General features: G+C 51.5%; 11 protein-coding genes across 20 annotated transcripts; 5 read left to right on the top strand and 6 right to left on the bottom strand.

Annotated features, from left to right (window-relative positions):
- The first annotated feature begins 22,763 nt into the window (after positions 1-22,763).
- SDHAF1 (succinate dehydrogenase complex assembly factor 1) lies at positions 22,764-23,889 on the top strand. Its single transcript, XM_020977904.2, has 2 exons — positions 22,764-23,001; positions 23,131-23,889. The coding sequence occupies exon 2, from the start codon at positions 23,233-23,235 to the stop codon at positions 23,554-23,556; it is 324 nt and encodes a 107-aa protein (XP_020833563.1). The 5' UTR covers positions 22,764-23,001; positions 23,131-23,232; the 3' UTR covers positions 23,557-23,889.
- Positions 23,890-33,223: 9,334 nt separating this feature from the next.
- SYNE4 (spectrin repeat containing nuclear envelope family member 4) lies at positions 33,224-36,654 on the bottom strand. 3 transcript variants are annotated; one of them, XM_020977673.2, is made up of 6 exons: positions 36,269-36,654; positions 35,886-36,010; positions 35,668-35,738; positions 35,121-35,316; positions 34,664-34,903; positions 33,224-33,587 (listed from the first exon to the last, which is right to left on the bottom strand). In XM_020977673.2, exons 4-6 carry the CDS (start codon positions 35,301-35,303, stop codon positions 33,294-33,296), a joined length of 717 nt encoding a protein of 238 aa, XP_020833332.1. In that variant the 5' UTR covers positions 35,304-35,316; positions 35,668-35,738; positions 35,886-36,010; positions 36,269-36,654; the 3' UTR covers positions 33,224-33,293. The 3 variants fall into 3 exon arrangements, with proteins under 3 accessions (XP_020833332.1, XP_020833335.1, XP_020833328.1); XM_020977676.2 differs by having other exon boundaries at positions 36,430-36,654; XM_020977669.2 differs by having other exon boundaries at positions 35,886-36,654.
- Positions 36,655-36,760: 106 nt separating this feature from the next.
- ALKBH6 (alkB homolog 6, nucleotide demethylase) lies at positions 36,761-41,956 on the bottom strand. Of its 5 annotated transcripts, none has more exons than XM_020977538.2 (8): positions 41,828-41,956; positions 40,881-40,939; positions 40,607-40,675; positions 40,188-40,248; positions 39,820-39,971; positions 39,052-39,105; positions 37,313-37,435; positions 36,761-37,219 (listed from the first exon to the last, which is right to left on the bottom strand). In XM_020977538.2, exons 2-8 carry the CDS (start codon positions 40,932-40,934, stop codon positions 36,947-36,949), a joined length of 786 nt encoding a protein of 261 aa, XP_020833197.1. In that variant the 5' UTR covers positions 40,935-40,939; positions 41,828-41,956; the 3' UTR covers positions 36,761-36,946. The 5 variants fall into 5 exon arrangements, with proteins under 5 accessions (XP_020833197.1, XP_020833194.1, XP_020833198.1 ...); XM_020977535.2 differs by having other exon boundaries at positions 40,881-40,936; XM_020977539.2 differs by lacking the exon at positions 41,828-41,956 and adding an exon at positions 41,448-41,468 and having other exon boundaries at positions 40,881-40,936.
- A 5,953-nt stretch (positions 41,957-47,909) lies between these two features.
- Positions 47,910-54,174, bottom strand: CLIP3 (CAP-Gly domain containing linker protein 3). The gene is given in 15 exon segments (XM_020977296.2): positions 47,910-48,508; positions 49,081-49,153; positions 49,346-49,407; positions 49,926-49,957; positions 49,959-50,050; positions 50,161-50,298; positions 50,795-50,923; positions 51,119-51,254; positions 51,544-51,780; positions 51,919-52,037; positions 52,146-52,307; positions 52,448-52,541; positions 52,623-52,762; positions 53,560-53,772; positions 54,055-54,174. Coding segments are annotated over 14 exon segments (1,623 nt in total). The 5' UTR covers positions 53,714-53,772; positions 54,055-54,174; the 3' UTR covers positions 47,910-48,453.
- Positions 54,175-54,329: 155 nt separating this feature from the next.
- THAP8 (THAP domain containing 8) lies at positions 54,330-64,989 on the bottom strand. The gene is made up of 4 exons (XM_078146231.1): positions 64,773-64,989; positions 55,915-56,084; positions 54,637-55,152; positions 54,330-54,555 (listed from the first exon to the last, which is right to left on the bottom strand). The coding sequence occupies exons 1-4, from the start codon at positions 64,987-64,989 to the stop codon at positions 54,436-54,438; spliced, it is 1,023 nt and encodes a 340-aa protein (XP_078002357.1). The 3' UTR covers positions 54,330-54,435.
- A 47-nt stretch (positions 64,990-65,036) lies between these two features.
- On the top strand, positions 65,037-100,176 carry WDR62 (WD repeat domain 62). Its single transcript, XM_020976928.2, is given in 33 exon segments — positions 65,037-65,340; positions 69,289-69,380; positions 72,858-72,920; positions 73,800-73,857; positions 74,138-74,308; positions 75,518-75,655; positions 76,251-76,322; positions 76,325-76,435; positions 76,655-76,815; positions 77,241-77,430; positions 77,580-77,717; positions 78,767-78,945; positions 79,213-79,304; positions 79,689-79,814; positions 87,228-87,295; positions 87,529-87,650; positions 87,896-87,971; positions 88,841-88,952; positions 89,077-89,140; positions 91,062-91,184; positions 91,628-91,761; positions 92,380-92,432; positions 93,036-93,251; positions 93,406-93,539; positions 94,308-94,426; positions 94,896-95,033; positions 95,141-95,272; positions 96,657-96,786; positions 97,622-97,727; positions 97,835-97,901; positions 98,240-98,956; positions 99,392-99,477; positions 99,709-100,176. Coding segments are annotated over 33 exon segments (4,719 nt in total). The 5' UTR covers positions 65,037-65,139; the 3' UTR covers positions 100,039-100,176.
- A 99-nt stretch (positions 100,177-100,275) lies between these two features.
- OVOL3 (ovo like zinc finger 3) lies at positions 100,276-103,290 on the top strand. The gene is made up of 4 exons (XM_020977720.2): positions 100,276-101,965; positions 102,468-102,589; positions 102,698-102,893; positions 102,979-103,290. The coding sequence occupies exons 1-4, from the start codon at positions 101,872-101,874 to the stop codon at positions 103,212-103,214; spliced, it is 648 nt and encodes a 215-aa protein (XP_020833379.1). The 5' UTR covers positions 100,276-101,871; the 3' UTR covers positions 103,215-103,290.
- POLR2I (RNA polymerase II subunit I) lies at positions 103,262-105,160 on the bottom strand. Of its 2 annotated transcripts, none has more exons than XM_020977877.2 (6): positions 104,408-105,160; positions 104,191-104,245; positions 103,790-103,839; positions 103,623-103,697; positions 103,483-103,534; positions 103,262-103,382 (listed from the first exon to the last, which is right to left on the bottom strand). In XM_020977877.2, the coding sequence occupies exons 1-6, from the start codon at positions 104,464-104,466 to the stop codon at positions 103,320-103,322; spliced, it is 354 nt and encodes a 117-aa protein (XP_020833536.1). In that variant the 5' UTR covers positions 104,467-105,160; the 3' UTR covers positions 103,262-103,319. The 2 variants fall into 2 exon arrangements, with proteins under 2 accessions (XP_020833536.1, XP_020833526.1); XM_020977867.2 differs by having other exon boundaries at positions 103,790-103,863; positions 104,408-104,986.
- Positions 105,161-105,467: 307 nt separating this feature from the next.
- TBCB (tubulin folding cofactor B) lies at positions 105,468-111,917 on the top strand. Its single transcript, XM_020977629.2, has 6 exons — positions 105,468-105,730; positions 109,384-109,527; positions 110,010-110,106; positions 110,332-110,523; positions 111,204-111,276; positions 111,596-111,917. Exons 1-6 carry the CDS (start codon positions 105,617-105,619, stop codon positions 111,714-111,716), a joined length of 741 nt encoding a protein of 246 aa, XP_020833288.1. The 5' UTR covers positions 105,468-105,616; the 3' UTR covers positions 111,717-111,917.
- A 2,615-nt stretch (positions 111,918-114,532) lies between these two features.
- CAPNS1 (calpain small subunit 1) lies at positions 114,533-126,028 on the top strand. 3 transcript variants are annotated; one of them, XM_020977605.2, is made up of 11 exons: positions 114,533-114,687; positions 115,095-115,263; positions 121,911-121,944; positions 122,094-122,186; positions 122,402-122,459; positions 122,556-122,620; positions 122,774-122,842; positions 123,237-123,315; positions 124,944-125,060; positions 125,214-125,272; positions 125,386-126,028. In XM_020977605.2, exons 2-11 carry the CDS (start codon positions 115,106-115,108, stop codon positions 125,410-125,412), a joined length of 759 nt encoding a protein of 252 aa, XP_020833264.1. In that variant the 5' UTR covers positions 114,533-114,687; positions 115,095-115,105; the 3' UTR covers positions 125,413-126,028. The 3 variants fall into 3 exon arrangements, with proteins under 3 accessions (XP_020833264.1, XP_020833274.1, XP_078002480.1); XM_020977615.1 differs by having other exon boundaries at positions 114,534-114,687; positions 122,097-122,186; XM_078146354.1 differs by lacking the exons at positions 114,533-114,687; positions 115,095-115,263 and having other exon boundaries at positions 122,097-122,186.
- A 1,233-nt stretch (positions 126,029-127,261) lies between these two features.
- LOC110202034 (cytochrome c oxidase subunit 7A1, mitochondrial-like) lies at positions 127,262-129,842 on the bottom strand. Its single transcript, XM_020977987.2, has 4 exons — positions 129,736-129,842; positions 128,011-128,103; positions 127,641-127,725; positions 127,262-127,418 (listed from the first exon to the last, which is right to left on the bottom strand). Exons 1-4 carry the CDS (start codon positions 129,748-129,750, stop codon positions 127,363-127,365), a joined length of 249 nt encoding a protein of 82 aa, XP_020833646.1. The 5' UTR covers positions 129,751-129,842; the 3' UTR covers positions 127,262-127,362.
- Positions 129,843-135,497: the final 5,655 nt, after the last annotated feature.

Below are 135,497 nucleotides of genomic sequence, written 5' to 3'. Positions count from 1 at the left end.
ATCCTGTGAAAGGTCTGGTGGGGCTAAGCTGGCTATAAGCTAATTTTTTGTTTAGTCATTTTTCAGTCATGACCACCTCTTCTGGACACCTTTTAGGGTTTTCTTGGCAAAGACAATGGAGTGGTTTGCCATTTCCTTCTCCAGCTCATTTGACAGATGAGGAAACTGAGGCTAACAGGGTTAAGTGACTTACCCAGGGTCACATAGCCAGGAAGTGTCTGAGGTCACATCTGAACTCAGGTCCTCCTGATTCCAGGCCTGACAATCTATCCACTGTGCCACCTAACTTCTGTAAGCTAAATGTGAGTGTCATAACACAGTTCAAACAAGAAATAGTGTTTGGGTCAACAGAGGCATGGTGTCCAGGACAAGGGATGAGATGGTCCTCACTGTTTTCTGCCCTATACAGAGTACATCTAGAATGTTATATTCATTTCTAGCTACCACATTTTGTTTCATTTACTTATTTATTTATTTTTGTGAGGCAATTGGGGTTAAGTGACTTGCCCAGCGTCACACAGCTAGGAAATATTATGTGTCTGAGGTTGGATTTGAACTCAGGTCCTCCTGACTCCAGGGCTGGGGCTCTATCCCCTGTGCCCCCTAGCTGACCCCTAGGTAGGTACCACATTTTAGAAGGGACAGCCAGAGGAAATGACTAGAGATGATGCTGTTGAAAGAACTGGGATTCTTTAGCCAGGAGAAGAGAAGCCTCGGGGTGGAGGGGAGGGGGTGCATCCATGATGTCTGGCTTCCAGAATAGCGTGTGGAAGTGGGATCTTGGCTCTGAGAGGGAAGGACAAGGCAGGCACAGTGTGTGGATGAGAGGCAGATTTTCACAGCCAGAGCAGCCTTCAAATGGTTGTTGGAGCTGTCCAATAAAGGCCCAACAACTCCAAGAGGTTTAGAGTTCCCTGTCACTGCCGCTTGGTCTTCAAGTAGAGTTTGAATGACTGCGTGTGTGGGATGCTGTAGAGAGGATACTTAATGGGGATTAGGCTGGTATTCTGAGCTTTCTTCCACCTCAGAGACTGAAGATTCTGTGTCCTGGGGCTGGTGAGAGAGCTAAGGGGTTCTGGGTCCTAGGAAATGAGACGGTTCTCTTAGATCCAGGATGGGAGGGCTGGAGAGGCTTGGCTTTGGGGCCTGGAGACTCCTGGGGAGGGATGAAGGGCTCCTCATGGCCCCTCTTTGTCTCCTTTATCCACGAAGACCAGATCTGCGGACCCAATAGTCACTATGAGTCGTGTGGCTCTGCCTGCCCGGCCACATGTGCAGACCGAGAGGGGGGATCACCCCGGCAATGTGCACTACCCTGCCTGGAGACCTGTGCCTGCAACCCTGGCTTTGTGCTCAGTGGCACGACGTGCGTGCCTCGAAAGGGTCCCGGCTGTGGCTGCCTGCTGAATGGAGTGCTCCTGGGGCCTGGGGAAGCTATTTGGGTGGGCCCAGGCTGTGGCCGCCGCTGCTGGTGCCCCGCCAGCGGGGGCCAGGCTCGCTGTGGTGCAGCAGGCTGTGGGCCTAATGAGCACTGTGCCGTGTCGGGAGGTGTGCGTGGCTGCCGGGCCACCAGGATCACCACGTGCCGGGCTGCAGGCGCTGGCCACTTCAAGACCTTTGATGGGCTCCGCTACCGCTTCACTGGTTCCTGCAGCTACCTGCTCAGCGGCCTCAGAAGACGCAGCCCTGGGAGGAAGCAGGCTCTTACCGCCTTTCGTGTCCTACTCAATACTGGGCCTGCTGGAATCACAAGAGGGGTGGAGGTCTATGTACCAGGATGCCATGTCCGGCTGGACCAAGGCCAGTCTGGCAGGGTTCTGGTAAGGGACGGAGAGATCCCCAGGCCCTGACTTTGTGTCTTCATGACCTTGTGACCCAGGCCTCCTTTCTCTGGGTTCTTCTTTTCTCTTTGTTTCTTGGTCTTCTGGTCCCTTCTGGCCACTGTGTCCACTTCTTTGGTACTTGCTTATCTCATTGTCTCTGGGTTGTGCATGGGCTCTCTCTTTCTCTGTCTCTGTCTCTGTCTGTCTCCATTTCTCTCTCTCTCTCCCTCTCTCTCTCTTTCTCTATCTCTCACTCTCTCGCTTATTCTCTTTCTCTGTCTCTCTGTCTCTATCTGTCTGTCTCTATCTCTCTGTCCTGTCTCTCGGTCTCTCTTTTCTTCCTTCTCTCTCCCTCCCTCCCTCTCTCTCTCTCCCCCTCCCTTTCTCTCCCTCTCCCTCTCTGCCTCTCTCTCTCTCCCTCTCTCTTTTTCTCTCCCTCCTTCTCTTCCTCCTTTCCTCTCTCTCTCTCTCTCTCTCTCTCTCTCTCTTCTCTCTCTTCTCTCTCTCTCTCTCTCTCTCTCCCCTCTTCCTCTCTCTCTCTCTCTCCCCCTCTTCCTCTCTCTCTGTCTCTCCCCATGTCTCTTCTCATGTCTCCCTCTTTCCAAGTGTCTCCCACACTCTCTCTAGGGCTCTATCTCTTTCTGTGTATCTCTGCGTGTCTAAGGAGATGGTGAAGGCTGGCTCTCCCTTTATCTCTCTGTCTGTGACTTTCTGTATGCCCTCCACCCTCTATGTGTGTCTCTGTCTCACTGGGTCTCTCCATATTTTCAGTGTCTCATTATCTCTGTCTCTCCACATGTTCCTCCCTCTTTCTCTTCTTCTCTCTGTCCCTCTCAGTATGTACTTCCCCCTTTCTGTCTCTGTCTTTCTCTGTGCGTCTCACTATCCACATATCTCTTTCTCTCTGTATTTCATCTTGTCCATGTCTTCTACAGTCTTTTTGTACCTCTCAGTATATTTGTCTCTCTGTGTATCCCTCACCTGTTCTCTCTGTCTGTTCTTCCCTGCATCCCTTCTCTCTCCCCACCCCCAACATGGTTCATTCCAGTAACCTGTGTCTCCTGGGTATTTCTCCTATGTCCGTTATGTTTGCAGGTGAATGGCGTGTGGCGGAATCTTCCATGCCAGGTGGGCGGCCGTGTCCTGATTTTCCGCAGAGGGTGGGATACTGTCGTGAGCTGTCCTTTTGGCCTCGAGGTGGCCTTTGATGGCGGCAGCCACCTGGTCCTGTCGCTGCCTAGAAGCTATGCAGGACAAGTGGCTGGTCTCTGTGCGAACTTTGATGGAGACCCCACCAATGACCTGTTCCCCATCTTGGGACCTCCCCCAGTCTCTGGCTTGTCTGGTGCCTTGGCCCTGGTCCGTAGCTGTCGTATCAGGACAACTCGGGGCTGTAGGGAAGAGGTGGAAGAAAGCTGGCGGGGTACAAGTGGCAAGTGTAAGGGAGCCATCAGTGGCTGTGATGTCCTCATAGCCCCTCATGGACCTTTCCATCTGTGCCACGGTCGACTGCGCCCCCAAAGCTACTTCAATGACTGCCTTCGAGATGCATGCCTCATTCCTAGGACAGGGGCCTGCCCAATCATTGGGGACTACGCTGCTGCCTGCCAGGAGGAGGGGATTCTCATCTATCCATGGAGGACCCCAGACTTTTGCCGTGAGTGCAGAGATCCTGACATCTGGGGGGGCCCCTAAAGGAGCCAGGCGTCAGGGCCTCAGGGGTTCAGGGAACTGACTTTTAGGCTACAACCATCCAGGCATATAGAGCCCTTTCCCCCCAGGAATCCAAGCATCTGTGGGCATCTGACTTCAAAGGGAAATGGGGAAGGTTGGGGGTCTCACTTGCACTCACTTGGCCTAATTCCCCACAGGCCCATCATGCCCTGCTCACTCCCACTATGAGCTGTGTGGGCCAGCTTGCCCAGTCACCTGTGGGAGCCTCTCGGGGCCTACAGGCTGCCAGGCTGGACGATGTCGAGAGGGCTGCGTGTGTGACACGGGCTTTGTGCTGAGCGGGGCAAGATGTGTCCCCCTGCATCAATGTGGCTGCCTCCTCTCTGGTCACTACTATGAACCAGGCCTCCAGCTCCCAGGGATTTGGGGGGCACCATGCAGAGGCCCCTGCATCTGCCAGCCTGGAGGCCAAGTGTTCTGCCCCTGTAGGGCTTCCCAGGGTGCCCTGGCCCCTGGGGTCTCAAGCCCAGGCCTCTGCCTGGTCTCTGGAGGCCCTCATTGTCGAACCTTTGATGGTACCACCTTCCACCTCCGTGGGCACTGCTCCTACACCCTGGCTGGTACGGTCCCCAACTGCCCAGCAGGCCTCCCACCCTTTTCAGTGATGGTGGATAATGAGCCCTATAGGGCTGCTGTCAGCCGTATTGCCCTCACTGCTGCTGGACACCACTTTGGCCTTGATCGTGGGGACTGGGGCTACGTCACGGTGAGTGGTGCCAGCCCCTGGCATCCCTGACATGCCTTGGGAGTTGGAGAGAGGGCAGGGCCAAGGTTCCCAGCCTGGGGAAAGGCAGGGATGGAGAGGAGTTTGGGAGTCCTCCCAGAGATGGAGGATTCAGGGCCAAGGCAGGGGATGAGGTGGCTCTCAATTCCTTTCTCTAGATAGATCTGTGGATCATTCTGTTGCTTACATGTCTTAATTCGTCTCTTGCTATTTTTCTGTGCATCCATTCATCTGTTTCTCTGTCTCTGTTCTGTCTCTATTCTTCCTCTTTCTCCCGTCTCTCCACCTCTCCCCTCCTTTCCTCTCTCCTTTTTTCTTCTTCCTCATCTCCTTGACTTTGTGACTGACCCCCCAAAGCCTGCAGGTTATCCCCTGATTTCAGGCTGTCTCCCTGACTCCATCTCTTTCCTGACCCCAGGTGGATGGAATACAATACTGTCTTCCGTTTGGGCTTCCTGGAGGTGGGGTCCGAGCCTTCATGCAGGGGGCATCAATGGTGCTAGTGGCCCGGGGAGGGCCTCGCCTGCTCCTGAGCCAGGACTCCCACCTCACCCTGACACTGCCTGCTGCCTATCAGGGCTATACCCTGGGGCTGTGTGGGAATTATAATGGTAACAGTGCGGATGACCTACCATCCTTAGCCCCAGGCCCTGGACTTCAGTCCTGCCCTCTGCCCCAGCCCTGCCCCAGCCCGGGTTGTCCCACCTTGGGGGAGGCTGCGAGTGCCCCATTCCGGGGGTCCAATTCCTGCGGGCTCCTGCTGGCAGCCCAGGGCCCATTCGCCCCCTGCCACAGGACTTTGTCCCCTGGACCCTTCTTCCAAAGCTGCCTGGCTGATGTCATCCATAGCCGGGGGAGTCACCCCGTCCTATGCCGCTGTCTCAGGAGCTATGTGGCTGCCTGCCAGGAGGCAGGGGCCCATGTGCTGCCCTGGAGGAGCTCAGCCCTTTGCTGTGAGTTTGGGCACCAGCAGGGCCCTGAGGGAAAGGGTTGGCTACAGCTATGTCGAGAGGCCCAGGACTGCTGGACAGGCAGGGGACCAAGTCTGGGAGGCTAGGGACTGGGCTTGTTGTTTGAGGTCAGAGAGAGGGGCTGGTGCTGACCGAGCACTAAGACCAGACAGTGAGGTTGGGGGCTTCTGAGACCCAGGCTGAAGTAAAGAGGTCTGTGGGGCAAGATGCGTGGGACAGACAGAGATAGGGAGAATGTGGGCTTGGGGACCAGAGGAGATCGGGTCCAGGCAGGGCAGGGCATCTGATGGGGGTGAGGCTGAAAGGGTGGGGCTCAGGGAAGATTTAGGGGCCAGAGAGGCTTTGGCACCTGACTTCCCACCTCTGTCCCCATAGCTATGCATTGCCCTAGGAACAGTCACTACAGTCTGTGTGCAGACCCTTGTCCAGCTGCCTGCCCAGGCATCCAAGCCATCATCCAGATCCCAGCCCGATGTGCTGAGGGATGCCAGTGTGACCCAGGCTTCTTCCCAGCTGCAGGGGCCTGCGTTCCCTTGGAAAACTGCCCGTGCTTCCACCGGGGCCTCTACTTTTCAGTGAGAGTGTTGGGATGCTCCTCCCCTCCCCTGTCAGTGTCCCTGCCATTCTCCCTAAACCCCTTCCTCCCTTCCGGCCCCAGGGTTCGAATCTTGCTCTAACCTTGATCTTCTGGTCTGAGCTCTCTCTCTTCTGCCTTCAGCCCAGCCAGCCAGTCCTCACCAGCCACTGCGCTTCTGCCTGCTCCTGCCAGCCCGGGAAAGGCGTGACCTGTGTCCCACACCAATGCCCCGAGGGGCACATTTGCAGCGTCAACAATGGGGTCCTCAGCTGCCTTGGGCCAGGTGACCTGGATGCTAGCATCCCTTAGGAAGGTTCTGAGTGCTTGGGGACCTGAGGGCATGGTGCTGGCTAAGAACAATGAAGCCTGGATTCTCAGCCAGGCTGGGGAATCAGGAAGCTCCTGGATTCTTGGGGGGAGGGGACCGCTACTATCTCCCCAGTTAGAATGTAAGCTCTTAGAGAGTAGGGATTGTTTCATTCTGTATAGTTGTGACCCCAGGGCCTAGCCCAGTGTCTGAAACATAGTAGGTGCTTAATAAATATTTGATAATTGATTGATTAATTAACTAATTAATTATTTGGATAATACCCCCAAGGTAGGGAGGTAATGAGTACAGAACACCTAGGTCCCCAGGGAAATGGGGCCAAGGGGCTAGACCCCTGGGTGCCTAACTCTTCCTCTCTCTTCCCCTCCAACAGCTTACCCTCTGGTGCCCCCTCTGGTCCCGCTGACCCCACCACTAGCCCCAGGCATTGGCCCTGCCTGTTCCTTATATTCTCGCTTTGTCCCCTGTGGTCCAGCCTGTCCAGCTACATGTGCCAACCCAGCAGCCCCAGCTCACTGTAACCAACCCTGTGCCCCCGCCTGCCAATGTGTGCCAGGCCGACTGCTACAGGCTGGACGCTGTGTGCCCAGTCAGCAGTGCGGCTGCCTCCTAAGGCCAGGCAAGGCCTTCTGGACAGAGGGATGCGCACGGCGCTGCCGCTGCCTGGTAGCTGGGGGTCCCTGGAGGACCGGCATCCAGTGCTGGCCTGCCCGGTGCCAGGGCCGCTGTGAAGAGGCCCCTGGTGGGGGTCATCGCTGCCAGCTGATCCGTCTGGGCCCTGAGCACCAGCATGTCACCTGCACTGCATCTGGTGATTTCCGCTTCCAAACCTTTGGGGGTACGAGATACAGTTTCCCTGGCTCTTGTGTATACCGGCTGGCGGGCCCCTGCCATACCGATGAGAGTAGTGGCCTCGGCCCCTTCTACTTGGACATGGCCACCCACATCCGACCTCTTGGCTGCTCCAAGTCACTGACCCTGCGGGCCTGTGGCCTCAGAATGGACATGAGCCCAGTGGACCCAAACCTTCTCCAGGTGAGGCCCACCCCCTCAGCCATCACTCCCCACTATTCCTCACTGAGACCTTCCTGACCCCCTGCTGACCCCTCACTGTTTCCTCAGGGATGCTCAATGACCCTTGCAGACTCATCCCTGCCCTCCTTAATCATCTCACAATTTCCCCTCTTCCCTTAGGGGAACACAAGGGCTGTTTGCAAGCATTTGAACTACCAATCCCCTTTCTACCTGGCTCCAGTATTCCAGCCTCATGCTCCTCCTCCTTGGGCCCTCTCTCCTTGCCTTTGCACAAGCTGCCTGGAATGCGCTCTCTCTTCACTTCCAAATCTTGGAAACCCTAGCTCTCTTCAAGGCTCAGCTCACAAACCAGGCCTCTCCTGGTTCCCCCGGCCCCAGGTGCTACCTCTCTTCCCATTGCATTTACTTACCAGCATGCACGTTGTTTTCTCTCAATAGATTGCAAGTTCTTCCGAGCAAGGACTGTTGCGTTACTGCCTTGGCATCCTCAGAACTAGCATAGTGCCTGGAACATAAGAGGGGCTTAATAAATGTTTGTTGAATGACTAAGGAAAAAGAATTAGATTGGTGTGCTCCCAGAGGACCACTGGGTGGTGACCTCGATGCAGAAAACTTGTTGTAAAGGGAGAACTTGCCAGATGTCCTCGAGTTAAAAGGGCTGCCTGCCCAGGGCACTGGGCCTGGCTTAATGGGATTCTTAGGTTCCTGGAGCTGTTCTTTGGAGGCTAGGCTCCCCAAGGCTGGGATGTCCCTGGGCTTGGGGAGACTGGGCACAAGTCCTCTTGCCAGCTGAATAACCAGATACATGGGTCCTCCTTCCCCACAGGTAGATGGAGTCCTCGAGTTGCTGCCCTTCTTCCATGGACGCTGTCTCCGGGCCTATACCTGTGGGGGTCAGCTGTGCCTGGACACGGCCTCAGGCCTCTCTCTGACCTATGACTGGGACAGTCTGGTCCGGCTCTCGGTACCCCGGGCCCTTGCTGGAAGCCTGTGTGGGCTCTGTGGGGACAGTGCTGGAGGAATACCATCATCTCCACTCTCTAGACTGGCCCGTTCCTGGAAGGTGGGAGAGATCCCTGGCTGTGGCCCATCCTGTGGGCCACGCTGTCCGCTCCCCTGCCCGGCTACTCAGAGCGGTCGCTACCGAAGGCTGGGCTACTGTGGACTTCTGGGTGCGTCGGCCGGACCCTTGGCCCCTTGCCACCGGGTCCTGAACCCTGTGCCCTTCATGGAGGACTGCCTGGATGATGTGTGTCAACACCGGGGCTGTCAGCGAGCTTTATGCCGAGCCCTGGTGGCCTATGTGACAGCCTGTCAGGCACGAGGGGTCCGTCTCAGGCCCTGGAGGACGCCCAGTTTATGCCGTGAGTGACAGGGCCAGAGGCCAGGGTCCCCAGGGTGCTGGGGGCCAGGGAGCCAGGCACCAGAGTCCTTGGTGGGTAGAGCATGGACACCCAGATCACCAGGCTTGGGGTGGAGGGAGCAGGGAAGAGACTTTGAAGATGTGCACTGGTGGAGACTGGATTAATTGGAATACTTCTCTTTCTTTCCTTGATATATTTCCATCTCCATGTTTCTCTCCTGGTCTGTATCTTCTCTGTGCTCCATTTTCCCCCTGACTGTCTGTCTGGTATTTGATCTTCCGTGTTTTCTTCTGTCTCTCCCCTGCCTCTGACCCCCCTGGGCTGTGTCTCTGTTTCTGTCTCTGTCCTATCCTCTGTCTTTGGTCTGTCTTTCCCTGCCTGATTTCTCTCTTTCTTCTGACTTTGTCTTTCGCTTCTTCTGCTCCTCTTTCTGTCTCTCTTTCTTCTATAATTCTCTGGGGTGATTCTCCCTTCTACTCTGTCTCTGTCTCTCTGTCTCTGTCTCTTTCTCTTTCATCTTTCTCTCTTTCTTTCCTCTGTATCACCTGCATATCTCTTTCCCTCCCCACCCATCCTGGGCCCCCAGCGCTTCAGTGCCCAGCTCATTCCCACTACGAGCTATGTGGACCACGCTGCCCCGTGACATGTGGGGACCTGAAGGGAGCCTACGGCTGCCAGGCTGGGAATCATTGCCAAGAAGGCTGCGTGTGCAATGCTGGCTTTGTGCTGAGCGGGGCGACCTGTGTACCGAGGGACCGCTGTGGCTGCCTCCATGAGGGCCGCTACCATGCACTAGGGACCACTTGGTATCCAGGCCCTGGGTGCGAGAGGCGATGTCATTGTGGTCCAGGTAGCACTGTGTCCTGTGGGCCGGGACCCTGCAGCTCCCATGAGGTCTGCACCATCCATAGGGGAATTCGAGGCTGTTTCCCAGATGGTCAGGTCAGCTGCTTTTTGGCAGGGCCAACATATGGCCTGACCTTCGATGGTCATGTCCTTGGAGGCCTGGCTGGACAATGTACTTATCTGCTGGCCCGGGCTACTGGCTCTGGTCTGGAGCCCTTTGGTCTCCAGGTGGAAAAGGATGAGGCTGGACCCCGTCAAATCCGCCTTAATCTTTATGGGCATCAGCTAGTCCTAGACCGCAGAGCACCTGGCATGATCATGGTAAGAGCCCATGACCCAGACCCTGGGGTTCCTGGGAGAATCTTGGGTGCTGGGGGCCTAGACTCTGAGCTCCTCAGAAAGGTGTAAGGACTAGTATTTTGGACACCAGGGGGCTTGAAAGGAGCAAATGCTGAAAATCTTTACCCTTGGTTCTCATTCCCTGAGATCCTATGGAAGGGGTGAAATGAAAAGGACTACAGCTGAAATACTAATACCTTAGAAGTTCAGGACCAGGGGAAACTGGAAGCTGGGTGGAAGAGGCTGGGGGCCTAAATCCAATTAATTAATATCAATCCAAAGAGCATTTACTAATTTGCCTACCATGGCCAAGTCACTGGGAATGCTCAATTTGGAATTAGAGGATTGTTCAAATCCTCATTCTAAACAATTTCCTAACCTTGGACAAGCCTCTGCCTCAGTTTCTTCCTCTGTAAAATGAGAGGATTGTTTCTAGATAATCTCTGAAGTTCCTATGATCCCGTTATCCTCCGGCAACAGACTAGATGCCTTCTCCCTCGCAGGCCCTTTTTAGCCCTAAATCTTCGGTCTGTGGTTGAAGCTGTGATTACTGGGAGGGCCTGGATGGACGTGAGAGAAGCCAGGATTCCAAGGACCTAGACAGCGACATTACTCTCTCCTCTGTCTCACCAGGTAGATGGAGAGCGCTGCCGGCTGCCTCTGGTCCTGCTTGAAGGGCACCTGTGGGTCACCCGGGAGGGCCGGTCGGTGGCCATCCAGGCAGCCTGTGGCCTGCGCCTTTTCTATGACTCTGCCCGACACCTGCGGCTGACCGTCCCGTCAACGTACCAGGGCCACCTCTCTGGACTCTGTGGGAACTTCAGTGGGGATGGTGGCATAGATGACTTCAGCCCCACGGGCTCTCTTGAAACCTTTGTGCCCAGCTGGGCCCTGCCTGGGCCTGGCCCCTGTTCTCCTGCTGGGCCCTGCCCTCCCTGTCCCCGGGGGCTAGACGCAGCCTTCTCAGGATCCTCAGCCTGTGGGCTCCTCAGGCTGCCGAGAGGGCCTTTCGGCCTCTGCCACAGCTTTGTACGGCCTGAGCCCTTCTATGGATTCTGTCTACGGGACATGTGCCAGGGCCGTGGAGGCCGACTGGGGCTTTGTGATTCACTGACTGCTTACACGGAAGCCTGCCAGGAGGCAGGGGCCCTCGTGCGACCCTGGAGGGGCCCCAAACTGTGCCGTGAGTGACTTCCCATCCCTGGGCAGGGGGCGCAGAGGGTGGGCCTGGCCTCGGTTTGACCAAGAAGAGGGGACCACCCCAGGACACAGGGGAAGACCAGGGCTCTGGATTTCCAGTCAGTCAAGCAGCAAAGGGCTGCTGCCCTCCCCAGGGCGTCTGGCAGATATCACAGGCCTTAGGAGCATGCCTCAGTGTCTGGCCAGCTTCCTGGCCAGTCCCTTTATTCTCTCACCTGCTTCTTTTTGCCTGCTTCCCCTTCCTCCTTCCATCAGGGTTCCCAGAATCCCAGAGCTAGAAGGGATCTCAGATGCCCCTCATTGCCTCCCGAGTCTCCACCCACCAGCCTCTAGCTTTTCCTTAAAGGCCTCTCTCCTGTGAGAGGGAACCCACTACTTTCCAAGGTCCACTGACCTCTTGGGCAGCTCTCATTGGGAGGAAATCCTTCTTGAGGTCAAGCTAGATGTGGACCTTTGTAACTTCTCCTGTCGCTCCCAGTTTGCACAAAACAGGGCTAATAATGCTTGATGATATTATTCCCTTCCTGGTAAATCTTCTCTGCAGCCCCAGGCCCTTTCCTAGGGCCTCCTACAGTCTGATCTTGGGTCCCCTGACCATCCAGTGACCCTCCCCTAGACAATCTCCAACTTGCCAATAATCTTCTTCCAGTGTGGTGCCCAGAAGAGAACACAACTGCAGAGGTGAAATCACCAAAGAATAACAAATTCCTCTCTTTGGGGACAACGCCTTTCTTACCTCATTCAAAGACTTATATTGAGCTTGTGGTCCACTACAACCACCAGATCTTTGTTAGCAGAATAATTATCTAGTATCTAGGAAGCTGATTTTTCTGACCATGTAGAACTTTCTACTTCTTGCTATTAAATTTAAGCTGATTAGATCAACCCATCATTCTACCTTGTCAAGACCTTTTTTTGTATCGTGACTGACTTTTTTTTGTCAGCTGCCTGGCTTTGTGCCATCTGAAAATTCAACGGGCAAATGAATCATTCATACTGTGTTACTATTAAAAATGAACAGCCTAGAGCCAAGGGCAGATCCCTGGGGTCCTCCACTGAGCACTTCCCTCCACACTGACATTAATGACCACTTTGGATATAGTAATTCCATTACATTAGCGCCTGGAGGGAATCAGGGAGGAGGAGACACTTGGTCTATGCTTTGGAGGAAGCACAGGATTCACGTCTGCATCTCAGACTTCAGGGACAGAGAGAGAAGTTAGAATGAGGCGCTGACCGAACAGCTGATAGGTCAGCATGACTGGAATGGAGGAGGCCTGAAAAGTATGCCTCCTTTATATGTAATGCTGGCCCACCTCCACCCCCCTTCACCTGCCCTAAAAAATGCATACTCAGTGGTGTGCTGACAGATGTTTAACACCTGGCTTTCCAGTAGTGGGGATGAGTGGGAATACGTACGCATGGCACACTTCTAAATTCAACATGTATCATTAACACATTCTCCATCACTTGGACAATAAATCAGGCCTGTTTTGTAACCTTTGGCAATTTCCAAGGTGTAAATGGTCGCATGGAAAATTTAACAATCAGCTCTTGCAAGCCAACATGAGCTGGCACCAGCACCTTCCTGTGTATGTCCATCCAGAGTGATAGCCCAGTCGTATGTTTCATCCCACCAAGTCTCTGTGACACCTGTGAGGTCAAACTTATCTTTTTTTTTTTTTTAACATTAGGACTTCAAATTCTTCTTCTTTGTTGACTAAATGTAGGGGATTTATCTATAGACACTTGAGGTCCTAAGTTTGCTCCCTGGTCATCTCTTGGATTTTGTCTCCTGGGGACTTCTGGGTGTCTGCTTTCCTTCAGTGGGCTCCAGCTTGGTGAATAGATAGAGTGGGTTTTCTCCCTCTCCCATCCTTTTTTCACGTTGTCTTATTTTGCTAGACTCACAAGACAGTAAGCAAATACATTTCTTGCTGACCTTAAGTCAAATGCCCTCCATCTCTGGCCAGGGCTCTGTGATTTCTATATCTCAAACTATAAATCCCATTCCTGAACACCATCTTTTCTGTCGTTCACTTCCCAGCTCCAATTTTTCTCTTCTTAACCCTCGCCTTCAGTCCTCGGAAGTGATCAAAACTCCACCTATGCCCTTAGGGTCTTCAGCTTCTAATCCAAGATTTTCTCTTTGGCAAATACCTTGGCCAGACTTGCTAGGTTCCTTCTGGCAGTGTAATTTGTGCCCCTGTGAATCACCAGCAGTCCATAGTATTTATCCATTTTGACAGGTCTTGAGAGGTACCCTGTTATATCTTGGATACCTACCCCAGGAAGCCACATGATTTCTCTATTGTTGATGCTAGATTAACATATAGCAGTATTCAGCAACTCACATGTTGGGGCGGGGGGAGTGAACCAGTGTGGGCAAGATGTGACTAGTATTAGGACCAGGAAGCAAAGGGTTCGAGGATTAGCTGAGAAGAAACGGCTGAACTGCTGGACCATAGAGACAAGATTGTGAAGGGCAGAGCAGTGAGGCCAGAGCTGGGGTAATGAAGTAATTGGTTTCCAATAAGCAGAAAGGACAGGGTTAGGAAGAGTGAGGCTGGGAGGGAGAGACCACAAGGTAGGAGGCTGGGCTATTAGAACCTCGACGGTCAGCTGAGCCTACCTCGCCTCAGACCTGATCCTTGCTTTCTGCCCTCAGCCCTGAGATGCCCACCCCGGAGTCACTACAGCGTCTGTGCTCGTACGTGTGACCTCGGCTGTGCCCCCCTCTTCCGTCCTACTCACTGTTCACCTCAGTGCTTCGAGGGCTGCGAGTGTGACCGTGGCTTCATCTATGACGGGGCACGCTGCGTACGGCAGGAGCGATGTGGCTGTTTCCACCTTGGCCGTTATATCCCGGTGAGCAGGGGCCGCTGGGGGAGAGAATTCAACTCAATTCAACTCATCTCCTAAGCATTTGCATGCTGGACCCTAAGCCAGGCATTGAGGCAGGTACAATGTAGACACTACAGCCCCTGCCCTCAAGGAGTTTATGTTCCAATAAGGGTGGCAATATGTACATAGATGAGTAGATACAAAAGAAATTCCAGATAATCTGTTGGTGGGAAGGGGGAGTGATTAGCAATGGGGGTGGGGTGGGGAAGTTTATCAGGAATGGCAGCACTTGAAACTTGAAGGAAACCAGGGATCTTAAAAAGCAGAGATGAGGAGGAAAAGTATTCCAAGCATCTCAAGTATAAGGAAGGGAGAACATGATTCCCCCTTCCCCCATTCCCAGCTTATCTGATGGGATTACAGGAAGAAAACAAGCATTTATAAATGCCAGCTGTGTGCCAGGCATGGTGGCAAGTGCTTTACAAATATTATCTCATTTGATCCTTACCCCAGTCCTGGGAGGTCGGCACTATTGTTATCCCCACTTTACAATTGAGGAAACTGAGGCCAACAGGTTAAGTGACTTGCCCAGGCTCACATAGGCTAGTAAGTGTGTCTGAGTCTGCATTTCAACTCAGGTCTTCCTGATTCCAGTGCAGGCCCTGCAGTCTAACCACTCTACCACCCACCATTAGGCACAGAATGTAGTTACACATGATGATATTTTAACATGATGTATCTGTGGCTTATGATCTCTATGATGTGAGAACCTCTTGACTGGATGAAGAGGTTGCCTGAGCAAACAAGCCAGTCATACTTTTCAGAGCATTAAGTGTCTGGATGAAGTTCAGCAGTTACACTTTGAGAGCTAAGGAATCCAGGATTTGTGGGAGAGATCCCTGCAGGGAGGAGACTTTCCCCCCTACCCCTACCGGCCATGTCATCAGAGCTACTGGACCAGTAAGAAACAGTGCCTCCAGCCAGGAACAGAAACACATACCCAAGAAGAGATAAGAACATAGAAAATAGTTAGCCAAGGGAGGAAACCCCCTCACAGCACAGAAAAATGCCAGCTATGAACTCAAGAAAGGCGTAGACCCTGGGAGCCTAGCGGAGTAACCTGCCAAGCACAATGTGCTCCAGGAAATCTGCATGAGGACTCTTCAGAGAGAGAAAAGGACTTCCAGGTCATGTGGAGTTACCTTTTGTTCCGTCTGTTCGCTGTATGTTTGCCTCAGTACCGCTGTGCTCTGAGTTTAAGTTCGTTCCTCTCATGGGTGGCAGAACGCACCCTAGGTTTTAGAGAGTTTTGTCACTATTCTCACCACATTGTCTTCGTAAATGCCTTTGCTAAAAGATAAGTCTTTCTACCTGCTGTTTGTTAATGAATGCACACTGGTGGGGGCTCATGAGTTACATCAGTGGGAGCCACTGGAGCTTTAAAAGATGGGTAGGGATTTAATAGACAGAGAGGAGGAGAGGAGCTTACTCTAAGTACAGAGGAGAGCAAGAGCTAAGGCAGAGAGCCCTCAGGACATAGCTTGTGTTCAGTGGGCAGGGAGCTATCCAGTCTGTTCAAAACATAGGGTCATTAGAAGAGAATTAGACTAGAGAGATAAGATGGCACCAGATCATGTCAGGCCTTGAATGACAGTCAATTGACAATCAGTCAAGCAACAAGCATTTATTAAGCACCAACAAAGTGGTGGTCACCCTGCAGCTATGCCGATGGCTCAGAGAGATGGTCATGAGGGCTTGTACTGGGCTGGTAGAATAAGAAGGGAAGAGACAGAAGATATATTGCTTGGAGATGAGCAGAAAGGAAGAGGAAGCATGGAAATCAGTGCAGTGAAAGAGCGCTGGCTTTGGAAGCAGAAGTCCTGAGTTCAAATCCCATCTCCAACTCTTACTACCTGTATGGCCTCGGTCAAGATTCTTTCCCTCTCTAGGCCTCAGTTTCCTCATTTGTACAATGAGGTGGTTGGACTAGGTCATCTCTAAGCTCTCTTCTAGCTCTAGAGCTGTGATTTCATGAGAAATCAAACTAAGGTTGCCATCATGGAAGGAAAGAAACAAACATTTATTAAGCACCTACTGTGTGCCAGGTACCATGCTAAACACTGGTTTGGTCCCAAAACAACCCTGGGAAGCAGGTACCCATTTTACAGTTGAGGAAACTGAGGCAGACATTGGTAAAGTGATTTGCTCAGGATCACACAGCTTGTATATTTCTGAGGCCAGATTTAAACTCATCTTCCTCACTCTAGTGCTGGTGCTCTATCCAATGTGCCATTTAACTGCCCCTAGGGAGTTTAGACAAATAACAGCATCCCAGACATAAAGAAGGAAGCCAGGAGGGGCAAATCAAATTCAATAAACATTTATTAAGCACCTACTATGTACCGTGCTAAATCCTGGGACAAAAAGGTCCTCAAGGGAACTTCCGTTCTCTTACTTTTAGAAAGGAAATATGTTCATTTCAGGATGAAAGACCCCTGAAACAACCGAGTGAAAATTTCCCAAAGCCAAGTGTCACCCGAACTGCGCCTGTACGTGGATTTGGAAAGGCAGCCACAAGATGGTGGATCCCAGGCAGGGCTTGGGCCCAGTCTCAGAGAATGGCTGGTGTTGTGGTTTGAGGAGAACAGAGTTCTCCAAAGGGAATAATGGGAAATAAGGCAGATGGGAGACAGGCAGAGGAGGGGTCGGGGAGGGTGGGGGGGGAGATGTCGGAAACAGAAAGATGGTGTGTCTGGGGCTAGTGCAGTGTCCAGTTGACAGCTGATGAAGTCGCTGCGTAGGTGGAGAGAAGGAATTGGTGGGAGACATATTGTGGAATTAGCATTGACTGGCCATAGAGCGATGGAGAGAGAAATCTAGGACGATTCTGAAGTCATAAACCTAGGCCAGAGGGTGGGACCCAAAATATGTGGGTGGAAAGGTGAGGGGTCAGGGGTTGGGGCACCGAGCACATCAGACCTTAATGTTGCAGGGTTGTCACAGAATCCTAGACTAGGAGAGTAAGATGGCACCAGATCATATCAGGCCTTGAATGACAGGGAGAGAGATTTGAATTTTACTTGGAAAACAATAGATTTTTTTTTGCCATGGAGGAATGACAGGACCAGATCTTTCTGTAAGGAGGATTGCTTATGCAAAAAGTAAGAAAGATGGGCTGAAGAGGGGAGAGTGACCTGGGGTAGACCGGTTAGGAGGCCATCCATCAGTCAGTTATCAAGCACTTAAAGTCCTGGTCACTGGCCCAGTTCCCTCTGGGTCTGAGTATGATGGGCATGTGTCATTACCACACTCATACTTGCATGTACTGATGCAGAGTGAGGTAAGCCGGACTTGTGAGTGCCTTTTTTTTCTTTTGAGGGAAGATTCTTTCAAAGGGAATATGCCACTGGGGCTGGTAAGCGTGCCTCTACAGTCACTCGGGGTCCAGAGTCAGAGATGGGTAGGGAGAATAGAGATTCACCTTCCTGCTTAGAGACCCCAGATTAAAGCTGGAAAGGACCCCTGAGGTCCTCTAGTCCGGGGCCCTCATCCCCCCAAAAGATGAAATACCTTGCCCAAGGTCACAAGGGATGGAGGACAGATTTGAACCCAGAGCCTCTTCAAGTGTGCTATCCTGGCAGAAGCTGAGAAACCTGTGGTTATCGATCCTCAGTCATCTCCTCAAGCAAGTGATGGAGACGTTAGAAGCTGCCCACGGCCGAGCCAGCCTGAAGATCCACCTGGGTGGGCCAAATGAGCTGACATAGGAAAATGCTTTGGAAACCGGAAGCATTCCATCTGCATTAGCTATGGTTATTGTTGTTACGGTCACAAGAGAAGGCCTTGAGAATGTCATCAAGAAGATCTGAATCATTGTAATGATGGCAGCTAGCACTTACAGAGCACCTGCTGTGTGCCAGGCACTGTGCTGAGCTTCACACATCTGATCTCGTTCGATCCTCACAACGATCCTATTATCTACTATTATCCCCATTTTTCAGGTGAGGAAACTGAGGCAGACAGCGCTTGCGTGATTTTGTCCAAGGTCACACAGCTAGAGAGATTTGAACTCAGGTCTCCCTGACTCCACTTCCAGCTCTCTCTCCACTGCGCCACCTAGCGGCCAAGAAAAGCAACACTCAGAGTGGCACTCTAATTTCTCGGTTTATGTACAATTTTTTTTTATTTTTGTAAATAGTCTTTTTTCCAATTACATGTAAAGATGTTTTTCAACATTCATTTTTAATGATATTTTGAGCTCCAAATTTTTCTCCTTCCTTCCTTTCCCAAGACAGTAAGCAATCTGATATAAGTTATGCCTGTGCAATCATTATATACAATTTTTTAAAAAAAGTTTATTGATCTTTTTTTCACCTTCATTTCTGAATCCATCCCATCCTCCTCCACCCAATGAGTTATCCTGTATAACAAAGAATTTTCTTCAGAGAGGAAAAAAATAATCCAGTAATAATTTTTTTCATTTTTTGAAGGTTAGATTTTTTTAATTTTTACAGTACTCCTTGCTGTCTACCAACATATCAACCCAGTCCAATAAGGTGACATTCCACACCTACTGTCCTGTACCTGCGAAATGCAGGGAGGTACATTTTCCAACAGAGCCCAAACATCTCGCTCTCTTAAATTACAAAGCATTCGGTCTTAGCCTTTATTTACTACTGTTCTTTCCATTTACACTGTGCTAGTCTCCTTCTACACTGTTTCCCTGGTTCTGTTTCCTTCTCTCCGCCAGGCTCCTGTGAATCCTTCCTATCCATCCTTAAGGCATAGTAAGATTCCATTACATTCATGTGCCCATTTTGTCAGTCATTCCTCAGTTGGTGGGATCACCCCTAATTTTTATCCACTCCCTGCTCCCTGGCAAAGGTGGCTGGCACACGTGTGTGCAGGCAAACGGGTGCTTTTACGTTCTACGTACATTAAGGCAGTTAATAAGAAAAAAGACACCCCACACACACACCCTAAAAGAGGAATTGAGGGGTGTAGTGGAACAAACCCCAGCTCTGGAGTCAGAAGACCTGGGTTCAAATCCCACCTTTGTTGTCTACCATATGTATGACTTTGGACAAGTCACTTCCCCTCTCTGGGCCTCAGTTTCCTCATCTGTAAAATGAGGTCTCTATGGTCGCTTCCAGCTCAAAAGCCATGCTCCTATGGGAAAAAAAAAATCCAGAGCCTTGGGGAAGTCAAAAGAAGCATCATATTAACAGGCTGGAAGTGTGAAGAGGCAATGGGCAAGGTGGGTCAGTGTCATGAGGTCAGAGAGGCTGAGGGTGCTGGAATTCTCTGGAGCCCCTGCTCTCTGGATGGCAAAGATCTGGAAGCCACGGGGCTGACAAAGACATTTCTGATGCCTTGGGGCGACGTGGTTCTAGGAACAAGGTCTGAAGGAAGGGAGATGTGCACCATAGCTCCAGCCATGCAAACGAATGAGACAAAACAAAGCTGTGGGTGACTTAAAATGCCCCGTTGTGTCCCAGAGAGGACATGGAGAGGTGGGAGACGAAGGGTGTGGAACGGCCTGTCAGCACTGGCCGCTCCTCTGTTCTTTGTCCCCAGGGAGGGCTCCTTAGATGGGGAAAGATGGAAAGTAACCCTGAGGTAAAAACAAATGCTATCAAAACAACTTTTTGTTTTTTTAAGAAAAAGGAAAGACAATTAATTTGCCAATTAAGAAGTGACCTGGGCGAGAAGTTTCAGGAGGGTGATGAGGGTAGAAACCAGATTGTGCTGGGCCTGAAGAGAAAGTGGGGAGTGGGGAAGTGGAGGCCCCAGGCTGCTTTTCCCAAATGAGTCAGGATGCATTGGCCTTCCAATGTAGCAAAGGGAGGCTTGTTGGGGGCATGTTTTAGCAAAGAAGCGGAGCAAGGGAGATGCTGAAGGCACTGGTGAAGGAACGACTTCCTTCAAGGAGATTTGAATCATTGTAATAATGGCAGCTAGCACTTACAGAGCACATGCTGTGTGCCGGGCACTGTGCTGAGCTTCACACGTCTGATCTCATTCAATCCTCACAATGATCCTGAGAAGGAAGTGCAACTATTATCCCCATTTTTCAGGTGAGGAAACTGAGGCAAACAGAGCTTAAGTGACTTTGTCCAACGGTCACACAGCTAGAGAGATTTGAACTCAGGTCTTCCTGACTGCACTTCCAGCTCTCTCCACTGCGCCACCTAGCAGCCAAGAAAAGCAACACGCAAGAATGGCGATAAGGTCCCAGAAGGCGCAGGAAATTAAGGATGCAGGCAATCACCATAGCTGCTTATTATTTCATAGGACTTTTTGGGGGGAGGGGAAATTGAGAATTTTTTTATGCATCTACCATATATGCCAAGCATTGTGCTTTACAAATATTACCTAATTTAATCATCACAACGATTCTGAGAGGTAGGTGCTACTACTGTCCCCATTTTACAGTTGAGGAAACTGAGGCAAAAGTTGTGACTTGTGGGGGGGGACCCACAGTGTGGACTCATAGGCTTGATGCCAGATTTGACCTGTTCCTGAACTGAAGCAGGTATTACAGCCTCAGCTACCCTGGGCAGCAGGTATTACAGGCCAATGCTTCACTTCTAAGGCTTACAAACACCTTCCTCAAATTACAGGGATGGTCGTCCATTTTGCAGATGAGGTAATCAAGGATTTGAGTAGAAAAATTCACTTATTGCCTGTGTAACCTTGATAAAATAACTTAATTTCCAGAGGCCTCATTTTGCTCATCTGTAAAATGGACTAGATTTATGAACCCTACCCGTCCAAGTCTCTGTATGACTTAACCTTAGGAAAGTAGACTAAATCTCCAAGTGCAGGTCTCTTAAGACAAGGGTTGAGACACTGAAGAAAGAGGAGGAGCCAGTTTGAAATAGTTACCCTGGGGAATGAGTGAGTGGATTATTGGAGAGGGAGGGTCAGGTCTGACCAGGTGCCCTCCCCTCAGGTGGGGGAGTCTCTGGTCCTCCCAGGCTGCCGGGAACGCTGCATCTGCCAGTCAGGGGGTCGCCTAAGGTGCCAACCATTCCGATGTCCCCAAGGCTTGGGCTGCATCCTAGACCAAGGTGTGCGCCTCTGCAGGGGACCTCTGGGCAAGGGCAGTGCCACCTGTCGCCTGGTGCCTGGAGGTCTCTTCACCACCTTCGATGGCTTCCAAGGCAGAGTCCCCATCCTTGCTGCCCCAGGCGCCTACGAGCTGGCAGTCCTGGGTGGGGCCGACTCCCGGAATCCTGCCTGGTTCCGTGTGGTCACAGAATACCCCCCCTGCTCAGCCTGTCCAGCTCCACAAGCACGGGTCGTCATTCGCTTCCTGGATGGCTGTGTGGCTGTGGGGCCCAACAGGGAGGTCTGGGTAAGTCGCTGACCCCTTGATAAGTTACCCATCTCAAAGACCCTTATGGATCACATCCACACCTTCAAACGACCTTATACTGACCTCCTCCAGACAAGAATGGCTAGGAGGACCCAGCCTGGGTTCTTGCCCTAAAGAGTCTTCTCTCCTACAATCTAGGCAACTTCTCATTCTTCTTCCCCAGTCCCCAACCTCCAGGAACACCCGTATCCCGGCCCCCCTCCTCACCCAGTCCTCCTGACTTCCTTTTCTCCTCTTAAGGTGAATGGGCATAGGGCCCAGCTCCCAGCGCAGGTCTGTGAAGGGGTCACAGCCCGATGGGCTAGGGCAGGAAAGGTCCTTGTGGAGAGACCACCTCTTCTCCGGGTGCTGGTGGGGCCAAAAGGTGCAGTGGTACTGAGGGCTGCCGGAGCTCTAGGTGGGCAGCTGCAAGCTGCCTGTGGTGACTTCAATGGGAACGCCCATGATGACCTGCGACTCAGGGGTGGGCTTCCTGCTACTAGCCTGGAGGACGTCTTCCGATCCTGTCGAGCTCAAGACTTCAGTACCTGGTAAGGACCTTTAGCCCTGACCCTTTTCAGGACCTCAACCCAATAATCCCTCTACCAGGGAATTAAAATCCCTTGTCTGTGACCCCAAGGGTCCATTGTCCGAGGCAGCTCTGGGCCTCCCATGTAGTCCCTCCCCAGGGCCCAGGCAAACAGAATCCTGGACAATTTAGCCCCCAAAAGCCAGGGGAGCTTCCAGTCCCCTAACCCCAGCCTCTATCTCTTGCCCACAGCATAAAGAAGGCACACTCTCCTGTCTACAATGAAGATTATTTTTCCACTTGATAATAATGTAGCCACTCTGGTCTGTGGTTACCCCCCACTCCCACAAAGGCCTGGCACCTCTGACCAGGGCACTGTCTGTCTCTGCTGAAGTCGTCAATAAATGGATTTTGGCAAATGACCTGAAACATTTGTGGCCTCGGAACACTCCCCCTCCCCCATTCTACTCTTTCCTCCTCCCCTATTACTCCCTTCTTCACAGACTCCTCTCTCCTTGGAAAGTCGGGGCCCCCCAGCCCTTGAGCCCTTGGGGACTCAGTACTACACGGCCCCTTACGTCCAGATTTGCAGAAGTGACCCAACATCTACACCCTGCCTGCCTCTATACCTCCCAAAGAGACCCAGGCTTCTGTCTCCCCTCTCCCCTCATGCTTTCTCAGGGACCCAATCTCCCTAAGTCTCCGCTCCATCAGAGCCCTGAGGGTCCAGCCTCCTAGCCTTCAGGCACCTAAGCACCAGTCACTGAATCCCAAACGTTCAGGTGTGCAAAGGACCTTCCTTGATCCAAGAGAATCCCTTCTGTGGCATTCCAGAATAATGGTCAGCCAACCTTTACTGGAAAGCCTCCAGAGAGAGGGAACCCACTACTTCCTCAGACCGTGTATTCCACTTTGGGATAGATTCTCCTGGGTTAGCTCTTCCCTCTGGAGCCAAGCAGAGCAGCCCTAAGCTCACTTCCAAGTGAGTGCCCTTTAAATACTTGGGACACCATCCCGTCTCCTCCCAACCCCGCTAAACGTCCCTTTTTCCCGGCCTCCTGCCCCTCCGCAACCCCACGTGCAGTCGTTCAGCCCCGCCCCGGCCCTGCTGGGGCTCAGCCCAGCGGCCAGGCTCTCTCTGCCCCGGGTGGTCAAGGACACACGTGGAGGGAAGGGAACACCCCCCCATTGTGACGTCAGTGGCCCCGGCAACCAGTCGGTGGCGGGAGATCCGGAAGGCTGGCCGAAGGAACTGTCTGCCCTTTCTGCTGGGACTGGCAGGCCTGGCCTGGACTAGAAGCCTCAGGGCCGGATCCCTGATCCCCGGGTGAGTGAGAAGCCAGCTCGGGCGTCCGGGGGAAGGAAGGAGATGCCTGGAGGTTCGCATAGCGTTTTCCTCCTTACGCTGGGAGGGAGGGAGGGAGGGAGTGCGAGCGCCCTCGTCCCCGTTTTCCAGATGAAGAAACTGAGGCCCAGAGAAGTGACGTGACTCGCCAGCGAAGTGTCCGAGGCGGGATTCGGGGCTGCCGGGCCTGCGCTTGCCGCCCCACGCTAGGCCATGAGCCGCCACAGCCGGCTGCAGAAGCAGGTGCTGAGCCTGTACCGCGAGCTGCTGCGCGCCGCGCGGGGGAAGCCGGGCGCCGAGGCGCGGGTCCGAGCCGAGTTCCGGGAGCAGGCGGGCCTGCAGCGGACCGACGTGCTGCGCATCGAGTACCTGTACCGGCGCGGCCGGCGCCAGCTGGAGCAGCTGCGGGACAGCCACACCACGGGCATGGGCGTCTTCGTCCCCGGAGCGTCCCCGCGGCCGCCGAACCGGGACCCGGACCCAGACCCAGACCCGGGGCTGCAGCCAAAGCCTGGGGCCGGACCCAAGGAGCGCTGAGAGGTGCCCGGCCCTGGCCCCCCGAAGCCTGGGCCCCCACGGACCTCGTCAGTGCACGCCCACCGAGCTGGGCACACTCTCCCTCCCCCACCTTCCAGGCTCCCGCGGCAGACTGCCCTGGACCCGGGGGAAAGGAAGAGAAGAAGCCACAGAAAACCCCCGGCCCCCTCTACCTGCACCCCAAGTCCCAGAGTTTGACCCAGATCCTTCCAGGCCATCCTCGTACCTCCAGAGCCCTCCAATCTGCTCTGAGGGTCCTCAGGGAGGGCCTTGGGCCTGATTCTGGGGTAACTGTTCTCCTCCCCCCAATAAAATGGGCCCTCTTTGCTGAGACATCTGTCGCCTTTTTCTGGGTGGAAGGGCAGATACAATTCTAGATTTCAGATGGGAGGGTGGGGAATCCCCTAATCCAGAGTCGAAATGGTAGCCCAGGGATGCAGACTTCCTCCCTCCCTTTCTTTCTTCCTTCCTTCCCTTGTAAAGTGCCAGGCACATAGCAGGTGCTTAACAGATGCTTGAGACACAACTTAAACATTATCAGATCTTTTCATTAGGTCTTTTTTCCATCACGTCTGGCACTTCGTGACCCTTTGGGGTTTTCTTGGCAGAAATACTGGTAGTGGTTTGCCATTCCTTTCTCTAGATTATCAAATCTACAGGAAGCATTTTCTGATCCCCAAAGTGTCTGTGTTCTCCCTCTCAGACTGCCTTGTATTTAACCGACTTTGCTTTTTTTAAATTTTCTGCATGTGTACATATTTACATTATACATACCTCCTGGTTTTCTCCTCTTCCCCAACCCCCTTAGAATGTCAGTTTCTTGAGCCTCCAGACTGTTACATTCATGCATTTGTATCCCACACACAGTAGGCACTTGATAAATACTCATTGATTTCTCCTCTCCTGGTTCCCTCCCCAGACCTGAAGGCTGGCCTGTAGGTCTGCAGAGTGGGAATAAGGGACATATTGAAGACCTTGGAGCAGGAGATCCATTTCCACCCCCGCAACCCTGCGTCCTTAACCATGGTCCTTCCTCCTAAAACAAAGTTACATTTTTATGTCCAAGTATCTGTGTTTCCTTGGGGATTGAGGAGAAAGAAAGCCTGAATTCATCTGTTCAGGATTATTTTTAGGATTAGGTTTAAGATTGGGATTAGGCCCAGAATCATCTGGAAAGGGTTTCCATCATCATTGTTCAGTCATTTCCAACTATTTGTACCCCTGGCAAAGGTGACTGGAGTGGTTTGCCATTTCCTTCACCAGTTCATTTCACAGAGGAGGAAACTGAGGCAAATAGGGTGAAGTGATTTTCCCCAGGGTCACACAGCTAGTAAGTATCTGAGGTCATATTGGAACTCAGGTCTTCCTGACTCCAGGTCTGGCATTCCATCCACTTGGCCACCTAGCCACCCTCCCATCATCATGGCTAGTGAGAGGAAACCTCTGTAGAACCAAGGTTAGGGTTTGGTCAGAGGTGGATCTAGAAGAATGATACCATCTAGCCTCAAAACAGGAATTTCTGGCTTAGACATTTTGGACACCCCAGTCTTTGAGTTGGGATTTGGTTGAGTTGATCTGGGGAAAGGGACTCCTGTTTTTGCTGAATCTCACCAGAGGATTTCATCTTTTCATCTCTCCCTCTCTTTCCTGGATCTGGGCCAGTGTCTGCTGAGTTGAAGACTGGGGATACCCTAGGAATATATAGGCCTTCAATGCCTCTGGTTATTGTTTATAGTTTCCACTTTGCATTTTATTTTTTTTAACCTTTTATTGATATTTTCTGTTTCCTTTTTTTTTTTTTTTTGGTGAGGCAATCAGGGTTAAGTGACTTGCCCAAGGTCACACAACTAGTAACTGTCAAGTGTCTGAGGCTGGATTTGAATGCATTTTATTTTTACTTGTAAGTTGATTTTTTTCTCATGTGAATCTCAGTGCACTATTTTTCCCCTGAGCTGTCTGACCGAGGAAGAGAAGGGAACAACCATTTATTAAATGCCTACTGTGTGATAGGTACTGTGAAAAGAGTTATCTCAAGATTAGACTGGTCCCTGGTCCTCCCTTATTAGAAGGTAAGCTTTTTGAGGGCAGATGTTGTTTTTGCTTTTTCTTTGTATCTTTTGTGCCTGACGCCTAATAAAGACTTGTTGATTGAGTAATTGATTAGAGAACATAACTCAACATCCTGTGAAGGCCTGGAGAAGCCAGAGAGTTGGGGAAAAAAACCTGAAATCTCTGAATGACTCGGGCTAGGCACTGAGAGGGGAGACTGTCAACTGGCAAACTAAGTATTTATTAAGTGGGTCCTTTGAAGTAGATTCTGAGATGGAGAATTGAAGCTTGGGTGGGTCTTTTCCACTTTGAATCTGTAAACCAAAATCCTCCCAGACCCTCAGGCTCATAACCCAGGAGTCGTCCTGGATTAGTCATTATTGCTAGCTCCCCACATCCAAGCCGTTGCCAAGGCTCGCATTACAATGTCTCCCAAATACCCTTCTCTCCTCTGATAGCGATACCACCCTGATGCAGACCCTCATCACCTTGCCCCTGGATTACTGCAGTAACTGCTGGGGAGGGGTCTGCCTGCCTCAAGTTTTCCCCACTCCAGTCCAGCCACCAAAATGTTTTTCCTCAAGCACAGATCTGGTCATGTCACCACCCCCTCCTCAATAAATTAGTGGCTCCCGACCGCCTCCAGGAGCAAATACATCATCTTCTGTTGGGGCAGCTAGGTGGTGCAGTGGGTAGAACACTGGCCCTGGAGTCAGGAGGACCTGAGTTCAAATGTGACTCAGACACTTGATGCTTACTAGCTGTGTGACCCTGGGCAAGTCACTTAACCCCATTGCCTAGCCAAAAAAAAAATAATAATCTATTTGGCCTTCAAAGCCCTCCCTACCTGAGCCCCCTCCTCCCTTTCCAGCTTTCTCACCCCTTCCTCCTCTGTCTTGTCCTCTTCCATCCAGTGACACTGGCCTCCTGGCTGTTCCACCCATGACCCTCCATGTCTTGGCTTTTTTTCTGGCTGTATCCTATTCTGGGAGCGCTGCCCTTCCTCATCTTTGCCTCCTGCCTTCTCTGGCTTCCCTAAAGTCCCAGCTAAAATCCCACCATGTACAGGAAGCCTTTCCCAGGCCCCTGTCTATCGGTACATTGTTGTTTGCTGACTGTCTCCCCCCACCCCATTAGATTGTGAGCTCCTCAAAAGCAAGGAACAGCACCTGACATAGTGCCTGGCAATAGTTGGAGCTTAATAAATGGTTATTGCTGACTGATTAATAGACCTTGTGCTCCTTGAGGGGAGGGACTACTTCATTTTGGTCAGCACCCGGAGTGAGAATGTTTGTGGTCTTTACATAACTGACTCCATTTTAAAAAATATTCTTTTTTTAAAAGTTCTAAATGTTCTCTCTTTCCCCTGTTCAGAAGGCAGGCGATATGATACCAATTATACGTGTGAAGTCATGCAAAACATTTCTACATTAGCTATGTCACAAAAAAAATAAAGCAAGAAAAATTAAGAAAGTGAAAAAAATCTGCTTCAGTCTGCACTCAGAATTCATCAGTTCTCTCTCTAGAGGTGGATAATATTTTTCATTAAGAGGCCATCAGAATTGTTATGGACCATTCTATTGAGCAGAGTAGCTAAGTCTGATCATTGTACAATATTGCTGTTACTGTATGTGATGTTTTCCTGGTTCTGCTCATTTCATTTTGCATCAGTTCGCCTGTGTCTTCCCAGGTTTTTCTGAAACCATCCTGCTTGTCATTTCTTCCATCACAATCATGTATCACAACGTGCTCAGCCATTCCCCAGTTGATGAGCATCCCCACAATTTCCAATTCTTTGTTGCACACAAAGAGCTGCTATAAATATTTTTGTACAAATAGGTCCTTTTCCCTTTCCTTTGATCTCTTTGGGATACAGACTTAGTAGTATCATTACTGGGTCAAAGGGTATGCACCTACCTCCCAGGGTGATTGTGAGGATCAAATAAGATAATTACTGTAAAGTGCTTAGCACACTGCCGGGCACGTAGTAGGCACTGTATAAATATTAGCTACTATTGTTGTCGTACAGTAATGTCTGACTCTTTGTGACCCTGTGGACCATACTGTCTGTGGAGTTTTCTTGGCAAAGATACTGGAGTGGTCTGCCATTTCCCTCACTAATGGATTAGGGCACATCGAAGGCAAGTGACTCGCTCAGGGTCACACAACTAGGAAGTGTCTGAGGCTGGATTTGAACTCAAATCTTCCTGACTCTAGGCCCAGTGTTCTACCCACTGAGCCATCTAACTACCTCAAGTTATTATTATACCAAGATAAGCTCAAAGTGGGTTCATGATTTAGACATCATTAATGAATCATTAAGAAATTAGGTAAGCATGGAAAATATTACCCATCAGATCTATGGAGACGGCGTAGTTTTAAATTGTTCTCCAGAATGGTTAGACCAGTTCACATTTCCACCAGCAGTGCACCAGTGTCCCTGTTCTTATACCTCCCCTCCATCATTTGTCATTTTCATTTGCTGCCCATCTCAGCCGCTTTGATGGGTGGGAAGTGGTACCTCAAAGTTGTTTTAATTTGCCTTTCTCTCATTATTAGTGGTTTAGAGTGTATTTTTCACATGATTATTGATAGCTTTGATTTCTTCTTCTGAAAACTACCTATTCCTACCTTTTGACCATTTGTCAATTGAAGAAGGACTTTTATTTTTTATAAATATGGCTCAATTCCCCACTAATGCATTGTTGGTGGAGTTGTGAAATGATCCAGCCATTTTGGAGAACAATTTGGAACTATGCCCAAAGGGCTATAAAAATGTGCATACCCTTTGACCCAGCAATAGCATGTCTAGGGCTATATCCCAAAGAGATCATACAAATGGGAAAAGGACCCACATGTACAAAAATATTTATAGCAGCTCTTTTTGTGGTGGCAAAGAATTGGAAATTGAGAGGATGTCCATCAGTTGAGAAATGGCTGAACAAGTTGTGGTATACGAATGTAATGGAATACTATTGTGCTTTAAGAAATGATGAACAGGCTGACTTCAGAAAAACCTGGAAAGACTTGTATGGTCTGATGCTGAGTGAAGTGAGCAGAACCAAGAGAACTTTGTACACAATAACAGCCACGTTGTGCGATGACTAATATTGATAAACTTAACCCTTCTCAGCATTACAAGGATCTAAGACATCTCCAGAGGCCTCGGGATGGAAAATGCTGTCCACATCCAAAGAAAGAACTATGGAAGTCGAATCGCTATCACTTATTTTTACCTTCTGTTGAGTTGTGTTTCATCTTTCTGATGGTTCCTCCTATTGGTTTTAATTTTTACTTACAACTTCACTAATGTGAAAGTATGTTTAATGGGTGTGTAAATATAAAGCCTATATCAGATTGTGCACCGTCTTGGGGAGGGAGGGGGGAAGGAAGGGGGAGAAAAATTTTCAACTCAAAAGCATATGGAAGTGATTATTGATAAATCAAAATAAATTAATAAAATTTTTAAAAAAATATGGCTCAGTTCCCTACATATTTGAGAAATGAAACTTTTATTAGAGAAACTTGATGTAAAAAATTTTCCCCCCGTGTCTTTCTTCCTTGCTGCCTTGGTTTTGTTTGGGCAAAACCATATTAAGGTAATGTAATCAAAAGTATCCATTTTACCTCCCGTGACTCCATTTCTTGTTTGATCATAAACTCTTCCCCTATCCATAGATCTGACAAATGATATTTCCATACTCCCCTAATTTGCTTATGCTTTAAATCTAAATCATGAACCCATTTTTAACTTATCTTGGTATAATAATAACTAATAATAGTTAATATTTCCATAGTGCCTGCTATGTGCCAGGCACTGTGATAAACCCTTTACAATAATCATCACATTTGATCCTCATAATAACCCTGAGAGATAGGTGCTAGTATTGCTTTATGCCTAGTTTCTGCCAGACTGCTTTCCAGTTTTCCCAGCAATTTTTGTCAAATAGTGAATCCTTGCCCCAATAGCTGGGATCTTTAGATGTATCCAACTGTGGTCATTTTTGTGTGCCTAATCTATACCATTGATCATCTGCTCTATTTCTTAGCCAGTACCAGATTGCTATGATGATTACTGCTTAGTAATATAGTTTGAGATCTGGTTCTACTTGACCTCCTCCCTTTAATTTTTTTCGCCATTGGTTCCCTTGATATTGACCTTTTATCCCTCCAGATGATTTTTAAAATTATTTTTTCTAGCTCTATAAAATAATTCTTTGGTAGTTTGGCATTGAATAAGTAAATTAATTTAGTTGGTATTGTCATTTTTATTATACTGGCTTGGCCTATCCTTGAACAATGAACATTTCTCCAGCTGTTTAGATCTGTCTTCATTTGTGTGAAAAGTGCTTTACAGTTGTGTTAATATAGTTCCTGTGTGTATCTTGGCAGGTAGACTCCCAAATATTTTATACTGTCTTCAGTTATTTTAAACGGAATTTCTCTTTCAATCTCTTCCCGCTGTTGTTTTTGTTATAGATATAGTGAATTACTCTGATAGTTTTCTTAGTATTGAACTAGTCCTGCATTTCTGATGTAAATCCCAACTGATCATAATGTATGATCTTGCCAAGTATTTTGTTTAAAAATTTTGCATTTTAAAGAAATTAGTCTAGTTTTCTTTCTCTGTTTTTATTCTCCCTGGCTTAGGAGTCAAAACTATATTTATGATTCAGGACAGCGGTGCAGAACCTGCAGCCTCGAGGCCACATGTGGCCTCTAGGTCCTTGAGTGTGGCCTTTTGACTGAGTTTTAAGTTTTACAGAACAAATCCTCTTATTAAGGGGATTTGTTCTGGGAAGTTTGGATTCAGTCAAAAGACTACATGTGGCCTCGAGGCTGCAGGTTCCCACCTTTGTCTTAGGAAGAATTTGGTAGAACTCTTTCTTTACCTATTTTTTCAAATAGTTTGGAATTAATTTGGAAATAATATTAGAATTAATTGTTCTTCAAATGTTTGGTAGAATTCACTTGTAAATCCATGAAGTCCTGGATTTTTTTTTTCCCTAGGAAGCATAGTTATGGCTTGTTCAGTTTATTTTTTTTAAAGATAGAATTGTTTAAGTTTTATACTTCTTCTTCTATTAATCTGGGCAATTTATGTTTTTTTTTTAAATATTCACCTATTTCATTTAGATTGTCAGTTTTGTTGGCATGTAATTGGACAACAAAGCTCCTAATAATTGCCTTAATTTCATCCTCAATGATTGTGCTTTCACCCTTTCCATTTTTGATACTGGTAATTTGGTTCTAAGATATCTGAGAACTTTTCCTTTATAATTTCCTGAAATATGGTAGCTAGGTTCTTTTTTTGATTGTGGCTTTCAAGTACTCCAATAATTCTTAAATCATCTTTCCTTAACTTATTTTCCAGGACAGTTATTTTTCCTATGAGATACTTTACATTTTCTTCTATTTTTTTTAGTCTTTTGACTTTATTATTTCATGATGTCTCATGGAGTCATTAGCTCCCACTTGACTAATTCTAATTTTTAAGGAGTTATTTTCTTCAGTAAAGTTGTGTACCTCTTTTACCATTTGGCCAATTACTAATTATTATGGAAGTTGCTTTTCTGTAATAAGATGACTTAAGGGGTATAGCTTGATAATGGCCTATGTGCCCCAAATTTGATAAACAACTATTAATGACATATGTTCACCATAGTTAGTAAAACATTAATGAGATGTATTCCCCAGATCTGGTAAACAGCTAATAAAACGCTTGCTAATGATGTAACCTTTGATGCATATTTTCCTTTCACCATAAGCTTAGGTAATCGATCACCAGTCAGAATTTGAGTTTAACCAGCTAATGTCCATAGCTAGCACTGTTGGAAATCCACCAAAGACCCTTCCTCTTCTGACCCCTGTGTTTCTCTGCTTGAGACTCAAGCATCCCCATGTTTGCTTTCAGGCAGTACTGATTGGCTGGCAAAGATCTGCAGACCCTCCAGGCCGCCATCTTCAGGGAGGGAGACACACTGTTCCAGGTGGGCCAAGAGAGAACCTTCTCATTGAGGACTGGTAGGAGCTATGCTTACTGGGTAGCCCTAGGAAATTAGGTTCGTGGTTTGTTCCTAGTGGGGTCTCATAGAAAGTACAAATGATGGACCCCCTTTTCTCTAGATTGCCCTATGCGGGGTTGCCCGGTCGAGAGATGTCTCTGTCCAAAACTGAGTGATCAAAGTCTGTGCCCCAGCTCCTCGTCAGAATAAATCTACCTCTCATTATAATATTCATTCTTCTCATTAATTGTTAACCAGTCAGAGTCCTTCAGGAACACCCACTCTTCCAATGGCATATAAGCATCGAGTGGGTTCCATGAGGGGTCTTTGGCATTCGAGAGTGCCACTGACCCCTTTTATTAATTATCTGCTAGCATGATAAAATGATTAATTACCCAGAAGCTATGTCACTCCAACTTTTTATACATCACACATCACATTAGTTAGCATAAAGAAGGATAAACTGATCTTGTGCCTGTACACAGAAATGCAGTAGGTGCATTGCAGCTCCTATGCCCTGGCACACACTAGGTGCTTAATAAATGCTTATGGATCTATCAGGTAGATTAACACATAGAGACAAGATGTTGAATATATGTAAATATATAAAAACGAAAAACCCCATTATTTAAAAAGGCACTCTTGACAAGGACTTTATGGGCTAATATGAAGGGCACAGCCATTTTGGAGTTTTTGAAGTTCAAACAGTCCCAGTGCCTGGTCCCAGGCTAGCACAGACACCTGCATTGATGGGAGCAGCAGAATATAATATAACCAGGACCCTCCTGGGTTGGGTTCCTTAGCATCCTCTGAGCAGTGGGCCACACAGTGGACAGGTATGTCTATAAAAGATCTCAGATGTAGAACTAAAACGTGTTTTAAGAGTTCATCAAGTCCAACCGCCCATTTTGCAGATGAGGAAACTGAGGCACAGAGTCCAAGTGACATACCCAAGGTTATACAAATGTGTCTGAGGTGGGATTTGAACCCAGGCCCTCCTAATTCCAAGTCCACTCAAATTCCAAACAGTCTCCCTTCAGTAAATCTCATCCACTCTACTGGACTGACCCCGAGGTCCACAAACAAGGCTCCTGAGGTGCTGGCTGGCCGTAGTAGGGGGTCTCAGTAGAAGGAAGAAGGTGGCTCTGTGGTTCTTGAGATCAGCAGCCCAGAGTCTGAGCCCAGCTCTGCTACTGGGTGAGTGCCGTGTGACTGAGGGGCCCTGGAGTAATAATACACACACAGCCCCTGGAAGCCTCAAACCTGACCAAGGACGCAAAATGTGGTTAGTGTGAGCGCCCCACTGGCTGCAGTGTGTCCATCCCTACAGGGTGTGTGTGTGTGTATGTGTGTGTGTGTGTGTGTGTGTGTGCGCATGCACACTGAGGACACAAGTGTCACTGGGGCACAGACTGGAGGTGGGTGGGTGAGCCAGGAGCAACGCTGGCTCCAGAAGGCCCCTCTGAAAGTGAACGAGTATCCTCTGGGCCCGGCCCTTCTGGCTCCTTCCTATCAGCACGGAAGCAGGGATTGTCCACCTGGAAGGTGGCCAGAGCCAGGAAGCGTCAGGAGGAGAGGTAGAAACCTCACATACCAAGAACTCTACAGGAAGCTGGGTTTTCAACATTTATTCCAGGGATCCAGAGGAAGAAAAGGAGGTCTCCTCAGAAGACCCTCGGGGGCTCAGGTTGGGGGAGGGCCGTTGACGTAGTTGAGGACGAGGTGCAAGGGCCCACGGAGCCGAGGAGGGGGGCAGTGAGGCCCCCCGGGGGGCGGGAGAAGACATGCGACCCCCAGCAGGAGCAGAAGCAGCAGGAAGAGTAGGGTCCGGCGGGTCCAGCGGGGCCGAGCTCCCCCCTCCTTATGACCCCCAGAGCCCAGAGGGATCTGCACAGTCACGTTTCGGAGGCTTGGTTGCTCCCTGTCCTGAGTGTGGAAAGAAGACCGGGAGGGGCCCCACGGCCTGTGGGACCACACCTGCAGCAAAAAGTGCAGAAGCTGAAAATCCAGAAAGACTTCTCCGCAGTCCAGAGCCCCCGAGCGTGTCAGGCCAAGGGTCAGATCACTGGCATCCCCACTCCCCCCCAGTGCAGGATCAGAGACGAAATGAGAGATGACACCCAACATGGCAGAGACAGATGTGGGCTCCCCAAGGGCAGCCCTCCCCTTCTCCCCCTGAATCTCTAGTGATCTTCTAAGAGTCTTTCTCCAGGCCGTCTTCTCTCTCTCTGTCTCTCTCATTCTCTCTCTGTCTCTCATTCTCTGTCTCCCTCTGTCTCTCTTATTCTCTGTCTCTGATTCTGTGTCTCTCTATCTCCCTCTCTGTCTCTTTCTGTCTCCGTCTCTCTCATTCTCTCTGTCTCTCATTCTGTGTCTCTCTGTCTCCCTCTGTCTGTTTCTGTCTCTCATTCTCTGTCTCTCATTCTGTCTCTCTGTCTCCCTCTCTGTTTCTGTCTCTCATTCTCTCTCTGTCTCCCTCTCTCTCTGTTTCTGTCTCCCTCTCTCTCTGTCTCCCTCTGTCTCTCTCATCCTCTCTCTGTTTCTGTCTCTTTCCCCTCTTCTTTCTTCCCCATTCTCCACCACTCCCACCCCTGCATGAGATAGATATGGGAAGGGCCAGGGAGAGCCACAGAAAGACAGTGGAACAAATGTCGGAGAGGAAGAGAGGACAGACAGACACGGAGACAGAGACTCAGGGGATCAGAAAGCTGGGGACGGGGCTCCCAGGAAAGACAGATAGAAAGGCATCACAGGAGGATTATGGGAGAGACAAAGGTCTCCCTGGGGAGGGTCATCAGAGACAAAGGGAAGGAGACAAGACTGGAGAGAGGCAGACATTGCATGAGGCCGTTCTAAAAGACAGCAAACTCTCTCAGGGGTGGGGTATCCGAGCTGAGCCAGAAGAACCCGTCCTGAAGTCTGGACCCCTAAGCCCCGTTCCCCATCCTCTGATGCTGTGTGCCCCAGACCCTGGCCCTGGCCCTCCAAGGCCACACTCCTGAGACGGAGAGAGGCCACCACCCCGCCCCTGCCCCGGCCCAGCTCTCACTCACCGCCAGGGGCTCAGCACGTCCACACACTTCACAGGGAGACCCCGGTGTCCAGACTCTCCTGCTCCTGAGGGCACCCAGCCACCCCACATCCCCAGTGGGGTCCCATTCCAGCTCGGCTGTGGGACCTTCCAGCGGGGGACCACCCCTCTCTCTCCCAATCCCAACCCTTGGGCCAGGCCCAGGCCCATCTGAGTCAGTATCTGAGTCTGGCTCCTGGATTGAGGCAGGGTCCTCAAACACCTGGAAGCAGAGGTCAAGGATCAGAGGGGCTGGGGGAATCACAGATGGCTATAGTGGGGAGGGGGAGGGCATAAGCAGATGATGCTAAGAGTCAACAGGGACAGGGTCCCAGTGGGTTACATTTGGAAGGGCCGGGATCAGAGAGGGGTCAAGGTTAAAGAGCTGTCAGGGATCACAGCTGACTGAGGGGAGGCACTAGAGCCTCAGTGGTCCGTACCAGGCTGTAGGCAATCAATCGGCCACGATGCCGACTGAGGCGTCGGAAGATGCCCTCATAGTGGGCAGTTGGGGCCGGCCCGCCCTCCTCAAGGGTGGCTGTGCTCCAGGGTTCTCTCCTTCGCATCGGACCCTCCCCCCGACACCAGCAGGACCCTGGCCTGCTCTGCTTCTGGCTGATCATTAACCAGGAAGGCCTAGGGGGAACCCAGTTCCTAGAGACCAGTCCTTCCCCCCAATCCTGAGAGACCCCGGTCAGCTGGCACCTCTACATGGGCCCACGCTTCCAGGATAGGCTTGGCCCACCATCTCAGGCACCCAGGTGTCTGGGACCACCAGCCCCTCTCTTCCTTATCTGGAACAGGCTGCCATCCCCTCAGGGACCCAAGTGGGCAGCACCCTCACAACTCTCCTAGAACCCCAGTGGCCAGGCCTCCATCTCCTCCCATGAGGACCCAGGTATGCAGCAGTAGTCCCTAAACCAACCCTCAGGAGGCCCAAAGGTCTAGGTCCCATCCCCTGCACCCTCAGGGTTTGGGGGTACCCACTCATGGACTCAGGTGTCAGCCTCTTGTCCCAGCTAGGCCAGTCACAGGTGTGGAGATCTCCTCCAAGGACCCTGAGGGCACAGCACAGATCCACCATCCTCCCCCTGGAGTCCAGTTCTGTAAGTTTTCCTAGACTTTCCCTCCCAAGCCTCTCCCCGAAACCTTCCCACCTGAAAGCCGGCTTGCCAATCTCCTCCTCTTCTCCCTCCCCACCATACCTGCAGCTGCAGCGTCAGGTAGGACCAGCAGCTACTCCCGGCAGGGGCCAAGGTCCAGGCATCTGCTGCAGGGAGCGGCAGTGGGAAGGTTCAGGGTGTCCAGGTCCAGGAGGGGCCTCGAGGGCCTGGCGGGGAGGAGGAAGCGAGAAGGGGAATTTGGATACAAGAGTTAAGGGGGAAAGAATTGGGATTCTGGGTGCCAGCCTCCCGAGGGGCAGCTGCCAGGGTCCCTGATGACACCTGGGACCTACAGGGACGGGGGCTGGAAGGGGGTGGGGCATTTCTTGCTAGGTGCCCCCGCCTGGGACCCAAGCATCCTATCTCCCAACTTTCTATCCTCCAAGGAAAAGGACCAGCCCCTTCACAGGGATCTCCAGTCTCACCCAGGACGGGGGTGTCTCCTCAGGGAGGCCTGAGACCTTTCCCTTCCCCTTCCCCTTCCCCTTCCCCTCCCCCGAACTGGGGTGGAACCAGCACCAGGAAACTCGATGCCCAGCTCAGGTGACGCTTGGGCAAGTTAACCCCTTCACTCCTGAAGACTGACCTTCCCTCTGGCTCCTGGGGATCTTGAGGTCCACTTCCTGCAGGGACTCAAGCTCTCGGTCCCCCCTACCCCAGGCTCTACATCCTCCCTCAGTGACCAGGTGTCTGCCCCACCCCCAGCCTCTGCCTCCTCCCTCAGTGACCAGGTGTCTGGTCTCCTCCACCCCCAGCCTCTGCCTCCTCTGTCAGTGACCAGGTGTCTGCCCCCCACCCCAGCCTCTGCAGGCATCTTGCCCACCTCCCCGTGCCAGCCTCCTTCAGGATACCTGCACTTGCTGCCAACCCCGCCTCTGCAGGGATAAAGGTCTCCACCCCCCAATAAATCTAAAAGCTCGAGGTAATTGTAGTTTATTCCTGAACCAGGATGGGAACTTGGCAGGCAGAATCATCTCCCCAGTGACTGGGATGGGGCTGTTTTCTCCCTAAATTCTTTCTGCTGACTCAGAGCCAGGAGTCTTGAGGCAGACAGGAAAAGTTGTATGATGAGCTGGCTTCTTGGTGCCGGGAGATCCCTGGGTTCACTTGGTGCTTAGGGATTTCTTGCTCAGCAAGAGGCTGGTCCGGAGCACTCGAGGGACCCTTCGAATAGTGAGGGAGATGCGTGTGCCCCGGGGCAGCAGGGCGTCAGGCTGGGCTGAGGGGCAGGCAGCAGCATTGGCCACAGGGGTCTCAGTCAGAGAGTCTATCAGCGTGGGGCGGATGCCATGGAGAAGGTGAGTGTAAGCTTCACCTCGGAGGACCAGGAGGCTTCGAGGCTCCACTAGCAGCGAGAACTTGGGGAGAGGCTGGGGCTGGAGAGAAGAAAGGGCAAGGGTGGAGGCTGCGCCCGTCAGGCCTGGCGGGCTCCAGAGGGTCCCAACCCCCTCCCTTCGCTGGCCCCTCACCTGCTCCTCACGCAGGTCCTTCTCCAACTCAGGCCCTCGGGGCAGGTACATATCCAGGATGGTGTGGGAGCCCAGGCTGATGGTGCTGACCGTCGGGTAGTACAGAGGGCCATCCTCATGGGGCTAGGGGGTAGGCAGAGCCACAGTAGGGAACTCATGACCCAGACCTCAGACCCTGCAGGTGGGGGCAAGTCTATCTGGAGGGCACTTACAGGAATAACTACGGAGCACACAGTGGGTATGTTGGGATGGGAGGGGCACTCCGAGCATATTCAGGGAGGATGTCTGAGGCTTCCCCGAGGGGAACACCTGGGGAGGGCACATTCAGGGCCTCTCTTCTTGCTCCACAGGATGCTGACAGCCCTGGACAGTCTCTCCTCTGACCTCCATGCCCCCCGCCTCTCTACTGATCTGACCACTCCATGACTTGGGCATACATCTGCCTCAACATCTTCCTGGCCAGCCTCGCCCAGACCTCCTGCCCCCCGTCAGCTTTGGGGATTTCAATTCAGGCCTCACATTTCCTGGGTCTCCTTGGCACTCCACCCCAGCCAGCTGGTCCCCCCAAGCCCTCACTATCACTCTCTGAAGCTGCACCCCAAGATTCAGAACTCCTAGTGTCCTCTCTGGCCAGAACCAGAGGTTCTTCCTTGTTCCCCTGCCCACTCTTCAGCTAGGTGGCACAGTGGGCAGTCAGGAAGAGCCGAGTTCAAATCCTGCCTCAGATGATTACTGTGTGATCACTTAACTGGTCTGTGCCTTGGTTTCTCCATCTGTAGAGCTAGGATCATAAGAGCATCTCCCTCCCTGGGTTGTTGTGAGAATCAAAGAAGTTACTACATGTAAGGTGTCATTTTTTAACAGGCCTTGCCCTCCAGGAGTGGGCATTCCACTGGTGCCCAGAGGGCTTTCTGTCTCTTGGTCTCTGTCCAGGCTCTCCGTAGCTCCAGCCACAGCCCTGTCAGTCACCTCCTGTCTCTGGCACCTTCAGTCCCTCCGGTTCCTTCCCTTCAGCCTAAGATCGCAGCCCTGTCTCCCAAGCCTAAAACAGAAGACCCTCCCCGGGCTCTGGAGCCTTCTTCTCCCTCCCCTCCCAGCTGACTTCTCCACCACTGACTCCTCTGATCCCCCTAGGATCTGCCTTCCGGCCCCCATCCCTCTCCTGGAAGTCAACTCTCAAAGGTCACCTAATCACCCCATCCCCTTTTAACTAAGCTCTTAGGCATTTCTTTAGGGCCTGACCCTAAGGATTACTTCCTCCTTCCAGATTCTTCTCCACCCTCGGCTGAGTAGAGATGCCCCAGCACTTCCCCTAGTTCTGCTCTTTGGACCTTCCCCTGGTTCTCAGTTCTCCTCCTACACCCCCTAGGTTGGAGGCTTCATTAGGGGCTTTCTTCTCTTTCATCCACTCCCTGGACTGGAATCAACTCAATGAAGATGAGCCCCTGATGTGCAGCCCGTCTGACCTTTTCATTCCCTCCCAGATATGGCAGCTCCCCAGGATGGTGTCTGGAGAGCGCCTGGGGCAGGCCTGCACAACCTGGGCCCTCAGGTCACTTGCAGCACTCGGAAAATGTAGAGGAAAACATCCTTTGCATGAAGAGGAAATCTTTTGGCCTACTGCAAGTGGCCCTCCGGCTGTAAGCTGGCCCCAGGTTGTGCAGACCTGGCCTGGAGGATGCCCACTGGAGAGGGTGTCAGGAGATCCACTGTCTGAGGGTACAAAGAAGATTACACACCTGTGTATTCAGGGGCTCTGACTTCCCATGATGCCCTCTCTGTGAGTACAGTGGCTGGGTGCGAGAAGGTTACACATTCATATGATCAGGGGCTCTGACTTCCCATAGTGCCCTCTCTGCGGGTACAGTGGCTGGGTGTGAGGTTACACACTCATAATCAGGGGCTCTGACTTCCCATGATGCCCTCTCTGTGGGTACAGTGGCTGGGTGTGAGGTTACACACTCATAATCAGGGGCTCTGACTTCCCATGATGCCCTCTCTGTGGGTACAGTGGCTGGGTGTGAGGTTACACACTCATATATTCAGGGGATCTGACTTCCCATGATGCCCTCTCTGTGGGTACAGTGGCTGGGTGTGAGGTTACACACTCATAATCAGGGGCTCTGACTTCCCATGATGCCCTCTCTGTGGGTACAGTGGCTGGGTGTGAGGAGGTTACACACTCACATGTTCAGGGGCTCTGACTTCCCATGATGCCCTCTCTGTGGGTACAGTGGCTGGGTGTGAGGTTACACACTCATAATCAGGGGCTCTGACTTCCCATGATGCCCTCTCTGTGGGTACAGTGGCTGGGTGTGAGGTTACACACTCATAATCAGGGGCTCTGACTTCCCATGACGCCCTCTCTGTGGGTACAGTGGCTGGGTGTGAGGAGGTTACACACTCACATGTTCAGGGGCTCTGACTTCCCATGATGCCCTCTCTGTGGGTACAGTGGCTGGGTGTGAGGAGGTTACACACTCACATGTTCAGGGGCTCTGACTTACCATGATGCCCTCTCCTGGCCGGTACTCATTCACCAGCACATGATTAGCTTGGGCACCCCCGAAGAGGCCGAGACTAGAGACAGTATCCACCCAGTGCTGAAGCCACCGAGGCAGCTGCTCAGGGACCATCCCCTTTGGGTGGGGGAGCCCACCTGGGGAGGATCAAGGCAGAGGCAGAAGAAGGATGTGACCTGTCACTCCCAGGGAGCAAGGGAGTCTCTCCAGCCATTCCTGGGACCACAGAAGGCCTCTAGACGAGGCCCAAGTAGCTTGGCAGGGTTGAGATCCAGAGCCCCGGACACCCACCCTCTCCCTCCGGATCCCACCTGTGGGTGTGTGTTCATGGGGGGGGTCAGGGGAGCACTCACCCCAGTTCTGTAATTTCCGCCCAGAAAGCTGTGTCCATTTGGGCTTTGGAGCCTCATACACCTAACAGGGGTGATCAAAGCGTGACCACAGCATGACCCTGGCCAGACCCAATCCAATGACAACATGCCAGGCATTGTGCAAGGGCCAGAGATACAAAGGAGACCTATGAACTGTCCCTGCCCTCAAGGAGAGTACAAATATGTACACACACTAATGTGAGGAGAGAAGAGAATGCTAACAACCAGGGGGACCAGGAAGAGCCTTCAAGGAATAAATGCTTGTGGAAGGAAGGGAGGGAGCGCGGGGTGGGCAGCCTGTACAAAGGCACACAGGTGGGAGATGGATTTCCACAATAAAAGAACAGCAAAGGGACCAGGAGCTGAAGTGTAGGAGTTTGGAGACAGGAATCAGCCGTCACCTGTCGGAGCAGCTGGGTCTCTTCTTGCTCAGAGATGAAATCTGGGACATAGTAGATGATGGGTGGAACCTGTGTGTGGGAGGCAGAGGGAAGGAGAAAGAGAGAGAGAGAGAGAGAGAGAGAGAGAGAGAGAGAGAGAGAGAGAGAGAGAGAGAGAGAGAGAGAGACAGAGAGACAGAGAGAGAGAGACAGAGAGACAGAGAGACAGAGAGACGGAGATGTGAGGCTGACCTGGAAGCGGGCCTGCCTGCCCCTTCTCAGGCTCCTCCCTCACCTGCTCTACCCTGAAGGGCTCCAGGGAAGGTATCACCGCATCCAACTCGTCCATTGCTGCTGGGGAAGGCAGGAAAACAGAGGTCACCGTTGCTCCCCTCCATTTCCTTCTCAGCTTCCCCCACCACCAGTGACCTTCAAACACTGGCCCCATTCCCTGCCCCCATCCTATCTCCTCCACCCCCTCCCCCCAACCATCCTGGACCATTCTTCATCCCCCATAACCCTTCCCCCATTCCAAGACCTGTCTCCCACATTATTAACCCAGACCAACCCGTTCTCCCCAGCCCTCAATTCCTTTCCCATCCCAGATCAACTCCCCAACCCATTCTCAGTCCCCTCCAAACCATCCCGTCCCCCATATCCCTTGCCTCCTCCCCCAACTATTCTGGACCAATCCATTCTTCCCCACCTAGAACTAATTCTCTACTCCAACACTCCTGGACCAATGCTCCCCTCCCCCTTCTTCCCGTCCCTCCAACCTCCTCCCTGCCCCACTATCCTGGACCAATCCATCCCAGGACCATTCCCCCAACCTCCGCCCTCCCCCCCCAATCCCGGACCAAACCATTCTCCGCTTCCCCCGTCCTGGATCAAACCATCCTTCGCCGCCACCCCTATCCTGGGCCAAACCACTCCCCGCTTCCCCCCCACCCCCCCCCGCGCCCATCCTGGATCAAACCATTCTTCGCCGCCACCCCATCCCGGGCCAAACCACTCGTCGCTTTCCCCGCCCTTCCTCAACCAAACGGTTCCTCGCCACCACCCCCATCCCGGACTAAACCATTGGTCGACGTACACCCCTCTTTCAACTAAGTTCACTCACAAATCTTGCACCAACCCACTCCCTCCCTCCTCTCCTAGGACGAGTTCATCTGCTGATCCCCACAATTAATTTGTTCCCTGTTAGTAAACCACTTCGCGGCCTCCATCCCGCTTGGGTCTCACCCTCAGCCGGCCAGCGGCCCGGATTGGTTCGGTCTTCTGTCTCGATTCTATTTTCACCCCTCGCGTTGTTCTCTCAATGGTCTCGAACACGGCCTTCGCGACTTCCGGACTCTGAGACAGACACATGTTCTTTCCAATGGACGGTTCGCGGCCACATTCTTGCCCAATCGTGTGTCTGGATACTACCGGGGCCCGCCCCCCCACCTCCTTCTCTACTCTCCCCCCAGGGAAAGGCGGTGTTCCAGAGAGCCTGACCAATGAAACATGGAGGAGGCGGGGTTCCTCTCAGAACTGTCCAATCCTAGGGAACCCAAACTGCCCTCTCCCTTCTCCTTACTCTTCAGTCAGTCAATGGAAAGAATACGGAGGCGGGCTTTGTTCAGATCTTGGCCAATCGCCATGCTTGCACCTCTCAGCTTACCCCCCCCTCCACTATCCCTCTCTTCACGTGTCTGTGCTTCAAGCCCAAGGACCAATGAGAAAGCTTTAAGATCTGGAAAAAAAGACACATCATCTTACGTCACGTCGGGTGGTCTTAACGGTGCTAGCCATATGTTTAGTGTACAAATGTCAAGGAAAGCCTTCAGTTTCCTCATCTGTAAAATGAGGATCATAGTATCTGTATTACCTTATTATGAGAATAAAATTAAAATGTTAAAAGTTGTACAAATAAAGCCTTGGGTAACAGCCAGATTATGATGTCATCAACATCATCATATTCGTCTCATTCTCATCTTTTATTTTTGAGGGAGTTCCAACAGAAACACTTCTGGAACGAATACCCCCTGTTTCGTTGTAATTCTTGTTTTATATTTATAGGCTATAGGGTATGTGGATAAAGTGACTATATTTGATAATTAGATTAAAAGGGTTGCAATAGAAGCTCCTCTTTAGGACTCATATCTCTGGGATAAGTCCAGTAGCAGACAGTCTGTCAATAAACATTAAGCACCTGCTGTGTGCCAGGTATTTTGCAAACATTCACTTTGTGAGAGATGATCTCTCAGAAGTGAAGCCTCCTCAAAGGGTCATTAGTCCTTGTTAATGGTTCTGGTTTGTTGCTTTTGAGTGGTACATGTGTACCAACACTAAGTGAAGACCCCTCAGAATACGAGACCCCCTCCCCTACTCTTAAACTCCTGAGCCATAAGAACATCCTGTCTATCTCATCCTCTAGCTAGTTATGTGACCTTGGGTAAAAGGCTGCTGAAACTGTGAGGCCCTGAAAAGGGGAACATGCTAACATAATTTCTATACCTCTTTGTTCTCTCTGTTACTGGAGTAGTTTTTACACGAATAGATTGTACACCTGAGGCTCAGCCAATGAGCTGACGGGAAGTGGGTTAGGATGGGCTGCTGCATTAGTGTCTATATAATCTTGCCTTAAACAAAGAGCACTTGTACTCTTGGGGCAGCTTAGGCAGCACGGAGGTGCCCTTTCTTGAGAAAGTATTCAATAAGGAGATTTCTCCTTTTTGCACTTTTGTCAAGACTGTGGTTTTTAATTTGGGTAGGTGGTCTCTGTCCCACACAACTTGTTTAAAAAAAATCCCACAACCCCTGGGAGGTAGGTGCTATTATTATCCCCATTTTACAGTGTAAGAAACTGAGGCAAACACAGGCTAAGCGACTTGCCTAGAGTTACACAGCTAACAAGTGTCTGAGGCTGTATTTAGAATTTAGATCATCCTGATGCCAGGCCCAGTGTAACACCACTCAGCACTCTCATGTAGTTGGGGGACCAGATTATGAAGGGCTTCAGATACCAAACAGAGCATTTTTGTATTTGATCCTGGAGATGACAGGAGACACTGAAATTTACTGCATAAATAAATTTATATGGTAAATAAACTTTTAGCAGTTATACGGTCAGACCTACACTAGAAAAATCCCTTTAGTGGCTAAATGGAGGATGGACTGAAGTACGGGGAGACTTGAGGCAGGCAGACCCGCCAGCCACTACTGCGATGGTCCAGGCATGAGGTGATGAGGGTCCACATCGGAGAAGTGACAGAGTCAGAGGAAAGAAAGGAGGGGTCCAGGAGAGATGTTGCAGAGGCGAAATCTACAAGAGATATTGCAACTGTGAAATTAACAGGCCCTGGGACCATATCTGACATGGGGGATGGAGGAGAGTGATTCCTTTGTTGTGAGCCTAAAGGACGGGAGGATGCTGTTGCCCTCTACAGGAAAAGGGAAGGTGGGGAGAGAAGGTTTAGTGGGGAAGGTGATGAATTCTGTTTTGGACATATTGAGTTTAATTGGACATATTGTCTGCTGGACATTCAGTTCTAAATGTGTGAGACACAGTTGGAGATGGGAGATTGGAGGTCAGCAGAGAGATTGCGGCAGGAAAGGTAGATTTGAGAATCATCAGCATAGTAATGATAACTTAAACGTGGGGGGTGATGAGATCCCCAAGTGAAATAGTATGGAGAGAAGAGAAGAGGCGCAGGACAGAGCTGTGAGAGATACCTGTAGTGAGGGGGCAGGCGAGATATAGATGAAGAAAGACCCAGCAAAGGAGACAAAGCAAGACTGGTCAGACAGGATGATATATCAAGTTAACAAGTATTTGTTAAGCATTTACTTTGTTCTAGGCACTGTACTAAGATTCAACATAAGGTAAAAAACAGTCCCTACTTCAAAGGAATGTAAAATCTAATAGGTGAGACAACAGGCAAACAACTACATACAAGCAAGATGTATAAAAGAGATAATTTGGAGATATTCTCAGAGTGAAGGCACTAGCATTGAAGGTGATCTGGGAAAACTTCTTGCAGAAGGTGGGATTTAGCTGATCAGAGCCTTGAAGGAAGCCAGGAAGCAGAGGTAGAAAGGGTTTACTCTAAGCATCAGGAACAGTGAGAAGTCACAAAGTGGGGAGACAGTGTTAAGCTACAGATAAAGAGATGGATCATTATGTTGGCGGACAATAAGTAGACCGGTATGCATGGTGGCACAGGGGATAGAACACCAGATCTGGAGTCAGGAAGACCTGAATTCAAATCCAGCCTCGGACATTCACCGGCTACGTGATCCTGGACAAGTTACTCAATCTGTGCCTCAGTTTCTTCATCTGTAAAATGGAGATAACAATGGCATCTTCCTCCCAGGAAGGGCTGTCATAAGGATTAAATGAAGTAAAATAGGTAAAGAGCTTTGTAAATGTTAAAATAAAATAATATAAATAAAAATAAGGTGCTATTATAAAAATATAAAATATAAATATAAAATGCTATTATAAAAATATAAATATGCTATTGTAAAGATATAAAATAAATATAATGTATAAATAAAATATAAATATAAAATGCTATCATAAAAATATAAAACATAGATAAAATATAAATAAAATATAAAATGCTATTATAAAAATATAAAGTAAAATACAAAATGCTATTATAAAATGTAAAATAAATATATGAGTATAAAATGCTATTATAAAAATATAAAATATAAATGTAAAAATGCTATTATAAATGTATACAATTAATAGTATATAAGTAAAATATAAATGTAAAATGCTATTATAAAAATACAAAATAAATATACAAATATAAAAGTGGCATTATAAAAAATAAATTTAAATGCTGTTATGAAATATAAAATAAATATACAAATATAAAATGCTAGTATAAAAATAGAAAATAAACATAAAAATATAAAATGCTAGTATAAAAATAGAAAATAAATACAAAAATATAAAATGCTATTATTATCATTATTATGATTAATGCATCAACATTGTGTTTGGGCGCTAGTGGGCAGCAGTTTTTTCTGTGAAAATACTCTAGTTCCAGTACAACTTATTTGTTGCACTCTCAAAAATAGCTTGGTGTCTCTATTTGTAGCTCAGGGATTTGTCATCTGTTAATCTATGAAGGTTAGTGAGCATCTGGTATCTAATTCTGCCCACATGATAATTTCTTTCTAGGTATTACATTTTTGTACCCTGTGGGCATACATGTATAATTTCTACTGTTTCTTTGCAACAGCACAGCTGGGCTCTTAAAAGATCATCTCTTTGTAATTTCTGGTGGTGAAAACCTAACCCTAAGTACTGTCCTATATCTGTCTATTTCTGTAAAGAAAACCACAGGATTCAGCCATTTGCTCCACGTATGCATACAGCCCAAGAAAGGCCTTTTGATTCAATTCTTGTATCCTCACCCTTCAGCACTGCTAGGTGGTGCCACGGTGCATAGAGCACTGGGCTTGACTGGTAAGAAGACCTGAGTTCAAATATGACCTCAGATGCTTATTAGCTGTGTGACCCTGGACAAGTCACTTAACTCTGTCTGACTCAGTTTCCTCATCTGTAAAATGAACTGGAGAAGAAAATGGCAAACCATTCCAGTATCTCTGCCAAGAAAACCCCAGATGGGGGCACAAAGAGTCAGACATGACTGAACAACAATAACAAAAGTCATGGCCAGGCAATTATAGGCAACAATTTTGTTCTTGTCCTGTTTGTTGTTGAATTCTCCCCGGCATTGTGGTATGGAGAGGAATTATTAATTATTGTTATTATTATGACCTTCTACCTGGAGGAATACAAGAGCATGGTGATATGAGGCAGGAGACAGTGCTTCCCTAACACCTGGAGGACGAGGGAAGGCTTTTGGAGCAGGTGGTGCCGGAGTGGCGGCTGGAGTGTTTTAAGTAAGGGAGAGGAGGCGTTGTAGGCACCGGGGCCCCACTCACTGAGCTGGTGCCAATGCATGGGGCCGAAGGAGGAGCATCAAGGTTGGGAAGCCGCTGATAGTCTAATTTGTCCAGAGTCGGTGATGAGGCTTAAGGTGAAATCCATCTGGCAAGGAAAGTAGAAGCCAGATTGTGGAAGAGCCAGGCTGATACATTTGGATCTAATCCTAGAGGCAGTAGGGAGCGGCGTGGTCAGGGCTGTGTTCTAGGATGACTAATTCAGCGGCAGAGTGCAGGGTGGATTGGAGAAAGGGGGAGACAGAAAGCAGGAAGCCCAACCAGCAGGCTACAGCAGCTGTCCAGGGGAGAAGGGATGGAAGAGATGGAAGGTCTGAACCTGGGTAGAGGCGTGGAGTGAGTGTGAGTGGAGAGAAGGGGTTGGAGGGGGGTTCTGGAGGCAGAATTGACAGGACCTGGCAGCGAATGACCAGGTGATGCAATGGATAGCACATGGAGCCTGAACAATGTGTTCAAATTTTTCTAGATACTCAGACACTCCCTAGCTGTGTAACCCTGGGCAACGCAGTTAACCCGTCTACCTCAGTTTCCTCATCTGAAAAACGGGCAACATAACACTCACCTCCCAGAGCTGTCATGAGGATCAAATAAGATATCTGTAAAACGGATTTTGGAGGAAAGGGAATGAGTTGTTCTGCATATATTGAGTTTTGAGGTACCAACGGGATATCCAGGTGGAGATGTCCCTAGGAGGCTGGAGACGTGGGGCTGGATCCCAGGGGAGACACGAGGGCCAGATATATGGAATTGGGAGTCATCTGCACAGAGAACCCTCGGAATGCGTGGGACTAGGTGAAGTTACCACCAGAGAAGAGGCCACGGATGGAGCCCTGGGGTGGGGGTGGATGCATGATGACCCTGCAAGTCTGAAAACGTCCCTGATGTGCTGTTTGGATACGCCAGGCCGCAGCTGCCCCTGCTACCATCCAGCCCTTTCCCTCTGCTCATTTGCCCCGGCTTGGTTCCAAGCCAGGTGGTCAGTGGGAAGGCAGTGAGGACAGGGCTGCCTACTTTCCTATCCCTTCTCTGTCCTCGCCATAGACTGGTGGGCCTGGGGCAGGAAGACCACAGGCTGGCCCCCAGGCAGGACTTCCCCAAGCATCCTTGAGTGGCCTATGAACAGGCACAGAGACAGGGGCATGGCTGAATGGTCTGTGTAGCGAGCAGAGGGCTGGGCCTAGACTTGGCATGACCCCAGTTACTTACTAGCTATGGGACCTTGGACAAGTGATGTCCCCTCTCAGCCTCAGTTTCTCCCTTTGTAAAACGAAGGGGTTATGCGCCACAGCTTCTAGAGTCCCTATTAGCTCTGAATCTGTGATTCTATAGTAACTCAAACAAAGTGACCCAAAGACCCTTGGCCATAGAAATGTCTTTATTGAAGCCAGGCAGGGTGAGGGAGATGTCATGCTGAGTTGGGGGGGGGAGGCATGCGGGTCAGTGAGTGACACCCCAGGCGGCTTTGGGGGCCCTAATGTGAGTGTGGGGCTTGGCCAGGATCTGGGGGGGTCCAGGAATGGGCCCGGGGGTTGTAGTGTCTTAAAAAATAGAGATTTCTCTAAGGGGGAGGGGCTAATTGTGAATATCAAGGCACTGGGGGGTTATAGGGAGTCACTGGGGGGGTCACCAAGGGTCTCACCAGGAAGGGGATAATTTGGGGTTATTTCAGGCCGTCTGGGGCTGCTCTGGGGTCAGTGTCTCTGAGGGGATGTCGGATGGCACGGTCAGCGATAAGTAAGGGATAGCTCTGACACCGATGCCCACGTTAACTGGGGTCTGATCCAGAGGGGTTGGTACGCTGGGGGGGAATTGGGGGTGGTGTATTTGGGGTGAGCTGGGACTTGTATTTGAGGGGGTCAGTATATCGGGGGGTAGTTCGGGCCACCATCAGTTCCCGGTTCCTACGACTGCATTTCTGCCCGAAGCATCCAGGGAAACCAGCAACAGAAGAGTAACCTAGGAGGAGAAATGGGACCAGCCATGGCACACAAGAAGCAGCGGGGCACCAGGCTTGCTGCCTTCATTCCAGTCCCCTCTCCTCTCCTCCGTCCCACCTCCCATGATCTCATCCCAGCTCCCTCGTCCCTGACCCTAACCTCTCCCACCGCCATCTTTGTTCGTGCCCAGCCCCTCTCTGATCATAGCCATCCCTCTTCCCCAAATGCTTTTCAGGTCCAATATTTACCCATCTCAAGCCTCTCCTCACCCCCGGCTCCAATCTCTACCCATCCTAGACTTTTCCCTATCTTTGACATCCTTCTCCTTCCTTCTAGCCCATCCCCTCTGGCGCTGACCACTCTCCAGTCCCGATCCATCTCCCCAATACTCCCCCCCATACTCACTATACCCCAAATCAGACTCGTATTCATGATTCCAAACTTGCCTTCTCTTTCTCCTCCCCCAACCATGGACTCAGCTCTGGCTTCCTCTCTCCCTCCACATCCACTCCCACTAACCCTGTCTCTTGCCTTCCCAATCTTGGGCTCTAAAAAGCTGGACTGAATTAAGGCGGGCTCCTGCACCCATACCTGGAGATAGAGTTTTCTGATGTGATGTCCTTGGGAGTCCGGACGGTTGGGAATGTGCGTTTGGGCTGAGTCACTACGGGGAAAAGCAGCTGTGGTCAGGACGGGGTAAGAAACCAAGCTTCTGTGGCTAGGGACCCTCCCAGGGCCTCCCCAGACCTCTCTAGGACCCCCCTTAATCCTTCTCTGAGCCTCCCACCTCATGCATTCCCAGGGCCATGAAATCCCCAAAGTCCCCTTGTTATCCCTTCAGGGCCCCCACACCTACTGGTCACTTGGACTTTCTTGGCTGTGATGCTGTCCTTAGGGGGCTCAGTGGAGCCACCAATTCTGGAGAGACATCAAAGGGTACATGTCAGACAGGTTGCAGGGGAGATGCAAGCAGGGGTGATGTAAAGTGAGGGTCATCACTGTTTTAAAGTTTCTTAAGTCTTGGCTTTCAGTATTTCCTGAGTTTGAGGACAATATGCTGGAGCAGGGTGGGGGTGGGAGGGTGCTCTTGTGTCTGAGCCTCTCTTGGTCTTTGGCTGGGGAGGCAGGTCTCTGGATTTGGAACACCAAAGGGCTGCCCATCTCCTGCTGGGTCTGGGGGAGTCCCTGATTAGCAGTGTCTGTGTTCCAGAGTATCCTGGGTTTCTCTCCAAGGTCTTTGGAGAGGACCTCTATCTAGATCTTAAGGTATCTAGGTTTCTAGTGTCTGGGATGTGTGTCTGGATCACCTAGGTTTGGGAGGTCATTGCACTGCATGGGCTCCTGGATTTTTGTTTTTGTTTTTTCAGGGAGAATCTCTCAGGTCTGGGGGTACTGAGTTTTTTGTGGTGGTTGGTGTTCAGGGTGCTGGGGCTTACCTTTGTATGCGGGATGCAGGGGCAAAGACCCCCGTGGCGAGGAGGACATGTGAAGTATCTGACACCAAAGACAGAGCCATCGTGTTTTCCTGTTGGGTGGTCCAGCTCAATGCCAAACCAATACCCTGGGGATAGAGACAAGGTTGAATCACAGTCCTTGCCTGGCTGGATCTTGGGTCCCTCAATTTCTTCCCTCCCCACAACCTCTGCCAGGGGCCCAGAGCATCTGCCTTACCAGGGGCAAAGTCTGTCTTCCCATAAAAGCGAATCACACCCTGCTTCTGCCCAGCCACCAGCACTTGGTCCCCAACTTCAGCTTTTAATCCCTCACGCTGGAGGCTGCCCAAGGAGGGCGATGGTGACTTTTTCTTTGCTGGAGGAAGGGGAAGGGAGAGGGCAGGATGTAGAGGCTAAGGGTCCAGAGTTTCTCCCCCAACTTTGGACCTCTTAAACCCAGGACTCCCATGAATGAAGGATAGTCTAAAACCCCAGAACCCTGAAATTTGGTACCCCCTAAACCTAAGACCCATTGGGCCCACAATCCTAAGTCTACCCTTGAACACAGAATTACTTCAATCTGGGATGCCCAAATTAGGGATCCCCAAAACTTAAGAAATCTTTGAACCAAGGACCCTCTAAAATCAGGATTTCCCTAAGCATGGACACCCCATCCTCAACCACCTCCTTATTTCAGAACCTTGAACTGAAAAAGGACAGAGACGCTTCTGTACTATACACACTTCCAACAGCCCAGTACCACACTAACCACTGAAACTCCTGTCCCCTAAGTAAACCCTGATCTCTCCTTAGGCCCAGAGGAACCAATGGCTCTGCCCTTGGTCTCAAAGAGACCAGTGACCCCTTCTGACCTTTGCGCTCCTTTCGACCTTTGCCAGTGACACGGGAAAAGTCCATCCGAGGGGTGCGAGGGGTGGAGGTGACAGAGGAAGGAGGGGCGTCGGCTGCTTTTGACACCTTGGAGACAGAGGCAAACAGCCCTGGAGAAGTAGGGGGTGTCAGCAGGGCTGGCACCCCAATGACCCCCCAGTCCCTCCACAGTGGGGGTCAGCTTTCAAGTTCAGGACAGAAAGTAACTCTAATCTGGTCCAGTAAAGGGTACTACCCTCCCGGGACAAGGAATTCTGAGAATAGGGAGTGATACGAATTTGGGACAGGGAGATGGCCACACTGACCCTGCTTAGGGGGGCAGATGAAGTACCGCACACCCCCTACACTTCCATCGTTCTTGCCCTCCGGCTCGTCCAGCTCCACGCCCACCCACTGGCCACTGGCGAACTCTGTGGTCCCACAGAAACGCAGCGTCCCTGCCTGGGTGGGGAGGGACAATGAAGAGGTTCAGGGTCTGTGCACCAGTCAAGGTGTGCAGGGCCTGAGGCCGAGCTTCCCCCCCACTTCCCTCTCATTTCCTGCCTAGACCCCTAACTCCAACCATCCTAGACCTCGTATTCCAACTTCAGACATCCGCATGACCCCTCTATGGTCTCATCCTTGACTTCTGTCTAGATTTTGACCCAAGAATTTGGATTCTCCACCCATCAATCCATGACACAATCTCAGCCCTCAGGATGGTTGACTGCTGCCTCCTATGACTCCTGACCTTCTGGCCATCTAGCAGGACCCGGTCTCCGAGCCGAAGGCCAAGGGCGCTGAGCATGAGGTTGCCTGGGACGTTGTCATAGTTGGGTAACGTGACCTTGGGGAGGGCACAGGACAGGGGGACAGCCTCCTCCAGCAGCGTCCTCAGCTCCTTGGCCACGAGGGCAGCCTCGGCCTTGTCCAGGGACATGTCCATAGGGTCTGGGACAACCTCAGCTGGGACTTGGCCCTTGCGGTTCTGTGGGGGGACAGCCATGGTCAGGGGACCCAGGTACCTAGGATACATCTGGCTGCCCTCAGAGGACCCAGACTTCTGGGGACATGGTACCATAGGGCATAACGGGGGGATGCCAGGACTGAGGTAGGGGTCACATACCCGCAGAGCAGGGTTGGCACCATGCTCCAAGAGGCAGCGTGCGGCCCCGAGGCACAGGTTGGAGGCTGCGATATGCAGGGCTGAGCCATGATTGAAGTCACTGCATGTAGAGTTCACCACTAGGAGGGGAGTGGAGGCGGGGCAGAAAGGGGCATAGTCAGGGTAGCCAGAGACACTTCAGGTCCCAGACTCCCTCCCCTAATAGTCTGGGACCTCCCCCCACATACCTCGGGGCCGGGCCCCCTTTAGCAGTACTCGGATGAGATCAGGGACGTCAAAATATGCCGCATAATGGAGTGCGTTCATGTTTGTCCAGCGGCTCCGCAGGGTCACGTCACCCCCCAGGGCCAGCAGCTGCTGTGACAGGCGGACAGCGGCTACTGGGTCGCCTGTTGGGAAGTTGGCAGGGTGGGCACAGGCTGGTCAGTGGAGACAAGAGCTTAGGGGTACCTGGCATTTGGGGATCTCAAGGGCATGGAATCTCAGGGGCTTAAAAATTTGGTTCTGGGGCTCCAGGGAGCTCACTCACCAACACCATGAGCCCCGGCTTTGCAGGCATAGTGGAGCAAGGTCATGTCTGTGAGCCCATCCCGGTCATTCACATGACATCCACGGCGTAGGATCTGGGGACACAGGGTCACAGCGTCAACCTGGGGAGGGCTGTCCCTGGGCCCCCTGTATCCTGCGGGCAGCCTCTAACCCACCTCATTGCCAATGACGTCAATCTTGTGCTGAACTTGGGGTACCCATTGACGGATGATGGCAAAGAGCTCAGGGATCGTCGTGCGAGGGTCCAGCAGAATCTCCTGGCAGGCGGGGTCATTGGGATCAAAGAAAGTGAAGGCTGGTGGGAGAGACAGAAAGAGGTCATCCCTTGGCCAAGACAAAACCACCCCCCCCCTTCCACCTGACAGAGCCAGAGCCTAGATTCCGCCTGAGCTTCTGTGCCAGGGTCCCTAGAGAGCGGACCCCTCCTTTGCTGCCTCATCAGACCCCTTTGGATCATCCCAGAACAGAACCTACTGGACTGAAAGACCTCACCTGGAATCCTTTCACACTCACCCCCCAACCCAGCACCCTGCTGCATCCCTGGGCTGAATCTCTCCTTCCCCCCTCCCCTCCCCCACTGCCTTCTGCTCAGTCTCCAGTGTAAGATCCACTAAAAGAGGGGTTCTTAAAATGTGTTTTATGGCCTGGTCCCCGTGGGCTGGCAATCTGGTGAAGCCTACGGGCCCCACCTCAGAACCATGTTTTTAAATGCATAAAACAGTCAGAATCACAAAGGCAACCCGACAGCGAAATGCAATTATCAACAAATACCTTTAAAAAACAACCAAGTTCATGGACCCCAAGCCCCAAATCCCCCTACCCAGATACATCAGATCCCACAAACTCTTGGGGGGCTCCAGGTTAGATTGTTCTGGATTCCCACTAAGTCCTCCCAGCTGATCCCTCAGATCCTGGGACAGAAACCTCGGCAGAAAAGATCGCATCCTGTTATGTCACAAGACTGAATCTCAGAACCGAATCCTGGCATGGCTCTGGAGCGCGGAGCCCGGGGGTTCCCCAACCCCAGGTCCTGCTGGATGCATCTATGGCGAAGCCACACCTCGGAGAATCTCCGATCTTGGGGCTGTTTACCATAGTCCTTGGGCAGCGGGGCTGGGGCTGAGGGGTGCACCACTGGCTTCTGCCTGCGCTCCGGGATGGGGCTGGGAGCTTCTGGCAGGCGCTCCTCCTCCTCCTCCTCTTCTTCCTCCTCCGGGGGCAGCGCTGCAGCGTCCGTCTTCGTCATGGCCCCAGGGACGCTCGGGGAGGGGGGCCTGGGGCACTCAGGGAGGCTGGGGTCTCAGCCTGGGGGGGAGGGGACAGACAAGCGGGTGTTAGGGCTCGTTGCCCCCCCCCCAAGCCAGGGGCAGGTGGTATACCCCACTCCCAGGGTCCTGGAGATCCCTTCCAAAATCCAAGCCCCCCCCCAGTTAGGGAATCTACCTCCCCCCACCCCGCATCCTCTCCCCTCCCCTCCCTCCTAGACCAAGGCGTTGGGCCCCTCTGGCCGTAGGAGATGCAACCAGGGACCGCGGGGGTCGGATGCCTGGCTACCTGTTCATCCCGGTCAGGGCCGGGCCCCCTTACCCCGGGTGCAGAGACAGAGAAGGGGAGAGACTGATGCAAAGAGAAGAGGATGGAGAGACGATGGAAATGGAGAGACCTGGAGACAGAGACGGGCCGGAGGGCGGGGCCCCGAGTGCGCATGCGCACCGCAAGGCGCGCCCCCCCCCGGGGCGGGGGACACGGAGAAGGGAGGCAACGGAGACCCTCCCCTCCCCTCCTAGACGTGCAGGGAAAGATACACAGGCAGAGATAGTCCAAGGTGGCTATAAGGGGTGAGACAAAAAGAGGCGCAGGTCCCACAGGCGCCCCCAACCCCCAATTCAGAGACTCGAGGTTTTTTCAAGTTAGTTTATTGAGTCCAAAAGAGCCACTGAGGCACGCAGGCCTCTTCCCCTGGGGGGCTCAAGGGTCGTGGGCGGGCGTCAGCGTGTAGAGGACGGCGGCCGGCTGCTCCCCGCACACGATGGCCACCGCGCCGGCCCCCGCGGGCTCGGGGCGCGTGGGGCCCCCAGGCACGCATGTCTGCGGGAAGAACAGGGGGAACGTAGTGAGTGGTGGCCCCCGCGCGTGGCCCGCACCGCACCCCCCATCCCGCGCGCTCACCGCGCCCAGCAGCCGCAGGCGCTCGTGAGACAACAGGTGATCCCGGCGCAGCTGCTGCACGAGCCCCTCGAGGGCGCCCAGGCGCGCCCGGTGCCGGCGCTGCCGCTGCTGCAGCCCCCGCACCTTGCGCTGCAGCGCGGCCACCACCCCGTCCAGCCCGGCCTCGGGCTCCAGCCGCGCGCGGTGGTACGCGTGCTCGTCCCGCGGGGCCGCCCCGGACGGCGCCCCGGCCGCCCCGTCGGGCTCCCCGGCCCTCGCTCGCTCAGCCCCGGCCGAGGCCCTGGCGGCCGCGTGGGACACGATGGGCAGCGTGGAGACGATGGGAGTGACGAGCGCCGACGACACCACGGTCACGGGGGGCAGGGGCCGCGCCTCGTGGGGCTGGGCCGCCCAGGCCTCCAGGTACGCCGTCCCCGGGAGCGCAGAGGCCCCCCAGGAGGCCACGGTCACGGTCGCCTTCAGGGCTGCTGCTGCTGCGCGGGGATCCCAGCCGTCAGGGCCGCGCCGTCTCGGTTTCTGAAAGACACCAAGGGTGGGCCCCCAGTCAAGGTCATGAGCCGTGCCCGGTGCCAGGCTCGGGGCCAGGGACCGGACGGGGGCAGTGGGGGTAGGGGTTGGGCATGATGTAGTCGCAGAAGCACTGCCTTTGGAGCCAGAGGACCTGGACTCAAGTGCTGGCTCCGCCTTGTGACGTGGCAGCAGTCACTGCGCGAACTGTGCCTCAGTTTCCCCATCTGTAAAAGGAGGGAGTTAGACTAGAGGGCCCCTCGGGGCCCCTTCCAGCTCCAGATGTGACTCTAGGATCCCCATCATGCTGGAGCATCTATTATGGGGGTGGAGTTGGAGGGGACTGTGACCCCAGCAGGGCCGGGAGGACCTAGGGTCCACCCCTGGGGGGAGGGGGAAAGCTGTTTTCACAGCCAGAGGCCCTATGTGGGAACCCCGACTCAGTCACTTACTCCCGGGGTGACCTTGGACGAGTCACTTCTGCCTGGGCCTCAGTTTCTTCCACTGTAGAGAGAGGGGGTGGGGCTGGATGGCCTCTGGGGCTCCTTCCAGCTCTAGACCTGGAATCCCAGGGCTCCTCTCCCTCCCTCCGCCCCTGGGACTTGGGGGGGAGGGGGAGAACAGAGGAGGAAGCCCCGCCCACAGTGCCCTGCGCCCCGCCTCCCAGGGCCTCGCTCTCTTCAGGAGGGGGCGGGGATCAACGTCACCACGGCGTCTTGACGTCAGACTCTCAGAGCGCCCCGCTCGCCCTTCCCTGACAGTGACTCTCACTTGTGGAAAAGCTGAGGCGGAGATTGTCGGCGCCGAGTAGGCCAGCAGTGTTGGGGCAGGGCGGAGCCAAAGAAGACGTGGGCATGGCCCGACCTCTGTCCCGGCCCTGTCTGGCTCCCTCCCTCGGGGCTCCGCGGGATTCCCGGGTCGGTCTGCTTCTGCGCGCCGCCCTCGTCACGTGATTCAACGTTAGCTTTGTCACGTGGCAAGGGAAGCGCCCGGGCGCTTGCGCAGTTGTAGCTGGATACATGCACACGCGCAGACCTGCAGGCCTCAAAGAAAGAGGAATGCGCCTGCGCAAAAGTAGAGGGCGGGGTGGATTCGGAATCCTTTCCATTTCTGTGCCAAGGATATATTGGGCCCAAGGGGAGAGGGGCTGGAGGCCATACAGAGGAAAGAACTGCGAAGTTCCTGTCGTCAGGGAACCTATAGTCTAACTTGAACGATTTGTAGATTTCTAGGGGCATTCCTCACTGAATGGGCCATTCTCTTGTCAGAACCCAGAGCTTTCTTACTGTCTGAATTGTGTGTGGAGAAAAGTTTATTAATGGAATGAAGGAGGCAAGGGGTGGGGGTGAGGGAGGAACCCCCGGAAATTCAAGCAGCATAGCAGCCTCATAAATGGAATAAACATGAGAAGTTTCAGCTTGAAAGGAATTGATAATATCACCTCCTTCTTAGGGTTATTGTGAGGGTCTCAGAGATGACTTCCATAAAGCAGTTTAGAGACCTTAAAGTTTCTAAGTACTATATATAAATATTATGTGCAAATACGTCATATATAATGGTTGTAAATAATGTGGGGAAGTTGTATTAAATATAGAGTGTGTAAATACTGTTTATTATTCTTTCCAGTTTCCCTCATATGTGGCCTTCCCCCCCAACTAGAATGTAAACTTGAGGGGAGGGACTGTATTCGCACAGTACTTGGCATATATTAAGTGCTTAATAAATGCATCTGTCAATGTCCATCTGTCTATATGTGGAGAATTTGTTTCATCTTTTTGAATCTTTTTAATTATTTTTTATTTAGTATTTTATTTTCCCCTAGTTACGTGTAAAAACAATTTTTAACATTTGTTTTTAAAACTTTGAGTTCCAAATTCTCTCTCCTCCCTCCCCCCACCACATTGAGAAGGCAAGCAGTTTGGTTATACATTGTAGTCATGTGAAACATTTCCGTAATAGCCATGTTGTAAAGGAAAACATAGACACTCCCCCCAAAAAAACTCATGAAAAATAAAGAAAGTAAAAAAAGTATTCTTCAATCTGTATTCAGACACCATCAGTTCTGTCTCTGGGGATGGATAGCATTTTTCATAAGTCCTTCAGAGTTGTCTTGGATCATTATATTACTGAGAATAGCTAAGTCATTCACAGCTGATCATCTTACAATATTGCTGTTACTTTGTACACAGTACATTTCTATGTAATGAATTCTTAATTGAGAGGAACCCCATAAGTGCAATGGGCTTTCATTACTCCTTATCCCTTAACATCAGAGAATTCTCAGAAAGAAAAGAAGGAAGGAGGGAGGAAGGAAGGGTTTATTAAGTTCTTACTATGCACTAGAGTCCTGATCAATTCAACAAATGTTTAGTCACCACTCACTTCATGTAAATCAGCCCACAATGAAAGTCACTTCCATCAAGGAAACATAGTGGTGTATGATTTGCTGCTCCTCACATTTCACCTCCCTGTCTTTGTACAGGCTGTCTCTCATGCCCGGAATGTACCCCTCACCTCAGCCTTAGTGTCCCAAATGTTCTTCCTTGGGCCAGCTCAAATGCCCCATTTTGCAGGAGGCCCTTCTGAGTCCTGCTGGCTGCTAATTCCTTCCACTCTGAGAATACCTCCCAGAGAATCATATATCTAGACTTAAAAAGGACCTTGGAGGCCGGCGAGTTGCACTTTCTAATTTTGCAGGGGATTCGGTGAACCAGGAAGAAGCAGCAATTTGACCAGAGTCATACAACTAGTAAAAGTTTGAGCAATATTGAAGGCCAGTTCACCCTGACTTCTATGTGCGATGCTCTGTCTACTCTAACAAACTGACTCTGTCTATATCTTGTATAACCCTAGTTATTTTGCCAGTAGCAACATATAGCTGCAAGAGTTGGACTATAAGGAAAACTGAGCTCCGCAGAATCAATAATTTGAAATCCTGGTGCTGGAGAAGATGTTTGAGAGTTCCTGATACAGGAAGGAGATCAAATATGTCAATGCTTACGTTAATTCAGGCGATTCACTGAAAGGTGAAATACTGAAGCTGAAGCTTTAATACTTTGGCCACATAATGAGAAGACAGGACTCATTGAAAAAAACTCTGATATTAGGAAAGATTGAAGGCCAAAGGAAAAGGAGATGGCAGAGGATGAGAAGGATGGATGGTCTCATGAACTCTATGAGCATGACCTTGGACAGACTTTGAGAGACAGTGGAGGACGGAAGGGCCTGGTGTGCTATGGTCCATGGGGTCACAAAGAGTCAGACATGCCTGAACAATGACCAAAAGTTATTTACCTGCTTCTCCTGTTAGAATTATTAGAACTATTTTCCCCTTTGTTTATATCCCTAATGCTTGCTTAAGCACAGTGCCTAGAACATAGTAGGCACTTAATAAGTGGAAAGAATGCTGGATTTGGAATCAGGAGAGACAGTTTCAAAGCATTCCTCAGATGCTACTGTTGTGACATCATTTGAGCCTCGGTCTCCTCATCTGTAAAATGGGCTTATAATATCAATTTCCCACTTCTGAATTTTACTGACTGTGTGACCTGGGCAAGTCACTTAACTTTTCTCACTCTTCAGTTTCCCTATCTGGAAAATGGGAACAATGATAGCATCTACCTGACAGAGTTGTTATGAGGATCAAATAAGATAATACATGTAAAATGCTTTGCATGTATGAATTTAAATTAAGATTTAAAATTAAAGTTAAAATTAAAAATTTTTAAGGCACTGTGGGAATGATAGCTCTTCTTTTTATTATTATCCCTTTTTTGATACCAATAGCACTTATTCCAGGAGGTTTATATTAAGTTCAGATGAAATAATGTAATTATATGCAGCACTATATACACAGACCTGTGTGTCCTCAGCAAACATTCGTCTCAGTTTTCTCCTCTATAAGACAAGGTGGTTATTTGTTGTTCCGCAGTGTCTGACTCTTCACGACCCCATTTAGGGTTTTCTTGGCAAAGATGCTGCAAGGGTTTTTCATTTTCTTATCCAGTTAATTTTACAGATGAGGAAACTGAGGCAGACAGGGTTAAGTGCCTTGCCTAGGGTCACACAGCTAGGAAGTGTCTGAGGCCAGATTTGAACTCAGGTCTTCCTGACTCTAGGCCCAGCACTGTATCCACTTCTGCACCTAGTTGCCCGTAACAGGAAGAGGATGGATTAAAAGACTTTAGAAGTGCCCTTCCATCCCTACATGTATGATCCTATGAATGCCCCTGTGAGGTTGGTAGGAGCAAGGCTTAATTTCCACGATTTACAGTTGAGCAAAGTAAGATTTATGGAGGTGAGGAGACTAGGCCAGGGTCAATAGCTTTAATAAACCTACGCTGCTATGACTGCTGCTCTGCTCCTCATCTCGTGTCTATGAGATGAAACCCAGTTGCCTTTGGGAGTTGGCCTGGCCAGTCATTGTTTCCCAAGGTTTTACCTTAACTTTCAGGCCTCCCTACATTAGAAAAGTTTCTATAGAATACCAATAAAACCCAGCAGGAAGAGCTAAAGAGAGAAACTATTTAAAATTACTACAGAACGTGGAAAATACTTGAGGTTCTATGTGCTAAGATATACACACGAACTACAGAAATACAGCTACAAAGGTTTACAGAAAAAAAGACAGATGTCATTGATTGGAAAAATGTTAATTGCTCCTCGGTAACACAAGCCATATTCTACCCCAAAATGACAATAAACCTATAATTAATGACTAAAAGTCAAGATAGGTGACTCAATGGCTAGAGCTCTGGGCCTAGAGTCAAGGACAGTTGAATTCAAATGTGACCTTAGACACATAGTAGCTATTTGGACCTGAACAAGGCACTTCCCTCCTATTTGACTGTTCCTTCTCTGTAAAATGGGGATAATAATAGCACCTCCTTCCCAAGGTTATTGTGAGGGTCAAGGGAAATAGTATTTGTGAAGCACTTAGCACAGTGCATGGCACATAGTAGATACTATATAAATGTTAGCTATTATTATTATTATTATTAAATTATATACCAAACTACCAAAGGATTACTTCATAGAACTAGAAAAAATAATAACGGAATTTATCTGGAGGAGCAAAAAGGTCAAGAATATTAAGAGAAACAATGAAAAACAAATAGGAAGGAAGGAGGCCTAGCAGTACCAGATCTCAAACTGTGCTACAAAGCTGTAATCATCAAAATAGTCTGCTACTGGGTAAGAAGTAGAGAAGTTGCTCATTGAAACAGGTTAGATACAATACATGGAAACAAATGAGTACAGTAACCTAGTCCCTGATAAACCCAAAGATCCCAATTATTGGGGCAAGAACTTATCACATGACAAAAAACTATTGGGAAAAATGGAGAGTAATCTGGCAGAAACCAGGCATAGACTAACATCTCACACCATATAGTAAGAAACTTCAAAAGGAGTACATAATTTAGACAAAAAGGGGAATATAAACAAACTAGTGGAATGTGGAAGAAATGAAGTGTCAGGTCTGTTGATAAGGGAAGAGTTCATGGCTAAATGAGAAACAGAGAGGTTCACAGGAGGAAGAATCAATCATTTTAATTACATCAAATTAAACAATTTTGCACAAACAAAACCAAATGCAGCCAAATTGGGAGGAAGGCGTAGGAAACCAGGGGGAAATCTTTGTAGCAAATTTCTCTGATAATAATCTCATTTCTAAGGTATTTAGGGAACTGAGTCAAATTTATAAGAAAAAGACCCATTCCCCAGTTGATACATGGTCAAGGGATATGAATAGGCAGTTTTCAGAGGAAGAAGTCAAAGCTATCAATAACTATATGAAAAAATAACTCTGAATAATAATTAGACAAATGCAAATTAAAACAACTATGAGGTACCACTTCACATCCATCAATTTGACTAAGATGACAGAAATGCTGGAGGGATTGTGGGGGAAAAAAAGCACACTAAGGCATTGTTGGTATAGCTGGTCCAGCTGGTTCAGCCATTCTGGCAAGCAATATGGAGCTATGCCCCCAAAGTTATGAAATTGTGTATATCTTTTGACCCAGCAATGACTCTTCTAGGTCTGTATCCTAAAGATATCAAAGAAAGAGGAAAAGGACCCACATATACAAAAATATTTATTGCCTCTCTTTTTGTGGTAGAAAATAATTTGAAACTGAAGGGATTCCCATCAGTTGAGGAATGACTGAACAACTCATGGTACATAAATGTAATAAAATACAAGGTTCTGTAAAAAATGATGAGGGGGATTGTTTCAGAGAAACCTGGAAAGACTTGTGTGAACTGCTACAAAATGAAGTGAGCAGAACCAGGGAACAATTTATACTGTAATAACAATATTCTAAAGATAATCAGTTTTGAAAGACTTAGTAACTTTGATTAAATACAATAACCACCACAACTCCAAAGGACTCATGATGACACATGCTATGGAGAAATTTGTTTTGCATGATTATACATATTTGCAATGGTTTTTATTTTACTTGTCTTCTCAATGGGTAGGGGAAGGTGAGGGGAGAGGAAAAGAATTCAAAACTGAAAACTAAATCAAATTTAAAAAATTAATTTACATGAGGTAGAGAGGGAAGGTCAAAAATCTCAAGAAAAATAATGAAAAGAAATGGAAACAAAGAAGGCCTAGCAATACCACATTTCAAACCATACTACAAAGCAGTAATTCTCCAAACAATTTGTTATTGGTTAAAGAAAATAGTTTGATCAGTGGAATAGATTAAGTAAATATATCTAATACTCTAGTTTTCAATAAACACAAAGACCCCAGCTACTGAGATAAGGACCCAATATTTGACAAAAACTTTTGGGAGAATTCAACAGCAGCATGGAAGAAATTAGATTTAGTCCAACACCTTATGACTTACACAAAGATCAGCTCCAAATGGGAACTAAGACCTAGAGATAAATTACCTATCAAATCTATGAACAGAAAAAAAAAGTTCACGGCCAAACAAGGGATAAAGAAGAGCAGAGAAGATAAAATGGGTCATTTCAATTATATAAAATTTCAGAGTTTTTGCATGACCAAATCCAATAAAGTTAAGATTAAAATGGAACCATCTGGGGGGAATCTTTGCAGCGAGTTTCTCTGATAAAAAGAAAGGAGAATGAATAAGAAATTATTAAGCACTTACGATGAGCCAGACACGATTCTAAGCACTTTACAAATATTGTCTTATAATTTCAATTACATTAAATTTAAAAGTTTTTGCACAAACAAAACCAATGTAACCAAGATTAGAAAGAAACCTGGGAAATAATTTTTACAGCCAGTGTTTCTGATAAAGGCCTCATTTCTAAAATACTTAGAGAACTGAGTCGAATTTATAAGAATACAAGTCATTCCCCAATTGATAAGTGGTCAAAGGATATGAACAGGTAGTTTTCAGAGGAAGAAATTAAAGCTATCTATAATCATATAAAAATGCTCTAAATCACTATTGATTAGAGAAATGCAAATTAAAACAACTCTGAGGTATCATCTCACACCTATCAGATTGGTTAACAAGACAGAAAAGGAAAATGATAAATGTTGAAGAAGATATAGGAAAATTGGAACACTGATGCATTGTTGATGGAGTTGTGAACTGATCCAGCCATTCTGGAAAGCAATTTGGAACTATGCCCAAAGGACTATAAAACTGTTTATACCCTTTGATCTAACAATACCACTACTAGGTCTGTATCCCGAAGAGGTCATAAAAAAGGGAAAAGGACCCATATGTACAAAAATAGTCACAGCAGCTCTTTCTGTGGTGGCGAAGAATTGGAAATTGAGGGGATGCCCATCAATTGGGGAATGGCTGAGCAAGTTGTGGTATGTGAATATAATGGGATACTATTGTGCCATAAGAAGTGTTGTTGAGCAGACAGATTTCAGAAAAACCTGGAAAGACTTGTATGGTCTGATGCTGAATGAAGTGAGCAGAACCAGGAGAACACTGTACCCAGTAAAAGCAACACTGTTCGACGTTTAACTAGGATAGACTTAGCTCTTTTTAGCAATACAATGATCTAAGAAAATTCCAAAAGACCCATGATGGAAAGTACTAACCACAACCAGAGAAAGACCTATGGAGTCTGAATGCAGATCGAAGCATGCTATTTTCACTTTTTGTTTTGTTTTTTCTTTCTCCTGGTTTTCCCCTTTTGTTCTGATTGTTCTTTCACAACATGACTAATGTGGAAATACGTCTAGCATGATTGTACATGTATAACCTATATCAGATTGTCTTGGGAGGAGGGAACAGAGGGAGGGAGAAAAATTTGGAACTCAAAATTTTACAAAAATGAATGTTGAAAACTATCTTTACAAGTAATTGAAAAAAAATACTATTAAAGAAAAAACCCCAAATATTATCTCATTTGATAAAGGATAAAGGTCTTCTTTTCTCTCTGTGTCTCTCTCTCTCTCTCTCTCTCTCTCTCTCTCTCTCTCTCTCTATATATATATATATATATATATATATACACACACATAGACACACACACTCTGCATGTATATACACATGTATATATGTATACACACACATACATATGAAGTCAGTTCTTAACAAATAAACACAGGCTCTCAGCTATGTTGGGGGAAAAATGTTCCAAATGACTACTAATAATTAGAGAAATTCAAATTAAAGCAATTCTGAGATTACATCTTACACTAATCAATATGGAAAAGAGGATAAAAAAAGAAAATGATGAATGTTGGAGGGGCTAGGAGAAAACATTCACATTGATACACTGTTGGTGGACCTGTGAATAGGCACAACCCAGCTATACCACTAGGTCTATACCAAAAGAGATCAAAGAAATAAGGAAAGGCCTTATGTGCGCAAAAATATTTATACCAGCTTTTTTTTGTAGTGGCAAAAAACTGAGGAACTAAATACATGCCCAATATGCCCATCAATTGAGGAATGGCCGGATAAGTTGTGGTATATTGATGTGAAGGAATACTATTTTGATATAAGAATTTCAAAAAGACACGGAAAGACTTAAATGGACTGATGCAGAGATGCGAGCAGGAGCAGAACAGTTTATCCTATAACATCTATATTGTAAAAATGACCATTTCTGAAGACTTTTGTAAACTGATGAAGAATGAAATGAACAGAAGCAAGAGAACGATTTACCTGATAACATGAAAAACTTGGAAAACTGTAAGAACTGCCTCTTTTTGTATCCCAGTGCTCTTAGAACGAGGTCTGGCGCATCAGTGCTTAGTAAGTAAATGCTTAATAAATGTTTTTGGATTGATTGAACTCAGATCAATACAATGACCGTGATTTCGGAGGATGGATGATGAAACATATTATTCATTACAGAGGTGATGGATTTAGGGTGCAGAGTGAGACATATCTGTATCTATTCATCCATGCATCCATCCGTGCAGCTATCCATCCATCCTAGATATTTATGTAAAGCCCTTGAGGGAATGTTTTTCTTGACTATGTAGAAATTTGTGTTTCTTTTATTTTCTTTCCAATGAGCTGAGGGTAGGAGGGAGAGAAAATGGATTTCTCTTCACTTTAAATAACAAAAAGACAGGTGTGTGTGTGTGGTGGGGGGTTCTTCAGAATTAGGAAGTTGCAGGTTACTGTTATTAGTTTCACTGATTTTATTTTGTTACAAGAGACCCGTCGTGGAGTCGGGATAATCTGTAAAAGTTTGTCGCGTAAAAACACACCCATAAATTTTTAATTTAAGAAAGTTTCCTGCGTCAGGCCACCGAGGAGCAGGGGGCTGGAAGCGCGGCTCTCCCCCGCCTCCGCCGCCACCCGCCAGTGACGCGCGTCCGCTCAGGCCCGCCCCCGGCCGCTGATTGGCTGGCCGCGGGACCGGTCGCTCGGCCATTGGCCGGGCTTGGAGCGGGACCTAGCCAATCGCCCGGGAGTGCCGGCTTTTCCCGCGGCGGTTCGGAGCGAGCGGCCGTTGCGACGGCTAACGGTCTCTCCGCTCGTTCCGATCGACGCCGGGACCGTCGGGAGGGCGCCGGGGGCCGGGATGGCGGCCTCGGAGCCCGGCGTCGGCGGCTACGCGCGGAGCGAGGCGGGGCCCCGCGGGGAGAGGGAGAAGCAGCCGCCGCTGGCGGCCGGGGGCCCGGGCCCGGCCCGCAAGAGCCTGGTCTCCCCGCCGCCGCCGCCGCTCTGCCTGAGGCGCCGAGTGAGGCTCCTGCCGGGGCCCGAGGAGACCGTGCACAGCCGGGTGAGGACGAGCGCCGCCCCGCCCCTTCCCCACGGACCGCCCGCCCCCTCCCCTGAGGGACCGCCCCATCCCTCCCCTCCCCTCCCCTCCGGGGCCGCCTCACCCCTCCCCTTCCTCGGGATCGCCCCGCCCCCACAGTCCCCTCTTCCCCACCCTCACCCCTCAGGCCCTGCAGACCCTTTGGGGCCCGCCCTTCCCCCCTCCCTCTGCTATCCTCGCCCTGCCCCCTCCTGACCTCGCCCCTTCCCCCACCTCCTAGATTGGGAGCCCAAGAAAGTCTGTTGGAACCTCGGCTCTGCTCCCCGGGCCTCAGTTTCCTCCACTGTAAAATGAGGGTCTTTGAGGGTGACCTCAGTCACTGACCTTCCCTTCCCTTGAGACACCCCCTCCCCTACACTGCCTGTAGGATGGGGAGAAAGTGCCCTGGGCGCCCTCCTCCCTTTCTGCCCTCCCTTCCCCCCAGGCAGTTGGAGGGGGTCCGTGGGTAGAAGTTCAAATCCAGCCTCATCCATCTACTAGTGTATGACCCTGGGCAAGTCATTTAACCCCTCTTAACCTGTGTCCTCGTTTGTACAATGAGGGGGTTGGACTGGATGGCCTTAGATCTACAGTGCTAGGATTCTCTGGCCTGACCTTTTCTCTGGCTAGGGTCATACCCCGACTCTGGGCGGAACCTTCCAAACTGACCCTCTTTCTTCTAGACCTGGGGTGTGTGGTTTTGCGTGTGTTCCACCAACTAACATTTCCTTAGGATCTGCTTCCTAATGTGACAACTTGACCCTCCATGCTTTGGCCTGTGGTTCTAACTCTGCCTGGGACCCTTTAGGCCCTTGAAAGAGCTGGGTCACCCCTCCCACCCTTACTTCTGAGCTATCAGATAATCATGCAGAGTTAGAGCCAAAGAGCACCTTTGGTGGTCTGGGAAAGTCTATGGAGCCTCTCCTACAATAATGTGTTCAAATAATCAAAAAGTTTTTTGAAAGTTCACAGATTTCCTCCCTTCCCCCAAGAACTCCTGCTCTGGTCCAGCCCCCTCATTTAAAGGGGAGGAGATGAAGGCCCATGGGAGGTGAAATTCCGCAGTCACACTGCAGGTCTTCTGGTCCTGTGGGTTTCTTATTTTTGGTATTGTTAAGTTATTGTAGTTGAGTCCTACTCTTTGTGATCCCATTTGGGGCTTTCTTGACAAAGATATTAAAGTAGTTTGCCATTTCCTTCTCCAGCTCATTTTACAGATGAGGAAGCTGAGGCAGACAGGATTAAGTGAGTTGCCCAGGATCACATAGCTAGGAAGTATCTGAGGCCAGATTGTAATTCATGAAGAGTCTTCCTGACTCCAGATCTGGCACCCTATCTATTGCGCCGCCTATTTGCCCTCCTACTTTTGTTAGTCCAGTTCTCACCCCCGTGGACCTAGACCCTGATGGCGTTCTTCAGTCTCTAGAGCTAAAGAGATTGGTATGAGCAACCATGGGCTTGTTCTCAGCCAAGATGTTAGAACAAGGTAGATAGAAGGGGGAGAGGAGCCTTGGAAGCCTGAAGGAGGTAGCTTTGGATACAGAAAGTCCTTGAAAACACTTCTTTTTATTGTAGGGGTTCAGATCTTACCCTTGAAACCCAACTTCTCAAATCGGAAAGAACTGGGGATGGGACTTAGCCTGTGGCACATTTTTAGTCCTGTGTTAGGAACAAGATATTTCACCAGATGGCTTGTACAATTCAAGCTAGTATAGATGAATTCTTAGATAAAGAGTAATAAGGGGAATTACTAAGAGCAGTTGGAACAGGTACTTGGCATGGAGATAACATTGTGGGGGAGGCCCATCCTGCTGCCTTCTGGATGCCAGGAGAGCTGGGGGTATCCAGGTCATCCTGGGACTACCCAGTCCAGCATTCTGTCTGAGGGATGGCAGCATTGGATGGCATGGAATGTAGATCAGCAGCTTGTCCCCTGGGAAACTGACCTCTAGAAGGTAAGGGTCAACCCTGAACAGGGCTAGCTCAAGTCATCATGACCCTGTTGGGTAGGGGAGCAGTAAAACTTAATTTGGGAAACTGAGACTCCACCACCTTCTCCTCTGTCTCTGATGCATCTCATGTGTGGTAGGTGTGTGAGAGTTAGCTATTGATTTCTTCTGGAGAGCAATCAAGGGCTATATTCTGGCCGTGCCATCAAAGACCAGGCATCATCCTGGCTGTGCCTCATTTTCCCTCCTCTGAAATGGGCAAGATGGGTCCAGGCCTCTCTTTACAGACTTAGAAAGTGTTACCGTTCTGAATTTTGTCACAGCTTGGACCAAGGCTCCACTTCTGGCCATGTGGAAAAAGTGAAGAGATATGGTCCAGGTGACAGGGCTAGGACTGAATTCTGTACAAGTTAAATGACTGGACCCAAAGAGGCCTGGCTCATTAATGGTTTGTTGTCAGCTTGGAGGGAGGTCTCTAATGGAGTGCCACAGGGATCCAGCCTTGGCTTCGGGCTCTTTAATGTCATTGTTAGTGCTTTGGATGGAAGCCAAGATAGTGTGCTTGCTGAATTACAGATGGCCAATCTGGCAGGGATAGCTAATGCAGAGGTAGATAGGTGTGCAGAGTCAGCATTGAAAGAGAGCTTCAGAGTCGGAAGGAAGGGCCATGCTGATGAGGTGACATTTAATAGGCAGCCTCTCTAAAGAATTAAATCACAGAGGGTCACCCAAAGGGCAGCAGAGTGGTGCATGGTGGGATAGAGCCGTCTAGAACCCACGACAAATGCAGTGTTTCAAAGGAGGTAGTGAGAGTAAGGGGTAATTAGGTAATTAGAGGCCCCATGGGCTTCCCAGGAGAGGAGCCGATTATGAGGGGCACAGAGAAGAGGCACCCAAGATGGCCAAAGTTGTTTGGGTTGGGTGCTGCATCACTGCAGGGGAAGTCATATCACTATCGCAGTAAGTGGAGACTCTGACCCTGGTAAAAAGTGCCATCTTTAAGTATAAGCTAGAGAAAGGAAGGAGAGGCAGTAGAGATTCAATGAAAAAGGCTGGCAGTTCTAGTGGTAAACTCAAAATGAGTCAATTGGGGAGCTGTGGCAGCCCCCAGCAGGTGAGGTTGTAATCCCACAGAGATAAGAGAGGGTCCTGACCCCAGCTGACAGGCCATAGTTGGAAGATTGTGTTCAGTTCTAGGCCCCACACTTGAAGAAGAGCATTTGCAACCTGGGCTGGGACCAGAGGAGGCTGTCCAGGATCTTGAGAGGCCTGGAAACCATGCCTTATGAGCATCGGCTGAAGAATATTTAGTTTAAAGAAGAAAAGGCCTAGGGTTGAGGTATGGGGGAAGACATGAGCCAGATCTCCAGTCTTTGTCTTGTGGAAGAAGGACTGTTTGTTATTTGTTATCCTTGATCTCTGACCTGAGAACTAGGGGTAGTGAATAGAACTGGGAGAAGTGGTTCCAGCTCAATTCAAGGAAAACTTCCCTGGAAGCAGAGACCCAGCCTCAGGAGCTGGGGGCTACCCCTGGACTGGAGACCTTGAAGCTGTCTGTTAGGATTGCCTGTTAGAAAAGTCACTGAGAAAATTTCTGGATGAGGATCCATGCCCTGTGAGCTTCCTGCCCGCTTTGAGGTCCTGTGAATTTTAGCAAGGGCTCTGGAGGGAGTGACTTGGCTGTGCTCCCTTGTGGGGCTCCCTGTTTTTTCCTTTGTGCCTAATACCCATCCCAGTTAACCAGCCTGCCTAGGATAAACCTACCTAAACTTCCTTACCAGGTGCTCGGGCCCTGTGCTGCTCACCCCATTCTTTGGAGTTCAGGAGTGATTTGGGATCCTGTTTCCTATATGTGGCTCCTGAGGTTTCACTGGTTCCTGGGAGCAAGCAGGCATGAGTGCCCTAGGCTGGGTTCAGTGGACTCTACTTTGCCAGCAGGTCTTTGGGAGGTCTCTGATTTTTGTTTTCTCCTTGGGAGCAGGTAACGCTGGAGAAAGTACTGGGCATTACAGCTCAAAACAGCAGTGGCTTAACATGTGATCCTAACACAGGCTACATTGCCTACCTGGCTGGGTGAGTAGTACGGCTGGCGCTTTTCCAAGCTAGGTGGTAAGATCCCTTTCCAGTTGTTCATGGCATGCTTTGTGGACTCCAGGCCTCCCTTATTGTTGTTCACAGGAGATCCTGCAACCTACGCTTTGCCTTCTTCTCGAAGCTTGAGAAGGACTAGATTTCAGTGAGAAAAGCTCTCAGTGTCTTAATAACCAATTGTAGAGCTCAGGGGGGAAATGAGCCCAAGTTCCCCAAAGTCTTTTTCAAGAAGATGTCCAAACGGGATGTTCTCAGCTTAGGAGTTCTGTGTATGTGAACACTTAGAACAGTAATTGACAGATGCTGTGTTGGGGCTCATTGAAAACTTGACCCATTTGGTTTTGACATGATAATCATTCCCTAATACACAACCCTCTGGTACGCCTCTCACGCCTCACCCTCCCCTTTCCCAATTTTAACTGTTTATAACTCCAGCTTGGTCATAATAAACCTTTCTTTTGGACATGTTGCTATTGAATGTTTGCTAAAATTTTGTTTAAAATTTTTGTGTAGTCATTAGTGATTACTGCTCTATGGTTCTCTTTCTCTGCTTTACTCGTAAACTCCTTGATCCAAGGCGGTCAGTGACAGAAAGTTCCCATGACTACCTTCCAGTTAAAAAATTCAGTTCAGCAAAATCAGGTAACATTGTCATTGTAGCCGATTGACGCCCTCGAGACATTCTGCTCTTACAGAACGTTCACCTCGATAGAAAGGAAGGAAGTGTGCTCTAAACATCATTCATCTGGAACCAACCTAGGCCATTGTTTTTGACCTGAATTCGATGTACTTGAACACTATCTTCATTTACATCATTGTGGTCATTGTATATATTGTTTCTTGGGTTCTCCCCAACCCTGTATCAATTCATACTAGTCTCCTCCTATTTCTCTGAATTATTCATATTTACTTTTCCTTATGGCACCGTAGTATTCAATTAATTCACATGACAGTTTGTTCAGCCATTCTCCAATCCATGCGTGCATAATTGGTTTTCATCTTTTTGCTGGTACCAATAATTCTATGAATATTTGGTACCCTTGGGAACTTTCTTTCTGTCAGTGACCCCCTTGGGGTATAAGCCCAAACCAAGGAGGGGTAAAGCAGAGAAAGAGAACTATGGAGTAGTAATCACTAATAAATATTGATGCAAAATTTTAAAATAAAATTTTAGCACACGTACAACAGTAGTCTGTCTGAAAGAAGTATCCATTATGACCAAGTTGGAGTTATGCCAGGGCTCAGAGGAATGATTCAGCAATAGAAAAACAAGTAGCAAAGTTAATCATATAAACAACAAAAATCACAATTGCATCAATAGGTTCAGAAATTCCTTCAGTAAAGCATATCAATCCTTTATGTTAAAAAATGCTAAATCAGGGTGGGGATCCTGTGGCCCTCTAGGTCTTCAAGTACAGCCCTTTGAATCCAAACTTCACTGAACAAATCCCCTTAATGAAAGGATTTGTTCTGTAAAACTTGGACTCGGTCAAAAGGCCTCACCCAAGGACCTATGAGGCCACATGTAGCCTCGAGGTGGCAGGCTCCCCACCCCTGTCTGGATTTGGAAAGAGTTTTTTTCAATAGGATCGAAAACATTTGTCAGAAAGCTGACATCGTCTTGTAATGGAGGAATCCTGGAAACTTTCCTAGCCTGAGCAGGGCTGAAGCAAGAGTTCCTCCTCTCTTCATTAGTACTTGACGTAGGGCTAGACATGGAAATTATGTCCGTGAGATGGGAGAAAGGAATGAAAGGAATAAACAAGGAGAAGAGGAGGTAAAGTTATCTGTATTTGTAGACATATGATGGTTTATTTAGACAACTGTAGGGCAGGGGATGGGGAGCCTGCGGCCTGGAGGCCACATGTGGCCTTCTAGATCCTTAAGTGCGGCCTTTTGACTGAATCTAGATTTTACAGAACAAACCATCAGGCCATATGTGGCCTCAAGGCTGAAGGTTCCCCACCCCTGCTCTAGGGAATCAGTGAAGAAACTCGTTAAAATCATCAATAGCATCATCAGAGTAGCATCCACAAAAATCCTCAATCTTTGTGTACATTACCAACAAAAACCGGGAGGAAGAAACAGACCTCCCTTTCACAACAACTACAAAATGCATACAGTTTTGGCCATGAACCTACTACGATGCACTTGACACTTACTTGGATACAAAACTGTAGAAGTAAAGAAAGAGATTGAAGAGACAGTCAGTGTTAATGCCTGGGCCAGTATGAGAAGAATGATGGTTTAAATGGATTTGCAGTTTTACTCCTTTACCAACTAAACTACCAAACATATTCTCTATAGAACCAGGAAAAACAATAAGAAAATTCTTGTGGTGGAAAAAAAAAGTCCCCAGAAATGAAGGGGAAGATGAAAAATATATAGGAAGAAAAGGAGCTTCTTATTGTCAGATCTCTATATTTTAAGGTAAATATATCAAAACTATTTGGTTACTGGTTAAAAAGGAGAAAAGCAGGTCAGTAGGATGGGCTAAATGAGCAGGACTTAGAAGCAGACAAGTCCAACTGTCCAGGGTTGGATTAATTCCAGAATTTGAGCTTCTCTTTATTTGCTGAGAACTGGCAGAGGATGATGGTGAGGGGGATGGGGAGTCAGTGTTTGGTGAAGGACAGGTTTAAACATTCAGCTTCTGTAATATGCCATGTTAAATTCGAAATAGAAAAATTATCTAAATACAGACAGTCATATCATTAAAAAAAAAATTAAAGGACAATGGAAAATCAGGAATTCCTAACTGAGAAAAGGATGAAGAAGATTTTATAAAAGACAAAAATAAACCAAATCAGTGCAGCCAGAATAAGAAGAAAAATCGTAGGAAAAACTTTGTATCAGCCATTCCTGATAAAAATGTGCTATCCAAAATCCACAGGAAATTGATACAAATTTCTAAGACTGAATTATTCCCTGAAAGATAAAGGGTGAAAGGAGATACACAATTTTCTCAAGAAGTGATACAAACTCTTAACAAATGAGGAAAAAATGTTCCAAATCGTCAGTTAGTGAAATGAGGCTATCACCTCACACCCATCAAAATAGCCAGGGTGGTAGACGAGACAAAGGAGAGGCTGGGGGAAATGGGGTAGTGGCCCTTCGAGGTGACTCCATTGTTCTAGTTGAATTATGAAATTATCTGGACCCTTTGATCATCTTTATTGAGATGATACCAGAGGAGTCTGGGATATAAAGCTGGCTGACCATTTTCCCTAAGTTCCTATCAAACAGGTGAATTGTCTGAGGCTCATAAGGGTGAAACATGTACAATATGGCCTCGACACAATGAGGCCCCAGCGAGGGAGCCACGTGGCCATGATGGGCGGGAGGTATAGACCATGGCGATGAGGGGGATGTGTCTATTGGGAGGCCGGGTTCTTCCACTGGAGCCCAGGGGCTACAGTATTGGTGTGGTGGCTCAAGCGTCTGCCTGTCTCTTTGCAGGTGTGTGGTGGTGATCTTAGACCCCAAGAAGAGTAAGCAGCACCACATCTTTAATACTGCCAGGTGAGGGTAAGACGTGGCATCATGGCAATAGCCAGCATTTCTCTGGCACTTTATGCTTTTCAGGTGTTAGCTCATTTGAGTTTTACAATGACTTTGGGAAGTAGGTGCTATTAGTATCCCCATTTTATAGGTGAGGAAACTGAGGCAGAATGAGGTTAAGTGACTGAGGCAACATTTGAGCTCAGGCTTTCCTGAGTCCCAGTCCAACCCTATCCACTGTGCCGCCTAGCTGTCTAGTTGGAGCTAGGAACAGTTTGGTGGGCAGCTTTGGGGCCTAGTGGAATAAATAATGCCATTCCCTCCTAGCAGAGGTATGTGTGGGCAGACACCCACATACCCCCCTACCCATTTTGCTCTGAAGTGTGTTTAATCCAAGGGCTCCCCCCACCTCCCTCCTGCCATGTTGTCGTAGGACTGAGTGCCAGCCCCAGGAGTAGGGCATGGATTAGGCCACAGGGAGGGCTGCTTAGCTCATTTGTTCAGCACTTACAAGGATCGCTACCCAGTGGTTGTCCTTGTGGGGAATAAGTGGCTACCTTCTAATGTGCCCGTGGGCATAGATATTCCCTGAGCATGGAAACCGAGGCGAAGTTTCTCTTGGTAGAGTCCTGATTATTGCTTCCTCTGTTTGACCCTCTGACCTGGCTCATAGCCGCCGGCCAGCTGTGCTGCGTTTTCAGGTACCCTGGCCGTGGTGGTGAGGACACGGGTGTGTTGCTCAGCCCTCAAAGCTCCTGTGGGTCAGGGCACTGGGGCACTAGTCTTAATCTCCCTGCTCAGCTTTCTCTGCAAGCTGGTGCTGGGAGAATGGTTTCAGTGACTTGTAAACCATTTCTTGGCAAGTAGAAAACTAATAGCCTCCTTCTTCTGGGTCCTCAGGAAAGCCCTGAGCGCACTCGCCTTCTCTCCTGATGGGAGATACATCGTGACTGGGGAGGTGAGTTAACAACTGGTGGATGATGAGGCAGCTCCATAGCAGCCCCTGGTTCTATCGGCTCCTCCAAGCTCATGGGCATGTCCTCCTGGTACTGGCCTCTTGTGGCCCTGAGGGCTGGCAGAAAGCACAGAGAGACTCTGGATTGCGCCCTCACCCACCCTCTGGGCCTGGTCTGGGGCTCATCCTCACCCTGTGTGAGTCCAGAGCCATAGGGTGCCTGTCCTGCCCAGACTGTACCCTGGAGTCAAGCCGTGTGGTTGATACTGCCTGCCTCCTACAGAATGGGCATAGGCCAGCTGTTCGAATTTGGGACGTGGAGGAGAAGAGCCAGGTGGCAGAGATGTTGGGCCACAAGTACGGGGTGGCGTGTGTGGCCTTCTCACCGAACATGAAGCACATTGTGTCCATGGGCTATCAGCATGACATGGTGGTGAACGTCTGGGACTGGAAGGTACCTGCCTCCCCCCAAAACAGGGCCCCAGCCCCTCTTCTGAGCTTTCATTCGGTTCTTAAAGTGCTTCCTCTCTCCCGGGGATGGTTTGGAAAGTGATTGGAGTGAAAGCAGATCAAGTATCTCCTGCCTGGTGAGTGATGCCAAGGTTGAGGCTGAATTGGCAGGGTATTGCCTGGGCTGTGGGACACAGGGATCAAACATGCAGGAGGAAGGGTGGCCCCCAGGGGTCAGGATTCTGAGGGGACACTTGGAGGTCAGGCCAGGCCAGGCATTGATAACAGTCATTCTTATATCTGTAATGGCACTCCCAGAGTTGCGAAGGGCTTTCCTCACCACACGGTCCTGGGAGGTAGTTAGTGTGAATATTATTACATACTTTATTTTACAAATAAGGAAACTGAGGCTCAGAGATGCTGACTGACTCACCCGCAGTCACACAGGAAGTGTCTGGTGTAGGAATTGAATCCAGGCCTTGAAATCCCAAGCTCCGTGCTATTTCCACTGTCGTGATGCTTCTGAGTAGGAATCACTTGGGCCCTCCCCAGCATCCCCCTCCCCTTGGCACACTTCTCCCCTGGCCCATTGTTCCATGAAGGGGCTGAGTCCTTTGTGGGGCCGCTGGTAGAGAAACAGGTTTGGCCACCTCAGGTCTGAGGTGAGCTGGGGACAGTGGCCCTGCTGCTCCTCTCCTCAGGCTTTGCCTGGCTCTGTCCTCCCTCACCCCTCCTGGGAGTGGTAGGATGGGGGTCATCATCTCCTGGGAAATTCACCCTGCCCATCTTCCCACCATGACTGCTGAGAGGAGACTCTGTGCTGAGAGGGGTAAGGAGAGGAGGCTGTGATGGCCCACAGAGCCAGACTAGCTCATCACCCCCAGGGCACACTGCCTGGAAGGAGCCGAGAAGGGGGTCAAGAAACTGAAGGTGTAGGACAGCGCATAAGCATGTTTAATGAAGCACCTGCTTGGTGCCAGGCTCTGGGCTGAGTGCTGGGGGGACAGAGAAAGGCAAAAACCCAGGTCGTGCCCTCTAGGAGCTCCCAAGCCAATGGAGGAGACACTAGGTCAGGAACTTGGCACAGAAGGAGCCACGTGCAGAGGAGACAGAAGGGATGGGGCGCAGAGGCTGGGAAAAGCAAGGCTGCCACAGGGGACCAGGGGATGTCTGGGAATGTTGGGGACTAGCCTTTTGTCCATGACTTTTCTAGAAAGACAGTGTGGTCGCCTCCAACAAGGTGTCCTGTAAGGTCATCGCCATCTCATTTTCTGAGGACAGCAGCTACTTTGTGACTGTGGGCCACCGGCATGTCAAGTTCTGGTTCTTGGAGGTGTCCAAGGACCTAAAGGTAAGAGAGACGGAGATGGGGGTGGGGAAGGCATTAGGGGGGTCCAGAGATAGAGTTAGAGAGAGATGGGAGGGCGGGGAGGGACAGAGGAAGGGGAAGAGGAGGGCAGAGGAAAGCCAGGAGGCTTGGCCTGGGGTCCCTGGAGGGCTCCCCAGGATCTGGGAAGTATTCCCTGAGCCTTCCGCTTTGGTTCCATTCTGTCCTTCAGCACACACCTGTTGAAGCCCTGCTGTGTTTAAGGCCTCAGTGGTTTCCCCTTTGTGTTCTGTTTTGTTTCTGGGTGGCCATTGCTTAGCTCCTGCCCCCCATTATGACTGCCCGCCTTAGACTCCAGCTCAGCTCCTTGGCTGGCTGCAGGCTGTGCCCCAGGCACTAGCTTTGAGTTCTTTGACTCCCCTCTTCGTCTTGCCTTTGCTGGCCCTGGGTCTGTTTCCCAGCTTGGCTCCTTTTCCTGTTCTCTTCCTGCCCTTGCCCCCGGTGGGTGGTCTGCTATTCACATGTTGTTCTAGGTGGCTGTCTCCTCTCTGGCCTGAGCATAGGCCCGGCGTGAGGCTGTGTTGGGTGCAGGGCTGTGACCTGGCCCCTTTTCCCTTAGGTGACTGGCACGGTGCCCCTCGTGGGGCGCTCTGGCATCCTGGGAGAGCTGCACAACAACGTCTTCTGTGGGTGTTGCCTGTGGGGAGAGGCAGGATGGCGGGCAACACCTTCTGTGTGTCCTACTCTGGTCTCCTCTGCCAATTTAATGAGAAGAGAGTCCTAGAAAAGTGGATCAACCTGAAGGTGCCCACATCCTTCTGTTCTTAGGAGTCTTTCTCAATGCTTTGAAATCTCTTCCATGCCTGGAACACATGGAAAAACCACCCCCACACCCCAACTTGTGCATCTGAGTTAGGCTCCCTAGGTGGGCGGCGGGGGCGGGGGAGTGAAGTGAGCTCTAAAAGATCTCTTGGAGGCCAAGGCCTGATCCCATGCCCCCTTCTCCCTCTCCTTTGCCCACAGGTCTCCCTTTCATCATGCTTATGCGTCAGTGAGGATCTCATCTTCTGTGGCTGTACCGATGGGACAGTCCGCATCTTCCAAGCACGTGACATGCATTATGTGACCAACTTACCCAAGCCTCACTACTTGGGAGTAGACGTGGCCCAAGGCCTGGATCCCAGGTACTTCAGCCACAGAGCCGTGGTCTTAGAGCTGCCCCTGCCAGGGAGTGTCAACCTGAGCAAAGATAAGCGGGGAAACCTGACTGGGTCTTTGGATATGTCTGGAGCCATGGCCCATGCCCCAGTGGAGGGAAGGGCTCCAATAGGCTCGGGGTAGGAGGAGCAGCCACTGTGCTTGGCTGAGGCTCAGTAGGACCGTCTGGCCTGGGAGAAAGTCTCCAGTGCCCAGCTTGGAAGAGACTGACACGCCTTCTTGAAGCTGTCTTCACCATGGCTTCCCAGGGGCTGTCTGTGGGCTGAGAGCCAGCTGGGGTGCCCCAAGGGAGGGGCACATCTCCCCTTCCCCCAGCCTCAGGGCAAGGAGACAAGGGGTCAGCTCACAGGTGCTGGTGAGGATGGTAAAGGAGACATCTTCTCTTGTCCAGCTTCCTCTTCTGTAGGAAGGCTCAGTCAGTCTATCCAGACACAGTGGCGCTGGCCTTTGACCCCTGCCACCACTGGCTGTCCTGTGTGTACAAGGACCACAGCATCTACGTTTGGGACATCCGAGACCTAACTAAAGTGGGCAAAGTATGGTCTGATCTCTTCCACAGTTCCTATGTCTGGAACGTCGAGGTGAGTTGGGCCCTCTCTCTCCCTCTCCCACAAAATCTTATAGGTAAAAGGTCCCAAGTCTTTGTCCCTGGAGGCCTGTGGGGGCTGGCCACTGGCTTGGGCAGAGTTGTGATGAGAGCCGACTTGCACTGTCCTCGGGGGGGCTCTAGGTTTACCCGGAGTTTGAAGACCAGAGAGCCTGTTTGCCTTCAGGATCCTTTCTGACCTGCTCCTCCGACAACACTATCCGCTTCTGGAACATGGAGAACAGCCCGACTTCTGGCCGTCCCAAGAATGTTTTCAGCAATGTGAGTAGTGTAGGGCTGCTAGGCTTTTGTTTTCCCTTTCTTCTTTCAAGTCAGGGGGAGCCCCTGCTCTTCCCAGAGCTCCCCCAAATTGCACTTCGCCTCTGAGCCATGATAGAGGGCAAAGATGGGTAAAGAGCACCCACTGGAGGATAGAGATGATTTCCCATTTCTCCATTCATTCCGTAGTCCGTCTTCTCTGGCCAGCATTGGTTTGCTCCCTTTAAAAGTTCAGCTATCCAAATCATGCTTCAGGAGTTTTGACCAACTTGTCTATTGAATTCAGCTTGGCTATACTGTGTGCTTGACCCCGTCCAGATGCCAGGAGCTAAGAGCAAGTGAGGGGCGGGCATTTTCCCAGGTCTCAGTTTCTGAGGCCTTCTTGTAGCCACTAGACTCACCTATCTTTTTTTAATTGTTTGGTATTTTATTTTCCCCCGGTTACATGTAAAAACAATTTTTAATTCATTTTTACAATTTTGAGTTCCAAATTCTGTCTTCCTCCCTCCCCACCCCCCTCTTTGAGAAGGCAAGCAATTTGATATAGGTTATACATGTAGGTATACTCATTTGTCCTGCTTAAATTGTTCCAAACCAATCTAACTACAAACGTGAAGACATGCCATTAGTAGCAACAAACCTTTCTTGGGCACCTCCTATAGACAGGGCTCGGTGCCAGGGGTGGGGATCCCTGCCTTCTGGATGGGGCAGTGATGGCAATAAAAATGGACCAGCGCTCTCTGGTATGAGGAGCTGTGGATCACTGAGGGTTGGAAAAGGCTTCACTCCACAGGGATGTTAGGTCCAGCTCTTGCCCCTCCCCCTTCATCAGTCACACTGTTTCAGGCCTGCAGGTGTCTCTCCACTGAGGCCTGGGTCCGGCCCCGCTCTTGGGTTTGCAGTCGTCCTGAGCTCTGCATGGCGGTGCCTTGATGGGAGCACCCTGGGCCTCCAGATACTGTTGATGGACACTCTCTGGACCTTTGGCTCTGATCTCAGGGCCTTCTTTCCTGGATGACTGGCTTATTGTTGCTTTTTCCTTCTCTTCAAAGAACCTGCTAAAGGTGGTATATGTAGAAAATGACATCCAGCATCTGCAGGACATATCCCACTTCCCAGACCGAGGAAACGAGAATGGGACTCCTGTGGACATGAAGTCAGGAGTTCGGGTCATGCAGGTCAGTCCTGATGGTCAGCATTTGGCCTCAGGTGACCGAAGTGGAAATCTGAGGCAAGTGTCACCCTCCCATGGCACCGGTTTTGGTGAGGGGCAGACTCACATTAGTCAGAGGCCTTAGGTTCATATCCTCCCCCGGTCCCCCAGCCCCTCCCTGTTGTCTTACCACTATGACCCTTGGGTTCTAGCCTCATAACCTTGGGCTGATGGCAAACCTGGGGGTATGCATGCATGTGCAGCTGGGCCAGGCAGGGCCATGTGTGTAGGGCTGGGTAGACCTGGCTCTCCTGCCCACTGGCTGTGGTGTGTCTCATTTTGCAGGATTCATGAGCTTAGGTTCATGGATGAGCTGATTAAGGTGGAGGCCCATGATGCAGAAGTTTTGTGTTTGGAATATTCCAAACCTGAAACTGGTGAGTTTTTTTTTTCCTTGGAGTGGGCAAGAATATGTGCAAGGAAGTGGAGAAATAGATGAACGAGGGAGGGGCCAGGGAGCTTCTTCTATGCCGTGACCACACCGTCCATCTCCTTCAGATTTCTTGGTGCAGGCATGTAGAGAGCTCTGGATTCATCTCAAGACTTTTAAAACTCAACTTGGAGCTTGAGAGAAATTCCTGGATATTGTAAGGCAACATGACCCTTTGGAAAGGCTGAGTTCTCTGGAGCCTGAGCTAACAGAGCCTGAAGCAGGGGTGTGCTCAGCAAGCTAGGACGAGGCTCCCCAAGCAAGTCAGCTTGGGGGAGGCTGAGAAGGTGGGAGGACCTGCTGGGCAGCCTGGGCCCTCTTCTCTTGCCAGGGGTGACATTGCTGGCCTCAGCCAGTCGAGACCGACTCATCCACGTGCTCAACGTGGAGAAGAACTATAACCTGGAGCAGACCCTGGATGACCATTCTTCCTCCATCACAGCCATTAAGTTTGCAGGTGAGGGCACACATTCGCAGAACTTCCAAATTAGAGAGGACCCCCGTGGCCACGTGTTCCACAAAGAGTCGAGAAGGGGCTGTAGGCCTTTGCCTGACGAGCTCCAGAGAGACTCCCTCGCCCCACCCCGCCCTGGTTCCCAAGGCTGCCCATTCCACCTTTGGGCAGCTCTAATTCTGTTCCTGAATCAAAGCTCGAATTGTTTCTTTGCAGCCTCCTCCCGTTCCTGGTTCTTCCCTCTGGGCCCCAAAGCCCAAGGCTCATCTGCTTCTGCCCTGTGGTCTTGGTCTCATTCTGGCCTGAAGATGATAGGGGAGGGGTGGGGTCACAGGGAGACCTCTGGGTGGTCAGGAAGGGTGGCAGAGATGACAGGACTGAAGGTGACTGATGAGGGTGAGGGGAGGCAGAGAGGAATGCTGGTGGGTGGTGGGCATGTGGCGGTCGGTCAGGAAAGATGGGGAGGTGCCTGGCAAGTGGCTTGTTTACAACAAGGACTGATTGTGTGGGAGAGTGGGTCCTTCTTGCAACGTGATATGGAGCAGAGGATGGAAGCTCTGGCAGCTGATGGGGGCCATGACCTCAAGATTTGGGGGGTAAAGATGACTGGCAGCTCGGGGTGGGGAGGGGGCATGTGACAGGCAGAGATGGAGATTACAGTGAGGTTAGGAGGTTTTTAGGAGGCCCTGGGGAGATCTCAGTGAAGATCCCAGCAACAGGTACAGAATGTTTTAGGGCTGGAGAAGTATTATCTATCATCATAGGCAGAGGAAAGAAGGTGCTTCCATTTTCACTTGAGACTCTCTGTAAGAGGACAGCTGAACACCTCATGTTGTTGCATTAGGGCCTGGCAAGATTCTTCCAGTTAGCAATCAGAGGCAGCTGAGCAAGCTCGTGTCATGTCTGGAGAAGAGGCAGGACCTCTTCAGGGAGTCAGTGTGAGCAGGCAGCAGGGCTGAAGGAACATCTCTCCTCTCCAGGGTATCAGAAATTCAGCTCACAGATATTACATGCCCACTCTGCAGGCAGTGAGGCCTAGTGGCTAGAATACCAGCCTTGGAGCCAGGAACACCGACCAGGCCTCTGACACATCCTGGCTGTGTGTCAGACCTGTGGAGTCAAGTGTAAATAGAAACGCGGCAGCGACTGTGTTGTGCTGTATTTTTATTGGTTTTGTTCAACCTTTCCCAGTTAAGATGTGTCTGGCTTGCACTCAGGCATTTTGCAGGCCTGGAGTTTTAACTGTTATGCTCTAGGCAACTCTGTAAGACCAAATAAAGTGCACAGGGTGGGCTACTCTGCATTCTTAGGAGAAGTTTCCTCCCCTGGGAAATTCCCTCATCCAGTGACATCACAGATCCAGTACTGATCTCCTCTGTTGGCCTCGCGCTGTGCTCGCCAGATCCTAGGGATACCAAGATAAGAGCAGACAGTCCCTGCCTCAGGGAGATTCCAACCTCCCTGGGGCTAGGGTGCCCTGTGTACACACAACTAAGAAAACAGAAGGAAATGTGGGGAGGAGGGAGAGAATACAAACACATGGTGAAAGGGCTTCATGTAGTGGGTGGCTCCTGAGTTAAACCTTGAGGGAAGTGAAGAAATCTAAGGTGGAAATGAGGAAGGAGGAGTGCATTCCAGGCGTCCTGGGCCTGGGCCAAAGCATGGAGACACAAGATGGAATGTCAAGTTGGGGGACTGCCTGATAGCTCCCTTTGGCTAGGACATACGCTTTGGGAAGGGGAGTAAGACAGAGAAGGTCTGGAAGGCAGGCCAAAAGCAAGTCTTGGAGGATTTGAAATAATAGCAAAGCTATTATGATTTTTTAAATAATGAATGTTTAAGTTAGTATTAAATGCCGGTCTGAGGAGTTTACATTTTATCCTCTTCTCATTAGCAAGTCCCTAAAAATTGCGTATGGCAGTGAGCCGTTCAGGTCTTTGTCTTAGGAAGATGATTTTGGCTCTTGTGTGGTGGGTGGATTGGAGAAGGGAGATGCTGGAAGTGGGAAAATGAGGAGGAAGCTATTGAGGAGAGGAGTGATGAGGATCTGAGCTAGGTTTGGGGCCCTGTGAGTGAGGACAGGGAGGGGGACAGATGGGAGAGAGGCTGTGGGAAAGCTCAACATTTGATTGACAGTGAGGAGTCAGGGAAGGAGGAGTCAGGAGAAGTTGAGGAAAGGTCAGCCTGGATAAGGAGAGAAATGAAGCCTGGTTATCATCCGCATAGAGATGATCATTGACTTCATGGGAACTGATGAGAGAAGAGATCTTTGGAAGGAGCTTTGGTGAATAACCACAGTTCTGAGGGTGGGAGATGGCTGCTGATGATGATGAGAGAGGCAGGAGGAAGGCCTTCAGAGACAAAGCAACCATGGAAAACACTCTTCAGAAGCCCTGGAGGATCCTAGGTTGTGCCAAGAGAGTAGAGGATGGAGGAACAGCCCAGAGAAGGAGCACTGAATGTTTAAAGCTTGGTAATTGGTACAGGGTTCACTGGAATGGGAGCACAGAGCTGAAAGGGTCCATTGAGATACCAGAGTGCTGGCCTATCACTTTACAGAGGAGGAAGCAGACTCTCAGGGCAACTTGCTGAAGGTCATACTGGTAGTCAGGAGTCAAGATTCAATTCCCAGTTATTTTTAAAGGCAATGCTTTTCCCACTAGGCCCTCAAATAAACCACTAGGTAGCTGTGTGATCCTAGGCAAGTCCCTTAACTCCTGTTTACCTCAGTTTCCTCAGCTGTAAAATGGGGATCACAATAGCTCCTACCTCCCACAGTTGTTGTGAGGGATCAAATGAGATGATATTTGTAAAGTGCTTAGCCTGGTGCCTCGCACATAGTAGGTGCAACATAAATGCTAGCTGTTATTGTTATTAATATCCAGGGTCCAGAAAGAAATGTTTCCTAGAGAAGAATAGTGCATGGTGTCTTCTGAAGTGGACATTTGCACAGAAAGCTAGTGATAAATGCTATGGTGACCCCACAGTGAGCTGAGCAGAGAACCTTCCGGCTGGAGTTAGCCACTCTGTTGTGCCATGGCACCCTTGCCTGAGTGGGCCAAGCTGGACCCTCTGCAGAAGCTTGTGCTTCCAGGAGAGGCCAGCGCACAGGGGTCATTGAGTAATGCTCAAGGAAGGAGATTCAGGGGCTAGTGGTTGATGCCTGTACAGAGGACTCTTTGCTGACAAGTCATGAGATGAGTAAGGCAGGTCTTGGTATGTTTCAGAGAAACTCCTGAGCCTTATTCAGCGTATTGGCCGATACTCACTGATGGTGGTCTATTTCCAGAGAGTGCCACCTAGGAAATATCGCCAGGGACTGCTAAAGTATAGGACAAGAAATCGAAGACTTTGGGGGCACATGGGAGGTGTTTTCATCACAGCTGCTAGTTGACGGTAGGAATTCACTTCAATCCAGTGATTATTAAGTACCTACTATATGCAAGGAGTTCCTAAGGAGAAGCATATTTGGTTAGTTAACTGTTAGTTTGAGAAGATGGCATGAGGGCACAGGCTTTGGAATTTAAAGTCTGTTAAAGGCTGCTTAGGGGCAGCTAGGTGGTGCGGTAGATAGAGCTCTGGCCTTGAAGTCAGGAGGAACTGAGTTCAAATCTGGCCTCAGACACATGACACTTACTAGCTGTGTGGCCCTAGGCAAGTCACTTAACCCTGATTGCCTCACTAAATATAAAGGCTTCCTGATCAAGGTGGAGCGCACTTAGGAGAGATCTTAAAATTTATTCTGTCTGGAGTTTTGTGAACTTGGTTGAGAACTTTAAATGCAAAAGGAAGAATAAGGGAAAAAAAGCGTCCATATCTGCCCACCCAAATAGCTGCCACTACCATAGGGTGAGGAGGAGAGTCTTAGAGAGGAGACGGTACCGAAGAAGGAGCTGGCAATCAGACTCATGGCCTTTGAGGTCTCTCCAGAAGCAGAGGAAGCACAAGACAGTAACCAGTGAGTGGGAGGCCAGAACACCAGGCAGTGCGTGTGGCTCAGCAGACCTTCCCAAGACTTGGGACTTGGGTGGGGACGCCCGACCAGACCAACCTGACCACAGCTAACTGAGTTTTCAAGGACAGAATAGATTTAATAGGCAGACCAGATGAAACAGAACAGCGCAGGAGCTTTTTGGACATAATTTGTTTTGACAAAATGGACACCTCTCAACAAACATCCAGACCAGCCTGGCCACAAAGTATATTCTCTGCACACAGTTAAACCAAACTGTCTTACAGCATGTTTGTACGAGCACCGGATTGGAGAAGATACACTTGTGTGAAGAAATTCTGAAGGGGGAAGCTTGGCCAAAATAATTTGGGGGAGGGGAAGTCAGAGGAAGGTCAGAGAGGAGGAATTTGAGGAGGAGATGACAAGCCAGGCCTGGAAGCAGGAGGCAGACACAGGGCCTCCCACTGATGGGGTTTACTGATGTGTGTTATCTGGGCGCAGCCGACATTTTGCATCACACATAAGCACCTGCCCCTGCACTCCAAAGTAATTCCCCCCGAACAGTAACAGGTGATTGCTTCTTGACTTTCCTTGATGACGATTCATTCGACAAAAAGTGGAATACGTACCAAGGACTTGTTCTGGATCTAAGTCTGACCAATATGGATGGACTGGTCCCCAAAGTAAAAATGCTGGGAACTGTTGGAGGAAGGAGCCATTCTATCTTCAGATATGTGACACGGGAGAGGAAAGCCAAGCATTGTCTGATGCACATTCCAGGTTTTCAGAGAGTACTTGGAGCAGTGGTTAGGGCACTGGACTGATCTGAATGTGAATCCTGCCTCAGATACTTACGAGCTGTGTGATCCTGGGCAAGTAGCTTCACTTCTATTTGCCTCTGTTTCCTCTTTTTTTTCCTCTTCTTTTTTTTTAATCTTTTTCCTTTTGGGGTGAGTCAATCGGGGTTAAGTGACTTGCCCAGGGTCACATAGCTAGTGAGTGTCAAGTGTCTGAAGTTGGATTTGAATTCAGGTCTTCCTGACTCCAAGGCCAGAGCTCTATCTGCTGTGCCCCCTAGGTGCCCTTGTTTCCTTTCTTGTAAAATGGAGATAGCAGTTGTGGTGAGCCTCAAATGAGCTAATATGAGTAAAACCCTTTAATGTAAATATTAATCATTTTGAATAGGCCATGTAGGCTGGGCTAGATGACTCCTCGGGTCCTTCCAACTCTCAAATTCTGTAATTCTGTGGTGTAGTAGATATGGTTTTGGACTTCAACTGAGGAAGATCTAAGTTCAAATCCTACCTTAGATACTAGCTGTGGGACTCTGGGTAAGTCACTTAATCTCTCTGTGCCTCAGTTTTCTCATTTGTTAAATGAAGGGATTTGGACCTGATAGCTTCAAAAGGCCCTTTCAGTTCCAAATCTAACCCTGTAGAATTCTTGGGCTACAAACATGGAGGAACTTGGTTGTTGAAGTAGAAGTGATGGGAACTTTGGGGGGAAATTACTACATCATAGTACTTGTGATGGGAAATTGAACAAAGTGACATGTGCAGACTGGGGAAAAGTAGAAGGAGCTGTTTAAAGAGACTGATATTTACGCACAGGGAACTCACTTGAAAAATTATGCGTTATTTTTATTGGTGCCATTTGTTTTCACATCACATCTTTTTTTATTATTATATTTATTTCTGAATATATCTTGCTCCTGACCCTTGGCAATCTTTCTCGTGTAGCAATGTTTCAAAAAGAAAGAGGAAAAAAGTTCAACAATACTAACCAATACCGTGCTCCGTATCTGACAGTGGGCACAGTATTCCATACCCCTACTCCCCTAACTCTGCAGTGAAGAGAGGGCGGTACATTTTAACTCTTCTCTAGGACCGTACTTTGACCAATTAGGTTTTTGTTTTGTTTTAACATAGACGATAGAAGCAAAGGAAGGTAATGGAGGATGAGTACGAAAGGGTGATCTAAGCGTGTAAAAACTGTGCCAGGGATACCAAGGCTTGCAAATGGTAAGGGCAACGAGAAAGGCATTTTAAGGTGTGCTGGGGGCAAGAAGAATATGAAGGAAGAACTCCAAGGGAGTGGGACGATGGTAACGGTAATGGAATACAGAATAACCCTCTTCTGTTTTCTAAGAATGACCTTCCAAGTGACAAGCTCCAAAGCAGGGCCCAGTGAGTTGAAGTTCCATGTAAGTTTTAAGAAGGTGGGAAGAGCACCTTGCTGCCCTCATGAACTCAGGTCACCAGGTCCAGACCAATGACATCGTCCTAGGCTGCTGAAGGCAGTGGTGGTTATAACTGCTCAGCCTCAGTCATTTTTGGAGAATTCCAGAGCATAGGGAAGGATCTTTAAGACTAGGGATGGACAAATCTTCCAGTTTTCAATAAAGAGAAGAAAGTAGACTCTCCAGGCTGTAAGCCAGTGACTGTGGCTTTGATTCCTGGCGAACCTGTAGACTTGTATTATTAAAGTAAAGGTTTATAAGTGGTTCCAAAGAGAAGCAGGGATCACTAAGAGCCAGCCTGGCTCCACCAAAGCCAAATCAGGCTGGACCTTCTTCTGTAAAGTTCCTCAATGGGGAAACGCTAGATAGCATGCCTAGAATGCAGGAAAGCTTTTATCGGTGTCTCTCACGAAGTCTTTGTGGACAAGGCAGAGAGGTTTGGGCTCTGTGGTAGCATAATTAGGTGATGTACAACTGGTTAGCTGATTGGACCCAAGGAACAGTATCACAGTGAAGGAAAGTTTCTAGTTGAGTGCCCAGAAATCTGACCTTAGCCTTTGCCATTTGTCATGTTTGTTTATGACTTGAATGAAGACATCAATGAAAACATGTTTATTAGACTGGCAGATGACATCAAGTTTAGAGGGGTAGCTAAAGTTATAGTCAGGATCTAAAATCAGTCTATTAAGTGCTTACTGTGTGAAGACCTTGACAGACTTGTGTGATCACCAGACTCTAATAAGATAACCTTCAGTGGTGAGATGTGGAACTACCATTTGATCTGAAAAATAAACTGCCTTCTGCGCCCTGAGCCTTGGGATGAGGAAGCATAGTTCATGGGGGAAAATGATCTGGGAATTTCAGGGGACTGTAAGCCCAATAGGGTGTGGTGGCTGCATTAAGAGAGGCCTGTGCCAAGAACAAGGGAGGTGATAGGCTCACTGTCTCACCTGCTGCCCAGGCCAGACCATAGCTGCAGTCTGGAAGGTGGTTGGAGTTATAGGCACAAGTGGGATCCCAGTGAGGTGGGATTTGGAGGAAAAGATGGATCTAGAGATGAGAGGATGTGAGGGGTCCCAGTGAGTGCTGAAGGTGACCGACCCATGGGAGGGCTGGGAGTTTCCACAGAGCCCCTCCAAAGTGGCAACTGTAGAAAGTCAGGCCTTCCTCAAGCCAGGCTGGGCCAAGCTGTGGTCAGGGGCCCAACCTTTCTACCCTCCTGTAGGGAACAGAGACATCCAGATGATCAGCTGTGGAGCTGACAAAAGCATCTACTTCCGCAGTGCCCAAAAGGTCAGAGGGCTGGCTATTCTTGTTCCTCCCAGGGACTGGAGTCGGGTGGGGGGTGGGACTGAAGGTAGGGGATTGTGGAATGCTTTATGGGCAGGCTACCTTCACCCTTAGGGACAGAGTGATACTTGGTTTCAGCCAATTTCTCTGTTCTTTTTTAAAAACCAAGATGGTGCCCAAAGGTAGGGAGTGGGAGGTGGGTTTTCCTGGTCTCTGAAAACCGCTTGTGGCCCTAGGTGTCTGATAGCCTTCATTTTGTACGTACGCATCATGTGGCGGAGAAGACCACCCTGTATGACATGGACATTGATATCACCCAGAAGTATGTGGCTGTGGCCTGTCAGGACAGGAATGTGAGGTGAGCTGGCTTTGCCCTTGGCCTGATCTCGGTTCCTAGCTCATCCCTGACCCTGGCTGAAGCCTTGTGGCCCTTCCCTTGGTCCGCACTGACTGGGGCCCAGTGAGGTCCGAGTCGGCCCTCCTTCCTGCTCCCCTCTGAGCCTCTGCAAGGGGCAGGGCTGAGGGTGAGTGGAGGGAGCTGGCAGCCCGGGCTGGGGTCAGGTGGGCTTCGGAGACCCTGAGGGTGCCTGGTGTTCTCCCCAGAGTCTACGATACGGTCAATGGCAAACAGAAGAAATGCTACAAAGGCTCTCAGGGGGATGATGGCTCCTTGCTGAAGGTGAGAGGACAGGCGGGGGGAGCAGTGTGTCTGTCAAGTCCGAGGCCTTTCGAGGCTGGGCGTTGATTTACTGAGGGCTCCGCGCACTGGAGACAGGCCCCAGGAGGGAGGAAGAGACTGGGCAGTGAAAGAAACACCAGAAAGCAGCATGAATAAACCATGAAGAATAGAGTGAAAAAACAAAAGGTTCAGAAGGGGCAAGAGACGGGGCAGTTTGGTGAATACCAAGTCCAGTTTAATCCAGAGAGAGCAGGCCAGCACCGACCCTGCAGTCAGTAGTCTTGGAGAGTTGTCTGGGGCATTGGGAGGTGATGTGATGTGATGTGATCTATGCAGGGGCCCCGCCTGTACGGGCGGAAGCTAGTCTTGAACCCAGGGCTTCCTCGCTCCCAGGCCAGCTTTCTAGCCGTGATGTTGTATGCCTCTCAAATTGAAGAGATGCTTTCAAAAACTCAAACTGCGTGGAACCAAAGCTCATGGTTTCAAAAATAATCTTCTTTCTCTATTTTTGTATACTGAAATGTTCATAATTAACAAGAATGTTTGCATTTTTTAAGAAGTGGCCTTTCCCATAGTCACGTGCTAGCCCTTTGGAGATTTGCTGTGAGGCCCTGCTATGGGCCAGGTGACTCTAGAAGGGGTCGGGGGGTTAGAGGGGCAATCTCCCCTCCCGTTGGGGCAGAAAAGTTCATAGGAGCTGCCTCCTGGAACTGTGCAGAAGGACCGCTGGGGAGTAGGGACGAGACAGGCATGCTGACCTTCTCCAGGAGGAGGGGCTGAAGGCCCAAGGGGAGGTGCTTCCCATGCCAAGGAAGAGTAGAATTTGCAGTCAGGTTGATGATGTTGTTTCCCCCTTTCCCCTTGGGCAGGTGCAGGTAGACCCTTCAGGCACCTTCCTAGCCACCAGTTGCTCTGACAAGAGCATCTCGGTGATTGACTTCTATTCTGGAGAGTGCATTGCCAAGATGTTTGGGCATTCAGGTAGGTCCACCCACTTCTTGTCTGGGCCCAGGTCCCAGGCAGGGCCTCTCCTCAGGATCCACACCTCTTTGGCTGCTTTCCCACAGAGGTGGTTGTGAGAGACTCTTCTCTGATTTGATTGCAGAAATTGTCACAGGCATGAAGTTTACTTATGACTGTCGCCACCTGATCACTGTATCTGGAGACAGGTAAGGAAGTAATCTTGAGACAGGACACATTTCTGAACCATTGGGGTTGTGTGGGCGGGGGATGTGAGGTGAAGAGGCAGTAGAGAAATGAAAATAGTATTTTATAATTTAAAGTTTGTTTAAACCAATTTCAATGTCCATAGTTTCATTTGAACCTCATGACAGTTGACTGGTTGACCAGCGTGGATATATCTGTGAAAACTCTGAGGTGCTGTGGGGCCCACGGGGGCGCCATGGGCAGCGTACATGGAGCCAGCACAGATATGTGTGCCATAGCAAAGGCTCCTGTGACCAGTGGGGATATTCTCCAGGTAGCTCTCACACAGTAGCCATGTGGACAGAACACCCGGGCCTGGTGGATGCGTCCTAGCTGGGGAGTACTTGGACCTGTGCAGCTGTTCCTAGGGTGTCCCTCTGTGCTCTGTAGCTCAGGCACCAAAGTGCCAAAGCTCGTGGCTGCTGCAGGGCTGTCTACTTTTACCCTGCATAGTATGGATGTGCCTTCGCTCATTCTCAGGGATTTACATCTTTTCTTCTTGTTGTTGTTCAGTCATTTTTCAATCATATCTGACTCTTTGTGACCCCATTTGGGGTTTTCTTGGCAGAGATACTGAGGGGTTTGCCATTTCCTTCTCCAGGTCATTTTACACATGAGGAAACTGAGGCAAACAGGGTAAAGTGACTTGCCCAGGGTCACACAGCTAGGAAGTATCTGAAACCAGATTTGAACTCTGGAAGATGCATCTTCCTGACTCCAGGCCCAGTTCTTTATGCACTATGGCACAACCTAGCTGTCCCAATGGTGCTCGTGAGTTTTTGTCAAATTTTTCAGTGTCATGGTCCTACGATGGAGCTGCCCTCTGACATGAGGCTGCTGAACTTCCTTAGAATATTCTCAGGGAATTAAAGTTTAGACTTCTCAACTGGGAGAAAAAAAAAACCTAAAAATTCAAAGGATGGGAGAGAGGATGAGATTGAATTTGACTTTGATTTCTAGAATATATTACTAAAGGGATGATTTGTAAGCATTTAGAAAGGAAAGCAGCGATCACCAAGAGCCAGCAGCTTAGGCCAGTCTACCATTGTGTCCTCTTTTGGCACGTCATCAGCTTGGTAGATGAAGGGCACACTGTTGACCTTGCACTCCTGGATTTTGGCAAAGCATTTGGCAAAGTCTCTTGTGCTCTCTCGGGGGATGAGGTCCCATATAAGGGTTAGAGGACAGGGCAGTTAAGACCCAACTTGGCTGAACGAGTGAACCCAAAGATAAGTCCTGAAAGGCAGCAGTCAGCCTGGAGGGAGGAAGCCTCAAGTGGCCTGTCTCAGAATTTTTGTCTGTACCTTGGAGGATGGCACTGGCGGTATACTTAGCAAACAGGCCACTACCACAGAGCCTGGAAGGCCACCTAGGGGGACACATACCTGGAGCTCAGCTCAGCTGTCGAGGCTCACAGAGGCCTTTATATGTAGGATCCCATGGCGGCCTCCCTCCTTCAGATGAGGCAGCTGAGGTGTGACAGGGTTTAGATGGTCACACAGCATCAGAAGCGGGATTCGAACCTGGATCCCTCTCGTCCAGAGCTCTTTCCACTGGGCCATCCTGCTTCTTGGTCTTTAAATGTCCTGAGCTCTCCCCTCACCCCACCCCTTTCTCTTTCCTTTGTCTGAGGACCATAAGGTGCTTCCATCTGACTCAGAGCTGAACCCTCGTAGATGATGTCACCCTCCCCACCTTCAAATGGGAGCTCTTGGGGAGCAAGGACTCTTCTCAGCAGTCTGTTTGTATACTGAGTGCTTAGAATAGCCCTTTGTGCATAGTGAGTGTTCAGTCCATTCTTCGGTCCTTTTCCTCCTCTTCTTCCTCCTCTCTCCCCCTTTACCAGTCTGCTCACGTCTTGCCTGGTCTTTCCCTTTCCTCCAGTTGTGTATTTATCTGGAAGCTGGGCCCAGAGATCACCAACTGCATGAAACAGCACTTGATGGAAATCGATCACATTGATCAGGAGAAGAAAATGAAAGAGAGAAAGTGGTGCAGCCAGCTGAGGTAGGTGGCTGCTGCTCTGGCTGCCTCTGTCTCACGAGGTTGAGAGCCTCTGTCTGTATAGTGGCACAGAGCACTCCAGTTACCTCCCAAGAGGCTCACAGTGACCCTGAAAGTGGTGGTCCAGGGTCTGAGGGCTAGAAAGGGGCTCATCGCTCCTTCTTCCATTGGGAAGCAGCTTGTGAGACAGTAGCTGTGAGACAAGCAGTACCTTGGGCAAACCTAGCCTTTCCCTTCCTCCATGTCCTTTCTGTCCTTCAGCCAGAGGCCATGGCAGGGGAAAGGGATCTCAGACGGAGATTTTCTGGGCCAGAGCTGAGCTGCAGAGAGTCAGTCGTGTCCTGCTCAAGGTCAGGGGCAGCCAGTTTTCTGGGTTTGCCTGGCCATGGTGGGGCGGCCTCAGGGAAGGTCCTAGAGCTGTCCCCTCCTCTGCCCTTTGAGTTCAGGCGGGAGACTTACGTGTCTGTGCCCGGTGGAACTTGCTCCCTGAGCCCTGGAGAACAGACGGATGATGAGCTGGAAGAGGAGTGTGAGCAAGAGTTGCTGCTGAAGACCCCCACTAAAGACAGCTTTGAAACAGGCAGGTCCCTGCTTGCCCAGGGAGGACAAGGGCCAAACACTTGGCCTCTAGTGCTCACTCCCTTGGGCTTCCCCTCCCTGCGCCTTGGGCTCCTCATCTGTAAAAGGGAGATGTTAGCCCGGCTGGCCCCTGATGCCCTCTAGGTCAACACCTGGGATTTCACTGCCATGAAATGACATGGCTCAGGGGCTGTAGTCTGGCCCCCCCAGCCTTCGTGCTCAGAGGTTTTCCCAGGGGGCTGCCCACTCCCTGCACTGGAAAGGTTTGAATCGTGCCACAGAATTCCAGTATTGGAAGGGCACTTGGTGGGCATCTGGTCTGCAGTAGCTCCAGCCTCTGCCCCACCTCTGCCCAAAGCAGCTCCATCCCATTTCTTGGCAGCTGCTCATTTGGGGGAAGTTGTTCCGTCCCTTGTCCCTTGGGGGTAAGAGACCCCTGAGCTCCTTTGTGCTTGGGTGGGGGGTTCCCTTTTTCTCATTAGGTAGTTGGGGTCAGGTCTGGGTAGCTGTTGAGGACAGTGAGCCCCTGCTATTGTAACTCCTTTCCCTCCTCTAGCCCCAGGGCTAGAGACATGGGGAGAGGATGTTCCTCCTGACCTTGAACCCTTTGGCTTTGTAGATCCCCGGTGCCTGCTGACAAATGGCAAGCTTCCTCTCTGGGCAAAGCGGCTGGTGAGTGCTGGTTTGGCTTGGGAGGGGCAGCTCCAGGCCTAGGGGCAGTATGATCAAGTGAAGGCCTTGCCTTGTTTCTGAGGCCCTCACTTCTTTGCTGGCTGTTTCCTGGCTTGGGGCTCATAGCCCCTCTAAAATCCAGGGGATTTTAGGAGGGGATCTGGCTCCCCTCAATCACCCAGGAAACCTGGTCTGCTGCTTCTGCTAGGCAGAGGTGCCAGGGGTCCCAGGTCACTTGGAGCTGCTTCCTGTGCCCTCTCTCAGGACCATGGACCACGTAGTTGGTCCAGAGGGTGCTAAGTCTCTTTAAAGGGTAGCACTGTCATCTTCATGGGTAGCTATGGTGCCAGAACCCAACTTGAGGCCTTGAACAGAGTTAGTGCTTCATAGGTATCTGTTGCATAATCAAAGAGGCTTAGCTGCTCTGGTGGCATGCCCAGCCACTGGTCAGCAGGACTGAGGAGGAGGCCTGGCCAGCCAGGGTTCCCCACCACTGGCTCTTGTCCTTCCCCCAGGTAGAGGCCCTTGAGCATTCTGCTGGGAAATGAGTAGCTGAACAGTTGGCGGGCAGGGGCACAGCTGGCTGTTACTTTGTCTTTGTAGCTGGGGGATGATGACGTGGACGGGGCCACGTTCCATGCCAAGCGGAGCTACCAGCCTCATGGCCGCTGGGCTGAACGGGCTGACAGAGAGCCCATCAAGACCATTTTGGATGCCCGGGACCTGAACTACTATTTCAGCCCCGTGAACCCTGACATGCTGGATGACTGTGGCCTAGAGAAGGTGGAGCCCAAGAGTCTGGCCCAGCTGCTCACTGAGGTCAGTACCCCAACTCTGGGTTTCCTAGGCAGACTCAGACACAGGCTTTGGTGATCACACTAGGGTAGCCTGCTCTCTTCTCACCAGCTGACCTGCATGGAAGTCAGGCCTGGCTGGGCCTGCCCTCAGACCATGAGCTTCTGTCTTCCTTCAGACAGAGGGCCAAGAGGACCGAAGCCAGACAGAGAGTGGTTTCCGGTGTCCGGACTTCCTCCAATTGGATCTGGGGTCTTCTAAGGCGAGTGACATCATCATTTACACCCTGGAGCCAGAGGCCATCCCGGACAGGTGTGCCTTTTCTTCTGGCAATAACTACTACTTCTGTTGGTGGGTCCTTTGAGGATGGAGGGGGTGGGCTTTGTCAGCTGGACCCGTGGGCTTCTGGATAGGAGGATGGCTCTGGGGGGATGAGATCTGGAAGGGCAGCCTGAGCCTCAGAGCAGAGGGTGACGGGCAAGGAGTGAACACCTTCCACGTGTGCTGCACGCGAATCTCTCTCTGGGCCTGTTTCCTTCTCTGAGGGCTAGAGAGAGAATCTGCTTCTCCCACTTTGATTCACATCCCCGCCACTCGGGCACACAAGAGTTCACAAAGCACTTTTCTCAAACAATGGGGATAATAATCCCTGTTTTGAAAAGAGAATTTGAGAAGTGCAGTGACTCCCTGGTGGTCTCACAGTCAGCCAGTATAAACATAGATACAGGATTGAAGCCTCAGCATTTCTGCCTCCTCGTCCAGCCTCCTTTCCTGGATCCTTGTGGCCAGCCCAAGGAGGTGTTTCCCAGGACCCAGGAGGTTGGCGGCCCCTTTGGGAGATTACCCAGTGAGCTTTGAGAAAGTGCCAAGTACATCCTGGGCTCTGTGCTTGCAGTGGGGGCATGGAGACCCAGGTGAACAATCTCTGTTCTTGAAGGTTTATGCTCACGTCAGGGAAAGCCCTCTAGCCTGAGGTAGACATCCATCTGGGGCACTTCTGATTGTCCCTAGGAGCAAGAAAGGTCAGTGGGGGTGCCGTCAGTGATAGCCTCTCCCTTGGGTTTTCTCCCTGCTTTCAAGTGAGTACCATCTAAAAGAAGTGGACATCTCCCCCTGCCAGCGGGGCAATGGTTTTCTTCGAGTCAACTCACTTCTGACTGGGGATCTGGACAGCCGGGCCCCGGAGCACCAGCCCGAAGGTAGGCTTGAGGCAGACAGCCCCCTCTGTGGGGTAGAAGGGGCTCCTGGGGCTCCTGGGCTCTGACTGGGTCTTCTCTGGGCTTTGTGCCCCTTCCCCAACAGAATGCATAGATGTCGAGTGGAAGAGGACCTGCCTCTGCCTTGTTGGGGTGGGCTCCCTGCCTCCTGGGGCAAAGCCTGTTCTTTGTAGGGGTGCTTCTTCCTCATTTGGCTGGCTAAAGTCTGTCGCTCTGCTCATAATTTGGCATTAGCTTCCTTCAGGCTTTTCATTTGGTTATTCAGGGCCCTTCCCAGCCTGGCAGTGCCCTGTGAGTGAGTGCTTTCTGCCTCTTCCCTCCTGCTGCGATGACTGGACTGCTCTGGGGGCTTCCAGAGCTTATCTACCTGGCCCAACTCAGGATATGGTGATGCTGGCCGCAGGGTGACTGGGCATACCTAGTGAGAGTCCCCTGGGCCTGTTCCCAGCAGGTGGGGAGTCACTGGAGTCCGAGGCTGAAACGGAAGTTGAGACTGTTGACTTGGAAGGTGGCTTCAAAGCCATTCACTCCTCCCCCACCCAACCCAAGGCAGAGGAGAGCCCCTTAGAGCTGATCCCACTAGTCCTAGGTGAGTCCCATCCTCTTTGGCTTGGGGCAGGGTGCTGGGAGGCATTCCTTTGCTCTACGAGGCCTGGCTCTCCTTTCTTGTTCCTGTTGTGCTGTCCTGGAACACAGAGAGTGCTTCGGAAGTGGAGCTCGTCAGATCCGAGGGGCCCATGCCCCCCAGCAGCTCTTTGCCGCAGACACCAGAGCAGGAGAAGTTTCTTAGACACCATTTTGAAACCCTCACTGATGCCCATCCTGAAGGTAAGGCTTTTGGACTGCACAGGGTGTGTCAGTCCTGACCTCCTCACACCTGGAGGACCAGGAGCTGCTGCTCTCTGTGGGTGGGGAACAGAATCTGGACCTCTTCCATCTTGGGAGGGAGAGGGAGGGGGAGGGCCTGGCACGTAGTAATCACTTTGGAAGTGCTTGCCAATTGATTGACTGTCAGGTTCTGTGGGGGATGTTCTTTGGTCTGCTCCTTGCTTCCTGCTAGATTCCCCAGTGCTAGTGGAGTGAAATGCCTCTGAGTACCGGGGAATGCTGGGCCTGTCAGTGTGGGAGAGTGGGAGGGCTGTTAACACTGGGGACCTGGTTGGATTCTTCTGGAAACAAGGCTGTACTTCCCCCCTAAAAAATAAACTCCCTCTGAGTTACTGCAAAGTGGAGCCCCTGGTTCAGCTGGGCTGCTGTCCTCACTCTCTCTCCTGGTTCAGCCGGGCTGCTGTCCTCACTCTCTCTCCTGGTTCAGCCAGGCTGCTGTCCTCACTCTCTCTCCTGGTTCAGCCGGACTGCTGTCCTCACTGTCCTGGTTCAGCCGGGCTGCTGTCCTCACTGTCCTGGTTCAGCCGGGCTGCTGTCCTCACTCTCTCCTGGTTTAGCCGGGCTGCTGTCCTCACTGTCCTGGTTCAGCTGGGCTGCTGTCCTCACTCTCTCCTGGTTCAGCCGGGCTGCTGTCCTCACTGTCCTGGTTCAGCCGGGCTGTTGTCCTCACTATCTCCCCTAGTCTGACACTTCCTTCCCTGTGCTGGGCGTTGGCTTGTGCCATTGCTTTTGCTGATTATTCTCTGCCTTCCCTTTTCCCTGCTGATTTCCTCCCTAGCCTTTATCTTTTTTATTCTGAATTTATCCCACACCAGTAAAGTGAGAGAGGCTTCTGAGTGCCACCCTTCCCCGTTGTCCTCCCAGACTCTGAAGGGGATGGGCTTGGTTCACTCCCTGAAAGCGGCGTCGCTACAGTGAACTCCCAGGTGTGCACACACTTTCTGCCAATTCAGACCAGCAGCTGCTCAGCAGCTTGTCTTGGCGAGGTGTCCATGGCCCGGCCCAGGGCTTCAAGCAGCGTAGTTTAATAAAGTAAATAAAAATAAGACAGAGAGAATCAGAATTTGTGGTTTCCTAGGTCAGTGTGCAGATGTTTCTATTGGAGTTTGACCCCACGGGCCTAGAACCCAACGTGGCCGGGCCTCATTGCAAGGGCTCCTCCAAGATCCCCTTTTCTGTTCCCCACCTGCAGAGATGAGTCTTTTCTGTCTGGGGCCTCATTTAGCTACTTTTTTGGGGATGTCTCTGGTAACACCCCCCGCGGCCCTCTTCCTGCAGAGCCGGACAGTTGCTCAAGTTGAAAATGCTGTTTTCGCCCACCCAGAACTGTTTAATGGTTCCCTGAAGGATGTGGAGCCCCCTGAGGTGGATTCAGAGTCTGAGAAACACTTCTTCTTCAACCCTCGCCTGAGCATTTCTGCCCAGTTTCTTTCTCGATTCCAGAAAAGTCCCAGGTAGGGAAGAGAGTGGGAGGGAGAGGAAAAAGGTGAAGGAGAGGATGTGGCCATGGCTAGGGAGGGAGCCTGCCATGAGTCCAGCTCCCCAGTGCTCTGGTCCCTGGGCTGACTGAGGGCAGACCTGCAGACCTTCCCCTCTGGGAGTCCACTGCTGTGTGGCCCAGGATGGAGGCCTGTCCAATCCCATGGTGATTCTTCCACCCCTTCCCCATCCCCCAAGCCTGTGCCCCTCTCCATTCCCTTAGAGCTTCCCTCATCCCAACCCCTCCCCCTGCCAGATCCTCTGTGATGTTTCCCCTTAGAAAAGTCTTTGCTAGACCCATGACTTTGTGGAAGTCCCCTTTGCATCTCTGTGTGAGCCCCCATCAGCCTGTGGCGCTGTGTGCAATGGCTCCTGGGATGGGCTCTCCACCACCCCATCCCCCCTCTGGGGCCCATCCCCTTCAAGAAGTGGGAAGAGCCTGCTTTTTCCTCTTGTTGAAAGTTCCCTGTCCGTGTCTGTGGCTTGGGGTCCTGAGCACTTACCCCCTTGAGGGAACTGGCTTCCTCCTCTCTAGTCTAGACGCTGGGGCCCTGTGCTCGCGGGCTGATGTGGGGAGGTATGCAGAGCCCAGGCCCTCTCAGCCCAGAGTTGTGTGTTCCTCTGGAGAGCGCCCTGCCCTCAGGGCCTCAGCTGGCATCGTGTGCAGGCTTGATGTCACTGTTGTTGGTCTCCCCAGTCACCCACTGCGAGCCTGGCTGAGGGTGGGGCCCATGCCTTCGTCATCAGACTGCAGCTCCCTTCCTTGTCCCACCACGCTCATCCTACTTGATGCACCTGTTTCCCCTCCAGGTTTGCACACAGCTTCCCACCGACACTGCCCCTTCAGTTAGTGAAGCCGCTGGAGGCCGTGGCCCAGAGGGCTGACGGGAGCCACGGCACTGCAGATGCCTCTGATGTGAGTGTGGCTGCCTTACTGGCCCGACGGGAACTGGGGACAGGGAGGGGCAGGCTGGGTGGCTCCTTGCTTTTTCTGGATAACTGTGTGACGGCTTGGGCTTGAAGGGACTCCTTGGTGAGAAGACAGCTGAGAGCACAGAGACCCCAGCGCCTGCATCCTGGTGCCCGCTGAGTAAGACTGACCCTTTGGCCACTGTGCCCTTTTTCCTGCCCTGTCCTAAGGCCCTGCTCCTGTTGGGTAAGGCCTTCCTGTGTTCTCCCCACCCTCCCAGCACCCTAAGGCCTAGTACCTTTTAGACAAAGCTCTTCCTAGGCATCAGTCATCTGGGAACCCTCTGAACCAGGACAAGAAGGGTGCTGACCCCACTGTAGCTGCTGAGTGGCTCCCCCTGTAGGACCCAGACATCAAGCCCTGTTGAGCCTGAAGCTGTTGGGGTCTGGCCAAGGAGTCACCCCTCCTTTGCTCAGTGATGGCTGAAGGAGTAATATGTCTCTTTGTTTTCTGTCTAGGCTCTGGCATCACTGGCATAGTGCCAGGCCCACCCCTTGAGGCTTTCCCGGGCCTCCCCCTGGAGAAAGAGAGGGAAAGGGTACCAGAGCAGTTGCCTCGACTGCCCTCTGCCCTGGCCCAGGGCAGCCGAGAACTCCCCACCCGCTCCTGCGTGGAGGCTGCTAGGAATTCCCGTGCAAAGATGTCCCGAAGTGTATCTCTTGGAGAAAACCTTACCCCTGCCCTGGGAAAGTACCCCCAATCCTTGTATGGCTTAAGGAAGCCTCTGTCAATGGAAGAACTCTCAACAGTGGGGCAAGATGGTCTGCCAGGCAGCACCAGTGAGCTGAACAGCAAGGAGGGGGGCCAGGGCCTGCCCCTCTGGGGTAATCATGAAGCCCGAGCCAGCCTGAGGCTGGACCTGCCCAATGTCTGTGACCAGCTCCTGATGCCTCCCCGATCATCACCCCCTACCCCAGCCTGTAAGCTTCCTGAGACAGGCCTAGAAAGAGGCTGGACTCAGGGCTCTCTGGCCACTGTGGAAACTGCCCCAGCAGCACCCCTGGCCAGTGACACTCCTGAGGTGAAGGCCATGGGCCTCTCTGAACCCGGATTCCTCCAGAAACTGTCGGGGTCTGAGCTACCAGCTCAGGCCCGCACCAAGGGCCCGGCCACCAAAGAATCTCTGGGGCCCAGGGGCATCAGTTCTGAAGCCTCCCTCTTGGAACCTCTCCCTGGTGAGTGTCTCTGCCTCAGGGACTCAGGAGGGGCCCTTCCCCCCAGCCCCCCAGCCCAGGCTTAGGGTTTCCACCTCACAGGTGCAGAGGATTGTACTCTCTCTGTCCCACTTAGAGCAGAGGCATTCCTGTATAGGGCTGCCCCATAGGCCCTGGCACTGTCACCTCATAGTTATCTTTACCCCTTCAGCCACATACACTGTCATTGTTGGCCCCCTCCCCATCACTATTGGTACTCAAAATACCCCATGACCCTCTTGTCACTTGCCCTGTGCCCTCACATCCATCCTGAGGATGGAGAGTTTCAGCATCCACCGTGCTGCCAGCCTCCATGAGCCCAGCTCAGCTCCTCCCCCTGGAGATCATCCCCTCTCTGTCCTGGGCCTGCTGGCTTTGGGGAGTCTCCTTTTGCTGATGGGGCTTATCCTCTCTCAGTCCCCCAGCTCAGCATGAGCAACGTGGAATGTATCACCCTAAAGCTGAGGCGCAGCTTTCAGGAGGCCTTGAACCTTTACAACCTGGTAAGGGCTGGGAGTGCTGTGGGTCAGGCCTGGGGCTGCTGAGGGGAGGGGGTGGAGATCCTGGCCCTCCACTCAACGAGTGGTCCACCTCTCCTTCTGCCCTTTGTTCTCTGGGGATTCTCCCTGATGACAGCTGTCTGACCCCAAGCCTGGGTGCCACGGCCCTGGGCCAGAGGCCCCGCTGGCCGAGAGAGCTGGCTGCCTGATATCACCTCCTTTCTCTCCTCCCAGGTGGTTTCCAGGCCCCAGGTGAGTGGGGAACAGCAGCAAGCCCGATCAGAATTGTCATCGACCTTCCGGTGGATACAGGGCCAGCTGGAGGCGGTGGCCTGGCTAGGGGGGGAAGAGGTGGCCCAACTCTCATCCCCATGCTTGTCTCCAGTCCCTTCCCCAGCTCAGGGCCTGGCCCCAGCCCCAGGCCTCCCGTCCCCTCTGCTGTGGTGCTTGCCCAGCTCAGAGGTCCGAGCCCTGTTGGAACACTACTCAGAGCTGTTGGTGCAGGCTGTTCGAAGAAAGGCGGGTGGCAGGGAGATGAGGGCAGACCAGGGGAGCAGGGCCTGAGCCTCCTTTAACACCGCCATCCCTTCTGGGGAGTCAAAAGCCATAAGCCACAACACTGACATGACAACCTCTTCCTTCTCTGCTCTACTGCTTTTCTGAAAAGGTCTATTTTTTTGAAAATAAACGACTTTGATGTGAGTGGCTCCTGGTGCCTCATCCCCACCCCCCAACTCCCCGGTCTCTCTCATCCGAGGGCAGCTCCTTTGGGCAGAGGGGGCCTTTCCCTCAGGCTCTTCTCTTCCCCCTCAGACTTAGCAAACACCTTAGACGGTCTGTTCTTCCGGCTTCTCCCTTCCACCCCCAGCGCCTGTCCCAAATGGCCAGCCAGCCTTTTCTTGATTGCTGCAGGGGCGGGGAGGTCACTCCCTCATCGAGGCAGCCTGTTCCACTGTGACGGCTCAGATGGTTGGAAGTCCCTTGTATATAACAAGCCCAGATCTGTCACCGTAACTTCCACTGACTGTCCGTCAGTTCCAGTTCTGCCCCTGGGGGCCAAGTGGAGCCTCGGCCCTGTCCTGGAGGACAGTGGTCCTATGTCCCATGTCTTCTCTCTTCACGGCATCCTTTCTTGGGCGTGGTTCAGAGGCCCCTCCCCAAGCTTCCCGTTGGCCAGCATCCCTCTGCCCTGGACAGGAGACCCCGGATGTGGCCACCCTGGAGGGGAGGAGGCCCATCCTTGCCTGCCTTGTTCAGACACTCTATTAATGAGGCTTCAGCAGCCACATCTTCATATGGGCTTGTTGATCCTTTTCCCCCATAGCCTGGAAACTTGTACATTTGATGTTCAAAAAACCCCCAAACCATTAGGATGAAGAGGGTAAGGAGATAGAGCATGGAATGTGGGCAGGAAGATCTGGGTCCCAATTCTTCCTCAGCCACTTAACTAGCTGTTATGACCCTGGGAAAGTCATTAGGCTGCCCTGAGCCTGTTTTCCCACCTACAGAATGAAGAAGGGTTGGAATGGATGACCTCTGGTGGTCCCTTCCAGCTCTAGCTGTGACCTGATCTTCAGTTGAGCCAAAAGGTCTTTGGATCATCTAGAGAAGCCTTGAAGGGCATTGTTTTCCTTTTTTCCTTCCAGATTGTTTTTGAGAAAGGCGCTCACCCTATGGGTGTGGCTCCCTGGGAGACTGATGGAGGTCTCCAGCCTTACACGAATTTCTGGGTGATGGGAGATGACCCCGAGTGATTTTAGAAGTCTAGATGTGTTTTCTCCAAAACTCAATCCCAGGCCCCACCTGGAGCTAGAAAATCAGAGCACTCCCCCCTTCACCCCACTTGGAGACAGCTGCAGTGATTTGAATAACCTCTCTCCAGAGACAGCTTCCTCAGGGGCCGTTGGACACTGTGCGGGGGCTGATTTGACTGGCAAACAGACACCCCTCCCACCCCTCCCTGAGCCATCGACAATTTAGGGAGTGGGCAGTATGATCCTTTAATGCGCTCAGCCCTCCCCATCTAACTCCTCCACATGTAGCCAAGGCTTTCCTGCAGAGGCCTCTGGGAAATGTCTTGACTTCCCTCACCCTAGGGTCTAGCATCCACCTTCCTATTATAAATTAGATTGTTTGCCCAGAGAAATGGCAAATATGCTGTTGGCGTTGGAGGGAGGGGGCTGAGGTAACTGGAGCCCAACCAGGGCTCTGTTGGCTGAGGCCCATCCCAGATTTGCATAACAAGGATGAGGAGGTCTAGGTCCCATCCACCCTTTCCTAGAAGCAGGTGGGCAGAGCAGGGGGGTCATTGGAGAGCACACAGCCACCAGACTTCAGGTCTCCCAGCTTGGGCAGTAGCAACAACGGCTCCCTGCTTTTCCCCACCTCTCACAGGACATGCCTCGATCCTTTCTGGTGAGGAGCTGCCGGCCCCAGCCCCGAGACTGGGGCCACATTACTGACCAGCACCGGGGAGATGCCTATATTCCAGGTAACAGCTTCCCCAACTGCCCCGACACCTGCAGGGAGGAGCCAGATGTGCTGAGAAGGACGTATGTGGATGTGATCAAGGGAAAGTGCCCTCCAGCCACATGCACTAGGGGTGCTGGGTTATCAGTGGAGGGCGTCCACACTGGGAAAGGGGGGAACAAGCATTTATTAAGCACCTACTATGTGCCAGGCACTTTGCTAAGTGCTTTACAAATATTTGATTTTTGCAACTACCCTGAAGGTAGGTGCTATTATGACCCCCATTTGGCAGTTAAGGAAACTGAGGCAGAGATGAAGTGATTTCCCTAGGGACAGAGCTGTAGTGCTCTATCCACTGCCTAGGAGAGAGGCTCTAAAGGAGAGTGTGGCATGGCAAACAACCTAGATCCTTTCCCACTGTCAGAAGTCTCGGGGTACAGGGGCACATGCCAGTGATTCCCACATCCCACATTCCCTGGGCTGCAGGGTATGAGAGGACGGCTTGGGACAAGATTCTCTTTCAGACTGCAGCCTGGACAAAGGGCTGGTTCATCAAGGAAGCACCAATGTGGGGTCCCTAGGCGGAGAAACCTGCAGAAGCATGGCAGCCTGTTTGCCACCCAACAGCGGAGAGTCCCAAGCACCGGTGAGAGCCCCCAGCTCATAGGGCAACTCCAACAGTCTGGGCGGGGGGGGGGGGGCGGGGGGGGCGGCCTGACCCAGGTCTGAGCAGGCTCTTCCTTCTCTGCCCCAGGATGAGCAGGGTCCTGCAGCAGGGCAGGGCCCTGGGGCGTTGAGCTGCCCCCTCTGCCCTAAGGTTTTCCCACTTCAGCGCATGCTAACCCGCCACCTCAAATGTCACAACCCTGCCCGGCGCCACATTTGCAGCTGCTGCACCAAAGGTTTTCACGATGCCTTCGACCTCAAGCGGCACATGAGGACCCACACTGGTGAGGGGCGGCTACGTCGGGCCCGGGAGGCAGGCTGGGCGTCCTTGTCCCGCCCCATTAACAGCCTCTCCTTACACGCCCCCAGGAATCCGGCCCTTCCGCTGCCCAGCCTGCGGCAAAGCCTTCACCCAGCGCTGCTCGCTCGAATCCCACCTGGGGAAGATCCACGGGCAGCCTCCGCGCTACGGCTACCGGGAGCGCCGGGAGAAGCTGCACGTCTGCGAGGACTGTGGCTACACCAGTGCCCGGACCGAGGACTACGTTCAGCATCGGGCCCTACACCCGGGCCGGCCCTCGTCCCTGGCCGTCCCCTACTCCTGAGTGAAGACCCCCTCCTCCCCATCCCCCGCCCCAAAGAGCGGCCTGGATGCCAAAAATAAAACGTTTTATTAAGAAACTGTGTGCGGCGGCGGCGGGGAGCTCGGGTCACTCTGTCCAGCGGTGGCCGCAGTGGGGAGCGGTGCACACGTAGTAGAGCCTCATGGCGTCCTGGGGGAGGGGCGGGAAGGCCAGCATAGTCAGGGGAGCGGCCCCTCCAGGAGCACTGCCCTTTGCCCTCCCCTAAGGCTGGGGAGAGGTCCCCCCTTACCTCGGCCCGGGCGCTGTGGGACTGGAAGAACACTGCCTCCTTGTGGCCACACCTGCGGAAAGACACGGCAGGTGGGGCCAGGCCTGGGCCGCCCCCTCCCCTCCCCCCAGGCCTGGCCCCTCCAGCCCAGGGGTACTCACTTCTGGCACGGGTGGTCCTCGGTCCTGGGAAGGGTCGGGTCCTGCGACACGTCCGCGATGATCTGGGTCAGCTCGCTGTGCATGGGAGAGACAAAGGAGGATCCTGGGGGAAACTGAGGCCAGGCCCAGGGTGACCCCCCTCCCCATGCTCCAGCCCTTTGACTTACTCCACCTCGTGGGTGATCTTGTTCACGTAGATGCAGCTGTTGTCGGCTTCCTGCTGGTAGTCACAGTTGCGACACTGTAGGGAAGGGGTTGGGGGCTGCCCTGAGTGCCCCCGGTTGGGGGGAAGGAGGGGCCGCCCAGAGTGCCCCCGGTAGGGGGGAAAGGAGGGGGCTGCCAATAGTGCCCCAGAGTAGGGGGGCCGCCCTGGGTGTCCCCAGTTGGGGGGAGGGGGAGGGACTGCCCTGAATACGGGGGAAGGGGGCGAGCGAGGAGAAAGGATTCAGGATCAGTATCTGGGTCTAGGGGTCGGGAGAGGATGGCCGGATCGCGGTGACCAGCTAGGGGGAGGTACCGAGGTCAAAGTGCACATGTAGGGGGGGCGCTTGGTGGGCTGGGGTCTCACCGCGTAGAGAAGGATGCGGTTCTCCTTGTCCTCCTTGGGGTACAGCATGTTGTTACTGGGGGTGGGAGGTCGGAGGTCAAAAGTCACCCCAGGCCCTGGTCTATTTGTGCCCGGTCTACCCCCCTCCACCCCGATCTGATCCCGGATCTGGTCCCCTCACCCCCAGCCCCTAGCCCCAGCCCCTAGCCCCAGCCCCGGCCCCAGGCCCTGAGCTTACCATTCCTGGCAGAAGCGGATTCCCACGAAACCCGGCTCGTAAGTCCCATCAGGTTCCATGGCGATGGCAAGCCGTCAGACACCTGGGCTCTACTGCGCGGGCGCAGCTACGGGTCGCGGGAAGGTCCACAGCGAAGCCCCACCCCCACCTCTGGGGGCGGGGCCAACATACACGTGGGAGCTGCCTGGGAGGTCATCTAGCCCAACTCCCCCATTTTACAGATGGGGAAACTGAGGGCCTACGGCTGCCTGCTCTGCTCGGGACCTTCTTGACCGTGGTCACCCATCAGGACGGTGCCGCGTGGTGGGAAATAGTCTCGCCGTGGGGCCCCAAATATGTGGATGGTGGGATGGTGTCCCCTGTCTGTCTCCACCTCTGGGGAACCCGTGTTCTGGCGTGGGATCAGGCTGCCTCAGTTGAGAGGATTCCTCTCCCCCCCATCTCGGGGAAATCTGGACACACCCCGTGCCGAAGGACCCAGGAGAAAGAAAATAAAGTAACTATTGAGGTCATCTCCAGCCTTGTCATCGAACAAAATGGAAAACTGAAGCGTCCTGATGGGCCCGGGGGGGCACGGGGTGTGTGTCCGGCCGAAAGGGGCCATGGGAATCCCCTAAAGTCTAGGCAGTTGTTGGGTGCTGCCCGCCCCTCCCCTCGGGGCGGGGACCAGCCCCAAGGGGACCACCCCGGCTCCGCCCGGGCTGGGGAGATGAATGGAAGGCGCGCCGTTCACCGCCATATGCTCCACCCCGCGCCATAGCGGAGCAGGCACGCGCCGCGCATGCTTCCTGGGGCTGCGGGGGCAGGCTCTTGGCAGGTCCCTCTCACCGACTTCAGCCCGCCTGGGCCCTAGCCGAATACCGTATTCCCATTGGTTATCAGGGTTCTGCTGCTCCAGCAAGAGGATGGCCGATTGGCTGAGTCTCGTCGGAGGACTCGGATGAGCTTCACCATCTGCGGAAGGAGGGACGATCTCGTGAGGAGGCGGTCTCCTGAGGAAAGAGTCAGGTGCCGATTGGTCCGAATGAACGGGTTCAAGGCGGTGATTGGCTAGCGGAGGAGTGCAAGGGGCGGGGCGAAGCTTCCAGAAGCGGTGGCTGTGTCTGTAGCAGTGGCAGCAGCGACGGCGGTTTCGGAAGGCCAGGCCTGAAGGGAGCGAGGAGGCAGCGGCCGGGAAAGAGCACCCGGGGCCGGGGGCCCTCCGCAAGCATGGATCTGGCCGGGGTGTCTGCGCCCACGGTCACCGTGTTCATCAGCAGCTCCCTCAACAGCTTCCGCTCGGAGAAGCGGTACAACCGGGGCCTCACGCTGGCTGAGTTCAAGGTGCGGACCCGGGAGAGGACTAGGGGGCGGGGCCTGAGGAAGGGGAGCTGGGAGGGGTGGAGTCTGGGGAAGGGGAGATGAAATGGGGCGGGGCCTGGGAAGGGAAGGTGGGGGCTAAAGAGGGGGCGGGGCCTCTTGGGTGGGGTAGAGGATGAGAGGGGTCTGGGGGCTAACGTCAGTCAATAAACATTTGAACAACACCAACCGCTCTCTGGTTGGTGCTGGGAGTACAGAGAGGCAGAATACGGTTCCAGCCCTCGAGGAGCTTCCACTCCAAAGGGGGAGACAACAAGCCAGCAGCTGTGTACAGGATAAATAGGAATTAATTAGCAGAGAGAAGGCACTGAGAAGACGGGGTGGGAAGGCTTCCTGTAGAAGGTGGGGTTTTAACTGGGACTTAAAGGAAGCCAGGAAGGTGGGTAGTTGGGGTGGAGGAGGGAGAGTGTTCCAGGTATGGGCCAGAGGGACTGCACAGAGCTGAGAGATGGAGGGTCTTGTTCGAGGAACAGCCGAGAGGCCGGAGTCACTGGATCGAAAATACGTGTAGGGGGAGCAAGATGTAAGAAGACTGAAAAGGGTAGGAGGTGAGTGGTTATGAAGGGCTTTGGATGTCAAATAGCATTTTGCTTTTGATCCTAGAGGCCATAGGGAACCATTGCAATTCATTATGGGTGCGGGGGTCCTGACATGGAAGTATTTGTGCTTTAGGAAAATCACTTTGGTGGCTGTGTGGAGGACAGATTGAAGTGGAGAGAAACTTGAGGCAGGCAGACCCGCCAGCAGCAATTGCAGTAGTCCAAGCATGAGGTGACCAGGGCCCACACCAGGGTGGGGCCAATGCCTGAGGAGAGAAAGGGGCATATGAGAGGTGCTGCAGAGGTGCCATTGCCAGGCTTCGGCAACAGCTTGGATGTGGGGGGATGAGAGAGCGTGAGGAAGCCAGGTTGGCAGCCTAGGGGACCAGGAGGGGGTTTTGCCTACTGCAGTAATAGGGAAGGTAGCCGAAGTGGAGGGTTTAGGGGGAAAGATGATAGGGTCTTTTTTGGACATGTTGAGTTTCAAATGTCTAGTGGACATCCACTTTGAGATGTCTGAAAGGCAGCTGGTGATTTAGGATTGAGAGTCAGCAGAGAGGTCAGGACAGGAAAGGTAGATCTAAGAATCATCAACATAGAGATGGAAATTAAGTCCATGGAAACTGATGAGATCACCAAGTGAAGTAGTCTAGAGGGAAAAGAGAAGAGGGCGCAGGACAGAGCCCTGAGGGATCTGGTGGTCAGAGGGTGTGATCTGAAGGAGGATCCAGCAAAGAGAAGGAGGAAGAGAACCAGGAGAGAGAGGGGGGTATCCTGAAAACCTAGAGAGGGTGGACGGGGTGATCCCATGTCAGAGAGGTCAGGGAGAATGAGATTGAGAAAAGACCATTGGATTTGCGGCTTAACAGATTATTGGTCACTTTGGAGAGCAGTTTTCTGTGGAATGATAAGGTCAGAAGCTGGATTTTAAGAGGGTTAAGAAGACAGTGAGAAGAAAGGAAGTAAGTTTATTGTAGATACCTTCTCAAATTTAGTCCCAGAAGGGAAGCGAGATATGGGACAAGAGCTGGTGGGAATGGAAGGACCAAGTGAGGGTTTTTTGAGGATGTTCGTGGGAATCAGCCAGGGGACAGGGAGAGGCTGAAGCTAAGTGAGAGAGTAGGGATGATAGAGGTGGAGCTGCCTGCCAGATGAGATAGAATGGGATTGCTTCTGCATTTCGAGGGGTGAGCTTTATTGAAGATTAAGGCCACCTCTTGAAGTGAGACAGGTAAAAGGGTTGAGTGAAAGTGATGAGGGATGAGGAGGATGGAGCTCACGTGGAACAGCAGGGTTCTTGGCTGGGAGAATGAGAGCAGAGGTTTGAGCAGGGCTCAGTTAGTCAGGGAAGGGTAAATGGATTTCCTGGCAGCAGTGAGGGATCGGTGGAGATTCTCTAACGGAAATGTGTAGCCTCATGGAAGCTGGAGTGATAGCAGTGAGTGAGCCAGGGTTTGGGTTGGACAGGGCAAGGTCTTCAATAGGATAAGGAGGCGAGGGGCTGAAGAGAAGAGGACAATATAGAGCTAAGGTGGTTCACCAAATTCAAGGGGTCATGCTCAGGAAGAGAGGATGGCCTGGAGAGAACACAGGGCCAGAAGGATGCAGGGCTTTGGGCTGCAAGGCAGAAGGGGAAGTAGAACAAAGCATATAGGGAGCACTTGTGGGTGGGAATGCCCACCCATCTCTGTGGGCAGCTAAGGGGACGGGGAGCAGGTCATGGGGAGGCAGTAACTAGAGACAGAGAGGAAGGGTCACTGTCGTGCATGAGGGAGTTGCCTGGTACGAAGGCGGGCATTGAGGAGCAGAGAAAGACAGACAGGCAGCAGCCCTTGACCAGAGTGGAGAGCGGTCAAGAAGGCTGAGAACTGAGAGAAGGCCCTTCCTTTTGGCGATGAAGGAGTCACCGGTGACTTCAGAGAGAAGTAAAGCCAGATAGCAGAGGGCTGACGTAACTAAGTGAGAGGAGAGGAGGGGGAGGCCCTTCTCCAGGAGAATTAAGGAGGCGGGGGATAGGGTCATGTCAAGGCAGCAGGGAAGGAGCCCATAGGAAGGTCAGAGGTGAAGATTAGAGAGTGGAGAGTAGAGAGATCATAGAAGGGATAGCAGACAGCACCGTGGCGCCCTGTTACCTCCAAACTTAATGCAGGGTGGCCCAGAAGGCATAGTACAATTGTAAGCTTTAATAACTTGAAACTGCACTAAGGCTTTTGGGACACCCTGTGTAAAGAAAATCCTGTCTACTGTTCAAAGCCCTTCAGAGAACCTGGTACCCCGGCCTTTCCAATCTTCTTACACCTTACTGTGGAATCCCGTGACACCGGCCCTCTTGACTATTTCTGGAACAAGACCCACCATCTCCAGCCTCCAGGCATTTTCCCTGGCTGTTCCCCCTCCCTGAAGCACTCTCAACCCTCATCTCTGCTTCCCAGCTTCCTCAAATCCCCCCTTCTGCTGGAGGCCTTTCCCAGCCCCTCCCCCTGTTGCTTATCTCCAGTTAATCCTGCCTATGTCTTGTGCCCAGGCCATAGTGAGTGCCTAATAAATACTCCTTGACTGGCCTTGAGATAGAGCGAAGGAGATGGTGAAGGAAGGAAGACCAGGGTGGTGTAGGGGGAGCTTTCAGAGAAGGGCCTCAGTTTTTTTATGAAACAAATTTCTCAGCTGAGATGGTGGGAGGCTCGAGGCGCAGAGCTCTGAGGGGGTGAGACCTATGGACTGGAGGATGGGGCCTGGAGAGGAGAGGACAAGTCTGGGGATAGAGGGAAGGGCCGAGTGTGGAAGAGGACGCGAGGTCCAACTCGGGGTGAGCAGCCTTAGAAGGTATATCTGGGAGACCCTGTCCCTGCCACAGGTATGTAAGGTGCGCCTTCCCTGGTTTCCCTCATGTAAGCAAGCTGCACAGGATGTGCGGGGCATAGTCAGAGGGCCTGGGCTTGGGGCGCACCTCCTGATTTATCAGCTGTTTGACCCTGAGCAAGACTTTCCTCACCTGTAAAATGCATTGTGGAGTCAGATCCTCTAAGGTTGCTCCAAGCTCTGACCTGCCATGATTCACTGTGAGTCCCCATCCCTCAGTGTAAGCTGGAGCTGGTGGTGGGGAGCCCGGCCTCCTGCATGGACCTGGAGCTCTACAGTGCCGATGACCGCTTCTGCATGAAACTTGACCAGGACGATGCTCTCTTGGGCTCCTACCCAGTGGACGATGGCTGCAGGATCCATGTGAGAGATGTTCCCCCTGCCCCGCCCCTCCTCCCAGTCCTTGGGCCCACTGCCGTACGTGGCCCTGTCACCCTGGGCTGTGAAATCCCCATCAGCCTTCATGGTTCAGCTCTTCCAAGCCCTGCCCTCTTCCAGGTCACTCCTCTTAAGATCCTAGGGTGATAGAGCTGTCAGCGCAGTCCCTCATTTTATATGGGAAATAGAGGAAGAGGCAACTTGTCCAGAGGCCTACAGGTAGTTAGGGATAGGGCTGGGCCCTGAAGCAGATCTTCTGCCTCTGAGGCTTGGGATTTCCTGCATGACAGCCGTTCTTACTGTGTGTTTATGGCTGCCCTTGCTGACCTCCCTCACATTTCTGGCCTGAAATCCCTCCTGGACTTCATCCCCTGATGTTGCTATGCTCATGGCACCTTTGTTCGAAGCCACCCTCACAGATGGGACCTTTCCTAGAGCCCCCAGGCTCAGTCACTGTCTCCCCACAGGTCATTGACCGGAGTGGGGCCCGTCTGGGCGAGTACGAGGACCTGTCCCAGGTGGAGAAGTTTGAGCTCTCCCAGTCAGCCTATGAAAGCAGAACTGGTACAGGAGCATGAAGAAAGCTGGGGGGGTTGGGGGAACACTGGGGAGAGTGGAGGGGCCATGAGAAAATGGGGGGATGAGACCGAAAGGAAGGGGCCCAGGTATAAATGGGAAGGATAGAAAATGAGGGAGAGAAGAGACTCATGGCCTGGGGGAGCTGGAGGGGCCTGGGGATCGGGGGGTTTAAGTTTGGGGCAGTGACCCCCCCTGACCCCTGGCCTCCAGACTCCGTACGCTCCTTCCTGAAGCGCAGCAAGATGGGCAAATTCAATGAAGAGGAGCAGAAGCGGCGGGAGGCCGAAGCGGCCCAGCGACTCGCTGACGAGCAGGCCCAGGCCCGGGCCATCACAGTGGGGAGCCGCTGCCAGGTGCAGGCGGCTGGCCAGCCCACCAAGCGGGGCACTGTCATGTATGTGGGTGAGTCAGTGGGCCAAGGCAGCATGGGACATTTAAGTGGGCATCATGGCGCAGCGGGGTGAATGAGTTGGGCTTGCTCAGGGCAGGGGCAGAGCCTCAGGATCCTCAGCTTAAGAGCCAGTACTCATGCAGTATCTGCCCTGTGCCAAGCAGACCCTAGCGGTGCAAGAACAAGGCCCCTGGGCCTGCCAGTCAGGAGCTTCCAGTCTAGCTGAGAAAACAGTGTGAACAGCATCTAAGTGTGTGTAGACAAGGTCATTTCAGAAGCAGCTGGGGATTAGGACGGGCCTCAGAAAGCTGAGCTTTCTAGGAAACTGGAAATATTAATAGAGAAGGAGGAGGAGGAGGAAGAGGAGGTGCAGCCCAGGCATGGACAGCTGGTGCGAGTCACAGAGATAGGGGATGGGGGGGGGTCTGCAGTGATGAATGGAGGTGGCAGGACCCACTGGAGCTGAGCACATAGGGCAGGGACCAGGTCTGGCAGCCGTGTGATAGATGAGAGCGGATCGAAGGGCCTGCGGGGCCTGGTGGCCTGGCCGGAGGTGACAGCACCAGCTTCTCTGCAGCGCAGTCCTTGTGAGGACAGCACGTTGTAAACCTCAACAGGCTAGAGAGACAGGCACCGCCGTGGTCGTGGCCCTGGTCAGCCAGGTCCTCACTGAGCTGCTTCTTGTGGGCAGGACTCACGGATTTCAAGCCCGGCTACTGGGTTGGCGTCCGCTATGATGAACCGCTGGGGAAGCATGATGGCAGGTGAGGTCAGACTCCCTCAGGCGCCCATCCCTGTATGTGTGAAGGTGTGTGTGAGAACGTGTATGTGTGTGTGTGTGTGTGTGTGTCTGAGTGAGTGTGTATTGTGGAGGTGTGTGTAAGAATGTGTATATATGTGAGTGTGTACGTGTGTGTTTGTGTGAGTGTGTACATGTGAGAATGTGTATGTGTGTGTGTGCGTGTGTGTGTCTGAGTGTGACTGTGTATGTGTGAAGGGGTGTGTGAGAATGTGTATATGTAAGTGTGTGCATGCACGTGTGAGCAACCCTGTGACCTCTGATACTCTTTTTGTCGTCTGCAGTGTGAACGGCAAACGCTACTTTGAGTGCCAGGACAAGTATGGTGCCTTTGTCAAGCCACACACGGTGACCGTGGGCGACTTCCCAGAGGAGGATTACGGACTGGATGATGATGAGATGTGACCCCCTGGTGGGGTTGGGGGGGTCAAACACTACTGGGGGGGGTCGTCCCCTTCTCTTCCCCACCCTCTAGCCTGGGCCCCTCCCTCTTTTCTGTGTCTGTGGCGTCCCCTTCCCTCTCTTGAGTTGTATTTTTTATCTTATTTTCCCCTTGGCTCTTGTGTGGTTGTGAGACAAGTGAATTAAATGCCTCTGAATCCCTTGGAGGCAGCCTGGGTTCCTGGTGGGGGGCATCTCACTGCTAAAGGTGGTGGGTGGCCAACGAGGGGGAGCGTGGACAGGAGGAGCAGCAGTGAGCCCAGCCTCGGGGCCAGCCTTTGCTTTCCTTACATCTGGTCAGCCTGGAAGTGGCGTGTGACCTGCTTGTGCCTGTGCTGTCAGAACAGCCTTTGGGAGGCTCGTTTGGAAGCTGTGTTGAAGAGGAGAGAGACTGGAGACAGGTGGCTCATTTTATTCAGCATGGATTGACTTCTTGTTATATTACCTCCTGCTTCTCCCAGAGGCCCATCCCACATCAGAATAAAAATTAAAAACCAGACCAGCCCATCCCCATCTGCAGCATCTGCAGCGCTCAACAACCCATAATCCTTCAGCTCTGCAAAGAACTGAGGGAAGTGTCTCACCTCTCTTCTCCTGGCCCAAACTTAGTTGTTACAGTTCTACATCGGGAAGATTTTAATAGAAAGCTGCTGAAATGCAGGCGCTAGGGGGCGCCATAGTGCACAGAGCCCTGGGCCTGGAGTCTGGAAGACTCCTCCCTGAGTTCAGATCTGGCCTGGGATGCTTCTTAGCTCTGTGACCCTGGGCAAGTTACTTCACTCTTTTTGCCTCAGTTTCTGATGAAGAGTTGGGTGCAACTGAACAACTGAAATAGAGCCAGCAGACGTAATGGACTAGAGGGCTGAATTTGTCAGGAAAACCAGGTCCATTCTGGCTTGTGACCCTGGGCAAGTCCCATCACTTTGCCTTACTGGGAGGGAGGTCACCACAATGATGAAATTAGTGGTCTGAGGCCTCTCATGCCCATAAGTTAAAGTGAAAAATTTTAAATAGTCTGAGACCATCCCTTCCCTTCGTCATTCTTATCAGCTTACTGAGTTTAAAGTTAAGCCTCAGCACCATTTTGATGGGCATTTTTCTAATTCTTGGTCATTTGGAGTATTTTTTCATATGGTTACTAATTTCCAATTCTTTTGAAATCTGTCCCAGATCATTTGCCCACATCTCTATTGGAATGGCTTTTGGTCTTAGATGTTTCTGTCAGGTTTTTGTGTAGCTTGGATGTGAAACCCATATCAGATACAAAGATTTTTTACCCCACAGCTGACCACTTCTTACTCTTTTTGCATTTTGTTCATGCAAAACTTTTAATTTCAAGTAAGCAAAATTACCTATTTTTTGTAATTTCCCCTATCCCTTATTTAGTAAAGAAGTTACCTCCTCAAAGTTATAAAGATCAAACATGACTCCAAAAAAGAGATGTGGACACTCCCAACCCATGCCCCCCTTTTGGAGCTGGGAGGACCGCAATTGCCTGTCTTAAGACATTTTTTGATATGTTCAGCAATTGTGATTTTTTTTTCTTTTTCCTTTAAAAATAGTTTGTTATGAGATAGCTTTCAGGGAGGGGGAGGAAAACTAAAAACAATAACAAAAAAATTTCACTCTTTACCCATAGCTGTGAAAGGTGTATGTTGAGCTTCTAATTTTTTAAATAATTCCTTTAATCATACTCTAATTAGGCATCTGTGGCATAGTGGATAATGGGATGCCCAGGACCTCTCTGGAACAGATTTTAAGCCAGTAACAGCCTCCCAGTGCTTCAACGCACTAAATTGCAAAGAGTGGGCCAGAGAATTAGTGGAGGGAATGCGTACACGCGGGAGGTCCCTACTTCAGTGAAATCAAAGGTCTTGCCCTTGGCTCCGAAGGGCTTTAACATTCAGGTCACCTGTCCATTTTGAATTTATTGTGGCCTATGGTCTGTGATGTCCAGTTTCCCCAGTAGTTAGTGAATTTTTTCCGAGGTTATTGATGTTTTCTGGCTTATATGGCCTTTACAGTGGTCGTAGATGACTAAGTATTTATCAATGCCTACTAGGTGCCAGACATTGTTCTAGGCTGTTATTGGGGAAACAAGTACTGAGAACCAAGCGATCGCGTTTGTAAACCTCTTCGCTCCACGCTTGGAACGTAGTAGGCACTTACTAATGCTTGCTTGCATTCCATTGCAAACAAACCAGCCACGAGCTCTGGGGAAAAGCCCCCCCCTTCCCACTCATCCCCAGCCACCCACAAGGAGGGGTGGCTGGAGATGGCCCCGGGGCCACCTGGCCGTGCCCCCCCCCCCCGCGAGGTGTAGCGCGTCCTCTGCCCCGACCGCTTCCGCGTCTCGGCACGGCCCCAGGAACTGGGGGATGAAGCCAGGCCCCGGCTTCCGGGGGCGGGGACAGGGATGGGGCCCGCCATGGGGCCATTTCCTCTGTGCCCTTTTCCCCCCGGCCCCTGCCCCGGCTGCCGGGGCCCAGGAGTCCCGCAACACCCCCTCGCGTGTCCGCGACGTGTAACGCGTAGCCCCGCGTGGCCCCCGGGACGCCGGGATGCGTCTGCCCTGAGTCACTGGCTGGGGGGGGACTCGGATGGGGCTCTTAAAGGCACAGACACCCCCTCCTCCCGTGTCTCCGGGACCCCGCAGAGTGGGGGGCTGGGCTCCGGTTCCGGGGAGCGGCAGGTGGGCGGGGACGCCCGGGTCCCGTTATGCAGCGGGAGGGGGCGGGGCAGGACCAGGCAGGCTCGGGGGCGGACTCTAGGGCCGCGCGGACGCCCTAGGAAGGAGCATCGCCTCGGGCGGGGCCGCCCCTGAGTCACCCCGGCCCCGCCCGACCCTCCTGCTGCCGGACCCTAGTGGAGCATAGCGAGCAGGGCAGGAGGCCAGGCCGGAGCCGGGGAAACTGAGGCCGAGGCCGAGATCAGGGTGAGAGGAAACCCCGAGCCCATTCCAAGAGCCCCCCAGGCCCGGGCCCCGACCCGGAGATCCTCAAGCCCGGGATCCCCAACCCCGCTCAAGTCTCCTCCAGCCTGGCCTTGAGCCCCTTAAGCCCGGGACCCTGAACCCCAGCTTCAATGCCCCCACCCCCGCGCCCCCTGAACCCCAATACTTGGGCACGAACAAGAGCCCCTCAAAGCCCCCCGAGCACCCCAAGAACCCGGGACCCCCAACCCTGACTCTCCAAAGCCAGCCTCAGGCCCCCAGCCCCCAGCCCCCAAACCCTGCCCCAGCATCCGCCCCCCACCGTGCCTGCAGGCCCCCCCTGCCGCCGCATTGCTAACCGCTGCTGGGTCAGGGTCCTGACTTCTGCCCCTCCCCTCCCCGGCCCCCAGGTCCCGGAGACATGTTCCTGGTTAATTCATTCCTGGGCGGGAAGGGCGGCGGCGGCGGCGGGGGCGGCATCGGCAATGTCATCGGGGGGCTGCTCAGCGGGGGCGGCGGCGGCGGCGGAGGGGCTGGGGGCGCCATGGGCATCCTAGGCGGCGTCATCAGCGCCATCAGGTGAGTGGGGGGCTGTCCGGGACACGGGGAGCCACGCACTTGGGGAACCCCAGGACATGTGAAGGTCTTGGGATTGTGGGAGCCTCGGATATGGGGAGCCCCGGGGTATATGGTGGGGTCCTCTTAATGGGAGCTCTGGAAGGAAGCTGGAAAGGGGAGCCGGCCTGAATAAGCACGAGCAATCTTAGCCTGTGGCTGTAGGCAGTCATGGCAGGCATGTGGCAGAGGAGGGGGCCTCCGACCGTGGGAGGAACCCCAGGTTCGTGGGCTCCAGGCCCAGCCCAGCTCAGCAGAGCCACGAACCCCCATGGTTGAGAGCGGTGGGATTCGATGGTCTTTTTAACGTTGAAAAGGCCCTGAAGTTTATGGGGTGCGTTCCTCGGCCAGGAACGTCTGGTAGGGGCCCTCACTGGCCCACCTCGCACACCCCTCGGTTTACAATTGAGGAAACTGAGGGCCACGTGGTCACGCTGCATCGGAGGGAACCCAGGCCCTCCTACCGCACACTGTATCGGGAGGTGGGGGAGGGGCATGGACAGGACTGGGGGTCAGCCGACCCCTCCTGCGGAGAGCCTGGAACACCCAAAGTTTAGATAACATGGGGACTCAGCTGGAGTCTGGTAGGGGCCTGAGCCACCAAGGGCCAGCCCGACACATTCCAGGGGGTCCTGTGGGGAAAGCATTCTCTCTTTGGGAGACAGCTTGGTTCAGAGGATCTGGGTTCAAGCCCTGCCTCCGAACTTCATATTTGTGTGATTTGTCTTCCTCAGGCCTCAGTTTCCTTCTCTGTAAAAGGGGGCTAGACTAGTGACCTCCTAGGCTAGGCCTCTTCCAGCTCCAAATCTAGGGTTCTGTAATTGGAGACCCAGAACTTGAGTAGTAGCAGGTGGGTAGGAGCCCAGCAGCTGGGGTTGGGGGCCGTGCTGGGATAGGTCAGAGCTTGGGTTGGGAGGGGTCTGGGGGGAGGGGGCAAAGAGTCTTCCTGGTTGGCTGGAGAATAGAGTTGGTGGAAGGGCCTGGTGAAGCAGGCCTGGGAAGGTGAAGGGTTGACTCCAGGTTAGGCGGCAGAGTGTGGAGGCAGTGTGGGGGCCACTGGTGGTTTTTGAGCAGAGGGAGCAAGTCAAGGAAAGCACTGCCATCCCTTTTTTATCCATTTCCTGTTGGGCAGTCCCTACCGAACCTGGTTCCCCTCCTGATGAGGTCTGTTTGGGGCAGAGGACATTGGGCCACCATCTCCTTGTTCCCGGACTCTGCCATTTCACACAGCACCCGAGCATAAAAGGCCGTACCAGCTTGGGCAGAGCAAGTTAGATGGGTCACTTAGTAGGGAGCCAGGGAGGAAAGCCCACTCCTTGGGGTCAGCTGCTGGCAGGCAGTAGGGGTGGAGGATGGAGGAGATGCCGAGTCAAAGGGCAGAGGGTGCCGGGGCTCCATTCCTGGGCGAACACTAGTCCAAGGGAAGGGTCTTCTAAGACTGGGAAGACATGAGCAGGCCCTCCCCCTTCTTGGTTTCTGAGAATCCTGGGCCTCCTCTTGCATATGCCCAGCTGTTGCTGAGGTCTCTTACCTGACTCTGGTTGCTGTTGCGTTTTTGGGTGAGGGCAGGCTTTAAAAATGTAAACCCAGCAGGAGAATGTAAGCTTCTTGGGGGCGGGGCCCGTTTCTTTCCTTGTTAGTGTGTTTTGCACAGAATAGATGTTTAATTGAACAACCAGGTGTAGGGGTAAGAAAGAGGTTCTGCCCACAGAGGAAGGGGCGGAGAAAGGAGAGACACCTGGTCTGGAGACAATCTTAAGCTCTTGGCTGTAGATAAAGAGAGGCAGGGCAGCCCGGCTGGGTTCAGAATGGAGACCCATGTTAGGGGACGGGAGGAGCTTGGTGTGGGATACATTGAGATGGAAAGAAGAAATAAACGAAAAAGCATTTATCGGGTGCTTTCTGTGTGCCAAGCCCTGTGCTAAGTAAAAGAGGGTGCCAGGCGCTGCTTCCATTCTGACAGCCACAGACAGAGGAGGTCTGGGGCTGCATGTCATGTGGGGAAGGGGGGGCCCTTAGGTGAAGTTGTAAGTCAGAGGTTGGAGACAGATCTGGATGTTACCAAGGAGGACTTGGTAACAGGGCATGTGGGTGAGGGAGAAAGACTGAGCGTGTAAGCGTAACAACTCTCAATAGGCATCGTGACAAAGAGGTGACCTTGGGTGATGCTTAGAGGGCCTGCCTCAGAGTCAGGTTCAAATCCTGCGTCTGATTCTTTCTTACCAAGCTCCCCCAAGGCAAGCCACAGAAGCCTCATAAGACAGTAATTTATATTGGTGGAGGAGAGTTTCCCCAGCAGTGAGAGAGTTCTGCATAGCTGTTGAAATCACAGGCCCAGACCAAGATAAATAGGTAGTTTTCAGGGCTTTTTTTTTTTTGGTCTGGATGGGTGGTTTCTGGTGTTGGGAACTCCCAGTGAGAAAGGCCCTTCTCTCAGTGCAGAATATAAGTGGTCTCAGAGTTGTTGGGGCCACTGAGACAGTGTCACACAGGGTCACACAGCCAGGGGGCCTCTAAGGCATCCTCAAGACTTGAACCTCCCAGGTCTTCTAGCCATTGTCCACGCTGCCTTTATTTGATGTTGTCCAGTTGTTTGTATCCAACTCTTTGTGTCCCCATTTGGGATTTTCTTGGCAGAGACACTGGAGTGGTTTGCCATTGCTTTCTTTAGCTCATTTTACAGATGAGGAAACTGAGACAAACAGGGTCAAGTGACTTGCCCAGGATCACACAGCTAGTAAGTGTCTGAGGCTGGATTTGAACTCAGGTCTTCCTGACTGCAGGCCCAGCCCTCCATCCACTGTGCCACCTGGCTGCCCCTCATTTTATTGTATATGATACAGAGATTAGCTATACCTTTTTTTGAGGTTTGAAAAGTTCTCCATCTCTGTTATCTGTTTGGAACCTGTCCATAATTCTGTGAGGTAGATACTTACACGTTTTATCATCATTTGGTGTAGGAGGCCTGGAGAGGTCATGTAGCTTGGCCATGATCGCCAAGTGAGAGAGGGTCAGAGTTTACATGTAGGAGTATTTTTGTCTTCTCAGTGGGTGGGAGAAGGGTAGAGGAAGGGAGGAAATTTGGAACTGAAAACAAAAATTTTAAAAGGGGGAGTGGGTCAGAGGTGGGATTTGAACCCAGGTCTTCCTGCCTCTTGAGTCTTGGGCTCTTGACTTCAGGCATCCAATCCTGGATGACAGACTCTTGAGGTCAGTGGGGAGCAAGGTTCTGTTGGCTCTGACCCTCCACAGCACCTAGCACAGTACTTAGGACATGTTTGGTCAGAAGAAGTGAAGTCTCCAGAAGGCATGGGCTGAGGCACGGCAGTGAGGTCAGCTTTGATGTGCAGTGACATTGGACTTTAAGGTGACAGCAGTCTCTTGGTTGTGGGAGATACAGTACTGGGGCTGAGGGAGACAGAGAGAGACAGACAGAGAGAGAGAGAGAGAGAGAGAGAGAGAGAGAGAGAGAGAGAGAGAGAGAGAGAGAGAGAGAGAGGAGAGAGACAGAGGACGGAGAGAGAGAAGGAGGAGAGAGACAGAGAGAGAAAGAGGACAGAGAGAGAAAGAGGAGAGAGACAAGGAGGGGGAGAGAAGAGAGAGGGAAAAGAGAGAGGGGAGAGAGAGAGAGAAGAGAGAGAGAAAGAGGAGAGAGACAGAGAAGAGAGAGAGAAGGAGGACAGAGAGAGAAGAGAGAGGAGAGAGACAGAGAAGAGAGAGAGAAGGAGGACGGAGAGAGAGAGAGAAAGAGGAGAGAGACAGAGAAGAGAGAGAAAGAGGAGAGAGACAGAGAAGAGAGAGAGAGGAGAGAGACAGAAGAGAGAGGAGAGAGACAGAGAAGAGAGAGAGAGAAGGAGGACGGAGAGAGAGAGAAGAGAGAGAAAGAGGAGAGAGACAGAGAAGAGAGAGAGAAAGAGGAGAGAGACAGAGAGAAAGAGGAGAGAGACAAGGAGGGGGAGAGAAGAGAGAGGGAAAAGAGAGGGGAGAGAGAGAGAGAAGAGAGAGAGAAAGAGGAGAGAGATAGAGAAAGAAAGAGGACAGAGAGAGAGAGAAAGAGGAGAGAGACAGAGAAGAGAGAGGAGAGAGAGAGAAAGAGGAGAGAGACAGAGAAGAGAGAGGAGAGAGAGAGACAGACAGAAAGAGGAGAAAGCGAGGGAGGGAGAGAAGAGAGGAGAGAGAAGAAAGGGGAGAGAAAGAAGGGAGAGAGAGAGAAAGCCTAATGAGAAATGAAGAGGACAAACCTGGGGGCTGGGGGCACCCGTGTTCAGGGTATGGGAGATGGTGAAGGATCCATTAGGACATGGGGAGAGGGGCTTCTCTAAGGAGACAGGAGGGAATGGGTTAGACAGGGATTCTTCCTATGAAGGGATCACAGCATGCCAGATGAGAGTTGGAAGGAACCTCAGAGTCTAACTCCTTCATTTTACAGATAGGGAAACTGAGGCCCAAATTGACTAAGAAACCTGCGCAAGCTAGTGTAGATAGTAGAGACCCAGTGCATTCTTTTTTTTCTATTTATTTAGATCTTAACAGACACCAAATAGCTTGTCCTTTCTAGGTACATAAGACAGAAAAAAGATTGTTCATGAAACAGTAGATGCATTATTTTCTTACTCTGCAAAAGTAGAAAATCTATCTCTTTCAAAGCCGTCCTGCTTTTCTGCGCTTCTCTCTGACCCTCCCGTTCTCTTAGCTGCAATTTTAAAAACTGTGCCTCAGCCACCCTCTGTAATTTTGCTGTCCTAGCCCTCTCCCCTCTCCTCCCACCCCCTCTCATTGGGAGAGAAAGAAAAAGAAAAATTGAGCCCTTGGTGCTAATCTGCCACGTTGCCTTTGTCTGAGAAGGTGTCTCATCCTGTATCCCAAGGCCAGCTCTGCAATCCCAGCGGGTCGTCATGTGGCTCAGAATTCTCAGGTCTTTCAGAGTTACTGGTGCGCACTGTGTAAATTATTCTGGGTCTGCTCACTTCCGTCCACATCAGTTCATACAGGTCTTCCTAGGTTTCCCTGAAACCATCCCCCTCGTCATTTCTTAGAGCACAATAGGATTGCGTCACATTCATAGGTCACAACTTGTTCAGACATTCCCCTGTGGAGGGACATTCTCTCAGTCTCCAATTCTTTGCCACCACTAAGAGCTGCCATAAATGGTTTTGTACCTGGGGGTCCTTTTGCTTTTTCTTTGGGGGTAACCAATGTGCCATACTGCCTGTTAGGAGAGACTTGTGGGTGAGATGGGTAGCAAGGGGTGAGAGCGGGAGTCAGCGCCTGGGGGACTGGATTAATGTGATGGATGAGTCACAGCATGCAGAAGATCACTTAGATGAGCCTTACGGTTACGCAGGATAACCGGGGTTATTGGAGGGATACCTGGGTGTTGTCTTTTGGGTGGCAATCAGCAGCTACCTGAGGGATAGGACCAGGGCCCAGCCAGCTGCTGGGCCTCCTGGGGCTGCAGCCCAGGGCCCGAGGGCCTCAGTGTCCCAGAGACGGGGAGAGGTTTTGTTACCAGGACGATGCTGGTGGAGCAGTCTTGAGGCATCTTGGGGGGAGAGTGGGAGGAGCATGAGATATCAGGGCTCCTCCAATCTAGACCAAGCAGTCTTTATTTTTTAAAATATTTGTATAATTGTATTTAAATGCAATTGGTTTCCTTTGTAATCCTATGTGTTTTATTAGTTTAAAAACCTGCTTCTGGGAAGGGGTGCAGAGGTTTCACCAGACTGCCAAAGGGGTCTTGGCTGGGACCCCAGAGGCCCCCCCCTCATTTTACAAATGTGGAAACTGAGGCCTCAGGAAATGAAGTGACTTGCGAAGTTCACCCAGGTAGTCAATGGCAGGGGTGGGTGTAGGAGGGGCGGCTGCTGGACACAGGTCTGTAAACGTTAGCTGAAAAGCAAAACTCAAGACAAGTAGTCACAGAGTTAGTTCAGCAGTGATGCTATTGCTGGGAGAGGCTCGGACCGCAGGGGTGGAGGAAGAAGGCTGCCCCCTGTCCCCCCCATCCTCTTCCCTCCCCTACTTCCCTGCCCCCTACTAAGACCTGGGGGGTGTGGATGTGAGGGGGTGATTAGGGCCGGCTTCCAGCAGCAGGTATCTGCTGTCTAAAAGAGATGACCCTGGGAAAAGGTGGGGGAAGGGCTTGCCCGGGGAGGGCTGACTGCTTCTGTGGAATGCCGCCTGCACCCTCCCACCCAGGCCTGTTGGGTCTGTTTTCCTGAGCCCTCTCTGTTACCTGGGAGGGTTCTGTGGGGGCTGGGCAGGTTATCAGGAAGTGAGTGTCATTTTGAATGAAACCAAGGAGCATCAATTGTGTGTGTGTGTGTGTGTGTATGTGTGTGTGTGTGTGTGTGTGTGTGTGTGTGTGTGTGTGTGTGTGTGTGTGTGTGTGTCCCAAGTTGGGAGGCAGTGAGTGGAGAATTCTGGAAGGGTCACTTCTCTCTCGGGGGAGGGCTTCTTGGCAGGGATCTGACCCTGGTTCTGAGTGTGAGGAGTCACTTGGACCCGGGCAGAGAGGTCCTCCTGTAGGTTGCCAGACTGGTTTTGTGGAGGGGGTAGGGCCAGTCTCTGCCCCTTCCATGACATCCCCCCTTCCCCATTCTTCTCTCTAGTGAAGCTGCAGCCAATTATAACCCAGAGCCCCCGGTAAGTGAATCCCCCCTTTTCATCCCCGCCTCCTCTTCCTGGGGTTGAGGGTCACAGCCTACAAGGGAGGGCCTGCCTGCGTTCTTGGGCTGGGGGGATGGACAGTGGAAAGAGGAGGTGGTTTCTCCTCTGAGCCTGCTCTTTCCTAGCAGCCCCCTCGATCCCACTTCTCCAACATCGAGGCCAATGAGAGCGAGGAGGTCAGGCAGTTCCGGAGGCTGTTTGCCCAGCTGGCAGGAGACGTGAGTGCCCAGCTCCCTTCCCACACGCCATCCCTTCGGTGTCCCAGTGAGCTTCTCCAGGAATGGATGGGCCCCTAGACACAGTCCTTTCCCTCACCCCTGGGCACTCCAGGAGGCCTCCTAGGAGTGGGCTTTTGGCAGAAGAAGCCCCAGGGTAAGGGGACCCCTCCCTCTCTCCTGCTGCCTCAGTCTCCCCTCCTACCCTCTCCCCACAGGACATGGAAGTTAGTGCCTCTGAACTCATGAACATCTTAAACAAGGTGGTGACTCGACGTGAGTGCCTGGTGACCCTGGGGGTGAGAGGGCTGGGCTAGGGCCAGGGATGGTAGAAGTGGTGTGAACTCTGACCTTGGACCTTGGCATCTACAGACCCTGACCTGAAGACTGACGGTTTTGGCCTCGACACCTGCCGGAGCATGGTGGCCGTCATGGACGTATCCTTGGGGATTTGGGGTGGGGGGGCGTATTCTATGTGGAGGGTCCCCACTCTGCCCTCTCCTGCATGCTGTGACTTTGCATCATGGCCCCCCTTCACAGAATGGCCCCCCTTCCTCCCAATTTGAGCCTTAACTTCCTGCCCCCACCAGAGCGATACCACCGGCAAACTTGGCTTTGAAGAGTTTAAGTACCTTTGGAACAACATAAAAAAATGGCAGGTGGGTCTGCCCCTAGGACCAGCCTGCCCTTCCCCAATCCCGGGCCTTTCTGCTAACCTGACTTCCTGAGAGCCGCCCATCCCCAGCCTGCCCCTCTCACCACCCCCATCCCCCTGCATCTTGGGCCTTTCCCTGCCCATTCCTGGGGGCCTAGCTGTACATCCTCATCATGGACCTCTGTGCTGCTCTGACCTCTCCCCCATCCCCCTGCATCCTGGGCCTTTCCTTGCCGGTTCCTGGGGGCTGAGCTGCCCCTCTGTGCCACTCTGGCCTCTCCCCCATCCCCCTGTGTCCTGGACCTTTCCTTCCCGGTTCTTGGGGGCCGAGCTGCCCCTCCCCGCCATGGACCTCTGTGCTGCTCTGACCTCTCCCCATCCCCCCTTTCCCTCTTCAGGCCATCTACAAACAGCACGATATAGACCGCTCAGGGACCATCGGCAGCCATGAACTTCCAGGAGCCTTTACAGCTGCAGGTTTGGGGGCCCTGGGGTTAGAGGGGAGATGGGGAGGGACCCGAAGGTGAGACAGGACTCAGCCCCAGCACTCCCAAGGTCTGACCACTTTGGATCTAGAATTTTTGAGGGAACAGATTTGTGATTTGATCAGTGCAGGAAACCAGGCCCTGTGGGGTGGGAATTTAACTTGGAGTCTGTGGCCCCCAGGGGCCCATGGATGTGGCCCAGGGGTCCACGACCTTGGATGGAAAAAAACATTCCGTCCTTATTTTCAGAAACCTCTAATTGGAAATTCCACCATAAGCGATTCCAAGTAGGGATGCCTAGGCTTCCCACACTACCCGGGGTTCGGGACACAAAAATGGGGGCCCCTGAACCAGGGTCCTGATTTCAAGGCCACACAGGGCCTCAAGGCTCACATAGAGGCTATCACTGACTTGGAATCTCTTTACAAACATTATAGTAATCAACAGCTAATCAATTACTGTACAACATTTGATCTATAAAGATTCAGCAACTGACTGATCACTTAGCCAGATCTCCTCAGTGGAAGGTACTCCCTTCGTCAATACAGATCACAGCCTCCACCACAACTCCTCCTGCTGTGATTCTTCTCCCCTGTCCTTCCAGAAGTCTGGGCTTCAGAGCTGGACCTCAGGACATATCTAACCCAATCCCCTTATTTTATGTAGAGGGGAACTGAGGCCTAGAGAAGATCCACAGAGTCAGGGGAATCCTGGGTTCAAATCCTGCCTCGGTCACTAGCTGGCCACGACGTGTCATCTCAGCCTCAGTTTCCTCATCTATAAAAGGGGGAACGAATCCGTACCTCATGAGGTCGTTGTAGGGAACCCGCTCGTAAACCTGAGCACACCGCAGACATGTGCGCTATTAAAAGCCAGTCAGTACTTCCGTGATATCTCATTGGTCACTGTGTAACAACTGATATTCATTTGATAACCGCACAGCAGAGGCGAAAGTCTGCAGCCTCAGACGCTTGGTAGTGCTTTGGGGTTCATATCCAGTCAGTATTTATTAAGCACCTACTATGTGCTAAGCTGTGCCCTCAAGGAGCTTACAGTCTAAAGGATGTGAGGATACTCAGCCGACAAGCATTTATTAAAGTGCCTACTGTGCGCTGAGCACTGTGCTTGGGTGCTTCAGATACTAGCTGTGTGACCCTGGGTGAGTCAGCAGTTTGAACCTCAGTTTTCTCATCTGTAAAATTGAGGATAATCAAGTCCCAGAGGTGTTGAGAGGATCCAAGAGACGTCAGACGCCGGGCAGACCTTAAAGGGCTCTGGAAGTGTTTGGTGCGCTCCGTGGGGGAATTTACAGCTGCGTGGTACTTAATGCCTGGCTCTGGAGCAAGAGGATCTGAGTTCTAATTTTACCATACTATTTATTGACTGCCTGTGTGACCCTGGGCAAGGCAGCTCTCTCCTTCTGCAGGAGAGTACTGAGGGGGCTGGTCCATTCTGGGTCTGTGAGCCCCTGACTGTAGGTGAGGGCAGGCAGGGCGGGGTCTTGGTGGGCCGGCTGGGCATTGTGCCCCCGGCTCTCCGGGTCAGTCCCTGGATATGAGGGGAGGGGGGCAGGAGGGCAGATGAGGAGCCTAGGCCGCTGACCCCTGCTGGGCCCCCCAGGCTTCCAGCTCAGCCCAGAGCTGTACCAGATGATCATTCGGCGATACTCAGATGAGGACGGGAATATGGATTTTGACAACTTCATCAGCTGTCTCGTGCGCCTGGATGCCATGTTCCGTGAGTGATTCGGATCCCTTGAGCCCTGTCCTGGCATGGGGGTGGGGCGTCCGTCCCCAGGCCTTCCTGTGACACCCCACCCTCCCGAGCCGCAGGCCACGTGCACTTGGAGATCCTCTCCTGCTAACTGTTTCTCTCCCACCCCCAACCCAGGTGCCTTCAAGTCTCTGGACAAGGATGGCAGTGGGCTGATCCGGGTAAACATCCAAGAGGTGAGGGCCAGCCCCCCGCCCCGTGTCGGTGGGGGTCTGGTCTGGGCAGTGCTGGCAGATTCCTGGGGGAGCCCCCCAATTCACTCCTCCTCCGGCTTCCCCTCTTCCCCCAGTGGCTGCAGCTGACCATGTACTCCTGAGGCCCACGCGTCTGTCCACGTGACTGGTCATCGGCCCCCTCTGCTGCCCGGGACAGACATCACCAGGAAGCTGGCCTCCCCCTTCCCTGCAGTTCTAGCATGGGAACCCTCTGGCGCTGGCACCACCAGCCAGAGGCTGTTATTCCTGGGGGGCCCCTCCTACCCCCTCCTGTACAAATATGGCCACCACCAAGGAGCCCCTGCTCCCCACTCACCCACACCCCCACCTCCCAGCTCTGGAATGTGCCAACCGACCACATGCTCCCCCCCAGCACCCCTGTAAACATGTCACATGCTTTAACACTCCAGCCACATGCTTCCCAGCTTCCTTAGACAACTTATGCTCTAATGTGCTGTCTCCCCCCCCAGCTCCACCCCCATGCCTGTAAACATATCACGTGCTCGCTGCCCCCAGAGCCCCCACAAGTACATGTTCCCTGTTTTACCACGTCAGCCAGGTGCCATCACATGCTGCCCTCACGGGGTTCATCTGGTATCTAGTGCCTTCGCCCACTCCCCACGTGCTTCAGCCCCCTCCCCTTCTCTGGGTGGGCCTGGGAGCAGGGGCAGGGCTTCACGGCTGCCCTGACGCCCAAAATAAACAGTGGTCACAAGACTGACGGCCTCCTCTGGTGCATACCGCCATCATTGTGTGCCATCATATAGGAGCTTGGGCCAAGGTTTCTTTATTCGGGAGGTTGGGAAGTGGAGACCCTGGGTCCTTAGCATTGCTGCGGGGCAGGGCTCCCCTCAGCTCATCTTCTGGCAATCCCAACTTCCGCTAATGAGGACTCTGCAGGTTGAGGGGGGATGGTGGGAAGGTGTTTCTGTCTCAGACCGTGAGACCTGGGTCACCATGAGCGCCTAACATTCGCACAGCTCTGATTGCCTTGGGGAGGAAAGGTCTTTTCCCTGCCTTTTATGGAAGGGGGGGGCGGGGAGGGCTGATTTTGGATTGAGTGCTCTGGGGGTGTCTGAGCAGATATGGGGCCATACCCTAGGAACCTGGCTGAAGGACTGTCCATGGGGGACAGTTTCCAAACCTGCTCCTCTTTTCCCCTTTGCCTGCTGAGCCACGAGGGTCCCCCTCAACTCAGTGGTTGATGATTCCGGGAGCTGACCCTGCCATCAGCCTGGGCCTTAAGCTATCCCTACCACAATGGGTTTGAGCTCCCCCCCCCCCCCCCCCCCGCAGGCCTCCGTTTAGGGAGGGTGTACACTCCTGAGAGCCGGGCTTTTGCACCTTTTAGGATTCTCCCCTCTGCCTCCCTGATCCCCAGAGACACCCTGGAGAGAACTAAAGGCCCAGAATTCCAGACCCACGGGAAGGACTCCTCCCAGCTCAATACAGTCACTTCACACAGACCCAGACCAGACTGCCCACCCCTCCAATGTCTGATTTCCTGTGACCACTCCCGTGTGACTCAGGCCATCCAGGGTGATGGGTGTCATCAGCTGGGGGCAGGGGGTGCAGGGTAGCATCCTGGAGAACCCTCGGGGGTATGACCCTCAACAAACCCAAGGCAGACAGCAGGAGGGAGTGAGGGCCTGCCAGCTAGCAACAGAAGTAACAGGAATAGACAGGGTCATGTCAGGTAAGCTCGCCTCTCTAGGACGGATTCCCTTTTCTGGGGATCCTGCCTGGTTCCCCAGTCTTTCCCCCAGGACCGCCAGTCTCCTGGAACCTAGGCTTCTGCTCTAGTGTGGGTGTGTATGTGTTGGGGTGAGGGCAATGGTCCGGGTCCGGGTCTCCCTTTGGGAGAGGGGGAGGGAGGGAGGCAGGGAGATACATTCGGGTCAGGGTCCTCAGTCTCGCAGCACCACCACCAACACACAGACTTGCTCTGGATCAGCTTTCTCCCAGCTAGGGAATTTATTTCTGCCCAGCCCTGACCCTCGCCCCAGGCCCTGCCAAGCCTTTCCCCTTCTGTCGGGTCCTGGTGTCCACTCTCACTTCTTGTGGGGGAAGGAGGCCCAGCCAAGGTAGAAGAGGCTGTAACTAGCACCTGGGGGGAGGAGGATGGAGTGAGAAGAGAGAAGAAAGTGAAGAGTGCCCAAGCCTGATCTCACTTCCCCCAGAGCTCCTGAGTCCTCAGAGCCCGGAAGTCAGCACCCCCTCCCCTGCCCTCCCCACATGGAGTTCAGGATCCCCTGGCCCTGGACAGAGACCTTCCACCACCCCGTCCCCCACCCAGCTTGGGGCCCAGCTCTCCCGCCCCTCCACTCACCTCCCAGGCAGATGGCCATAGTTATTCTATATAGAAGGTGGTCTTTGGCTCCACCCTTCAGGTGGACTGGGAGGTCATTGTTTTCCTAGGATGCAGAGCAAGGCATTAGGCATGAGGGAGGACAGTCCTGGTCATCACCCCCAAAGAGTTGGGGGACCCACACAGCCAGGACTCCTGGAAGCATGGGGAGAAACTGGGGTCTCTCGGAAAATGGGGGGATTCTTAAAGGGAACATAGCAGGAAACTGCGAAGGAAGGGGCCACTTTGAGCAAGGATGCATCAGAGTACCCAGGGAAGAGGGCCATGGGGCATGCTTGGCAGATGTTGGGGTGTCTGGGGGAGGGGGGTTCAGGTCCTGGGCTCCCCTCACCTGGAAGAGTTTTTGTTTTTCAGGTACTTTGTTCACAATGTGGTTTCTGGCGCTGGAGCTGAAGGGTCGGATCAGGGTCCGGGAGTGGGATACCTGCAGGGGATGGATGGGAGGGAAGTAAAATGAGTGGGAGGGTGCTGCGGCAGGGCTGTCAAGGGCAAAGGTCAGAGGGCAGCCAGCAGCTGGATCAGAATCTGGAAGGAACCTCAGAGATCACCTGGCCAAGAATTCCCCCCAAATGGCCCCAGACTGGGGGAAGAGGGATGGCAGAGTAGGGGGCATTCCCCCTGAGGGGGTCATTGGAGAGTTCTAGCTGGGGACTCAGAATACAGAGGAGGGAATCCCAGGTTGAATGATATAAGGGGGTTCCTGGGAAAAGGATACCCCATGGGGGAGGGTTCCAGACCCAGAGGTCAGAGGGGGTTTTTGGGGTTGGAGGGTCCCAGTGGATCCCAGCTCCAGAGAAGACTCCCTGAGAAGGGACACCAGTGGGGCCTGGTTCAGGAGGTCAAAGGAGACTCCTAGGCCTAGAAGTCCCAATGGGTCCTGACTCAGATGGTCAGAGAGCTCCTGATGGGGCCTAGCTCAGGAAATCAGAGGGTAGTCCTGGGCTCAGTGGTCGCAATGGGTAAAAAGTCCTAGCCCCAGAGGGCAGGGGGTCCCCATGGGTCCTGGCTCAGGAACTGAGTATACTCCTGTGCTCATGCATCCTGGTGGTTAGTAAGGGTTCCATCCCTGAAGGTTAGGAGGGCCCCAGTGGGTTCTAGCCCAGGATGATGAGGAGGATAATGATAACATTTATTTAGCACCTACTATGTGCCAGGCTGAGAGGAAGTTGGGTGGCTCAGTAGATAGAGCACTGTGTGCATTTAGGGTTAGTGAGTCAGGAAGACCTGAGTTCAAAATCAGCCTCAGACACTTACTAGCTGTGTGACCTCGGGCAAGTCACTTAACCTCTGTTTGCCTTAATCTACTGGAGAAGGAAATGGCAAACCACTCCGGTATCTTTGCTAAGAAAACCCCACAGACAATATTGGTGTGATATGGTCCCTCAGGTCACCAAGAATGGAACAAGACTGAACAACAATCTGTTCTGACCCAAGAGGTTAGAGGGGGCTCCCTCCTGGGCTGGGGGTCCTGATGGGTCCCATCTCAGGAGGTCAGAGAGTGCTCCCCCTTTTCTGGGGCTGGGGGTCCTGGTGGGTCCCATCTCAGGGGGTCAGAATGTTCCCCCTTTTCTGGGGCTGGGGGCCCTAGTGGGTCCCATCTCAGGAGGTCAGAGGGGGCTCCCTCCCAGGGCTGGGGGTCCTGGTGAGTCTCATCTCAGGAAGTCAGAGAGTGCTCCCCCTTTTCTGGGGCTGGGGGCCCTGGTGGGTCCCATCTCAGGGGGTCAGAGTGCTCCCCCTTTTCTGGGGCTGGGGGCCCCGGCGGGTCCCATCTCAGGGGGTCAGAGTGCTCCCCCCTTTCTGGGGCTGGGGGTCCTGGTGAGTCTCATCCCAAGAAGTCAGATGGGGCTCCCCCCTTTCCGGGGCTGGAGGTCCTGGTGGGTCCCATCTCAGGAGGTCAGTGGGGGCTCCCTCCTGGGCTGGGGGTCCTGGTGAGTCTCATCTCAGGAAGTCAGAGGGGGCTGCCCCCTTTCTGGGGCTAGGGGCCCTGGTGGGTCCCACCCCAGGAGGTCAGATGGGGCTCCCAGGCTGGGGTCTTGGGCTGGCACTGGGCGCTCACCAACAAGCCCCTCATGGCGCGTCCTGTGCGTGTCCTGTCCGGCGCTGACCGCCCAAGGACACGAGGAGCACCCAGCCCCTGCCTCAACCCTTGGCCAGACTCCAGGAGCGACAGCTGGGGGGGCGGGGCCTGGCGGGGAGGGGTGGAGGATCGCGTAATTGGAGGAAGGGTTCAAGGGACAGTCCAATGAGCGCGAGAAACTCCTCCCGTCTCCCAGCGGCCTGGGCTCAGAGGCCGTGCCCAGGCACCTCGTGGAAAAGGCCAGGATTGGCTGCCATGCCTATCAGTCTAGAGCTTTGCGTTCCCATTGGTCAGAGCGCGCAGAGCCCGCAGTGGACAGAGAGACTCCTTGAGCCCAGGTTAGGTGAAATTGTCAGTCAGCTTCTGGGGCCAGTGCAGCGCTGTTCCCAGACTGTCTGATGCACTCCCTCTTCTGAAGACTGCAGGTACTCCCCCGCACACACCTCATTCACTTCCTTGTGCCCTGAAGCAAAGACCCACTTGCCCTATGCTACTTCTGCAGCTCTACTTGCCTCAGTTTCCCTTCAATCTCTCCAAGGGATAGTTGACCACTACATTGCTTCCCCAAGAGAAGACCTTTTTATCTTAACTAAAAAGATAAGGGAGATAAGTCTAGGAATAAGGTCAGGGTTAGTTAGATTTAAGCCTAAGGTCACACTCAGGGTCAAGGGTCACGCTGCCTTTATGGCCTGGGACCTGGTCGAATTTAGGCTTCTAGTTCAGGGTAAGATTTAGGACCAGTTACAACCAGTTAGCTGTAGAGGGAATCCCTGTCACAACTAGGGGATGTCCAGTGACGTGTCTTCCCACTCTGAGACTCTTAGCCTGTGGTTGTTTTTTGAGACCCAGAGGTCGCTGGAAACCAAAGCTCCATTTAAAAAGGCTTCAAGCAAGGGGAGTGGTTTTATTGGGTCACCGTGTGGAGAATGTTACAAGGGAATGTGTCATCTCTAGTACAAGCAGGTTAAAGCCCATTACCACCTCAGGCATCCTGGGCAATGGTGTCAAAGAAAAGTAACATTTTTCATTAAGAGACACAGGGGCCTCAATACTGCTGCTAGGTCTGTATTCCAAAGAGATCATAGAAAACGGAAAAGAACCTATTTGTACAAAAATGTTTAAAGAAGTTCCTTTTGTGGTGGCAAAGAATTGGAAATCCAGGGGGTTCCTGTCAATTAGGGCTGAACAAGTTGTGGTATATGATTGTGCTGTAAGAAATGACAAGACTTAGGTGAACTGATGCAAAGTGAAGTGAGCAGAACCAGGAGAACATTGTACACAGTAACAGCAACATTGTAACAGCGATCAACTGGGAAAGTCTTAGCTAAATGCTGTCCACCTCCAGAGAAAAAAAATTGGTGAACTCGGAGTGCAGAGTGAAGCATTCCTTTATTCACTTTATTTTTATTGTTTTATTTTGTTTGTGTTTTGCAAAATAGCTAATATGGAAATATGTGACTTCACATGTATAATAGATATCAAACTGCCTTCTTAAAGGATGGCTATTTACTGAACTAGTATAAGAAAACTTTTTATTTAAAAAATTATATTAAAAAATTTCCCCTTAAACTTGGGATACAAGTGCAACAAATATATTCATGATTAGTGGGAAAAGGGGACATATGAAAGACACACACAAGGAAAGGTTTATATATAGGAAACATGTGGCCAAGAAGCACACACACACACACACACACACACACACACACACACACACACACACACGCACTCACCCAGAGAAAATATATGGTCAGGGTGCATCTGTGGAGGGGGAAACTCATGCCTGATGCTTGCAGCACCACTGTTCCTAAGCCGCTGGTCATCTGTAGCACATCTGTATTTGTTGGTGATGGCTTTCTTAGAGTTGCTGCTCAGTGGGTCCCAAGGTTGCTGCCTGGCATAGCTCCCCTGGCATTTGGCTGTGGAGCCTATATTAGCCCCCCCTTGGGGTCCTTAGGTGCCCTAAGGTGATTCTTTTTTTTTTTTTAGGCAATTGGGGTTAAGTGACTTGCCCAGGGTCACACAGCTAGTTAAGTGTCAAGTGTTTGGTCTGAGGCCAGATTTGAACTCAGGTCCTCCTGACTTCAGGGCCAGTGTGCCACCTAGCTGCCCCTGGGTGATTCTTCTTTAAGGCCATGGCTTGAGCCCCCACTGGCCCTTCCCCCCTTTCCCGTTAATAAGGGTCTTCCAGTACCATTTAGGCAGTCAACATCGATTAGCTCTTACAAAAGGATATAGACAAAGCAAGAAGTGTCTCAGGGAGTTCTTTAGTTCCTACATAACCTTGGACCCCCTCCCCCTCATCCGTGTCCGATGCAGCATGACTCCTAGAGGAAACCTTAGTCTGGGCTTCCTCTGGCCCAAGAGTGAGTGAGAACAAAATAGAGTGACCAGTGCCCACCTAAGCCAATCAAAGAGCCTCCCTTTCACCTGGTAGCCAGCTGATCACATGTACTCCACAGTTTCCCCAAGGCCTGGGTCTGGATGACTGCTCCTCACTCTTCAGGGCATGGAACCCTGGAATCCGGAATGCGCAGGCATGCTCAGCTCAGCTCACCTCCAGTGGAAAACAATAGAGGCAGAGAACCAGGGCCCTTCCTGGACAGCGGCTCGGAGGTTTCCTGGTCTCTTCCACAGGCGCAGAAGCCCTCTGTGCTTCATCTGGCCACTGAGGCCTGCATTTCTATCATATCTACCTGAGGTTAGGGGCTGGAAGTCTTTGTAACTCGCCGTCTAATTTCAGATTGGACGCCCTGTGCCTTCAGGCTCGTGTTAGTGGGGCTCTATCTGCCACAGAAACCTGAGAGAGCTGAATTGGTCTGGCCCCTTGCAGCATTTTTAGGGACCATTGTGCTTTGGACCTGCTATGCAAATGAATCTAATTAGGCACAAAAGCTAAGCTCAGGTGGCAAGGTCATTTTTTATCCTCTAAGCACCTAGACATGTTCCTGGACCTTGCATATATATACATATATACACACACATCATTATATATTTTTTTATATATATATATATATATATATATACATAAATTATATATATATACAAATTATATATATATATAACTTATATATATACATATATATACATATATACAAATTATATATATATACATACATACACACACACATATACGTCAGCAAATCCTTTGTTCAGCCTTCGCATGTACCTTGCACATTTTAATTGGGTGGAGAGACCAACACAGACACACGTATAATTTTCACACTAAAGGGTAAAACTGAGACTTTAAAAGAGCACTGGGTCTGCCTCAGATTGGCAGCAGAGAAGAGAGCCAGCCTTGGAGGAAAACCCCCCAGCTCTTGAATTTGCTACATCTTTGTGAGGTTTGTTGAGAGCAGCAGGACAAGGGAGGAGGGGCTTTTTCTCTCCTCCACCCGCTAGCAATGACATTTTGCCCAAGAGGTACATGGCAATGTCCAGTGGAGAAGAGTGCAGGTATGAAATAGAACTGTCAAGAGAGGGGCTGAAAGTCTGGTGCCAAGAACTAGAATCCTGCCCAGGAAATGGAAGGCCCCAGAGTGAAGACTCCTACTGGTCCTAAGGTGTTGGCTCTGATTCTTTCTAAAAGTGCCTCATGGTTCTCTATGCCAGACAGCAGGAAGACCATGGCCAAGCCCCAAAGCCTCGCGCCTTGTCCTGGAGCAGAGCCAGGATTAGCAAAAGTATGGGAATCTCCCCAGCTCGGCCCCACTAAACTTGTCTTGGGGAGTTTCCTGCTCTCTGTCAACAGCTGTGGGCATTGATGATTCACAGGGAATTGACCTTTCTGTGGCTGCATAGTTTATTAGGCATAGCTAGCTTCCAGTAGAGAGTGTTGCCCATTTATCTCTCAAACCTTCTCCCTTCCCCACCTGGGGTTATAGGGGAAGGGCAAGAAAGTGAACCAATTACTTTACCTTTTCACCAGCCTGACCATCTGGGGGCACCATAGTGCATACAGCGCTAGCCCTGGGGTCAGGAAGATTCATCTCCCTAAGTTCAAATCCAGCCTCAGACACTTAATAGCTGTGTGACCCTGGGCAAGTCAACCCTGTTTGCCTCAGTTTCCTCATCTGTAAAATGAGCTGGAGAAGGAAACAGCAAACCACTCCAGTGTCTCTGCCAAGAAACCCTCGAAAGGGGTCATGAAGAGTGGGCCACAAGTGAACAACAACGTTCTGTATTGATAGTGGCTTATTGTGTATGGGCTCTTTAAACACAATGTAGTTTCCTGTCTATCTCTTGGCATTGTGACTCTTTAGGATGACCACCATTCCTGTTTGTTTGGCCTCACCTGATGCATAGTACATACATTTTGTTTCAGCCTTCAATTTTCTTTCCGTGTGTGTATTTATTCTAAATGCACTTCTACAAAAACAACCACCACCACCCCCCAATAAATGCATTTCTTGTATATAACAGTTTGCTGGGTCTTATTTTCCTATCTATTCTTTCATTCTCTTTCAGTTTATTGGATTGTGTAATCCATTCATTGGAGTAGGAAATGGCAGACCACTCCAGTGTCTTTGCCAAGAAAACCCCAAATGGGGTCACAAAGAGTCACACATAACCGAAAGGACTGAACAACAAAAACAAAAATCCATTCATATGATAATCCTACCTAACATTTAGATTGTTTTCTGGTTAATAAAGCACCTTGTAGATATATCCCCATAACATATAACCTATATCTCAAAATAACCCCAAGACTATCTTAAATATATACCTAGATGCTGTTATTATCATCAGTGGTGGTAGAGTAACAACAGAGACCAGTATTCCACTCCTCATGCTCCTGCTAATTGGAATTCCTTCTGACCCAAGCAATTTCCACTTAAATTTTATAAGAATTCTAAAATAAAATATGAAATTTCACGGTAACTTAAAATAGAGATATATAATTTTTGTTTGGGATTTAAAAAAAAATTTGCCAAATAGAAAATGTCATAATAATGCCAGTGTACCCTTGCAGAAAATATCTTTCTGAAACTCTCTTTACTCCCTTTTCAAATCCAGTCAAGGGTAAATGAAGAGTTACTTCTCTTAGTTAAATCAAACAGAGTTATCTCTACTCTTCGTTCTACCATAAATAAGCCTAAATCTTCTAGTTTCAAGGAATCAACTCCCCAGCTCCTGCCTGGAACTGGCCTGTCAGATCCCTAGAAACCAGCTGATAATTATTCCCCAATGGGTTCTAGGGATAACCTTGAGAATGTCTGGCGTTTCTAACACTAGTATTCCCGAGTCCCCATCCTATGTGCTTCCCATTATCAGTCAGCCAGTAGCAGTCTCTTAGTTTTTAGAAAAGGTGCTTACAGAGAAAGTATCGCAAAACCATTTGCAATTCCCCCAACCTGGGTGAGTACTCTCCCCTTACACACATACAAGGTCCCTGGGAAGAATGGATTCAAAGTACAATGGGAGTGAGAAATACTTGTTGAGAATGTGTGAAGGTGAGGAGTACCTCAAGACTCCTGGCCCTAGGGGTCCTACTGTCCTTTCCTAGTCCTCACAAAGTTCCTATTAGTCGGAGCTCTCTCCTGAGCTCTCAAGGCAATGCCTTTCTAGAGCCCATAACCAAAACTTCTCACTGCCAGGAGGAGTCACAATCCCTGAAACTACCCCCTCCTTGGGTAATTGGCTTTCCACTTCCATTGTCTGGTACCAACTACTGCTGCTGCCTCCAGGGTACTTTACCAGCAACTCTGATTTGCTGGCACCTCAGACAGCGCTCATGGCTC

Source organism: Phascolarctos cinereus, unplaced genomic scaffold (assembly GCF_003287225.1).
Source record: "Phascolarctos cinereus isolate Bilbo 61053 unplaced genomic scaffold, phaCin_HiC Scaffold_726;HRSCAF=1367, whole genome shotgun sequence".
In the NCBI taxonomy this organism is placed as follows: domain Eukaryota; kingdom Metazoa; phylum Chordata; class Mammalia; order Diprotodontia; family Phascolarctidae; genus Phascolarctos; species Phascolarctos cinereus.
This window is presented reverse-complemented; position numbering and strand designations above follow the sequence as displayed.

What these genes read in the sequence shown, in the direction of transcription:
- SDHAF1 (XM_020977904.2), top strand. Translation starts at nt 23,233, where the DNA reads ATGAGCCGCCACAGCCGGCTGCAGAAGCAGGTGCTGAGCCTGTACCGC.
- OVOL3 (XM_020977720.2), top strand. Translation starts at nt 101,872, where the DNA reads ATGCCTCGATCCTTTCTGGTGAGGAGCTGCCGGCCCCAGCCCCGAGAC. An exon ending in GGGAGATGCCTATATTCCAG is followed by an intron (nt 101,966 to 102,467) that starts GTAACAGCTTCC and finishes ATTCTCTTTCAG; the next exon opens with ACTGCAGCCTGGACAAAGGG. An exon ending in GCACATGAGGACCCACACTG is followed by an intron (nt 102,894 to 102,978) that starts GTGAGGGGCGGC and finishes ACACGCCCCCAG; the next exon opens with GAATCCGGCCCTTCCGCTGC.
- THAP8 (XM_078146231.1), bottom strand. Translation starts at nt 64,989, where the DNA reads ATGGCCGAGCGACCGGTCCCGCGGCCAGCCAATCAGCGGCCGGGGGCG. An exon ending in CCGCCTCAGCTTTTCCACAA is followed by an intron (nt 55,153 to 55,914) that starts GTGAGAGTCACT and finishes GGTGTCTTTCAG; the next exon opens with AAACCGAGACGGCGCGGCCC. An exon ending in GCCTGCGGCTGCTGGGCGCG is followed by an intron (nt 54,556 to 54,636) that starts GTGAGCGCGCGG and finishes TTCTTCCCGCAG; the next exon opens with ACATGCGTGCCTGGGGGCCC.
- LOC110202034 (XM_020977987.2), bottom strand. An exon ending in AAAAACAAAAACTCTTCCAG is followed by an intron (nt 127,726 to 128,010) that starts GTGAGGGGAGCC and finishes TCTGCATCCTAG; the next exon opens with GAAAACAATGACCTCCCAGT. An exon ending in TATGGCCATCTGCCTGGGAG is followed by an intron (nt 127,419 to 127,640) that starts GTGAGTGGAGGG and finishes TCCTCCCCCCAG; the next exon opens with GTGCTAGTTACAGCCTCTTC.
- CAPNS1 (XM_020977605.2), top strand. Translation starts at nt 115,106, where the DNA reads ATGTTCCTGGTTAATTCATTCCTGGGCGGGAAGGGCGGCGGCGGCGGC. An exon ending in ATTATAACCCAGAGCCCCCG is followed by an intron (nt 121,945 to 122,093) that starts GTAAGTGAATCC and finishes GCTCTTTCCTAG; the next exon opens with CAGCCCCCTCGATCCCACTT. An exon ending in AGGAGCCTTTACAGCTGCAG is followed by an intron (nt 123,316 to 124,943) that starts GTTTGGGGGCCC and finishes TGGGCCCCCCAG; the next exon opens with GCTTCCAGCTCAGCCCAGAG.
- ALKBH6 (XM_020977538.2), bottom strand. Translation starts at nt 40,934, where the DNA reads ATGGACGAGTTGGATGCGGTGATACCTTCCCTGGAGCCCTTCAGGGTA. An exon ending in AGCCCTTCAGGGTAGAGCAG is followed by an intron (nt 40,676 to 40,880) that starts GTGAGGGAGGAG and finishes TCCCACACACAG; the next exon opens with GTTCCACCCATCATCTACTA. An exon ending in AGGACCTGCGTGAGGAGCAG is followed by an intron (nt 37,220 to 37,312) that starts GTGAGGGGCCAG and finishes TCTTCTCTCCAG; the next exon opens with CCCCAGCCTCTCCCCAAGTT.
- TBCB (XM_020977629.2), top strand. Translation starts at nt 105,617, where the DNA reads ATGGATCTGGCCGGGGTGTCTGCGCCCACGGTCACCGTGTTCATCAGC. An exon ending in AGCCTATGAAAGCAGAACTG is followed by an intron (nt 110,107 to 110,331) that starts GTACAGGAGCAT and finishes CCTGGCCTCCAG; the next exon opens with ACTCCGTACGCTCCTTCCTG. An exon ending in GGGCACTGTCATGTATGTGG is followed by an intron (nt 110,524 to 111,203) that starts GTGAGTCAGTGG and finishes TCTTGTGGGCAG; the next exon opens with GACTCACGGATTTCAAGCCC.
- POLR2I (XM_020977867.2), bottom strand. Translation starts at nt 104,466, where the DNA reads ATGGAACCTGATGGGACTTACGAGCCGGGTTTCGTGGGAATCCGCTTC. An exon ending in ATCCGCTTCTGCCAGGAATG is followed by an intron (nt 104,246 to 104,407) that starts GTAAGCTCAGGG and finishes TCCCACCCCCAG; the next exon opens with TAACAACATGCTGTACCCCA. An exon ending in AAGATCACCCACGAGGTGGA is followed by an intron (nt 103,698 to 103,789) that starts GTAAGTCAAAGG and finishes TCCCATGCACAG; the next exon opens with CGAGCTGACCCAGATCATCG.
- SYNE4 (XM_020977669.2), bottom strand. Translation starts at nt 35,303, where the DNA reads ATGATCAGCCAGAAGCAGAGCAGGCCAGGGTCCTGCTGGTGTCGGGGG. An exon ending in GATTGATTGCCTACAGCCTG is followed by an intron (nt 34,904 to 35,120) that starts GTACGGACCACT and finishes CTCTGCTTCCAG; the next exon opens with GTGTTTGAGGACCCTGCCTC. An exon ending in GACGTGCTGAGCCCCTGGCG is followed by an intron (nt 33,588 to 34,663) that starts GTGAGTGAGAGC and finishes TTTTTGCTGCAG; the next exon opens with GTGTGGTCCCACAGGCCGTG.